We start from the raw sequence: 129,566 nt of genomic DNA, 5'->3' as shown, positions 1-129,566 counted from the left end.
TTTGGTCAGGACCCAGCATCTTCCACCCTGGAGTGGGGTCCAGCTCCTGCAGACACTGACCAGCAGAATTCAGGCTCATGGATGCCAGCCCATTCATTTTTCCAGGCAAGCTGGGTTTTAGCAGATCATCTTAATTTAAAATGCTGACACCAAACTTAAATGAAAAACCTTGGTGAGCCAAACTGCATCTGTGAGAGGCCATCATGAGGCTCAGCCTCTGCTTTACCTGCATAATTTCATTAATCCAGGGAGACAGCAGAGAATTTGACCTAGCTGCCTACCTTCCACCAGGTAGCTATGCTGGGCTGGAAGCAGGGTGGGGGTGGGAGTGGGGGTGTATATGAGGTGGTGTGGCCGCTTCCTGGAACACTGAGGCAGGGAGTAGACCCATGGGCTGCAAGGACAGGTGAGCTGGGACTGTGTAGGTGAACGTCCCTTGCAGTTGAGAGGAGTTCTTTAGGACAGGGACAGCTGAAGGCCAGGTGCAGGACCCTGGGTCAGGCCCCCAGAAAGCCAGAAGGCTGGGTTGTGGCTTCAGAGCCCAATAGAGTTCCAGCTGGGCCACTCCCCATGAGCCAATTGCCTTCTCTGCACCTTGGTTACCAGAGGGGACACAGCTGGTGCCTCACCCATACACATCTCTATGCTCATGAAAGATAGCTGTCCTGGCTGGCCACAGGGAAGGGGTACTGCTGTCTTCCTAGTTTTGGGTGCTGGGGTGGGGGTTGGGCCCCTGTGCCCCAGGGAGAATGAGGAGGGGACTCTGGGGCCTGTCCTCCCAGGCTCTGGAGGCTGAGAGCCTGGCCTGAGAGCTATAAATAGCAACTGCAGAGTGGCATTGCTGCTGTGCCCACGATCATGTGTATGAGTCAGCCTGTCCCAGCCTGGGCTGGCTCCTGGAGGAGTCAGAAATCGGCCGGAGGCCAGAAGCCTGGCCCAGCACCAGCCGGTCACTCAGGAGATGAAGGCAGGTAGGCAATCAGAGTGGAAGGGAGCTGGGCTGTTGTCTCAGCCCCTGTGTGCCCAGCAGCCCCATGTAAGTGGCCGTCATCCCAATTGCTCCCAGGAGCCCTGGGAGGCCAGACAACAGTGATCCCCATTCACAGATGGGGAAACTAAGGCTCAAAGGGACACTTGACTGGGACATGGCAATTCAGACCATAAGTCAGGATCTGTTTGCCCATGGGGCTGCCTCTGTGTCTGGTTGACAGCACCCCAAGAAGGGTGGGGCCAAGCCACCCTCTGAGGCATCCCCTGGGACCAAGGACAGGCCAGAAGGGAGGTGTACAGGGTGGGGGGGAGGATGGGAAATCATGAGAGCTCTATTTGTAAAGGAACTTGAATACCAGGCTGAAAAGCTGGACCTTGACCTGGAGGCAAAGGGAGATATGAGCAGCATTAGAGCCGGGGAGGGCCATGTTGAAGGTTGGGAGTTGAATGCCAGAATGGAAAAGGGCTGGTGGGTGATCCTGGGAAGCCAGGAAGGAAGTGGGTGAGACTGTCCAGGTAGGAGAGGCCTGGGGATGCAGTGGAGGGGCTGAGTCCGGGAGAAATGGGACCCTTCAAGCCCAGAAGAGTCTGCCTCAGCCAAAGCCACAGAAACGGTGGGTCAGCAAGAATAAAGGAACCAAAAGCCAGAAGGGCTCTTGAGCTTCAGCTGACCATCTGCTCACACACCTCATAATGGGGAGCTCACCACCTACGAAAGAGACTCTCTCATCTTCCAACTGATCTGACCCCAGAAAGCCCTTCCTTGTGGGACCGTAATGTCAGCCATCAAGGGGCACCTTCCTTTAACAGGGCCATCTCACACCCAGCCCTGGCCCAGTTGCTGCACCCCAAAGACCAGTCTCCTCTGAGATGAGCCTCTGCTCTCCGGGGTTTCAGGAGGGAGGGGGTGATGGCATCTTGTGAGCTTATACGTGCACACAGTCATGTCAAATGCACAGACACTTCCCAAAGGTGAATGTTTATTCTCAGTTACCTCTTTGAGGAAGGAAAATATTTTCATACCAAAAAGCCAAAAACCAAAAAAACCACTTTCCCCTAACCCTCTTTGTTCACCCTCCACCAGATCCATCAAGGGCCCACCTGCCATTCCCCCAGCCCTGGTGGGCTGCCCTTAGGGGTACCAACCTAGACGGAGGCCCTCTTCACTTCCTGTTTCCCCCTCCAACACCCCCATTGTCCCAAACCCCCTGGGACTCCCTCTGCCTTCTCATACATCTATTTATCATTTTCTTTTAAATTTTCATTGAATTTATCAGGCGACATTGGTTAATAAAATTATATAGTATTTATTGGTTGATTGATTATTTATTCTACCAACGCACCTCTTCTGGAGCCGGTCCCTGAGCTGGACCACGACCCCCACCAACCCCAGGGTGTCCTATTCTGCTCTCCCAGCCCCCTTATCTGCAGTTCTGCCCTTTCCCTTTGTCCCCGGGGTGGCCTCGACTCTGTCCCCTTCTTGCCCAGGACCTGGTTTTCAGGGTGACCCCGAGTGCGCCAGCTCCCATTCGGGGATCCAGAGGAAGCGGACCCCACCCCCTCGCGTCCCGGCATCCTAGCGAAGCGGGTGTGCGCGCGAGGGAGTCCCGGCGGGGCTGCGCTCTCGCGGGGCTGGGCGGGGTCCCCTGGCTGGGGTCCAGGGCTGGGGACGCCAGGTGGGAGGCCAGTGCTGGGGGCCCGGGGTGGGGATCTGGGCTGCACTGCGTGCGAGGGTGGCTGTGACCTTGGCCGGGGGCGCGGGTCCCCGGGGAGGGGCGGAGCGCGGCGCCCGGCGGGCGGGCGGGCTGGCGGGCGGGGACGGCGCGGGCACGGCGGCAGCGGCGGCGGGCGCGCGGGGGGCGGCGGCGCCGGAGCGGACACGGAGCCGGCCAGCAGCAGCCGCGGCGGCGCCGCAGGGACGAGCGCCCAGGTAGGCGGCCGGGGCGGGGGCCGGGGCCGGGGCGCGGGCCTGCTGCATCCCCCTCGCCCGGCCCGCGGGGCCCTGTCCGGCGCGCGTCTCCTTTGTCCGAGCCCCACCCTCCCGGCCAGCCCGAGGGGCCGGGCCCTCCTCCCGCCCGGCCCCGCACCGGAACCTCTCCCCAGCCCACGGCGCCCTGGCCCGGCCGCCCTCCGCTCCCACCTTGGACAGCTCCCGCTCTGCGTCCTCCCCTCCCCCCCATACCCACAGGGCGCCCCCGCGGCCAAACCTGCCGCTCTCCAGCCCCCTTCAGACCTTCTGTCTGGTTGGTCGTCCCCCTCAGCCAGGACCCCTCCACGAGGAGCCTCTTGGGCCCTGGGCCTGTCTCCTCCCACCGCCTCCCGCTCAGCCCTCCTGTCCTCCCCGCCAAGTGAAGCTCCTCACTCAGGAGCCCTTCGCTGGTCGGGCCCCCTCCCCTACTCCTTAGATCCTCCTCTGGCCAAGGGGAGCCTCTGGGTTGGCCCTCCTAATTGTGTCTCATCTCTGTCAGCCCCCTAGAGCAGGCCCTCTCTCACTAAGCCTCTCATTAGTCCGGGGTTAGACCACCCCCCACCCAATTTGGGCAAGCACCTCCCCCAGGCCCTCCCCTGGGTCCTGCCTGCTTTCTTGCACCTAAGGTTGCTGCAACTTCCCCAGTTGGGCTCCGGGGACCTAGGGCTGGGCTGATTCCCTACTGGGGAGTCTCAGGGTGGGCTGCTTTGCACAGGGGGAGGACCCCCCTGCTGTGAGGCCAACCAGGGCCAGTTCAAATCCTGCTCTGCTCTGCCACCTCCCTGCTCTATGACCTTGAGCCAGTGCCCCTCCCCTCCAACCCTCAGTGCCGGAGACCCCTCCCCCAACTCCTGCCCCGTGGGAGGTGAAGGTGGTTTTCAAACCGAACCAGATGGATGCCTGGCATGGACTAGGTGTGACTGAATGGGGTCTCCTAGTCAGGGATCCCAGGACCCAGAGAGGCCTCTACTGGAGGACACCCCTACTGGCTGGCCTGGATCCCTTCCAGGGGGTCTGCACTCAGAGCAAAGCCAGGGCTGGGACTGGGGCAGCAGAACTGATTGTTACTGGCCACCCTGGGTCCCCAGGCCAGTTGTGGTGGTGCCTGGCTGCACATCATGTACCTATTCCTCAGGGCACCCACCCGGAAAGGGCAGTGCTGGGACTGCAGAGCTGGCTGGCACCCCTCACCAGCCCCCCACCCAGCGTCCTCTCATGTGGAACACTGCCATACATGTCACCATGTCACCAACATGCCTAGCAGTTGATCATGAGTTAGTACTACTAAAGCTCCTGGAAGTTTGGCTGGCACATAGTTGGTGGAGTATGTGCTGGCTGTTACTTTTATTTCATATCTTCTTCTGATAAACTTCTTACCTTTGATCATCCCAGCCCACTACGGCCAAGTGCTTTACACTCTGAGCCCCTGTGATCGATAATCCTGATCATCCATCCTTATAGAGGGTTTCCTTGTGCCAAGCACCTACTTAAAGGCTTTCTCCAGCTTATCACACCCTCTTCCTGGCTACTCCGGAGAGTGGGCACTGCAATTGCTCCAGTTTCACAGAGAAAACTGAGGCTCAAGGACATCAAGTTACCTGCCCACATTCCTGCCATCAGGCTCACATTATTGAGTCTTAAACACACACACTCACCTCTAAGGGAAGTAACTTGGCTGAGGTGCTATCTTATTGTCTCCTCCCTCACTGTAGACCAACCCCCATGCTGAGGGACCCTTAGAGATGGCTAGGAAGGAGGAAAGGGTGGGCTCTCTCCTGCTTTCTATAAATAAGGACACAGATGCTGGAGCCAAACCTCCTGTCTCCCACCCCCAGCCTAGGGCTCCTCCTCTGCCTCCATCACTGCAGGAATTGTTATGCTGTGTGACCTCCAGAGGCCGATGGACCTCTCTGAGCTCAGGAGAGGGAGCTTTGTGCCTGGGATATGGATACATTGGACCTGAATGGGAGGCCAGGGTGGGCAGACATGGTCTGGGTGCAGAGTTTAAGGAGCAGGTATTTTTCTCTTTGGCCTCAGCTTTAATTTTCTCATCCCCAATCTGGGCTGTGCATCCCTGCCTCTCAGGGCTTCTATGGGGAATCAGTGTCATGATTTGCACAGTGGGGTTCTGGGACCTCCAGCATTAGAATCAAGCTTATGGGATGAGTGACTTTAAAATGCAGGTGCCCCGGGTCATGGCCCTGAGCCAACTGATTAATCATTTCTGGGGCTGAGGCCCTGCAAGCTGCATTTTATTTTTTTATTTTAATTTTTTAATTCTCACCTGAGGATATTTCTTCCATTGCTTCTCAGAGAGAGTGGAAGGGAGAGAGAGAGAGAGAAACATCAATGTGAGAGAGACACATCGATTGGTTGGTTGCTTCCCACATGAGCCCCGACCATGGCCGGGGATCGAGCCTGCAACCAAGGTACGTACCCTTGGCTGGAATTGAACCCAGGACCCTTCGGTCTGCCAGCTGATGCTCTAACCACTGAGCCAAAACGGCCATTTTAAAGAGTAGCTCCCACAAGGTTGAGGAGCCTCTGGGCTGGTGGGAGAGCAGGAAGCCTGTGATTTTTGGATTCAGGCATCATGTCACCCACTTTGCAGAGGGGGAAACCAAGGCTGAGCAGCTTGTTCAGGTCACAGATCTGATCTGACCTGGCTTGCAGGAGCCCATGGCTAAGCTGAGAAGAGAGGGAAAAGCTCATGTAGCCTGGGGGAGTGGCTGGGGGAGCATGCATGCGGGGCAACGAGTCACCTTCACGTCTTCCAGCCCAAAGTCCCCTGGGAAGGAGCTTAGGCCACAGATTTTGTTGGGGTGAAAACCAGCAGAGGAGGATGGCTCTGAGCCTGCATGCAGGGAGAATTGCAAAGTCAGTCAAATCAACCAGAAGGGCCTTCCCAGGACACAGGAGAAAAGCTACCTCCTCTGAGAAACAGCCCCCCCTGCCCCTAGGCCTGGAGCTATCCCCTCTAGGCCAGGTGGCCTTTTGCATCTGCCACTCCTCTCTGTACAGGGTCGGCCTGGGGTTCCTTCAGCTGGCACGAGCCCTCCCGGCTCCGACCCCCACCCCCCGTGTGGAAGATGCCTGAGCAGAGTAATGACTACCGGGTGGTGGTGTTCGGTGCGGGTGGCGTGGGCAAGAGCTCGCTGGTGCTGCGCTTCGTGAAGGGCACATTTCGAGACACCTACATCCCCACCATTGAGGACACCTACCGGCAGGTGATCAGCTGTGACAAGAGCGTGTGCACGCTGCAAATCACCGACACCACAGGCAGCCACCAGTTCCCGGCCATGCAGCGGCTATCCATCTCCAAGGGCCATGCCTTCATTCTGGTCTTCTCGGTCACCAGCAAGCAGTCTCTGGAGGAGCTGGGGCCCATCTACCAGCTCATTGTGCAGATCAAGGGCAGTGTGGAGGACATCCCAGTCATGCTGGTGGGCAACAAGTGTGATGAGACGCAGCGGGAGGTGGACACCCGCGAGGCCCAGGCAGTGGCCCAGGAGTGGAAGTGCGCCTTCATGGAGACATCAGCCAAGATGAACTACAATGTCAAGGAGCTCTTCCAGGAGCTGCTCACGCTGGAGACACGCCGGAACATGAGCCTCAACATCGATGGAAAGCGCTCCAGCAAACAGAAGAGGACAGACCGCATCAAGGGCAAATGCATCCTCATGTGAGCCTGGGATGCCCCCTGCAGACAGCCCCTGTCCTGGCCCCTGTTCTGGCCCCATGCCTCTCCCCACACCACCCTGCAGCCACTGCCTTCTCCTCCTCTCCCCTTCCTTACCCTCCTCCTCCTCTCTCTCTCCCATCACTTCCACTTCTCTGCCATCGTCCAACATCCCCGATGGGGACTCCGAGGCCCTGGTGAGCCCTGCAGGTCTGGGGCTCCAACCCAGCTCTGTCGCATCCCTCTGCCTTCCGCCCTGTCTCTCTACCCCACTGTCCTGTCTGTATCCCTGCGAAAGCAAAGTGCTAGATGTGGCCCCCTTGATCTGCACATGGGAAAATGGGGAAGCTGCCTGTCCCTGTAGGGACCAAGGATGCCGAATTTTCCCATCTTCACCTGTCTCTGTTTTGCCCAGGACTCCCATTCCTGTACCTTTCCCCTTAGGTGTCCCCAGACAGACCTGTCTCCACCCATTAGATCACTGTGACCTTGCTGGGGAGGGAGGAGTTGAAATGCACATGGACCTCAGATTCTGTTTTCTCCTATTTGGGGTTTAACATACACTCCTCCCACTCCCCAACTCCATCCCTCCTGACCTCTGGCCTGTGCTTCCTGCCCCAGGCCCTGACCACCCCTCTCACTTCTGTCCCCACAGCTTGGGGCGGGGGGGTGGCTTGCGGGATGGACCTCAGACCACCAGGCAATAACCAGGGCCTGCAGCAGTGCCCTGCCAGCCCAGAACCCCACTCCTCTCCCAGCCTGGGCCTGGGGTGCAGGCAGGGGAGGCCCAGGACTGGCCAATGGCCACAGCACAACTCGGGGACTGCCAGGTGTGAAAATGGGGGGCTTTCCTGGACATGGCCCACAGACAAAGATTGACACAGCGCATCACCACTGAGCCCCAGGCAGGGGTCTGGGGTGCTGGGTGGGGTGCCTGGGGCCCTGTCCAATGGCAAGTGATTGGACTCACCATCAGCAGGATCTGAGAGGGTTAAGGCAGAGTCTTGCCCAGCCCACTTCCTCCCACCACCTGCACTCCTGAAAGGGGGACCCCCAGGAAGGTGTGTGTCTTGCAGCCGGGGTGTCTCTGCAACCATGAAATTCTGAGTGTTTTGGTGTACTTGTCTAGATAACTCTACGCTCCTGGGACCCTGTGGGCCCGTGTCTGACAATGAAGGTGACCTGTAGGCTGGAGGGGTGGGGGGCGACCATGGGATGGTATATTTGTGCAAATAGCTGTGTAGGGGCCAATGTGTCTACATATGTGTCTGTGTGCGTGCCTGTGTGTATGTCTTGTCACTGGAGTGGTATGTGCATGTGACAGTCTGTGTATTTAATAACATAGGGGTGGGTGTTGTTGTTTATAGGTCAGGATATTTGTGATGTAACAGCATGAGCATGACTATAAGTGCCTGTGTTTTCAGGAGTGGGTGATGTGATTTATTGAAGAGCATCTGTGAACCTGTTTGTTCTCACCATGTCTTACTCTACAGCAAAGTGTCTCTCATCTAAAAACCTATATCGGTCAGCTACTGATACATAACAAATGACCACAAACTCAGCAACTTGAAACCACACACATTTATCATCTCCCAGTTTCTGTGGTTCAGGAGCCCAGGCATGGCTTAGCTGGGCCCTCTGCTCAGGGTCTCATGAGGCTGGAATCAGAGAGCTGGCCAGGCTTTGGTCTCATCTGAAGCTTGCCTGGGAAAGGACCCACTTCCCAGCTCAAGTGCTTGTCAGCAGCTCTCAGTTCCCTGCAGTTGCAGGACCGAGTGCCTCAGTTGCTCACTGGTTGTCAGCAGGAGTTGCCCTCATGTCCCTGCCCCATGAGTCTCTCCCTCGGCCTCTCGCAGCATTGGGCGTCAGAAAGCTGCATGCGTATGTGTTTGTGTGGGCTTGTGCACGCTGAGACTGAACTGCACGCACGCGTGTGTGTGTGTGTGAGAGAGAGGGAGGCCATGTGGCTGTCTAGTCATGTGAACACATGGGACTGCATGTAGATAAGAGGGACTGTTTGTGTCCAACTTAGTGACAGCAGGTTTATTTTTCTGTTTGTTCATGTGACTGCTCACTCCACATATGTTTATTGGACACACTATGAGAGAGAGGAGTGTGTGTGTGTGTGTGTGTGTGTGTGTGTGTGTGTGTGTGACTGCCAGGCACATGGATGAGCCCATGGAAGAGCTGGTAGCATTCCGTCTGAGCATAGCTGAGTCCCCTTATCCTGTGGCAGGTCTAGGACCCACCAGCAGCTGGTGTTACTCCCTTCCCCACCCCAGGAGTGGTTCCTGGGCATTGAAGGTGCCTGAGTGGGTGAGGCTGGGCAGGGGTCCTGCAGCCCTTTCTCAGGGACACACCCTGATAGCACAATCTCCCTGGGGCCCTGCCCCTCCAGGCTTCTCCTGCCTCAGGCCCTGCCCTGACTTTGGGGACTGAGGGGTTCTGCAGCAGGAGGGGGCAGAGCCTGCTCTGGCTGTTGGCCTGTCTTGTGTGGGTATCCTTGGGTCTGGGGGCCGTGCCAGGCCATGCTTGCTGTGATTCCGCCCCCACCCCCTCTCCCCCTGCATGTGGGTACCTTTGTCCCCCATTGTGGGGTCTGTGTATCATTCGTTCTAGAAATAGTCTTCCTGTAATAAAGAAGTGGATCCTACATTCCCCACCCGTGCTCCTTCTTTGGGGTGGGGGGGTCATCTGGCCATCTGCAAAGGATGAGGACATGAAGGCCTGGGAGGGAAGGGATGGAGGCAAGGGGTGGAGGAGGTGAGGGGCAGGAGTAAATAATGGGGGTGAGGAAGGGAGGAGCTGAGAGGTGGGCAGTGAGAGCCATGCGGGTATAGGGAGGTGAGGGATGGGGATGTGACAGGTGGAGAGGGCCGTGAGGAAGCAAGGAGAGGCAGGAGCAGTCCGGGCTCCAGGGCTTCCAAGTGGGCTCTGATAGTACTGGCTCTGTGTAGCTCTGGCCCAGGCTCCTCCTTGGTTTCCCCACTCACTCTGCATGTTACTTGGGGCACCGTCCCTGGACTTTCTGTGAACTTGGGCGATTTCCCTGCAGGTCTCACAGAGTGAGTGAGTAGGGGTGCTCACAGAAGTCCGGGGGGGGGGGGGGGAGAGGGTGAACGAGCAGGGAGGGACTATCCTCCTCACTCCCTCACCTGTCCCATGTCACTTCTCCTTTGCCACTCCAGCCTCCTTCCCACCCATTCAGACCAGGCCAGGCAGGTGTCTCAGTGGGAAGAGATAAGGCCTGGTTCAGGGACAGACTCGGAGGAAGAACTGAGACACCATCCATTCATTTGTTCATTCATTCATTCATTCATTCATTCATTCATTCATTCATTCATTCATTCAGTATGTAATAGGCACCCACTATGTGCCTGGCCCTTTCCTGGATGTTGGACACACAGTAATGAGTGACTCAAACCCCAGGGTCCCTGCCCTCTGAGAGCTTATAATCTACTTGGGGAGAGGACACCCCCCACACCATCACCAAAGAACTGAATCAGATCATTTCAGATATATGCTGTAAAAAGGGAAACCTGGACCACAAAAGTGACATGGGGACAGGAGGCATAGTAGAGGCCAGCCCTAAGAGGATGATCTGGGAAGGAGCATCAGATTAGGAGAACAGCATGTGCAAAGACCCTGAGGCAGTGACCAACGAAGGCCAGAATGGCAGGAGAGGAGTGAGGGAAGGGTGGTTGCCAAGGAGATCAGAGAGGTGAGCAGGGTCAGACAGGGCCTAGTGGGCTGTGTGAAGAGGATGGGCTTTTATGACAAGGACATCAGGATGTCATGGGAACATTGTGGTCCCCACAAGAGACCTCACAAGCCCTGATGACACCACGCTTATTTCAGCCAGTTGAGGGGAACAGGCAGGCACTCTGAGCCCCATATTATGTGGAGAGGAACCCACAGGGCTTTAGTTTTTCCATCTGCTAAATGGCTCAGGGCTGAGTTTACAAACTTATAAGCAGGGCAGGACTAGCTGAGGAAAGCGAGGCAATCACCATAGCAGCAAAACTTAAGTGGGAGTGTGTGCCAAAAATCTCAACCATCAAGAAACATATTTTAAAGTACTGTTTAATGCAAAGGAAGCCATGATGAACAATGCATCAGTCTTTTAGATAAGGACAGGATCTGGCAGGGCTCGGGCTAAGGAAAAGCAAAGGAGATGGTTTGCACAAGTGCAAAAGCGTATTTTGTCTTTCTTGAAAATTTGGTATTTTGTTCATCCTGGATTATTTCTGTATTTAATTTGAAATTTAAAAACATATCATTAACCACCCAGCCAGCATGGCTCAGTGGTTGAACATCGAGCTATGAACCAGGAGGTCACCGTTGGATTCCAATCAGGGCACATGCCTGGGGATGCAGGCACTATCCCCCGTAGGGGGAGTGCAGGAGTCAGCTGATCAACGACTCGTCATTGATGTTTCTCTCCCTCTCCCTCTCCCTTCCTCTCTCTGAAATCAATAAAAACATATTTTAAAAAATATATATCATTAACATAGTATTTATTTTGATGGTGAGGGCTTCCCCCCACCCCCACCCCTTTAGGTTTGGTATTTGAGAAAAATGTTTCACTTGCCTCACCCCAGTCCTGGTCCTGCCTGAAGCTGTGTAGCTGCTTCATCCAGCTGCTGCACCCAGCTGCTGCAGGAATCACCAGACCTTCTGATTTTTCAAGAGCACCTGGAAATGTGGATTTTTGTGTGTGAATTGCCTGATTTTTAAATGTTGGCAATGAATTTTGAATTTTTAAAGGCTATTTGGTCCACAATCTTAAGACAGCAAGCCTGGGGGGCCACAAGTTTTTGTCTCTAGTTCAAACGGTAATTCCTCTGAGGGAATGTAAGTTGGGGAGTGAGATGGCTGCCCCAGGCACGTGGTTCTCTCAGTGCGCTGCAGGGGATGAGCAGGGAGGTTCCTACAGGGATGAAAGGAGCCCTGGGGCGCCCAGCTGGGAGGGCAGCAGCTCAGATCACAGAGCCTCAATGTTACACAAAGTTCCTCAAGTCCAGAATATGGTGGCTGCATCCTCCTGTATAAAAAACTCTCCCCTCCAATGTTTTCCAACATCACCAGGGGAGTGTTAAAAATGCACATCCTAGGAATCCAGTTCCTGCAGGATCCTGGATCAATCCATATGGGTGGGGGCCCAGGAGTTAGGAAATTGAGAGACCCTGGAAATGATGAGACAGGCTTGAGCGAATGGCCTTGGGTTTAACCTCTGCGAGACTCAATTTCTGCCTCTGTAAAATGGGGATTTTATAATTTCTCCTCTAGCCTTATGCAGAGGGTACAACGTTATAATAATAATAATAATAACAACAACAACAACAAGGGAGCATTTGTTATTATTATTTAATTCTCACACAAGGATATTTTTTCCATTGCTTTTTCAGAGAGAGTGGAAGGGGGAGAGACAGATAGATAGCTAGATTCGTGGATGTGAGAGAGACACAGGGATTGGTTGCCTCCCGCTGGTGCACTGACCAGGGCCAGGAATTGAGCCTGCACCAAGGTACGTGCCCTTGGCCCAAAACAGAACCCCGACCCTTTAGTCCACAGGCTGACGCTCTAACCACTGAGCCAAACCGGCTAGGGCAGGGAGCATTTATTATTAGTGTCCTGTAGGTCACGCGACCTATCAGGAGGGGACATTATTCCCGCTCCGCAAGCGAGCCCCAGCATCTAGGAATTGGGAATTCGAACCCTTGTCCCTGTTCGGGATTCGAACTCGCGAAAAGCCTCGCGCCTCTTTGACGTCACCAAGTCGCCTCTGAAAATCCGCTTGTCGCCCGGCCAAGGAATCCAACACAGTGTTCTATCTGCATATTAGCATAGCCCCGCCACCCGCTCGGTACCCGCTTTCGGGTGGCCAGCGACGGTGCCACTCAGCGCTCCGCCTCCAGGCCCCTCTCGCGCTCGGAGCCCCGCCCCTTCTCCAGCGCGCAGCCTACCCCGCTGCCTGCCCCGCGCCGCGCCCCGGCCCGGGCTCCCGCCGCCGAGGCCCACGATTGGCTGCGCTGTCCCAGCGCTCGCCCCCCCGCGCGCCGGCCCCGCCCCCCAGAGGGAGCGAGCGCTCGCTCTAGGCGGCGGGTTCGGCTGCGCAGCGGAGCTGAGTCGGCCGCGGCGGCCGGAGTTCAGGTTAGGGCGCGTGCGGTCGTGGTCCGGGCCGAGGTCCGCCGCCCCCAACTCGGGCGCCGGGGGCGGGGGGCGAGGGGCGAGGGGTGGCCGGGGCGGAGAGCTGGCTCGGGCAGCCCAGGGCTTGGGCGCTGAGAGAGCTCCCATTGGCTGCGGACTTGGGGGTCGGTGTCTGCTGAGGTGGGTATTGGGGGGGCTGGAGTTGGGGGGCTGGGACTGGGGGTCGAGGTCAGTTGGGGAGGTGACTGAAGTTTATGTCGAGGTTAGCTGGGGAGGGTGGGGGTCAAGGTTAGCTGGGGAGGGGAGAGGGTTCGAGTTGAAGGTGAAGGTTACTTGAGGGGGCCGAGAGTTTAGTTGAAAATGGAGGTTTGCTGGGTAGTGGGCTGGGGATGGAATTGGGAGTGAGTTGTCCGGGAAGGGCGATTGAGGAATGTGGGGTTAGGGTGAGCTGAGAAGGGGCCAGAGGGCAGAATTAAGGGCGGGCTGAGGAATGGAGGTGGGGTCAGCCTCCTTTCAGAAGAGGTCGGAGGGATGTGGGGAGATGTGGAGTAAGGAGGGATGAAAAGTGGGGGGGGGGGCGAGTGATGGTGGGATAGAGGGATGGCAGGTGTTTTATGGGAAGTTGACTAATCAGGAGGAAATGGGGGGTATCTGTTGGAAGTCACTTCTGAGGATTGTGGAGGAGACTTGTCCCCACTTTTTTTGTGGGGCTAATCATTTGTTGTAGAAAGGATCATGGAGTGGAAACCCCTTGGCACCAGTGAACTGGAGGAGGAGTTCAATGTACTTTGCGAGGTCTATGACTGAGATGTAGGGTGCATAGGAGAGCGTCTTGGGAAGCAGAAAAGGCTGGTGTTGGTGACTGAGTTTTTCAGGAATTTTTGGGCTCAGGAGCGAAGAATCAAAGTGGGAGTTTTGGGGATGATGATACTGAGGGATGTGGGCAGCACTTTGGCACTTTATTATTCCTGGGGAACGGGGGTTGCTAGGGGCTGGAAGGTGGGTGGGAGAAGACAGGCTTGATGAGCAGCAGGGAAGAGGCTTCCACTGTTGCTAGGTGTCAGCGAGGCAAAGGCCAAGTTCACAAACTTGTTTCTCAGATGCTGCGGTCTCCCCAAGATTAACAGTGTATCAGACCCTTGCTTGGCCAAGTGGCCTCTGGGAGTTTTGGTTTACTTCTCCATAAGATAGGAATAACAAAACAGTAGCAGGATCACTGGGAATGTCAAAGTCAAATGAGAGAATGCTTGCACCTAGCACACTCCTGGCACATGGTGAGGCTACGTGCAGCATTGATAATAGTGTTCTAAATTAAGGTCTTTTGGGGAGGAGGAGAGAAAGGTGGGTGGGTAGAATAACTGGGTTGTCAGGGAGGGTGGGAAGGAATCAGAGCTTAACTCTAGTCCTTCAACCTTGGGGGTGCACATAAGAATCACTCCTTGAGCTTTCACAAAAAATCTGCAAAAAGAAAAAGTCCTATTATTAAAAGTGAGGAAAACAAAACAAAACAGTAAAAGAATCTTTTTGGATCTGATTCCAGGAAATTCTGAAGATTTGTTGAGGAACAAGCATGTCTACTTAAGGGAAAGCTGCATGGGACATTCTTATTTAGGTGTACTCCACAGGACCCATTTGGATGTGTGCCCTGGAGGGAACCACTGGGCCACAATTATCTACCCTGATAGACTTGGGTCCTTCCATATGCTTGGCTGACTTTGGGGCTCACCTGGGCACTGTGGGGTGCTGAGCAGCATCCCTGACCCCCACTTACTCGATGCCAGCATCACCCCTAGTCATGACAACCGCAGATGTTCCCAGGCGAAACCCAGTTTTCCTTGGGGTAGTATTGCCCCAATTGAGACCTACTGTTATAAATAAAACTAAGGTGTTCTCCTTTAAAAACCACATTCTTACCTTTGATTCTTAGGAAGTTAAGCTGAGATTTGGGGATTGTTTTAAAATCATCCAGTTCTCTCATTTGAAGAGGAAAAAAATCACCACTTTTAGAGAATTTTAGAAACACCTCTTTCTACGCGGGTCTTTTGTGCAGCCTTTAACCACTTTTACTGGTTTTGAATATGGGATTAAATAATCTGTTGTAATCATTGAAAGATGCCAAAGGATGCAGTTTGCTTCCTTGGTTTTGGCCTAGAGCATGAAGCTTGAGTTTTTCATGTAATTCTTGGTCTTCTGTAGGAAACATCCTGTGACTGGTGTTATTAGTTTGTGCTCATTTTGTAAATACCGGGCCCTATTGTTTGAAGGGAAAGACGACTGAATGGGAAGTACCCTGACACGCAGACGATTTAGCTCCTTGTTTACTGAATGGAGGTGTTTATGTTTTGGTCCACCTTGTAGTAGTGTAAAAACTTTCTTCCGCTCAAGCTGTTATCACAGGTTTCTTCATTTGCACCTGTAAACAAATAATCATCTTTAAAATTGTATTTACTAGGTTATTCGTATTCTTGAAACTCTGTTGTAATTTCTTACACAATTTCTTAAAAAAGGGTCGGTGGACCTGACTTTGGAACTTTCTAGAGCTTTTTAGAGGGGCAGGTTACCCAGGACTGTTGTGTGATTGGTGGATGTTGACACAGGTATTCTCCCCCTTCCTTTGTGTCTTAACTGACAACAGCAGCTATTGAAACTGTGTCTTCCATTCACCCTCTTGCTTGGGTCCTTTAAGGGCTGGGCCTAGGTCCCCTGGGTCCTTTAAGGGCTGGCTCCTGCAATCCCAGGTCCCTGCCGATGTTGGGGAGCCTCCCTCTGGTTTCCACTTTTGATAGTTCTGGACCTTGATTTTCATCCCTTCTATCTTGTGCTGCCCTTTGGTGTAGCCTCCCTCTCTTCAGGGTCTAGAGAAAAGTGTTCATTATGTATGTCACCCAGGAGACTAAGGGACCTGATAGGGGAGTTGAACAGGTGGGGTGACCTGTTCCAGGCAGTCACGTCATCCTTTTCCTCCTTGACCACCCTGCAGGGCGTTGATTAGCTGGATTCTCTCAATGTATTTTGTCCTGCCAGCAGGTGGGCAGGAGGCTTGGGCAGCTGAGACTCTTCCAGAAATGGCTACTAGTTCTCCTTGAGGACCTTACAAAGGGGAAAGCCTTATTGTTTTTTAATTTTTAAAATTGAGGTACAATTTTCATGTCATAAAATTCAGCCATTTTAAGCACACAGTTCAGTTTTTTTGGCAAGGTTATCAAGTTATGCAGCCATCCCCCTAAACCCATTTTATTTTATTTTTAATTTTTTAAATGGTTTCTTTATTATCTTTTTTTTTTTTTTTAATATATCTTTATTGATTTCAGAGAGAGGAAAGGAGAAGGAGAGAGACAGAAACATCAATGATGAGAGGGTCATTGATCGGCTGCAGCCCACAACCCGGGCATGTGCCCTGACCGGGAGTCGAACCCCGATCGCCTGGATCCTAGGTCGACGCTCAACCTCTGAGCCACGCCCGGCTGGGCTATTATCTTTTTTAAAAATGTGTTTTTATTGTGCTTTAGAGAGATAGGAAGGGAGAGAGAAACATCAATGCGAGAAACATCCATTGGCTGCTTACTGGGGCTTGAGTCAGCAACCTGGGCGCTTCGACTGGGAATCGAACCGGCAACCTTTTGGTGCATGGGACAGTGCTGAACGAACTGAGCGACACCTGAACCAGGGCTCCCCTAAACCCATTTTAGAACATTCTGTTCCCCCAGTGAGATCCCCTGTCCTCATCAGCAATCATGCGCCCCCCCCCCCATCTTCTTCCCAGCCCCTAACAACCACTAACCCACTTTCTGTCTCTGGATTTGTCTATTCTAGACATTTTACATGAATGGAATCACATGCTGTGTGGCCTTTTGTGTCTGGCTTCTCTCACTGAGTATCATGTGTTCAAGGTTCATCCAGATTGTAGGAAATGTTAGTGCTTCCCTCCTTTTCGTGTGGATGGACACATTGTGTTTATCCATTTATCCATTGATGGACATCTGGGTGCTCTGCTCCCATCTTTGGCATTCAAGAATCATGCTGCTATTTAAATGGCTTTTCTCTGGGCAGGCAACAGCCCACTAAACCAAAGCTTAGGGCGTTGTCTGGTGTCAGCCCTCTGGGTTTTACCTCTCTCTCTTCTGTGTTTCTTTCCCCTGAGTTAAGTGCTTCACTGACTCTTGCTTAGAGCATCCCAGCTGCTGGATCAGCTTCCAGTCTTTCCCCTTCTGCTGGATGAACCTCATATGACCAGAATCCTCTCTCTAAAGCACAGATTGGTATGTCATTTCCCTGCCACCTTCACCAATTCCTCACCCACTCAGCAAAATCAAAATCCCTCACATACTTACCTGTCAGGGGAGACACCATGATCAAGAAGGTGGTTTTCTCAGGACGAGGCTTGTCCATTGCACTCTGGATTCCCCACATGTGGGAGACTCAACTGTAATTTGTGGTAGTGGAGGACTCTGCTTGCACTCTCCCCTGGTTTTCTCATGTTGCAAATGTTAGATCATGTAGTTTTCTCTGGTTGTGGATAAGATGCTAATCTTCTAACTAATGACTTTGTGTATTTCCCTCCTGTCTTTGCCTAACTTTTTATTTATAATTCTTAACTGGTTTTTGTTTTATTTTTTTTGTATTGGGGGACAGTAAAAAACACACCGGGCACACAGCTTTCATGACACTGCAGGAGTCCGCCCCAAGTTACCTTTCTTGAGGACCTTTACTTTGACTCCAGGAACTGTCCCCTCTCACTCCCCCTTCAGCCCACCCAGCACATCCCCAGCGTTTCTGGATGGCTGGGTTGCTGTCTCCTTTGTCTGAAACCGTCTTTCCTTCCTTCCTTCCTCTCCCCAACAAAGGCTGGTTGTGTGCCTATTTTAAGCATCAGAACATGTGCCAGGCTCCAGGAGCACCATGTGAATAAGGCACTTGTGCACACACATGGGGAGGTGTGGAGACAGGGGATCCAGGGCCATTCTGTCCATGGCCCAGCTCTCTTGATTTGGGATCCCTGAGGGTGATGGAGACGGGAGCCCAGGCCTGTATATTCCATGAGCTCCACAGGTGTGGTGACAATAAGTTTTTCAGGGGGCAGAGTGGTGGGGATAACATCTGTACATAGGATAGATGGTTAGGTGAAGAGACCGGAGAGAAGTTTTGCACTGACAAATTAGCCAAGGGGCAGGTGGGGGGCATAGCCACGTGTGAGCACCAAGGTGGGGCTGGGCTTTCCATGTCATCTCTTGCAGGGTCTCCCTCTGTATACTGTGGACATTGGGGCTTGGTCATTCTCTGTAGGAGGCAATCCAGGGAACTGTGGGGTGTTGAGCATCCCTCCCCCCACCCACTTGATGCCAGGATGTGGTGCTGAGCAAGGCAAACTGATTTGCAGAAATTACTACCTTTTTTGGAATTTCTGAAAGTTAACTGTTTGGAGATGATAAAATAGAGACAATTCATTTTTGGTGTCTGTCAGTTAACTGAGAGTGTGCTGTCATTACTGTGGGCTTGTGTGTGTGCACATGTGTGGGTTACCTGCTACTTCTGTGCTAACATGAGGAGGGACCTGGGCCAAGGGCTAGGTGAATCTGAGGTGCCCTCCAGCTCTGCTTCTTGACTGTTACCGCTGGTCAGATCTTTTGTCCTTTGTTGTCAAGGCCATTACCCCTGCCCCTGTCTCCTTAAGAAACTGCCTAATTTGATGGACACAGAAAGTCAGGAGGAACCAAAGACGAGAGGTGAATCCAGCCAAGTTAAAGGTAGATGTCCATGCAGACACTGTGCTGGAACAGATAGGCTGTGGCTGGGAGGTCAGTGAATAAGACCTTAGTGCCACCTGTCTTCTGTTTGCCTGAGTGAATTTCTGGGGCCCCTGTAACAAAGTGCCACAGCCATGGGCGGCTTGAAGCAACAGAAGTCTATTCTCTCCCAGTTCTGGAACCCAGGAGTCTGAGATAAGGGTGTCATGGGGCCTTGCTCCCTCTGGAGGCTCCAGGGGAGAGTCCTGCCTGCCTCTTCCAACTTCTAGTGGTTTCCAGCATTTCTAGACTTGTAGCAGCATCTCTTCGGTCTCTGCCTCTGTCATCACCTGGCCTCTTTATGTGTATCTGTTAGAGAGAGCCAGAGTCAGATAATTGTCAGCATGGTAGAAAAATATTTATTCAGGAGTTCCTGCAACGGGGAAAAGAAAACAGTGTAGATCTGGGCTCAACTTTGAATACAGTGTGAACCAGTGGGCACTTACAGCCAAGGAGCAAGTGAGATCAATGGATGGAAAATCACTAAGAGCATCAGGGGGATTCTGGCTACACCAGCTAACAGGATTCCTGCTGCAGGCAGAGTGATCCAACATCACCTGAGGGAGGGCAGGGGTTGAGGACCCTGATTAGATATGAGAGTGGTCAGATATGAAAGTTGGAGGATTGAATGATCAACCACCTTAGCAGAATTCTTCCCCAAAGCTGAGGCCAGGTTGAAAAGCATGTCCAAATCTTCCTCTTCTATAAGGACACCAGGCATTAGATTAGGGCCTGTATAATCTCACCCTAACTTGACATCTGCAAAGATCCCATTTCCAAACAAGATCCCATTCCCAGGTACCAGGGTTAGGATACAGACATATCTTTTTTGGGGACACAATTCACTGCCCAGAAAGCAGTCACCTGCAGGGTAAAATTCAGATTATTCGGGCCCATGTGGTCCTAGTTGCCAGATGTCCTTCTTTCCTTTTCTCCATCCCCCCTTTCTCCACACCAGAAAAATAAAACTTTGTACCATCTCACAGAAAGTGGAGAACTCTGGGCATGACAGGGCCCCTGGGAGTGGGGGCTGGGGGTGGAGGTGGGAGTTTTCAAGTTTATGGAGAGAGGTATAGAGGAGGCCACAGGTAACCATATTCCCTGAGAAACTCTTGATTACTTGTAAGACAGGGTCTGGGACGCCTACCTTGGCCACCTTCCAGGCTGTGGGATCAAACGAGGCTCCTGTGGAAGGACACAGTAGGAATTTTAAAGTGCACTGTAATTATTAAGTGTTCTTGTTATTAACAAGATGGCATTTGACTAAACCAGGTCTCCTTTCTTCCCCCATGGCACTGGGGACACTGGGGGTGGGTCATCTCTTTGGGGGGCCATCCTCGACACTGTGGGGTATTGAGCAGCATTCCTGGTCCCCACCCTCTTGATGCCAGGAGCACCCCAGTTGTGAAAACCACAGATGTCCCCAGACATCGCTAAGTGTCCCCTGGAGACAGAACCACCTCAGATTGTGAACCATTGGGATGAATTACTTCTTTCTGTTTTGTTTTTTTATAATTATTTCTAATACGAATTTATGATTGCTTTAAAATAAAAAGATATGTTTGGTTTTTAACACAGACTTTATTTTTAAAGCAGTTTTCGGTTCATAGCAAAATTGAATAGTGGTACAAGATTTCCTGTTTTTCCCCTGCCCTCATATTTGCACAGCCTCCCGCATTATCAGCGATCCCCGCCAGAGTGGACTTTTGTTACAATCGGTGGACCTGCATTGACACATGACTACTCAACATCCATAGCTGACGTCAGGGTTCACTCTCTGTGTCGTACATTCTATGGGTTGGGACAAATGTATTATAACACTTATCTATCATTATAGTGTCATACAGAATAGTTTAATCTCCCTAAACATCATCTGTGCTCCACCTGCTCATCCCTTCCCCATTATTTTGTTTTTATGGGCAAAGCAATGAGAACAGCGGTCACCTTGAGTGCCTGTTGGGAAGTGGTAACTTGGCATGCTATTGAGTTTTATATGAATTATTCTTCCCCCTTTTCTCTAAAAAACAGTGCTTTCCGATAGAAACAGGATTCAAGCCTCAGACATCATTTTAAATGTTCAAGTAACCACATTCCAGAAAGCAGAGCAGGTGAGACTAATTTTAATAATATGCTTGACATGACCCATTATATCCAGAATATTGCATGATAGCATGTCATCGACATAAAGGAGGTGCAAATGACCTTCACTTTCTTTCATACGAAGTCTTTGGAAACTGGTGTGTATTTTGCACTCACAGGTTTTTACATCTCAGAATGAGATACAGTCCACGTGCTCAATTCCACATATGGCTGGTGGCTCCCGTGCTGGACATCACAGGTCTAGGTAGCGAATAGGGGAAATTTTAGGGGGAAAATAAGACCTCTGGAGGCATATCGATAGAGTTTAGCATTTGGACACCTTGTGGGTTGTTTAGAGCTACAGAAGTATTTGCTTATTAAAATGTGGATTGAGAATCAGAGCATCTTAGAAAGTCAGTTCCAGAAGGGTCCCCGCGATTGTCTAGTTCAGGGGGCGACATGGCCCATGTGGCAAATTCAGCTCATCATTTAAAAAAAATTATTACTTTTTAATAGTTAGTTGATTTTTAGAGAGAGAGGAAGGGAGAGGGAGAAAGAGATAGAAACATCTATATGAGAGCACAACATCGATCAGCCACCTCCTGCACAACCCCTACCGGGACTGAGCCTGAAACCCAGGCATGTTGCCCTGACCAGGAATCGAACCAGCAACCTCCTGGTGTACTGGACAACGTCCAACCAACTGAGCCATACTGGCCAGGGCTCATCATTTGTTTTTATATGGCCCCTGGACTGAGCTGGATTTTACATTTTTTAATGGTTTTAAAAAATCAAAAGAAAAATTATATGAATTGTGGCACATGAAAATTATATAGAGTTCTTTCAGCAATAAAGTTTCATTGGCACAAAGCCAGGTTCATCTGTTCACATGTTGCCTGTGGTGGCTTTCATGCTACCACATATGATACCATGTGGTTCTAAAAGCCGAAAATTAATTCTCTGACTCCTTTGAGAAAAAGTCTGTTGATCCCTCTGGCCCAGCATATGTGATTTACAGATGAGAAACTCACTGGTTTCAGGGGGACATGACAGTGCTGGGACTTGAACTTGGTGTCTCATAGCTTTTTTCTTTTTTAATAGATTTTTATGGTTAAGGCTATCTTTTTTTTTTTAATATATCTTTATTGATTTCAGAGAGAGGAAGGGAGAGGGAGAGTGAGAGAGAAACATCAATGATGAGAGAGTCACTGATCGGCTGCCTCCTGCATGCCCTCTACTGGCGATTGAGCCCGTAACTCAGGCATGTTCCCTGACCAGGAATTGAGCTGCGATCTCCTGGATCATAGGTTGATACTCAACCGCTGAGCCATGCCAGTGGGGTGGTCTCATAGCTTTTATCGTTTTGTTTAAGCACTAGTATTGGGAAAGCAAATAACACAACTTCAGAGACGTTGCCTCTAATGCTCATGTAGGAGCTTGTATTCCCATAGCAGCCTGGTTGAACAGGGTTTAATGATTTGGGAACAAATATATAGAGTGATTATATTTCCCACAGCACTGTGCCAGTCTTAGTAAGAATGACAATATATTTTCTTTAGTTTCACAAGACGTAATAGTCCATCTTAGAAATAAGAGCTCTGATGTTGTCCCATACACTGAAAGGTTGCGGGTTTGATTTCCAATTAGGGCACATACCCAGGTTGCAGGTTTGATCCCCAGTTGGGGTGCATGACAGGCAACTGATTGATGTTTCATTCTCACAATGATGTGTGTTTTTTTCTCTCTCTCCCCCTCCCTTCTTCTCTCTCTAAAATCAGTAAAAGCTTGTCCTCCGGTGAGGATTAAAAGAAAAAAGAAATAAGAGCTCTGAGATTTGATGAATTGTGGCATCTTAGTTCAAAAATAGACCACATTTTAAAATGTCAGTTATGCCTATTATAATGTTACTTAAAGACATACAAAAGTAAAACTGTGTATAAATGTCTTGTGCTCATAGCTTTTATACCGTAAACTGAAAAAAATATATATAATGTTAATAAAAACAAACGAGTAACTCAGTAAAGCAATGGCATCCAAATGCATATTTAGACAATCTTGATGTCAGGCGATGGGTATTTTTTCTATGGTGTTCCAAGTCATAGTTTGCCAGGTGGGCCATCCATCCCTGAGTGAGGTTTGAAAACTGTCTGGTTATAGTGAAGATGAGCGTTTCCTTTGGCCAGGAGCCCAGGATGGAGCCCAAGATGGTCTTGTTCAATACCCGCTGAGCTTCGAAACACCTTTCTCTTTAGTGAGAACTGACAGGTCATTAGTTCTTCTGTCGGTTGAGTTTTAAATATTTGTGGCAGGGACAAGAAATGGAAGATTTTTTTTCAAATTGTTACTTGATGAAATATAGAGTTGCTTTTGACTTGAACTTTCTATGATGGTTGATAGCAGGAGGTGATGGTAGGAAATGGGGCTGGTTGGGGTTTTTTGGATGGGATGGGCATTTTTTATTGTTTAAAAATAGTTTGGCTCCTCTCTCTCACCCTTTGTCTCCCTCCCTCCTCCGTCTGTCTGTCTGTTTCTCTCTCTCCATCTCTCTCTCCATATCTGTCTCTCTCTCCTTCTCTGTCTCTTGCTATCTCTCTCCCTCTCTCCCTCCTCTTCCCCCTTCCCCTCCTTCCCTCCTTCTCTCCCTCTCTGCCTCCCTCCCTCTCTCTTTCTCTTTGTCATTGAAGGGTTCTAGGAGTTTCTCAGGGGTGTGTAAAGAAAACCAAAGTGTGTCCGTGGTGTCCACAACCTCAGAGCTATGAATGTAGGTTTGGGGTGCAGAAGGTGAGGACCCATGTTCTGGAACCTCAAGTTCCAGTCTTGGCTCTGCCTCTCGTTCCATTGCGGGCAGTGTCCCCTTTCCTCCCTTTCCCTCTCCCTAGGATCAGATTACATCTGTACCCATCATTCAGCTCCATGTAATGCAGCACAGCACCCCACCTCAGTGTCTCTAAGAAAGGTGGTAGACTGAGTTCCCAGACATGTTTTTATTTTATTTAATTTTATTAATTAGCTTTTTACTTTTGGACTAATTTGAGATGTACAGAGAGGTTGCAGAGGCAGTACAGCGTTCCCATGTACCCTCCCCAGCTTCCCCAATGTTAGCATTTTATAGTCCCTCTGGGGCATCTTTGCCACACTAATATATTAACATGGGTGCATTACTATCAACTAAAGTCTTTACTTTATTCAGATTTTACTAACTTTCCCTAATGCCCCTTTGCTGTCCCAGAACCCCATCCTGGATCCTCTATGACATTAGTCCCTCTGGGCTGTGACACCCTCCGACATTCCTTGCCTTTCATGCCTGGACAATCATAAGGACAGGTCACGAGTTTTGCAGAATGTCCCTTGATCTGGATTTGTTTGGTGCTTTCTCATGATTGGACCCCAGTCATAGGTTTAGGGGAACACATAGGTGAGGTGCACTTCTTGTCATATCCTATCAGGGGTCCTGATACCCAAACATCATCACCCTCAGGATGAGCTGGACCTCCTGGCCCAGGTGGTGTTTGGGGAGTTGGAAACTCATCATTTTATATATGTGGCTGCAGACACTGAAGGGTGTTGGGAGAAACATCTAATTTGAGATGCATGGGTCTCACTTGTCCCAAATGTGCTCAGGTGTGTGTGGGCTTGCATTCGTCCCACCTCTGGTGACTGAAATAAACTGGACCTGAGTGTTTTAGCTCAAGTTTGCATAGGTACCATGTGTTAACAAAGGGGAGCTTTATATCTAGGAATAAATACAGTTGCGACTCAGGTGGCCCAAGGCTTGTAAACCATGTGACAGCAGTGATACTCGTGCCCTCCCTCCTGGTCTGCTCCCCTCCCACAGTGACAGCCCTGGATCTCTGGTGAAAGCAGAGGGTTGCTGGAAAGCAGGCTGTATTGTGGGCAGGTGTTTGGTGTGTCCTTTAAAAGTGAAACTGTACAGCCACGGGTCATCTCCCCGGAGAGAAGGCAGTATTTCTCTGAGCCGCTTGGGACTGAATGGGACCCTTTGTTGCATGAGGCTTGTTTCTCAGTGACCTCTTTTTACTCAGCAAACAACAGTAGGATGTTGCCGAGTGCTGGGTGTATGCGACTGTCTTCTGCCTTGTTGCCCACTCCCCAGGGGAGGGGACCTATTGGTCCTGGTAGCCACTGTATCACACGCCAGACATCCCATTTGCTTCTCACCAGCCCCCCAACTCTGTGCTCAGGGCAGCATGAACTCCCTACTCACCTCCCTGCGTCCACTTTTTCTCCACTTTGTTCTGTTTTGTGGTAAATTACATAAAATATAAAATTCACCATCGTAACCATTTCCCCCCCAAAATATGTTTTTATTGATTTCAGAGAGAGAGAGAGGGAGAGGAAGAGAGAAACATCGACCGGCTGCCTCCCGCATACCCCCTACTGGGGATCGAGCCCGCAACCTGGGCATGTGCCCGTGTCCTGACCAGGAATCGAACCTGTGACTTCTTGGTGCATGCGATGACTCCCAACCACTGAGCCACACCGGCCAGGCACCATTGTAACCATTTTTAAGTGCGCAACTCAGTGACATTAAGCACATTCACACTGTCATACAGCCATCACCACCATCCATCTCTAGAACTTTCTCATCTTCCCGAACTGAAACTGTCCCCATTAAGCGCTCACTTACCATCCCCAGCTCCGCCCTCCCCTCCCCCATTCACCATCTACTTTCTGTCTCTATGAATCTGACTCCTCTGGAGATCTCATATGAGTTTGGAATCACATAGACTTTGTCCTTTCACTTGGGTAGGTTCCTAAGAGTGGAATTGCTGGGTCATTTCACCAACTCCTGTTTAACACATTAAGAACCTGCCATGCCAGCTAGGCCCGAGGAGCTCAGTTGGTTGAGCGTAGCACTGAAGGGTTGCAATCGGGCACATATGGAAGCCAACCAATTGATGTCTTTCACTCTCTGTTCCTCTAAGCATGCCCTTGGATGAGAATTAAAAAAAAAAGAAGAGCCTGGTCGGGTGTGGCTCAGCGGTTGAGCATTGACCTAGGATCCAGGCAATTGGGGTTCGATTCCTGCTCAGGGCACATGCCCGGGTTGCAGGCTCAATCCCCAGTCGGGAGCGTGCAGAAGGCAGCCAATCAATGACTCATCATTGATGTTTCTGTCTCTCTCCCTCTCCTTTCCTCTCTCTGAGGTCAATGAAGATATATTTAAAAAAAAAAAAATAAAGAAGTTGGAAAAAAAAGAAGAACCCACCAGGCTGTTTTTCCCACCAGCAGTTCGTCAGCAGTTGTGATGTCCATCTCTGAGTCCAGCATCCTGCAGGTTTCTCACTGCAGCTTTGATCTGCATGTCCCATGGTGGTTTCTAAGCAGGGTCAGCTGGTTGAAGGAAAGAAACATAAAAGGACAGCCTGTTGGGAGGGAGATGATATGATTTTAGGAGACCCTCTCCAGGGAGGTTTGCAAAGGGATTGCCATCACTTCTGTTTAGTTGATTAGAAGAGGGGGAAAAGGGGAAAGAGGGAGCACCAGGAGCGAGGACGGAGCCTCAGTCTTCCCCTCTCAAAAATGGGCATGGTAATGCTAACCTAAATGAGTTACCTGAAGAATCAAATGACATAAGTCAGAGACAGACAGCTTTACGGAGTCTTTTGCCCTCAGTACATGGAAGCTGAGCTGAAAATGAAATTCCTACTCGCATTCTTTATATGCCTCTCAGTGGGCATTATTCTAGGAGGTTCTATCTATGTTTATCCCTATCATTTATTTTTAAATGTATAGACTGTTTGTGTGGGTTGCTTCTGTGCCTGGTAGGAGATATATATATTTATATTTTATATATATATATATTTTTAAATATATCTTTATTGACTTCAGAGAGAGGAAAGGAGATGGAGAGAGAGATAGAAACATCAATGATGAGAGTCATTGATTGGCTGCAGCCGGCAACCCGGGCATGTGCCCTGACCGGGAATCGAACCCTGATCGCCTGGATCCTAGGTCGACGCTCAACCGCTGAGCCACGCCCGTCCGGGCAGGACATTTTTTTAACACGATGGAAATATCACTCACATACCATATAATTTACCCATTTAAAATGTACCGTTCTTTGGTTTCTGGTATATTTACAGATATGTGCAACCATTGCCACAGGCAATTTTTGGATGTTTTCATCACCCTAAAAAGACATCCTGTTCCCATCAGCAGTCACTTCCCATTCCCTTCCTCACCCCCCAACAACCACTGACCCACTTCTTGTGCCTGTGGATTTGCCTATCCTGGACATTTCACATAAATGGGATCGTGCACTGTGTGGCCTTTTGTGTCTGGCTTCTGTCACAGAGCATCGTGCTTTCAAGGTCCCTCCACGTTCATGTTTTATAGCAGAATAATATTCCATTGTATAAATATATCACATTGTCTTTATCCATCATCCATTGATGGGCACGGGTTGTTTCCACCTTTTGGCTTTTGTGAATCCTGCTGCTGTGGACATGCGTGTATAGTTTTTATGTGGATGTTTTCAGTTCTGGACGGGCATTGCCGGCCCATCATCTATTTTTAAACCTATAGACTGTTTGTGCTTCTGTGCCTGCTGGGATTTTTGTACATTTGCTGCTTTCATAGCTCCGCCCTGGGGGCTGTGGAAGGAATCGAGTTCCTCTGGCCGAGTCCATTCATCCGCTCCCCACATCCATCCTCATTTCTTTCTCAGAGCCTCCGAGCAGCAGTGTCCCTGCATAGCTGTGCCTCCCAGCAGCTTTCTCTGGGCACAGCTGACTTTTCTCCCTCCTGCCCTGGAGTCTCATTTCTATCCCCCTCACCTAGAATGCTCTCTGCTCTGACAAATTCCACTTGCTTGCTCTCAGCCTGGCCATGTTTCCATCTTTCCCTACCCCCCACCTACCGTCATGACTAGTGTTTTTCAATTGCTGAAGCCCCGAACCTGCTGGACCCCAGCCCTCACTGCTCTGCAGTTGCCAGGGGACCTTGCCCGGTTTTCTTGCACCTGAGCTTCAGGTTTTGGTTGGTGGGTTTGTTTTTTCTGTAAAAGAGGCTCCTGACTCAAGGGCAGTGAGAAGACCACACAGAATGTGTGTAGTAGCTAGCAGGGATCAATGTTCCTTTCTCCTTGTGGGCAAACTTGGATAGAGGTCACCACCCAGGATCATCCAAGGGTTGAGATGATGTACTAGGCAGTGACCTGGTAGGGGGTGGACAGGTTATCACTGTGATTGCTATAATAATCACTGTTTAATATTAATGCTATTAATTCTATATTATAGCTAATATTAGTATTATAGTATACATATTAATATCAATATTGTTCCCCCATTGCCGCTCACTGCACATTCACCCCCCTCATGTGTCTTATTTCGACTGAATCAGTATCTGCTGCATCCACCCCTCCCCCTTCCACTCAGGGCCAAAGGGACCAGACCCCAGCCAGCCATTTTCTAAAAGCTGCTGACCCTGCCACTAACATCTGTAAAGAGACTGTAGGTGGCTGCAGAATTAGAAATTTTATGGCATTATGGTGATGGATTTGTCCTTTGAGGCAAGGGAACATTCATACTCATGTTTGTGGAAGGATGGAAGCACACAGGCCCACACTGGGTTCTGCAGAGGATGGCGTCTGGTTACCCACTGTCTGGGATCAGGCTGGCCAGGCTGGGAGAATCATCTGTATGACGGACCTTGTACCCTTTTCCCTTCGGTGGGGATACTTCTGTGACTTTAATGCAGGGGCTTTGGAGGACTTAGGGCTGACCTCCTGTTAGGAGTGCAGCACCCTAAACCCGGCTGTGAGGCTCTGTCTATACCCCACGTCTCGGAAAAATTAAAAAGGACCAAGCTATTCTTTGAGTACCTGCTACGTGCTAGACACCTTTATAGCCACCAAGGTTGTTGATCTAGCCCTTAAACCAGGACTGCTCCACCGCAGAAAATGACCCGGCCCCAAGTGCTCAGTGTCGAGGGGAAGATTCCCTGTCTTAAACCTTTGAGGTAGGTGTCCTTGTTCTTGTTTTCAGTCAGAAAGCTGAGCAGTTGTAAAACCTGCCCTGGATTATACAGTGAGTACATGGTGACTCCAGATTTCTAATAGAAAACCAACCCACTCCAGCATTTTTTCCAGCTCCCTCTGGGGCCTCCCTCCATCTGTGTCCCCACCTAAAGTGGGGAAATAATAAGACTTAGCTCAAAGTGGGGAAATAATTGGACTTAGCTCAAAGTTATGGCAGTGATGAAATGAGGTGAGTGCTTGTGCTGTGCGTGCAATTATCTGCTCCACTGGTTTTCGTCAGTGTTGTTATCTCCAAGGTGTAGTCCCTACCACACACATTTCTGACCTTCCATGCCATACTCTCCTGCTGATTCATTTCCCATAAGACAGGGTCTCTCCCTTGGCACTGTGGACACTGGGGCTGGGTCTGTCCTGAGCACTGTGAGGTGTTGAGCAGCATCCGTGGCCTCCACTCACTTCATGCCAGGAGCACCCCCAGTTGTGACAACCTCAAATGTCCTCAGATATCGCCCAGTGTCCCCTGAGGGGCAGAATCTACCCCCCAGTTGTATGCAAAGGGATCAAAACCAAAGAAAATGCTTGGAATTTTCAGCTACTCTGTGATGTCCCGTTGACACATTAGAGTGAAACTCAAGCACCACACTGAGCTCAGACTGCTGCAACGTTTTGTCTCCAGATGATGTTCCCAGGTCATCTCTAGAAAAAGTCTCGGTAGCACATATGGAAATGTAATTAGCAGCCGTTTTTCCTCTGCGGTGATGACACAGATTTGGGTCTGTAATAAAGACGAATGAGTCCCTTTAGACCTCAGGGCCAGACTGTGCAGAGTCCCCCCAGGAGAATGACCTGCTGAAAATCAGGGCCAGGTTGTTCTCCATGGGGGAATGTCCTGGTCACTGTTGGGTGTCGAGCAGCATCCCTGGCCCTCACCCACTCAATATCAAGAGTGTCTCCAGTCGTGACAACCATATAGGTCCCCAGACATCGCCCAGTGTCCCCTCGGGGCAATTGTCCCTCTTCCCCTCGTTGAGAATCCTCATGCAAGGAATGTAAATTTTCTTGTGTTTTCTTTGTACCCTGTAGGACCCTGGGGAAATGTTTTTCCAGCAGTTCTTTGCAAGTATCAATTTAGGTCCTGGCTGTCCTTCAGCTCCGTCCTCGGGAGAGGGGCTGTGCAGGTTGATAGTTCTAGTCCCTAACCAGCTGGGTTTGGTAAATAATGTTCCCAGTTTCTTTACCTCTGAGTGACCTAGCTGGCATTTCCTGGTTTTTGTCGTCACAGGTTTTCAGTGAAGAACACTGAACTTGGCCACGGCACTCTCCCTTCCACATGGCCTCTAAGCCTTAATTCTCATAGAAGCCGGACTCCTGTTTTCTGTGATGGTTCGGGGATTTAATTAGATCCCTCTGGTGGAGAGCCCATTATGCGTCTTGCCTCCGAGAACATGATCTGTTTTGGTTCATTTATAAACATGTCCAACTGTTAGGGGAGTTGCTATAGCTGGTGGTATGTTTGAGGAATATAAAGCAGTTTGCAATCCCATAGCATTTTCCATGTGTTAAAATATTACCAATCCCAAGTGTGCAAAAACGTAGTTTGTTATCTATTCTAGTCTCAGCCACAGGGAGAGGCGTTAGAACAGTTCTGATTTAAGGAAAGTAGTATGATATATGTATATATAATGTATAGCATTGTTTTCTGAATCAGCTTTTCCTTTGGGGGATACACAACAACACAGCGTTGAGACCCAGTAATGTAGAAAAACTGCCTGGTGTACTATATATGCCACTGAGTGTGAAACTCTTGAGTTATGAATGTCCACAAAAAATAGCTCTATTTTCTTCACCACCCCCAGACTTCACATTGAAGCAGGCGTTTCCTCCTTTTTCAATTCACCTTGGGAGACCTTGTACTTCTAATAGTGTTTCCACTGTGATGGTCTTCAAGGTGGGCTGCTCTGCTTTTGTGTATTTCAGATGTACAAATTTGTATGTTTTGAACGCATTTCAGATTTTTATCATTTGAGAGTAGATTTGAATTTGGGAAACAGCCTGCATTAGTCTGCTAATGCTGCATAACAAATCACCATCAGGGTGGGTGCAGGAGGCAACAAATTGATGTGTCTCACATCTGTTTCTCTCTCTCCCTCTCTCTCTCCCCCCTCCCCTTCCACTCTCTCTAAAAGCAATGGAAAATTCTCTCCTTGGGTGAGAATGAAAAAAAAAAATCAGGAGATTGTCCAGTAAAAACTCTCAGGATAATTGGAATTGCTGATGACATCAGGCCACATCCTGTGTGGTGAGAGCTGGCACTGGATTCAGGTGTGGTCTTCCAATGAGCCAGGCGTAGTCTCTCCAGGACCCCACACTGCTGTCACCTGCCTGCCCTGGGGCCCACCTCAAACTCATCATCCTGGAACAGGCACCAGAGCTCAGCAACCCTCTTCTCGGCCCTCAGGGGGGAATGTTCCCATGCAGAGCTCATTCTGAGCTGTAAATCAGAAAAGCATGTTGGAATGCAGGTGCGCACAAGTCACCTGGGAGCATTTTATAGTTAGTGTGAAGGGCATGTGAGGCCCAGAGCCACTGGCATCCAGGGTTGCTGGGTGGGGGCTGGGAGGCTGCTCGATCCCTTACAATGCCCAGGACAGTCCCACACAGAATGACCCAGTCCCAGTGTCAGCAGTGCCTGGGGTAGAAAGCATGGACTAAGGTTACCTTCTGACTAAAGAATATTCTGTCATTTTAAAAATAGAAATAGAACAAAAATAATCAGAATTGTATGGAACCACAAAAGACCCTGGATAGCTAAAGCAATCCTGAGAAAAAAAGAATTAAACTGGAGGTATCACACTACCTGACTCCAAATCATGATACAGAGCTATGATAATTAAAATAGCATGGCATTGGCAGATAGATAGACATACATACCAATGGAACAGAATTGAGAGCATAGAAATAAAACTACATGTATATGGGCAAATAATATTTTAAAAATATATTATTATTGATTTCAGAGAGAGAGGAAGGGAGAAGGAGAGAGAGAGAAACATCAATGGTGAGAGAGAGTCATTGATCGGCTGCTTCCTGCACGCCCCCTGCTGGGGATTGAGCCTGCAACCCAGCATGTGGCCTGACCAGGAATAGAACCGTGATCTCCTAGATCCTAGGTCGATGCTCAACCACTGAACCATACTGGTGGGGCGGGGCAAATAATTTTTGACAAAGGAACCAAAAACACACAATAGAGAAAAGAAAGCCTCTTCAATAAATGATGCTGGGAGAATTGGAAAGTCACATGCAAATGAATGAAACTAGATTACAGTTTGTCCCTATGTACAAAAGTTAATTCAAAATGGGTCAAACACCTAAATATAATATCTGAAACAATAAATTAATAGAAGAAAACATAGGTACTAAACTTATGGACCTTAGTCTTAGAGAACAGTTTATGAATTTGACCCCAAAGGCAAGGGAAGTAAAGGCAAAAATAAATGAATGGGACTATAACTATATCAAACTAAAAAGCTTCTGCACAGCAAAAGAAACCACCAACAAAACAAAAGGCAACCAACTGAATGGGAGATATTTACAAATAGCTCCAACAAGGGGTTAATATCCAAAATATATAAAGTACTGATATAACTCAACATCAACCAAACAAACAATCCAAATAAAAAATGGACAGAGGACCTGAACAGATACCTCTCCCAAGAAGACATACAGATGGCCAACAGATACATGAAAGGATGTTCAGCTTCACTAGCTATAGGGAAATGCAAATCAGAACTACAAAGAGACACCACTTGACACCTGTTAGAATGGCTGTTACCAACAACACAAGCAATAACAAGTGTTGGAGAGGTTGTGGGGAAAAGGGAACCCTCATTCACTGCTGGTGAGGGTGTAAACTGGTGCAGGCACCAGGAAAAACAGTATGGAGGCTCCTCAAAAAACTATGAATAAAGTTACCATATGACACAGCAACCCTTCTCCTGGTTATCTGCACGAAAAACTGGAAAGCATTTATTTGCAAATATATATTCGCCCCTATGTTCATTGTAGCATTATTCACGGTGGCCAAGCCATGGAAACAACCATGGTGTCCTTCAGTAGAGGCTTGGATAAAGAAGATGTGGCACATATATACAACGGAATACTACTCAGCCATAAGAAAGGGTGGAATGCTGCCATTTGCGACAGCACAGATGGACCTTGAGAATATTATGCTAAGCGAAATAAGTGAGAAAGAGCTAAGAACCATATGATTTCTGAAACTCATAGACAACAGTATGGTGGTTACCAGAGGGAAGGGGTTAGGGGTAGTAAAGGGTAAAAGGGGCCAAATATATAGTGATGGAAGATGGTTTGACTTTGGGTGGTGAGCCAACAATGCAGTATACAGATTATGTATCATAGAAATATACACTTGAAACCTATATGATCTTATTAACCAATGTCACCCCAAGAAATTTAATTTTTAAAAAAGAATATTCTGTAGGTCTCACACTAGGACCCTAAGCTGTGCCAAGTCCACTGGGGCTCTGGGAAGATGAGCTGGTGCAGCAGTGCCTGTCCTGCTCAGCACATTTTACCCTCCAGAGGCTGCAGGGCTGACCTTGCCAAGTCAGGGGAACATGGTTTCCGGAGCACCAGAGCTCAGCAGAAGCCCCCAGTCCATCCCACGGGAGAGCAGGTCTCGATGACAGCACTGCCCGCACACCACCAGGGCCTCAAAGGCAGCTGGGCTGTTGTGCTGCTAGCCCGCCTGAAAGGCTGGGGCGGGCCCTGGTGGGTGGGGAAGGGCAGACCGCCCGGCTGGCTGAATAGGGGAACCCAGGGCGGGCCTCCTTGACCAGAGCCCGGGGGATAGGCCTCCCTTCCCAGGGAGGCTGCCTCTGTGTCTGTTCCTTCAACAAAATACTCCCTGAGCACGCAGACTGAGTCTGAAGAGAAAACACTGCAGGGCCTGCGGTGGTGATGTTGGATATCTCTTTATGAGGAGTCAACAAATTTCTGTCAAGGACCAGAGTAAATATTTTCAGCTTTGCGGGCCAGGCAGTCCCTGTCACAGCTACTCAGCCCTGCCCTTGTAAGCATGAAAGTGCCATAGACAGTATTTAAGCGAATGGGCATGGCTGTGTTTCAATAAAACATTGTGTACAAACACAAGTGGTTGGCCGGATTAGGCCTCCTGTCTCTGGTAGATCAGCCTGGCCCTCCGCCTTCCCAATGCAGAGGTCCCTTATTCAAAGTAGCATTCAACACTTATGACTAGCCCCTTCTTCTCTGAGGCTTTCTCCTATCTTGGAGATCTCAGGCTGGCTTTATTGCCTTTCTGAGCCTCAGTTTCCCCATCTGTAGAATGAGGATAATTATACTTTATGGAGTTCTATATAGATTGTTAGATATTATAGGACCGTTCTCATCTGGGGTGATTCTACTCCCAAGGGACACTGGCCGATGTCTGGGGACATCTGTGGTTGTCATGACTGGGGGTACCCCAGGCATTGACTGAGTGGGGACCAGGGTGAACACCTTGCAGTGCCCAGGATAGCCCCTCACAGAGAACAGTCCAGCCCTGGATGTCTGTAGGGCTGAGGGGAGAGACCCTGGTGTCTAATAAGTTATCTTGCAAAGATCAGGAGATGTTAGTTGTCTGTCTTTGGACCACTGCTTCACATTTATTTTCCAGAACTCTCCATCCATAAAATTGCCCTCTGCCATACCTGGGCGCTGGCTACACATTTGGCAGGCACTAGTTGCGTGCCACCTGGTGCTACGGCCTCCTGAGTGGATGCAGCCCATTTTCCAGATCTGCCTGGATGTTCCAGAGGTTTCCTCTAGCAGTAAGGGTCTCAGCCACCATGGCTGGTGCAGGAACCACTCAGCCACCTGTCTTTTCTCCCCCTCCTTCCTTTCATAAGAGCAAACTTTCCCACTCATTAGCATATCCTGTTATTAGCATCTTTCTTTTCTAGGTTTTATATAATGCTTTCATTATTAGATGCTGTCACAGGGACTTCATGTTCCCTCAATCATATTTTAAAGCATTCTCTAGCATACATAACTAATTGCCTATTGGCACTCCCTTTTCTTTTTTTAAAATAAACTTTTATTTTAGAATTGTTTTAGAGTCCCAGAAAACTGGGAAGACAGTGCAGAGTTCCCATACACCCCACACCTAGTTCCCACTGTTAACATCATACATTATTCTGGTACATTAGTCACAACAAATAAACCAATATTTTTGTGTTCTTATTAACTATTGTTCATGCTTTATTTAGATTTCTGTAGTTTTCTGTTAATGCCCTTTTTTTGCTCCAGGACTTCACCCAGGACCCCTTGACATTTGACGTGTCTCCTTAGGCCCCTCTGGGCAGTGATGGTTTCTCAAATTTTCCATATGCAGAAACCAGTTCTCAATCTAGGGATGGATTATAAGGGGACCTGACCAGTGGCAATTTTGCAGGTGATAAACTACCCTATCTAGAAAATTTTGCTCACCAAATTTAGGTATTTTGTTATTTATTTTTCTTTATTCCCATCCCCTCACACCCCTCCCCTTTGGCAACCATTAGCTGGTTCTCTATATCTATGAGTCTGTTTCTGTTTTGTTTGTTCATTTATTTTGTTTTTTTACATTCCACATATAAGTGAAATCATGGTATTTGACCTTTTCTCTCTGACTTATTCCACTTAGCATGATGCCTCAAGGTCCATCCATGTTGTCCCAAGTGGTAAGATTTTCTTTTTTTAAAACAAAAGTTTTGTGTTTTTGTTTTTTTGTTAATCCTCACCTGAGGATATTTTTTTCATCAATTTTCAGAGAGAGAGAGAAACATCAGTGTGAGACAGACACATTGATTGGTTGCCTCCAATACACACCCCAGCTGGGACCGAGGATTGAACCTGCAACCCAGGCATGTGCCTTTGCCCTGGAATCAAACCCAAAACCCTTCAGTGCTTGGCCCTATGCTGTAACCACTGATCCACACCAGCCAGGGCAAGATTTTATTTTTTATGGTTGAGTAATATTCCATTGTGTGTATGTATCACATCTATTATTTTTATTTTTTAATCTTCACCGAAGGATATGTTCTTACTGATTTTTAGAGAAAGAGAGAAACATCGATGTGACAGAGAAATGTCGGTTGCCTCCTGTACGTGCCCTGACTGGGAATCGAACCTGCAACCTTTTGGTGTACAGGATGATGCTCCAACCAACTGAACCACCCGGCCAGTGCTCACATCTTTATCCAGTCGGCTACTGATGGACACCTAGGCTGCTTCCAAGCATATTTTGTCTGTTGTAAGCAATGCTGTAGTGAACATAGGGGTTCATATATCTTTTTGAAGTAATGTTTTTCCTTCGGGTAAATACGCAGAAATGCACTTGGTAGTTTGTGTGGCAGCTCTAATTTTAGTTTTTTGAGGAAGCTTCATGCTCTTTCCCATAGTGGCTGCACCAATTTGCAACCCCACCAACAGTGCACAGAATTCCCTTTTCTCCCCATCTTCACGCACCTGGGTGTCTGTTGATTTAGTGACGATGAATTTAGATATTTTGGATGCCCTTTGCAGTTAGAGTTTTCTAGCTGGTTGATAGAGATGAGGTATTTGCTAACGAAGATAGGCAACAGATTTTTCAAGGCAGTGGTGGGGAAGCAACAGCTCTCTTCTGAATTTAAAAGTTGCCCTCTGTGGTTGTGAGTGTTTTGTGTTGCCAGATGGCCTAAGATGATTGCGACAGGCAGCATTGAGCTTTCCCTATGACCTGTAATCTAATTTCAGGATGAGAGGTGCCTGCATTGGTGCCTGGATATGAGCATTAGTGACTAACATATTGTCATTTTTTCGTAGACCACAAACTACAGCCCCGGGGCAAAATCCACACTACCTAGTTTGTAAATAAAGTTTTATTGGCACATGGCCCACACCCATTTGTCTACGACAGCCCTGTTGAGTTGTAGGGACCTAGACTGTATAACTTGCAAAGCTAAAAATATCTACTGGCTGGCCCTTCACTGAAACACATTGCTGGACCCTGATCTTGTGAACAAAGCAGGTAATGAAGTTCCTAATATAATAAAGAAGTCCTAATGTATAAGTTAATATATAATACATAACATAATAAAGTTTTAATAAAGCAGTTATGTACTATTAACAATATGTCAAGCACTGATTTAAGCATTTTATAGATATTCATTTATTTAATCCAAAAAGCAAACCCATCTAGAAGGTGCTGCCCTCCTTTCCATGCTACAGATTCAGAAACTGAGGCATGGAGGAGAAAGTCATGAAGATGGGACAGACAGCACGCCACCGTGCTGCCTCTCTGATGCAAGAATCTATGTTCCCACCCCCACCCCCTTCCGTGGGATTCAGTGCAGCTGTTTAATTGTGAGCAGAAAGAGAAATCTGTTTGTACACATTTTCCTTTTTTATTGTCCAAAATTGGTCCTCTTTCCAAATCAGTTGCCTGTCCCTCCATATGTTACAATCCCAGATGATGGGGGACACTGCCTAGCATGGTGGGGTAATCCTGTCCCCAAGGGACCTGGGCAGTATCTGGGGACATCTGTGGTTGTCGCACTGGGGGTGCTCCTAGCACTGAGTGGGTGGGGATTAGGGATGCTGCTCAATGTTCCACACTGCCCAGGATGGGCCCCAGAGAATGACCTGGCCCCAATGTCAGCAGTGCCGAGGGGGGAGATGCTGTGTTATTTGGAAAAAAACTGAGGCCGATCCTGCTCATAGAAGACACTAGAAAAATCCCCAATAGACATTTAAACCAGGGGAACCCCCCTCCTGTGTTACATAGAGGAGGGTTGGGCCAGCCTCTAAGGCACCAAGAACATCATTCTACTCGGCTCCCAGAGACCGACCTTTAACCCCTGGGGTTAAGCTCACTGTGCCCATTTGCCCTGTCTCGTTAGGGATGTGATGGCTCCTGATTTGGTTCAGCCATGGCCAACCCCGCAATCAGCCTAGTGGTTTTGGAGCAGTGTGTCACTGCCCCGGCCCCCAGGTACCTTTCCTAGTCCCTAGGCTCTCTTCCCCCTTCATTTGCAGTCAGAGCTCGTCAGGGTGACATATTTAGATGGTTACTGTGGTGATGAGTGAAGGCTGAGGTAATAGCTGCAGTGAGTGCATAAAAGCCAGCGCTGTTTCTATATCCAGCCTCCAGCGAGATGAGGCACTCCTGCTACTTGCGGGTGGGCTGTCAGTGTGGGAAGAGAAGGGAAGGGGTTCATATGTCCTAGTTTACCCGCTCAGATTCCAGAGGCAGGATCTGCAACCTGGTGGGGGAGAGCTGCCTGTTGCTGGTTCCCTGGCAGTCCCTGCCATGAGGGGCGTGCTTAGAGCAAGGGCTCTCATCCGGGGCAGTCCTTCCCGAGGACACTAGGGTGTGTCTGGGGACATCTTTGTTGTCAGGACTATGGGTGCTTCTGGCATCAAGCAGGTGAGGGTTCGGGTATGCTGCTCAGTACTCCCCAGTGCTTAGGAAGACACCCCCCCAGAATGACTGGCCCCCATGTCTGTAGTGCCAAGGGGAAGAACCTTGCTTTAGGGGAAAGATGATAGAGGCAATGGATTTATTCTGTTTCAGAAGCTTGGTGCTGGCATTGACGTCGATAATTTGTGAAATCCCAAAGGCTTCACTCTCTCACCCTAGCTGTTCTACCACTCTCCTCTCATTGAGTTTACCAGTCCTATTGGGCTGTGTCTCTCCAGGTTATTACTGTAATAGAGGCTTGGAAAACAGAAAAATGAAGCCCGGCCGGGCGTGGCTCAGCGGTTGAGCATCCACCTAGGATCCAGGCGATCAGGATTCGATTCCGGGTCAGGGCACATGCCCGGGTTGCGGGCTGCAGCCGATCAATGACTCTCTCGTCATTGATGTTTCTATCTCTCTCTCTCCCTCCCCCTTCCTCTCTCTGAAATCAATAAAGATATATTTTTAAAAACACACACACAAAAAACAAACAGAAAAATGAAAATGCCAGTGCTGTTCTATGCTTGCCATTAGAAAAATGTAATAGCTGACTAAATGTCTACGTGGAGATGTCAGGTGAATCAGCTCAGATGCAGGTGTATCAGCTGTCTATTGCTCTGTAACAAATGGCCCCCAAACTTAAACAACAAGCATTTATTACCCCGCAGTTTCTATGAATTGAGAATTTGGAAGCAGCTTAACTGATGGCTCAAAGACTCTCAGGAGGTTGCAGAGCATATGTCAACAAGGGCTGCTTCATCTGAAGACTCACCTGGGGCTAGAAGAGCCACTTCAGGATGGCTCCCTTGTGTGGCTGGCTGTCGATGGGAGGTCTCAGCTCCTCTCCACATGGACCCCTCCACAGCGCTGCTTGAGCATCCTCACAATGTGGTACCTGGTTTCCCTCAGAGAGAGTGATCCCAGAGAGTGAGGAGGAAGCCTGTGTGTTTCATAACTTGGTCTTGGAAGTGGTATGCTATCACTTCTGCCACATGCCATTGGTCACACAGACCAACTGTGATACAGAGTGGGAGGAGGTCTCACAAGAGCATGAATATCAGGAGATGGGTTGGTTGTTGGCGACTGGCTACCACAGCAGGTGAACTTATCTCTGAAAATAGTCAAATGGGACATTAGTTTATTTGCCCAATGTTCCTAAAAAAAGAAAAACACCACCTGCTATCACAGAGAAATGCTATGTGAAGTGATGGATTTAGTGATTTCACCAAGAAATGGCAGTTGTTGGTGTTTTGTGTGCAGGCTGTTCCCAGGGCATCCTGGGTAGAATTGCAGTTTCTAGAACCATCCTTGAGATGCCTTTTGTCCACTTATTTCGGCTGTTTCTATCCTTCACGCAAAGTTTGGAGGACAGGCATGGGGAGAGGTGGAGGATGAGGGATGTGTCCAGTTTCTCCTTTCCATGTGGTGTTGGGCCTCGCTGAGAGCTTCACACCAAGAGATGAGAGGAGTAGAATCTCCCCAACAGGAATGGCAGGAGGAACAGGTTGAGCCTCAGGCTAGATTGCACAGGGACACATCAGTAATGGGAGAATGAAGAGATTGTCTCCTGCTCTGTGCCGTCTTACAGAAAAATCAGCTCTTTATCAGCCAGCATATGCTTCCCATTGGCCAAATGGCATTTGGCGATAATCCACGGGAGTTCATGTGGGATGATTCTATTGGGGCTTTCCTCTAATCTGCCCCTGGGACTGCCATGGTTCCCTGGCCTGACATGGCTCTGATGTCAGTTAATCCAGGCCTGAGTGGTCAGGAGATTTTGATCCTCATATATTATTATGGCACTTACAGGGGCTTGGTGGAAAAACGAGGAAATCTATTTGGCCAGGACTGACCTCGCTTCTCTCTGGCTCTTGTTCATAACAGCTGTCAAATGAATCAACTGGCAAAATCTGAGTGCTTAGCGATCATCTGGTCTGAGATGGGCTCTCTCCTCCCTTCCTCCTTCCTCCTTCCTTCTTTCCTTCCTTTCTTCTCCCCTTCCTTCCTTCCTAACTTCCTTTCTTTGTGACTCAGTTTCTTCATTTATAAGAAGTGAATTATGCCCTGGATGGCATGGCTCAGTGGTTAGAGTGTTGGCCTGTGCACCAAAGGGCCTCAGGTTCAATTCCTGGTCCATGGCATGTACCATGGTTATAGGCTCGATCCCTGGCCCGTTTGTGGGAGGCAACTAATCGATGTGTCTCTCTCACATTGATGTTTCTCTTTCTCTCCACCCCCTTCCACTTTCTCTAGGAACCAATGGAAGAAAATATCCTCTGGTGAGGATTAACGAAGAAGTGAATTATAATAGTTGTTATAACTAAATGAGCAGATATATATAAAAAATGTGTAGCATAGAGACTGGCACATATGTGTTCAGTAAGTATTGGGATATTTTTATTCTACTGTATGAATGGTTTACTTCAATGGGCTCCTGTTATGTTATTACTTAGCTAATGCTGCATAACAAATCACCCCAAATGTGGTGACTTAAAACAACACACATTTAGTATCTTACAGTGGGTCAGGAATACAGGTATTGGTTTAGCTGGGTCCTCTGCTCAGGTTCTCTCACTGATTGCAATCAAGGTGTCATTCAGGGCCGGGGTCTCATCAGAAAGCTCAACTGGGGAAGTTGCCAATTCCCAGCATTGTGGCTGTTGGCTGGATGCAGTTTCTCTGGGCCTTAGTTCTTCTCTGGCTGCTGGATGGAGGCCACGTGGACTTTGCCGACTTGGCTGATTGCTTTGTCACAGCGTGCAGGCTGAGACAGCAGTTGAATTTGTTAGCCAGGCGGAAGTCATAGTCTTCTGCAGTGTAATATCAGAAGTGACCCCCCCTCACCTTTGCCAGAGTCACTGGCCCCACCAACACTTCAGGGGAAGGGATTAAACAAAGGTGTGACCACCAGTAGGTGAAGTCTTGGAGTCAGGCAGGCAGTAAACAAAGTTTATTTCTATCCCTTTTGTTCTGGGTTACAGGAGTATTTCTCACAGAGCAGTGTGTGCTGTGAGGTTTGCATTCGTCATCCAATTTCAGTCTTTTTCTCAACCCCCAAGTAGATAGTCTTTGCTCTTTTTCAGCTGAGAAAATGGAGCCACGGGACATAAAACACGCAGCCATTAGGTGCCATTGCCAGCACTCAGCACACGTCTGCCTGACCCCACAGTGCCATTTGGCGCCATCGCCTTTCCTGAATGACTCCTGCCAATAATTGGTGTGGAATGCTGTTTTTTTTTTCCTCAGAAGAAACCAGTGTTTATAAGCCACTCTGTAGGAAACTCTCATAACACCAACATACTGTGTGTCCCTTATGTGCTGGGGCTCCTGGAGGGCCACAGCCATTGTGATATCCTTGTCCCCCTGCCCCAAGAATCAAACTCAAACAGAGAACACACAATTAAAAAATTTTTTTTAAAAATTAATTTTAGAGAAAAGAAGGGAGAGGAGGGAGAGGGGGAGAGAGAAACATCGATTGGCTGCTTCCTTCCTGCATGCCCCCTACTGGGGATCGAACCCGCAACCCTGACATGTGCCCTGATCACAAATTGAACTGGCAACCTGTTGGTGCATGGGACAACGCTTGATCCACTGAGCCACACTGGCCAGGGTGAGAGCACACAATTTAATTGTATTTATATCTGGCAGGAGTGACAAGTATGGTGTGTCCCTTCTCTGCTGCTCCATGAGAAAGTGTAATCAATCCTGGGTCTCAGGTGTGCCTCAAAATCTGCCCAGAGCCCCTGGCTTCAGGATTGATGGGTTAAAGTCACATTCCATGCCACCTGCACAGCGCATGGGCCTCTATGTCCCCCAGTTCTCTGTGAGTACCCCTTTGCACCCCCCCCACCCCATGAGGTCGATAACAGGGTCCTGCCTGAAAAGGGATTTACCTTTTAAGATGAGAAAGCAGCTCAGGAAGCTGTAGTGCAGTGTTTCCCCCTCCTCCCTGCAGGGGACAATGGACGACATTTGGGAACATCTATGGCCTTATGACCTCAGGAGCTCCTGTCATTGAGTGGGTGGACCAGGAATGCTGCAGCACCCCACAGTGCCCAGGACGGCCCCACAGAGAACGATTGCCCCAAATGTAAGCAGTGGGGGGAGGGGTCCAGATTCTAGAGGGGGAGAGGGCAGCATTTGCTCCGATGTTGGTTGTGCAAACCCTTTGAAAAAGTTCTGGTAGCTCTGATCTAGAGAAGTAGGTAGGGACTTGCTGGCTTCCTGCCTAGATTTGACATCCTGGGTCAGTTGGGGCTGGTTCCTCAGCTCCTTACTGGTGACGGGTTCCTGCAGCCCTTTATCAGGGATTTCAATAAGCCAATTTCACGGCCCTCTTTTTAGCAGTTTCAAACATCCAGGTTTGGGAACTAAGGATCCGGTCACCTGTGTCCCTGCCCACTACCCACCGCTTAGACCCGTTAGCTGATAATCTGACAAATCTATTGAACCCTTTCTGAATTGTAAGGGGGAAAAAAAATCTAGGAAATTAATGAAGGAAGACCCTCAAGTACTCTTGGTTTGAGATCGTGGTTTTTGTCTTCCTTTTTCAAGGTGACAGATGACACAGCTGAAGTCTGCAGCTGAGAACTAGCCCACATTACAGGCCTGGCTCCAAGCCAAGCCTGTGCTGACCGTGCCCCTGTGCCCAGCCCATAGGAATGCAGTGGGGTTCCCAAGTGTCCCTGTCTATTTCAGGCCAGGTTCTGGGCAGGAAGGGGCCCAACTTTACCCAGCTCTGGGGTTGGCCTGTTCTCCCCAACATCCTCCTGCTCCATAGGCTGTGTTCCCTTACCACCTACAGGAATTACTGAGCCCCCCCTATAGGTGGGCTCCATGAAAGCTATTGGAACCACCATGCAAGGAAAACACATGACATTCTTGCCATTTGGGATCTTGTCTCTCCTGGGGAGACTCACCTTTGAACCATATGATGCTGATGGTCACAGTCTCTTCAGGGGGCAGTGGCAGTGTTCTGGGATTATATAGCGTGATGCTTGTACACCCTGTGAATATCCTAAAGGCACTGAATCAGACACTTTAAAAGGGTGAATTTTATAGTATGTGAATATATCTCAATTTTTAAAAAAGGCATGTGGACAATGGGGCTCACAGGTTGTAGGAAATGCTGCCCACAAGAGTAAGTGTGAGTCCTTCCTGAGGGCATCCCTGATCACCACCATGGTAAATAAGGCCCCTGTTTCCTTAAGGATTTATTTCTCCCTCACAGCACCTGGGATTTTCTACCCAGAGTGTTCATTATTTGTGTCTGAGGTTTATCTACCCTGCTTTGTGGGTAGTTCCTAAGGGCAGGGTCTGTGTGGGTTTTGCAGGCTCCTGCGCACCCAGCTGTTGCCATCTTGAAATTTGCACTAATTCTTGAACCAGGGGTCCTACTGTTTCATTTTTTCGCTGGCTCTGAAAATTCTCTAGCGGGTCCTATAGAGAGGTCCCACCTCCTCTTTTCAGTGCTGACCCTTCTGGGGGGCTTGGGATTCACTCTGACGAGAAAGTGAAAGTCCAGCGTTCTGTCTGGGTGAGCAAGCCTGTGAAGGTCATGCGGATAGCTCGGTGCCAGCTGGTAGAGCTCACAGCCTGCCATCTCATGACCCTGGGGATGGAGCTGCAGGGATGTGTTTTGTCCAGGCTGCTCTCTGCCCTGGCCCAAGCTGGTCCGGGCCAAGGGCAGCAGGGGTGGAGATCACCTCACTGCTCAAGTCCAAGTCCAAGGGCTCAAGGACAGCAGCTTGCAGCTGTTGTTAAAGGGCCGGGGATGGGGAGATTTGCAGTTGGTAGATGTCAGGGCAGAATGAGAAACCATTTTTAAGTGATTCATAAAACTCCTGTGCTCACAGCAATACGATTCACAACAGCCAAAAGGTGGAAACAACCCAACTGTCCATTAGTGGATGATGGATAACAATGTGTCCATCCACACAGTGGAATATTACTCGGCCATGAAAAGCAATGAGACACTGACACTTGCTACAATGTGGATGGACCTTGAAAACATGATGCACAGCAAGAGAGGCCAAACACAAAAGGTCATATAGTGTGTGATTCCATTTATGTGAAATGTCCAAAACAGGCAGATCCTCAGAAACAGGAAGCGGGCTAGTGGTTGCCAAGGGCTGGGGAGTGACTGCTGATGGGGGGCAGGGTATCTTTTAAGGATGATGAAAATGTCCTAAAATATAATTGTGATGGTCACACAACTTTGTGAATATACAGAAAAACCCATACTGAATCATGCATTTAAATGGATGAATTGTGTGGCATCAGAATTATATCTTAATAAGACTGTCTAAAAAACGGTGCTTAGTTTATTAGTCACTGTTTCCTAGTTTTTATAATGCCTCTTAGTTGTGTAAGGAGCTATCATCTGGGAAACTGGGTGAAGGGTGCCTGGGACTCCTCTTTACTAGTTTTGCAATTTCTTGTGAGTCTTTAATTGATTCCAAAAAAAAAAAAAAAATTTGAAGGATCATATACATAGATGGTTCTTGCAAGGTTGAGGCAAGTCTTGGCCTCCAGGTTCATGGGCATGTTGCTCCAGCCCTTTCATCTTTCACCTCTTCCAGCCACTGTTACTTGGCAGGATAGTCCCCAGGTGTCCCTCTTGCTCCAGTGCCCCAGCAGTTCCCCGTCCTAAGTGGTGGCCTGGAAGAGCATACGCTGCTGGGTTAGATTCCAAAGCGCATACGGCATTCCTGGAGCACTGGTGCCACCTTCAGGTTACAGTGGGGATTTCAGTTCACCGTCCTGGCCTTATACTAACAAATTAGCCTGGAACTCAGAGAAAGGAACCAGCACTTAAAAATTTTTCATTGCGTTATTTTGTTAAATACACTTTTAACTTTAAAATAGTTTTGGATTTTCAGAAGAGTTTCAAAAATAGTACAGCAAGTTCCCATCTACCCATCACCCAGTTTTCGAGTGGTTGCATCTTCCATAATCATGGTATATTTGTGACAACCAAGGAACAGATGTGGGTACATTTATTTGAATTCAGCTCCACTCCTTATTCGGATTTCACTAGTTTCCTCTCTCTGCCCCTGTCCAAGACCTCAAAATGCATTTATTTCTTATATCTTCTTAGGGAAAACTGGGTGAGTTGGTCACCCTATGGGCGCCCTGGGGCAGGGGATTGACTCAGTCTCCCCTTCTTCCTCCCATGAGGTTCAACTGATACAGGTGAACGTCTTCCTTTTAAAAAGGGAATTTATTTTATTTTATTTTGTTAATTCTCACCTGAGAATATTTTTTCCATTGCTTTTTAGAAAGAGTGGAAGGGAGGGAAGGAGGGGAAAAGAGAGAGAAACATTGATGTGAGAGAGACACATCTATTGGTTGCCTCCCACATGTGCCCTGATCAGAGCCAGGGATCGAACCTGTAACCCTTTGGTGTGCAGGCTGATGCTCTAACTACTAAGCAACACTGGCCAGGGCTGAATGTCTTTTATAATTTCTAAAAGGTCACGTAAACATCCAATCCTCTCATTTAATTTAGTTTTGGAACATGTGGAAATTTATCAGGGATAATATAATCAACCTCTAATTGCCTTCCCCCCCCCTTTTAATCCTCACTTGAGGATATGTTCATTGATTTTTCCCCCCCATTGCTTGGAGAGGGGGGGAGAGAGAGAGAGAGAGAGACATCAGTGTGAGAGAGACATACTGATTGGTTGCCTCGTGCACACACCCTGAATGGGGCCTAGCCTGCAACCAAGGTACATGCTCTTGGCTGGAATCGAACCTGGAACCCTTCAGTCTGCGAGCCAAAGATCTAATCACTGAACCAAACTGGCTAGGGCTATGTTCATTGATTTTAGAAAGAAGAGAAGGGGGAAGAGAAAGAGAAACATCAGTGTGAGAGAGAAACATCCATCAGATGCCTCCCATACTCACCCTGACAGGGAATTGAACCCGCAACCTTTCGGCATATTGGACAACGCTCCAGCCAACTGAGCCATACCGGCCAGGGCTCTGATCTCCTCAAATCTATCCTCTCTGCATCTTGAAACATCCTATTTGTGCTGTCCCCAGTGTCTGTCAGAGTAACCAGAAGGCAGGACTCCCAAAATGATTTTATCGTTGTCTAGTTATGAGCTTGCAATTCTTTGATGCTAATGCCCGCAGTAACACCTGAATTTCTGGCCACATGATGCTCAACTAAAGTCTTATGATTTTCTTCCAGGGAGCAGACGTTGGGTTCCTGGAACCTCAGCGCTGAAGGCAGCCAGGCCTTGCACACAGGTCAGTGTCATGAAGTGTTCCTTTTTTTCACATTCGCAGTTCACACAGGTATTGGGTTGGCCGCTCCAGGCCAGGATGAGAGCGAAGAGGCCAGGTTGCCATTGGAGCATTTGTCCTGCTGTGCGCGCCTGACTCTTCTCTGAGGGTTTGTCTTTTCCATCAAGAGCGCCTGGAGCAACACGGAATATCTTGTGCTCTTGAGTTCCAGTCGCCCATGAAGTAGGGGGACAAGGGCTGGTCCCAGTCTATCCCAGGACAGGGTCAGGGCAGAGAGTGTGCAACTGTGTTAGTCTGCTTTCAGCCGTCTTAGCTTAACCGTTGCCAGGAACAGAGCTAAGTCACTGGACGTGATGAATATCTGAAACCCGTCACCCACCCTGGCAGACTGGGAAAGACCTCAGTGGCTTCAGGAAGGTCCTTTTTTTAATATGTTTTTATTGATTTCAGAGAGAGAAAGGGAGAGATAGAAACATCAGTGATGAGAGAGAGTCTTTGATCAGCTGCCTCCTGCAACCCCCCCCCCCCCCCCCCCGGGGAATCAAGCCCAAAACCCAGGCAGGTGCCCTGACCGGGAATTGAACCATGACCTCCTGGTTCATTGGTTGACACTCACCCACTGAGCAACACCAGCTGGGCAGGATGGTTCTTTTTTAACAAGTTAGGACCAAAGCTAAGGCTCAGGTCCTGTTCTGTTAGTTCCTATCTGTTTATCTCTGTTCTCATTCCCCAAAGGATTTTGAGTGGCTTTTACAATGTGGGAAGAGGGAATAATGTGAAAATTAGTTAGAGATTGCTGTGCGCTCTGTGCCACTGCCTGCCTGTTGTGTTTACTATAATTCTCTGGTATGTTTCCTGCCCAGCAGGGAGGCCCCACTCCTGCTCCTTCATCTTTCATAGATGTCTTTGCTTCTGTCATGGAGTTTTCTCTTTCATGCGATCGTTAGAATAAACTTCCGGTCTCTAACAAAAATTCGGATGGAATTTTGATTAGGATTGTGTTTATGGATAAACTTGAGGGAGATCTGATATCTATAATGTTGGCTATTCCCATTCAGTGTGTGTATTTGTATAAAAGAAAAAAATGTTACGAAAGAAGACAGACCCCAAAGACAATGCATTATATGATTCCATTTAGTTGAAATTTCTAGAAGAAGCAAAACTGCCAGGGCCTGGGTGGGAAGGGGGTTGGTGTGAATGAACACCAGGAATCTGATGGGATAAAGGAAAGGGTCCAACACTTCGTGGCAGGGACTGTCACACAACTCAGTGAATTCACTAGAAAATCTTGGGTTATGCACTTTAAACTAGTGAATTTTACAGAAGTTAAAGTGCACTTCAGTAAAGTTAAAAAATATATATTTTATCTAAGCTAGAGAGAGAGGCTGTCCCTGAAGCCAGAGGCCAAAAGCTGAGGTTGGAGTCCTGGTGTCTGCCTGATTTGTTTATGCTCAGCCTAGGTCCAGAGCAGATTTAAAATGTAACTCCTGCCCTGGCCAGTGTGACTTAGTGGTTAGAGCATCAGCCTGCACACCAGAGGGTCTCAGGTTCGATTCCTGGTCATGGGCATGTACCTGGGCTGCAGGTTCGATTCCCACCCCCAGTGGGGGTGCATGCAGGAGGTAACCAATAGATGTGTCTCTCTCACATCAATGTTTCTCTCTCCTCTTTCCCCCTCCCTTCCACTCTCTCTAAAAATCAATGGGGGGAAAAAACCTAAAATGTAACTCCTATTTTACAAAGTCGCCAACCAGTGGGGAGTTTGGTGAATTATGTGTATAGTTGGGCAAGGTTGTGGCCGGGTGTATGGTTTGCACAGCTCATGGACAAGCAAACCCCGCCCATCAGTTCTTTTTAGTATCAACGTCACACTGATGTCCTGTAAAAACAGTGGAAATGCAGACAAGTATAGAGAAGGCAATGTCACCCAAACCTCCCCCCCATGACCATTGCTGACATCTGTTGAGCACCTTCCCTGAGTTTCTGTGAATTACATTCACACAATGATTTTAAATAAGTAGATTTTTTTTTTTTTTTTTTTTTTAGTGAGCTCATTTCGCTTGATGGGCGTTTTTTCTTATCAGTAAAGCTAGATTTCCATCTTTCCTGATGTTGGCTTAACATTCCACCTTATAGACAAATTATAATTAATTTTTTAGAGATGATTTTATAACTGATTTGACTGGTGTCCTCTTGGTAGGCTCCTGTGGGTGTTTATTTTCTTTTCCTTTTTGCTATGCTTTGGGATGAATGTTTTTGTGCCAACTTTGTATAGCCTTGGTTGGTTATTACTTAGGGTAAGTTCCTATAAGTAGTTTTGTGGGGTGTATATGTGTGTGTGTGTATTTAAATTAGAGTGTTTTCATTTACATTTTTGACTTTCAGCCACAGGACCTCCGGAAATGTACCATTTTTTATTTCCAGGGCCCCTTTTCTTACCATAAAAACTGTAGTTGGCTACAGTTTTCATGTCTTTACCAATCTGACCAGCCAGGTCACTTGTGTGGCTGCTGTGTCGGGGTCTTCTGCATTATCCATGAATTCAGCATTCTCTCTCAGGAGCTTCTGCTGTGAGTGGCCTGGCTATGTTGTCTAATCTCCTTTGTGTTGGGAGTTTCTTTCTCTCATGGATTTGCGTGAGCTCTTTGCACATATTTGTTGGAATGTACTATATTTCTCCATTTGGACTCTGTCTGGTGTGTCACAAATGTGACTATTTTTCTGAGTGTGTTTTCCCACTTGGCTGGTGGTGGTTCTCCTGTAGGGAACTAGAACTATAAATGTTTCCCGGACACAAGTGTTCTCCTTTGTGTTTGGGAGGCATTCTTCAGTTTTGAGATTATAAAAACAGTTCACCTGCAATGTGTCCAAATTGCATATTTTGCACTTAAATCCTTGACCTGTTTGAAATTCAACTGTACTAGTGGGTCTCACCGGGGTGATCCTGTCCCCAAGGGAAATGGCAATGTCTGAGGACATCTGTGGTTGTCACGATTAGGGGTGCTCCTGGCATCAAGTGGGTGGGCCCGGGGATGCTGCTTAACTCCCCACAGTGCCCAGGAGAATCCCCCACAGAGAATGACCAAGTCCTGACGTCAGCAGTACCAGCTAGGGATCCTGCACAGTCTGGCCCTGAGGTCTAAAGGGACTCATTCGTCTTTATTACAGACCCAAATCTGTGTCATCTCCACAGAGGAAAAACAGCTGCTAATTACATTTCCATATGTGCTACCGAGAATTTTTCTAGAGATGACTGGGGAACATCATCTGGAGACAAAACATTCTAGCAGTCTGAGCTCAGTGTGGTGCTTGAGTTTCACTCTAATGTGTCAACAGGACGTCACAGAGTAGCTGAAAATTCCAAGCGTTTTCTTTGGTTTTGATCCCTTTGCATACAACTGAGAGTGGATTTGGCCTCTCAGAGGACATTGGGCCATGTCTGGGGACATCTGTGGTTGTCATGACTAGGGGTGCTCCTGGCATCTAGTGGGTGGGGGCCAGGGATGCTGCTCAGAACCCCCCCAGTGCCCAGGACAGCCCAACGGAGAATTACCACCCAATGTCAGCCGAGGGGAAGCCCTGTTGGAGGGAGACAATTATTTGCTGAGCTGGCATACCACAGGCGGGTCTTGCAAGAGTTGCGAAAGAAATTTCTCAAAGTGGGTAATACCAGGCTTGTCCTGATTGTTTTTAAAAAGTTAATAATCACTTGTTGAGCGCATTGTGTTTGCCAGGTGCTGTGTTACCCACCCACAGGCATCCTCACATTCAGTTCCCCATAGCACCAGGGTCAGAGGTTCCAGATTAAGGGTCATCGTCAGGCAGAGGACTAGATTAAGGGTCCAAGATATACAAGATTCTGACCAGGGTCTCCCATTACCGAGCAGCCACCTGTCTCCAGAGAGCCAGTGTGTCACTGAGTGAGGGTTGCCGCTGCCCATCCTGAAGGCAGAACCAGCGCTCTGATGCACTCCTCTGAATTTCTGCCGATGCCAGTGGTTGGTGGCGTTTGCTCCAGAGTGCCTGAGCCTGGGCAACATTCATCAGAGGGCTGCTGTTTCCTCTGGCAGTCACTAGGGGGCAGAGAAGGCCCATGGGATCAGACTGGCTCAGCATGGGCCCCACAGAGACCCAGGTGTGGATGGAAATTCAGGTGGGTGTAGATGGGTATCCAGATATCTTCAGTCAATCCTTTGCCCCTCTTGGAGCCCTGTGACCATGGGTCCCCATTCTCCAAGACATTCTGATTCAGCGCTGAAAGTCCCATAGTCACCCTATCCCGGGGGCCCCCCTGCCTCATAGACACGGAGACTCCCATTTGTCGGGTGTAGGAGAGAGGCAGGAAACATGAGCTCTGTGACTTTGGGTGCTTGGAGCATCTGCACCCCCCAGACCAACCCTGTACCTGGGCATGGCCCAGTGGCTGGAGCAGAAGCTGCACCAGGGAAGCAAAGAGGCAAGGTTGTGGGTGGCAGCCTGGCTGCTGCTTTCGCACCCCCAAAGACAGGTCCTATAGTGACCTGAAGCTCTGGCCAAGTGGTACCTCTGCACGCTGGCCCCATGAAGCCTCTCCTTTGGGACTCATTTAAATAACACCAACCCTCAGAAGCCCCATTGGCCTTCTGGGTGTGGAATATGCCCGGTATCCCCTGCGGCACCCTTGGGTTTCTGTCACAACTTTGAGCATAGTCACCTGTGCAGTTACTGCTTGGCCTGACTGGGTACATGATGACCCTCCCAGAGATTTTATTCATTTCTTCAGCAAGGATTTCCAAATGTCTGCCTGGGCTAGGCTCTGGGAAAACAACATGACAAGGAAGACCAAAGACCCCTGGCTTTCACAGAGCTGATGTTCAAGCAAGAATTGTGGACCTACTCATGGGAGTCCTCAGACATGGCCCAGTATCCCCTAGCACAGGATCACACAGCGAGACACTGTTTTACTGGTTCCTCTCACACTCTGTCTTTGGACATGGTTAAGTTTCTACTGGGTGGCACTTACCATTCTCTTGGAAGTTCAGGGGGTGAGACTGGGAGCACAGCTAGCTGCTTCCTGCCTCATGGAACAGCAAGCGAGAGCCCCTCCAACATAACAGCTGTGCAGTGCAAGGGCTTTCTCAAGGACACCTCGGACCCCCTGTCCACTGACTGCACTAACCATTCAGCTTGGGAGTCACCTGGCTCGGATATCTAGGCTGCCCTGGTACGAGCTTTCTTGTGATGACATAGTGTTTTGAGCTGAACACAGTGTCCAGAACTGTGATTTCCAAAATGATAGCCATTAGCCACTGGGGGCTACTGAGCACCTGCAGTGGGGCCACCAGTGGAAATGATTATAATTTGCATATATTGGTCTAAATCAGTGATTCTTAAGTGAGAGTGATCCTGCCACCAGGGGACATTGGTTGATGCCTGGACACACCTGTGGTTGTCACGATAGTGGTGCTCCTGGCATTGAGTGAGTGGGACCAGGCATGCTGCTTTGTGTTCAGCAGTGCCCAGGATGGGCCCCACAGAGTTGACCTAGCCCCGGTGCCAGTAGTGCCCGGGGGGACCCTGGACAAGATCAGGCATTTCTGCAGCTGTCCTGCTCACTGCATACAGCACAAAATAACTTCATAACCTCCCAGCAGCAGAGCGTGTTTTCCTGATAGCTCCTGTTCTCTGGGAGTTTCTGAACATTTCTCCTGAAAGCATTGCCAGAGCTTTTATCTTAAGAGAGTGGCCCTTGTGTGGGGAGCAGACTCCAGCCCTGGCGTGCAAATCAGAGCTCTCGTCTTTCCCCCGGGCTTTTGGTCTGTCCTGGGTGTGTGAAAATGCACATTATTATCAGTTCTTTCCATGGACACATTGTTCTAGAAGGACTGCCAAGATATACAGTCAAAATCTAGAATGTTCTGCTCATGGAAGGTCATGGGCTGCCACCACCACCTTCCCAACAGAAAACGTATACAGTATTTATGTAATTATGGGGCTCCTACTGCAGCCTACAGGGCCTGAAACCCTCTACCTGCAGCCTGGAACCTTGGATTCCAGAGACCAAGCCACATGGTGCTTCCCCAGGCAGCAGGCCCTGCTCAGACACAACCTTGATCCCTACAGTAATGTCTCACTCAGGGGTAGCTTTACTCCCAGGGGACACTAGGCCATGTCTGAGACATCTGTGGTTGTCACAGTTGGGAGTACACCTGGGATCTAGTGGGTGTGGCTGGAGATGTTGCTCAGCACCCCACAGTGCCCAGGATGGCTGTACCCCAGGGAATGACCCAGGCCTGATGTCAGCAGTGCTGAGGGAGGACCCTGTTCTATGAGATTTTTGCCTCCTAGGGTGACTCAAGACCACTGTCTCTATTCTCCACTTCATGTTATCACTGTGGTTCTCACCCAAGCCACAGTTACAGGCCCCACTCCTCTGGACCGTACAGGCTAAGCTCTCTCAGCTAGACCTCTCATGGGTTGGCTAGCGCTACCATCCGCGTTTACTGGTTTGAAAATAAAAGCCCAGAGAAGTTCATATCCAAGATCACCGAAGAGATCTACTGGTGGGGCAGCCAGAACTGGAACAGCCCACTGGCAACAAAGGCCGGCAGAACCGCAGCACCTGCAGGCACGCGCTCGTTGCTAGGCAACCACTTGAACAGTCAGCCTCAGGGCAGGGGATGATGCATGCAGGCAGTCATCAGAGAGTCATTGGACTCAAAGCACACATAGGGGTGACAGTCACATATGACAAGCAGGTGGGTGAGCCGGGGGAGCCGTGATGAGGCCCAAGAGGAGTTCATTTGAGGTGGGCAGAAGGGGTCCCCACATCCTTCCAAGGCCCATTCTCAGCCCTGTAATACATTGCCCTGATTCCATCTGAACTGGTAGGCACTAAGGATGTCAGCCTGATTTCTCTTCCCTCCCATTTTGTTCTTTTAGTCAGCAGATACCCACTTGCCTGGAGAGGGCCCAGGTGGGCTGTGTTCAGGAGTTGGGGATGGGGAGGGGCTTGGGGGCTGAGGGCTCCTGAGCACAGTGGAGACCTGAGCAAGTACATTAAATGCAGGGCCCACAGGGGACTAGTGTGTGGGGAGCTTGTCCATCATTGCCATAAACTGAATCACCAGTTGTCTCTAATTGCCATTGGTGTCCCTAAATTCAAATGTATAACCTAACCCCCAGTGTGATGGTAATTGGAGGTGGGGCCTTTGGGAGGTGTGATGGTATGATTAATAATAAATACATATTTTGGTCTTTATCCGCAGTTCCGGGCTTACAGCTCCCAAAATGCTTAGAATTTCCTGAGCAATGGGAGCATCCCTTAAATACAAAAGTGATTGTAAAACTCCAGGTGCTCTTCTCTGCTATCACATATAAAGTGTATTTGCTAGCTGCTGCTGCATAACAAGTCACCACAAACATAGTAGCTTAAACCACACCTCTCCTTTAGCTCCTGGTTCTACAAGTCAGAATTGTGGACGTGGCATGGCTGGATCTCTGCTCGGCGTCTTAATGGGTTGGCCAGGGCTAAATTCTCATCTGAGGCTCAACTGGGAAAGGACCCACTTCCAGGTCCACTCAGGTTGTCAGCAGGATCCATTTCCTTTCAGTTATCTTGCCAGCTGCCAGCTAGGGATGACATGACTCTCAGCTCCTAGAGGTGGCTCTCAGGTCCTGTCCTAGCCACATGGTCTCCTCTATAGACCCCCTCACGCTTCCAGTCTCTCACTTTAGGAAGGGCTTACCTGATTAGGCCAGGCCCACCCAGGCAAATTTCCCTTTTGATTCACTCAAGGTCAACTGATTTGGGACTTTAATTACATCCTCCAAATTCATCCTTTTGTACAAAATAACTTAACCAGGGGTGTCTTATCATGTTTACAGGCCCTGTCCACACTCCGGGTTTCATCTACAGGGATTTAGGGGCTCTTAGGAGCCTGCTGACCACACAGAGGTAGAAGGGGCGCATAGACATAGGCAGGGAGATTCAGCCAGCGCTGAGTCTCCACCAAAGCTGAGCAGAGGGCATCTTTGCCCTCCCCTCTGACCTCTGCATCTCCCTGCAGTATGTATCACCAGGACTCGGGGGAGGACCAGGGTTGAGGGAGAAAGGAGGTGTTTGGAGAATGCCTGGCATGCTTTGGCCCTTACACCTAAATGTACCTATGGCTTTGCCTAATTTTTTTTAAAAAACCCTTATTTTGAAATAATTGCAAAGGAAATTACAAAAATTGTTCAGGGGGTCCCGAGCACCCTTCCCCCAGCTTTCCCCTGGAGTGGTATCTCACATAACTATAACATGAGACCAGAAATTGGTACGGGGATCATGTAGTATGCAGAGGTCACCACTGTTTATCACATATGCAGATTGGGCTTTGCCTAAGTTATGGGTGTGCAGGACCACCACTCTTTAAGTGGAGAGAGTGCTTCTTACTCATGTGTGTGCATATACTTAACACTACTGAGCTGTACACATAAAATAGGTTAAAGTGGTAAGTTTTGTGTTACGTGTTTTTTACCACAATAAAAGGGGGCAGAGGTGGAGACAGACATTAGAAGCAGTGGCAGACCCTTTCTAGCTGGCCTTGAAGAAAGCAAACAGACACATTATGAACTGCCTGTGGAGGAGGCCATATGGTTTTTAGGAGCTGAGATCAACCCCCACCCCACAGCCAGCAAGGAAATGGGGACCCCAGTCCTATAGCTACAGGTAAATGGGTTCTGCCAACCACTTGAATAAGCTTGGAAGGGACCCTAAGTTCTAGATGGGAACTCAACCTAGCCAATTCCTTGATTTCATGCTTCAGAGACCTTGAGTAGAGAACCCAGTTAAATTGTGCCCTAATTCCTAACATAGAAACTGTGAGATGACAAATGTGTATTGTTTTAAACTGCTAAGTTTGTGACAACTTGTTATGCAGCAGTAGATGACTGTTACGCCAACTATGTTGCCTTCAGACACGCTCATTCTAAAACCCACCACAACCCTGCAAATTAAAGCTAATTATCTCTATTTTCCAGATGAAAAAACAGCAGCAGAGAGAGGCTAAGAAACTTGTACAGGGCCACATGTTAACTGTTTTGTGATATTCAAATTAGCTGAGTGTCACTAGGCCCAGACCAGGGATCTGGCTCCTTAAGGCCAGGGACCTCGCCTAACCACCTGCTGGATGTTTGGTAAGTGAGTGAGAGAAAGAACGAATCCTCACCTGACCTTTGAACAGAGAGGTGAGCCTATGACTAGGACCAGTGAATGGAACCTCAAGGACATAATTCTTGTACCCTGAAAGGAATAATGATGACATGGGTCTTCTCTGGCTGAGTCATCGAGGAGCTGAGGTCTGAGCTCATGAGCCTCCTGGAATTTTAACATACCATTCCCTAGCACCCTGACTAATATCCTGGCCGACTCAGAGCCCTGCTCGGACGAGAGGCCAGCTCCTGGAGCCAAGCACCCTCTCGCCCGAGAGACTGGCAAAGCCAGGCAGCAGGAGAAACAGCCAGCCAGGTCTGGGTGGGGGTTCATGGCACCGAGACTGCAGGTATGAGGAAGGGCACACAGGGTAGGTGGGAAGGAGAAGGGGAAACAAGGTCTTGGGGCTGGGGCCACACCCACCAGTGCCCCTGGCAAACCATTACCAGGTCTCTTGCTTCCAGTAGGGGCTGGGTCACTCTCTGTGGGGAGCCTTCCTGAGCACTGTGGGGTACTGAGCAGCATCTCTGACCCCCACACTCTCGATGCCAAGAGCACCCCCAGTGTGACAACCACAGATGTCCCCAGACATCACTAGTGTCCCCTTGGGGCAGGATTACCCTGGGTGAGACCCTGGCCAAGAGAATTGATGCTGCTGACACTGCCTGAATTAGAGGAGGTGCTTGTCCAGGGGGCTTTTTCCAGAGTTCAGGGAGGCCTTCCTGGAGGAAGCTGTGTCTGAGTTGAGGTTGACAATGCCCTGGAGCTGACAAGGGTAGGTGGACCCTCCAGGTGGCACAGGAGCAGAGGCTGGTTCCAGGACCTCGGTCGGGTTCAAGGTGAGAGAGAGGAGCGAGGAGCCCACAGGCAGAAACAGTGCTTTATCCCTTGGGCAGTAGGGAGCCATAGAGGGTTCCAGCTCCACCCCGGCAACAGTTGATTGACCTCCTTGTTTTACATATTAGGCAACTGAGGCACCTTGAAGGTGAGGGTGGCGTAGGTCCCAGCAGACCTCAGGGCTGTTTTCACAAGGCCACTGACCATGCCAGTTTGGGGGTGTGCCTGGGCTCTGGAGCCAGGCCCAGGAAGTAGCACCTACCTTGGTACCTCCCAGCTCCAAGACCCCTGCTCAAGCAGGCACCTCCTCCTGCCCTGTTTCCATTTGGTAAATTTGGGGTGATAACTGCCTCCGATGCCCAGGATGGCCTCAGGGACTAGAGGATATGATCAGTTTTGCAGGCCTCATCCCACACCCATCCCCTCTCGCTCTGCCTGCCTCCTTCCCAAAGACACCAGAGGTCATCCAGTTTCTCTGGTATCTATGGAAATGCTGGGAATCAGTGAGTGACCGAGGGCAAGAAAGAAGCTGAATCTCAGGGACAGAATGTGTCCCCGGCCCAGGGCCCGTCCCCTGGCAGCAGGAGGCAGCAGGCGGCAGCAGGCGGCAGCAGGCGGCAGTAGGCAGTGGCTCTGTGTCCCAAGCTGACCTTGTTTTCCTGTCCGGGCAGGAACAGTCTGGCCTGCGGTGTGGATCTCTGCAGACTCAGTAAACACCCAGGGACTGGAGGGCATGGGGGCTGGGTTCCTTGCCGACCGCTTGCCCACCCCTCCCTGGGAATTATCAGGAAAGGGTGGCAAATCTGTTCCCTTCCCAGAATACTCAGACCTGCTCAGCTGCCTCCTAGGGGAAGCTGGGCAGAGATGCCAGCTGGAGATGGTCATCTGTGTTGTGAGGCCACCAGGGTCACCATATTTACTCACAGACTGCGTTGTTCCACACACAAAGATAAGGAGTGTTTGGAACATCCTTTCTTCTCTGTTGTGGTAAAATACATATAACATAAAATTCACCATCTTAGCCGTTTTTCAGTGCACAGCTCAGTGCATTAAATACATTCACATTATTGTGCAGCCGCCACCATCAGACATCTCCAGAACATTCTCATCTTCCCAATGAAACTCTGTCCCCATTAAACACTTACTCCCCATCACCATCTCCCAACCCCTGGCTCCCACCATCTACTTTCTGTCTATGGATTTGCCTCCAGGGACCTCCTGTGAGTGGAATCACACAGTATTTGTCCTTGTGTGTTTGGCTTATTTTACTGAGCATCATGTCCTCAAGGTTCATCCACCTTGTAGCAGGTGTCAGAATGCCCTTCTTTTTTAAGGCTGAATAATATTCTAGTGTGTGGATGGACCACATTGTGTTTTCCACTCATCTATTGATGAGCACTTGGGTTGTTTCTACCTTTTGGCCACTGTGGATAATGCTAGTATGAACACAGGTGTATAATTATCTGTCTGAGACCCTGCTTTCAATTCTTTGAGGAGTGAAACACCTTTTGGTTTTGATATGATACCTCGAGCCCAGCCTAAGGGTCACCTCTCTGCCCCCCAGGACACAAAGGAACCCAGCCTGAGCCACAGAATCAGGAACCTGGGTCATAAGGTGGCCTCTCCCTCATCGACCCTCACTTGGGCCCACATACCTCTAGGAAGAAAAATATATTGTTGCATAAATAAATTTGCCATGGTATAAAAATTCAAAAGGTACAAATGGTATACAGTGAGAATGACATTCTAAATAAGGTTACTGTGTTAGTCTGCTATGGGTGCCGTAATAAAGCACCACAGACAGCGCAGCTTAAGCAACAGAGATTAATTTTTTCCTGGTGCTGGAGGCCAGAATTTTGAGATCAAGGTGTCAGCAGGGCTACTTCTTCCTAAAGCCTCTCTCCTTGGTGTGCAGACGGCCATCTTCTCTGTGTCCTCATGTCTTCCCTCTGTGTATGCCTGTGTCCTACTCAAAAGGATGCCAGTTGCCTGGCCGGGCGTGGCTCAGCAGTTGAACATGGACCTGGGATCCAGGAGATCGCGGTTTGATTCCCCGTCAGGGCACATGCCCGGGTTGCGGGCTCAGTCCCCAGTGGGGGCCTGCAGGAGGCAGCTGATAAATGACGACTCTCATCATTGATGTTTCTCTCTCTCTCTCTCCCTTCCTTTCTCTGAAGTCAATAAAGATATATTTTTTAAAAAAAAGATGCCAGTCATGTTGGATTAGGGCCCATCATTTTACCTTAATCACCTCTTAAAGACTCCATCTCAATACAGTCCCATTCTGAAGTTTTGGGGTTCAGGAGCCCAACATATAAATTTGGGGGGGACGACACAATTCAGTCCATGCCAGTCACCTTCTGAGGTTCTAGGTGGACATACATTTGCGGGGATACTATTTAACCCACCACAGAGAAGTGGGTCGAACATAGTCCTCAGGAAGAGACCCCAGAAGGGTGTGCAGGAAGGGGGATGGGTCATCCCAGAGGGGGCCACTGTTTGTGCAAGCCCAGTGCAAGTCATTTAGCTGAGATGTAATCTCTAACCTTCAAGAAAGGTCACTCTGCTGTGAGGGGAGCGTTTACCCATCCCTTTTATCAATGAAAGTGGAAATTCAAGATAGGGGAGGTCATCCAAGGTCACAGAACAGCCTTGAGTAGAGCCAGCATTTCCACCCCTTGTGTTGGTTCTGTGCACAAGGCCAGCTGCCTAGCCAAGGGTTCCGATAACACAAGGACACCTCTAGAGTCCCCCAGTGCGGCTGGTTCCGTGGCCCTGGAAGCCCAACAGCAGCTGAGATGGTTCCTTGACTTCTCTTTGCCGTTAATTGCTTGAAAATGGTGCATTCTTGCCTGAGATCTTTCTAATTTGCTTCGGTAGGAGACAGTTTTTACTTTTTCTCTTCTTTATATCTTGTTGATCCTGTGGCCTGAGCAACCCTGTGAGGTGACATGTTTCTTGGAGACTGGGCCCTGCTCTGGGCTGTAGTGGGGGATGGGGCGGGAGCAGTGACTGTCCGCAGTGGGAATTTCGAAGTGGAGCAGCGAGCAGGAGACTGAGTGTGTCGAAAGATGAAACAGGACAGCACCCTGCAGCCAAAGCACAGGTGTGTTAGCTCTTTTTTCTTTTCTTTTTTTAAATCTAAAACCTGTTTGTTTTCATTTAAGGAACTTCTCTAAAAAGCAAGTTTTTATTAGATTATTTTTACATCAGTACACAATTCTTATTTTCCTGAGTCTGATGAGTCCAGACAGCTGATAACCCTGGGAAGAAAGGGAATTGGGGAAGGGGGATTCACTAGTGATAAACTGGACATTTCCACAACAGTTTTATATTGTCCCACTCTAGCCTAGATGGAGGTCTTGTTCCTACTCTTGCTGGTAACTCAGGGCAGAGGATAGAGGCAGTGGACCAGCAAAGGCATGTGGTCTTTTTTGGCCCTGATAAAGGAGGTTACATGAGGAGGCTTCAGGGCCTTGTCCACACTGAAGAAGCTCAATGGAGTAAATAAAGACTAAGGCACAAAGAGGAAGGGGTCAAGTGCTTCCCATTAAGAACAGAAATATGGTTCCATAAGAGGTCAAACACTTTAGTAACTGAACATGGAAAAACAGGCTTTGTGCTCCACAGGTGGGAGGCTGTGTCTCAGAATTGGCTCTTTTTTCTTAATTCTTCAAGTTAAAAAAAAAAAAATTTTTAAATAACAGCTCTATTGAAATATAATTTACACCATATAATTCGTCCTTTAAAGTGTACGTTTCAGTAACTTTAGTACATTTACATAGTTGTACAACCACTGCTTGAATTCCAGAACATTCCATCACCCCAAAAAGACATCCCATCCCCATTAATAGTCACTCCCACTCTCACTCTCCCAGCCCCTGGAAATCACTAATTCAGGAGTGATTCTGCTTTCAGGGGACACGGGATGATGTCTGAGGGCATATGTGATTGTCAAAACTGGGGGTGCTCCTGGCATTGAGTGGGTGGGGTCAGGGATGCGGCTCAGCACCCCATAGTGCCCAAGATGGCCCCACAGGAACGATGTGGCACCAATATCAGCAGTACTGAGGAGGAGACGCTGTGTTTATTATTTGGAAAAAACAATGAGTCCAATTCTTGCTGTCACTGGACACTTAGGTTTAAGCAGACCTTGAACTCAGGTGTGGCTCCACATTGCTCTGTACTTGGAAATTCAAATGCCCCTGGCCCTAGCCTTCCCTGTCTGTCCATCCTGAATTTCTCTGAGTTGTGTCCACATGGGGCTTGGAGCCAGGAGGCCTCAGAAACTCTGTCCTCTGTAGCTGAGGGACCAACTGTGGAGTCTTCAGAGCCTGGTGCAAAATGAGAAAGTGGGCCCCTGTTCAAAAATTACCCAGATTCTGGACGATGAGAGCAATGTATTAAACCAAGGGTGGGCCCTCTGACTGCAGGGCCCTGGGCACCTACACAAGTCTCCCCATGCAGGAAACCCTCTGGGGACAGGGCAGCCATGCCAGCTCTACTGTTGAGGCCAGAGAAGGGAGGGCTCTGGCAGGGGAGTGGGCATTAGGCTCCAGGACCCTCCCTCCTTCCACAGGGCTGTCTTACCCAGGCCAGGTTGCATCCACCATGAGTGCCCTCTCGAGTACTCCTGCTGCAAAGCCGAGTGGCCATCCTTGGCACTCATCCATGTTTACTTCACCTGCCTGTGTGTTAAACTGGGCTGACCAGAAAAAGGTTGGGAAACAGCACTCTGCCTGCAGGATGTCCCTGCATGGGAGTTGTTGCAGACCAGTTGTTGCAAGGCCTCTGGGTCTTGTGCTCACCCCTGTGCCTAACAGAAACCTGGGGCCACTCAGCCTGCCTGGCCCACTCCCTGGCCTGTCCCCTCCCTGCCTGCATTGGGTCTTTGGCTTCTTTCCCTGACCTGAAGGTGGAATGCAGGACCTGACGGGTGGTGACTCACAGATACTGGGGTCACCCTGGTTTGCACCATCTGACCATTTAGGGATTTGTTTTGGTGTCTACTGTGAGCAACAATCAGACTCATTTTTTTCCTCCCAAATAATTAACACAGCATCTGTCCCCTTAGTACTGCTGTCATCAGGGACCAGTCTTTCTCTGTGGGGGGCCAACTTGGGCACTGTGGGGTATTGAACAGCATGCCTTTCCCCCACCCACTCCACGCCAGGAGTACCCCAATCATGACAACTACAGATGTTCCTAACATTGTGTCCTCTGGGAGCAGAGTCACCCCTGGTGAGAGCCTTCTCTAATCCAGGCTGTGTGAGAGGGAGGCAGAAGCTGTGAAGTCCCATCCTCTTGGGTACAGCTGGGTTCCTCCCCGGACAAGTGCCAGGAATAGCCTGGGGTCGGGCATAGCCATGCAGCTGCAGTGCCAAGAACATAACCCAGTGCTCCTCTGCTAGATTTCTTGGCTGTGAAGCAGAAGGGCTTGTGCTTTCCAGGGATTGGGCAACCAGGGATGTTAGGCTCTGTGCTGAGAGCTCCAACACACACCAGCCCAGGAAACTGGGACCTTTGCAGTCTCCTCACTGCTTCTCATCCACATCCTGTCCAGTGCAAACACAGGGCACTGGACAAAGGGTCTGAGCAGCTGCTTCTGAAGTCATTTCTATTACTGGAGCAAGGCAGGAGGGCCTCCAGGGGCGATTTTGCCCCTAGGAGACACCGGTTATTGCTTGGGGACATCTGTGTGTGTTGCAACTGGGGTGCCCCCTGGGATCGAGTGTGTGGGGGCCAGAGATGCTGCTTAGCACCCCACAGTGCCCAGGACAGCCCCACATAGAATGACTGGCCCTGATGTCAACAGTGCCATGGGGGACCCTGCCTTATTGCATGCATATTGGGTTGTAATGTTCAACACCCCTGGGAATCTTGTAATTGCTTGTCATGTGACCTTGCTCAGGCTGCGGTGTAGGACTACCTCCCCACTCTCCCTCAATTTCCCAAGCTGATTCATCTCCCAAACCTGCTCTCTGGACTGTAGTGGCTTCTCCTGCTGTGGGGCACATGGTTTCATCATGAATGAGTAGACCTGCCTCCTGCAGAGGGTTGGGTCCAGGGGACTTGCCTCCTTGGGCGGCTTTTTGTATTGCATGTGTCACTCCTTTAGATGTCACTGTGACTGCAGCTTTCAGCAAGCTCTGGTTGCCTTGAGGGCTCTGAGTGTCTGGTGAGAGTATTTTAGTTCAGGAAACAGAATTCACTAGTCTCAGGGTCTGAGTTTATTTTACAGATGAGGGTCTTCCACTCAGCACTGCTGACATGGGTCTGGGTCACTCTGTGTGAGGCTGTCCTGGGCACTGTGGGATGCTGAGCAGCATCCCTGGCCCCTACTCACTCAATGTCAGGAGCAGCCCTAGTGTGACAACCACAGATGTCCCCAGACATCACCCAGTGTCCCTGGGGGCAGAATCACCCTGGGCTGAGAAGGATCTAGAGTAGAGTCCCAGACCTTGAAATGAAGATGCCCAAGAATTCCTGGGAGTGTCATAGCTGGGCTGACCCAGCCTGGGCCAGGGAGGAGGAGGCCTTCATGAGAAGCTAAGTTTCAGCCGAGGCCATTTTTGCAGGATGGCTGCACCATTCATCACAGGAGGCCCCGTGCCCGGGGCCCAGGGAAGGTGTTTATAGGCCTATCCAAATGTTAATAATTTTAATTTTTAAAAAAATCAGTGGATAAAAATGAATAATCTATTAATGACTCTATAATCATGAATTCAGCCTTGTTATAGCCATCTTTACACCTACGCAATTGTGAAATATAATTTTCCATATAATTGTATGGAGGAGGGGGCCACAGGCTAGCAAAATTCCCTATGTGGTCTGGCAGCCAGGTGAAGCCAGAGGGAAATGGATCATGCTTAAAGGCCATGAAAACAAATTTAGAAATAGAATTTTGCAGTGAAAGGTTACCCTTCCTGGTTGGGTGCAACCCTGTCCCCCTTTGAACTAGCAAACACCTCTCTGCTCTGCTTCTGTCCAAGGGGCCTCCCTGCTCTCAGACCGCCCATCACCCGGACCCTGCATCCCCCTCCCACCACTGCCTTATTGGCTGAGCAGGTGGGTGTCTTCCAGCCCTCAATACTATCCTCCCAGGTCCCCCAACACTTCAAGTGTGGCCTCACCCCAGCCCTAAAGGGAGGCTCCTCACAGGTGGAGGACAAGGGCACTGCTGGCATCAAAGCCTGGAAGGTTTCTGCTTAGCAAGAAAGGATATTTGGGCTGTAGCAAAAATAAAAATTACTGCCCAGCCAGCGTTGCTCAGTGGTTGAGCATGGAACTATGAACCAAGAGGTCACGGTTTAATTCCCAGTCTAGGCATATGCCTGGGCTGGGGACTCGATCCCCAGTGGAGGGCAGCCAGTTGATGACTCTCATCATTGATGTTTCTATTTCTCTCTCCCTCTCCCTTCCTCTCTCTGAAATCAATAAAAAAAACATTTAAAATAATAATAATAATTACCTATGGCAAGTGTTTCTAACCCAGTACAACTCACTGGGTGTTGCCTGGAGATATCTGTGGTCGCTATAATGGTGCTCCTGGCATCGAGTGGATGGGGTCTAGGAAAGCTGTTGAACACCCCACAGTGGCCAGGATAGCCCCACAGAGAGTGATCCGGCCCTAGTGTCAGCAGTGCTGAGGCAGAAACCCTGTGTTAATTATTTGGAAAAATACTTAATTTAATCCCTGCTCACAGTAGACACCAGAATAAATCCCCAATAGTCAGACAGTATAAATCAGGGTGACCCCAGGATCTGTGAGTCACCTCCCCTTCCCTCCCACTCAGTGTTTGTATTTAAATATGTACAGCCTCCTAAGACCTCAGTAGTTAGATGGTTGTGGAATGCAGTGGAATACCCTGACCCAGGGGTTGTTACCCTAAACAAATGCCCGTTTTGCATGCTTCCCTACTAGGCTACAGGCCCCAGGAGGGCCAAGACTCCCCTTTGCCCAACGCCTGGGGTCCACCTGACACGCTGATGGGCCCAGGCCCTGCGGCCCTTCCAGTCATAGCCGCCAGGTGGCAGCACAGCCCTCCCAGTGGGTAATGGCCCTGGCTCCCAGTTCCAGCGTCCCAGAAACACCGCAGTCTAGACACCCGCCGGCGGAATTCCTCTCCCCTGAAGTCAGTCTGCACGGAGACATTCGCGATCCTCATTCTTGGTCATCATTTCCCACTGTGTGTGTTCAAGGCTGTCTCGCCAGGGGCTGATCACTCAACTGAGTGGCTTCTAAGGGTCTGGGTGGGGGCAGCCGGGATACAACATTGGGGGGGGGGCACTGCTTCTCGGAAAGCGGGCAGGGAAAGGGGACCCATCCAGCAGCTTGTATAGACAAGTGTGAAATGCCACTAGGGCCAGGAAGGTCGCTGGCCAGGCCGGCGTGACCAGCTTAGCCAGTCAATGGCCTTTCTCCTAGCTGGCCCTCAGCAGGCCCCAGCTGCCTGTTCTGTGTCTGGCCTTGAATTTCTTTCTTTTGCTGCCTTTTGGGAACTGAGAGTCTCAGGTTGAATGCTCAGAAGACAGGTATCTTCACCCTCAGCCCCACTGAAACCAGACCTGGCCTGGGAGAAACATACCCCTGCCCTGCCTTGGTACCAGCCCTTCTGAAATGGTGCAGCATCTTGCAAAAGTTAAAGCTGGTCTTTGTTGTGTTTCGTAGGCCACCTAAGCCCTCCTCCTGTGGGTGAGGCCCTTGCGAGGTACTTTTCCTGAAATGTCATGTCTTGATCCCACCATAGGAGCCTCTGAGGCTTTGGGGGTGGACACTGGGGCACTGCCAATGTCCCTCTGGAACATTCCAGGGTGGACAGTCTGTGACCCTGGGCTCTGAAGGCCATTCCAATGTATTAACCCAGTGTATGGTTTGCTAGCATGGCCATAACAGACTACTATACACAGGTGAGTGAAACTACATTAGTTTATTCTCTCCTAACTCTGGAAGCCAGAAGTCTGAGGTCAAGGTGTATGAAGGGCCGCTTCCTTCTGGGGAGGTAAAGGAGAATCTGTTTGTGTCTTTCCCAGCTTACAGTGGTTGCTGGCAATCCTTGGTGTTCCTTGGCTTGTAGATACATCACCTCTGCCTCTGTTGTTACATACATAATCATCTATTTCCCTGTGTGCATGTCTGTGTACAAATTTCCCCTTTTTATAAGGACAGCAGTCATACTGGGTCAGGGCCACCCTACACCAAAGTGTGACCTCATCTTAAGTAATTACACCTGAAAAGACTCTATTTCCAAATAAAGTATTCTGAGGTCCTGGGAGTTAGGACTTCAACATATGAATTTGGGGCATGGGCACAATTCAACCCGTAGCACCAGACATTGGACTTCTGTCCTGCAGGGTCTTGGGTGGGAACCAGTGCCAGGTGACACCTCCTGCCTTGCTTTCTGAGAGCGAGAATCCCACTTGGCCTGAGGAGAAAGGAGAACTGGGTGCCAGGATGGACGCAGACCTGGCCTGGCCGCACTTACTGAGCATGGCTCAGGGCCAGGCAGGGCTGATGCCATCTGCAAAACAAATAATTTTCTAAGAAAGTGCTGACGTGCTTCCTTGGGGCCTTGTAGGGTGGCAACGTGGCGGAACATTCCCAGAGGGAGGCTCTGTTGACTTGGGGAGAGGCCTGGGGCCTCCTTGTCTTTCCCCTCCCCACACCAGGACTCTTTTCAGAAGTGTCTAGAGGGACATTTAACCCTCAGCAGCATGGTGCATCCAGCTGCATGTATTTTGGGGATCACCTGCTCTGAGCCCACATTTTTGGGAAGTTTATCCTAAGAGCCTTGGGAGGCCCAGACAGAGAAGGGTCTGCCTTTATTGAGAAGAAGTTAATGTGAGCTCAACATTTTCACCCTCCTAGCAACCCCAGCAATGAGGGCTTTATCATCACCCCTATTTTGTTCACAATGAAATTGGGCATCAAGAAATAATGCTAGTCACTGCTCATTCCCTCCACCTCTGGACCAATAGAAAATAAAAACAGAACCCTAGTTTGTACCCCTTTCCCTGTAGGTCATTCCAGGTTGTACCGTCTCCTTCCAGGCAGCCCAGATGATGTTAACAAGTGGGACCCTTCTGGGTGCTGGGTGCTAGGACAAGCTGGGCAAGTGTCACTACAATCCACCAGCTACTCTGCACACCTGGGATTCTAGAAATACCAAAACATGGCTCAGAGAAGGGAGCCTGGGTACCTCCAGCTAGCCAGTGGAGCTGGGATTCTCTTCAGAGATATTGGGATCCCAGTGCCAGGGCCAGGGGTTGGCAGGAGAGGCACTGGCACAAAACCTAAGGGGGCACAAAATACCCCAGTGATCAAGATAAATAATATTTTAATATAAAATAAAAATTAATTTGAATCCATTTTATGTATTTAATCTCATTTATTCCAAGTTGACTCAATGTCAAAGTAAAATATTTTACTGTAAGATTATTTATTACTTCCATTGAAATCCAAAACTAATGCATAAAAATCCACAATGAACCAAGTTTCAAAATTTTAAATCAAGACAGGATTAGTTGTACTGGTTTTTCCTCTTGGGTCAGGCTCCGTTATGGATCTCCAATACAGCACTGTTACCAATGCTGTCTTGGTGTTTTGTTTTGTTTTTTTTAAATATATCTTTATTGATCTCAGAGAGAGGAAGGGAGAGGGAGAGAGAGAGATAGAAACATCAGTGATAAGAGAGTCATTGACCTGCTGCCTCCTGCACGCCCCCAACTGGGGATCAAGCCCACAACCCGGGCATGTGCCCTAACTGGGAATTCAACCATGATCTCCTGGATCCTAGGTCGATGCTCAACCACTGAGCCATGCCCAGCCAGGCCTGTCTTGGTTTTAAATGCCAGTATTTAGTTTATGGTGGATTTTGTCCTTTGTTTTGATTTTTTTTTTTTTTTTGCTATAGTGTCTTAAAATATTATTTATCTTGATCTCTGTTGTTTTTGGTGCCCTCTTCTGTTCTGTTACCAAGTTGAGTGCCTTGCTCACCTGACACCACTCCCAGTCCTGCAAGACCCACTATTCCCTACTACCCATCATTGCAGGGTATGAAGATATCTGTCAGAGAGACATGCACCTGTCAGTTGTAAATAGTTATGTTTCAGAAAAGCCTGCTGCAGAGGTGCAGAATGGGAGGCCTGATCTGGGCCATTTTAGGGGTGCAAAGGTGAAAAGTGAGTCATGTGACCCAGAAACTCCACCCCCTACATATGTTCCCACAAAAACTGAAGAAATACACACACACACGCACGCACATGTGTTCACAGCAGCACAATTCACAACAGCCCAAAAGTGGGAACAAGAAAATATACTAAAGCAGATGAACAGATAAACACACTGCAGTCAGTCTACACACTGGAATATTACTCAGCCATGCAAAAGAGTGAGACACTGACGCTCGCTACACTGCGGATGAACCTTTAACACATGGTGCTCAGTGAGAGAAGCCAGACACAAAAGGCCACATAGTTTGTGATTCTATTTATGTGAAATGTCCAGAATAGGCATATCCACAGAGACAGAGAGTGGGTTAGTGGTTGTCAGGGGCTGGGGAGATGAGGTTTGGGAATGTTTTGGAAGTATATAGAGATGACGGTTGCACAACATTGTGAATGCATTCAATGCCACTGAAATGTTCACTATAAAATGGTTCATTTTATTTTATGCAAATTTCACTTCAATTTAAAAAAAAAAGGAAGCAGAAGGAAGTGTGCTTAGGAGCAGGAACACAGATCTAGGCCGTGTCCACAGGCCCACAGGCATCTGATGGAGGCCTTGGTAGTGGCTGGGAGGCCCTAGGTCCACCATATCCTGCATTCTGCCCACCCCAGGGGGGACTTGGGGGCTCTCCCTCCAAGCTCTTTGCAGGAGCAGGAGTTGCTGGAGGAGGCCCTGAGCACCTTGGCCCAGGATATCTGACTGAAGCAGGAGGAATTCTGCCAGAGTTTCTACCTCAAGACCCTGGGATGCGTTCAAGATGGCACAGGTGTGCCTGCATCTGGGGACGCGTGAGCCAGCTGCCTGTCTCCGTATTACACACTTGCATCACTTATGGGTCATTGTGTGCTGTACCCTCAGCTCTCACAGTTCAGGCCAGTCCATCTGCCTCTGATGGGATATCTGTGCCCTCCAATGTGTGCGTGCGCTCAGAGGCATCCCCGGCCCACGTGTCATTTTGGTTTGCAGGCCTGCCCGTGCATGGTGTAGTGTTTCTATTTTTCACAGGGAAGGTCATGTGTGGGCAGAACCTTTGCTGAATCAGATCTCACTCTCGAGTTTCAGTTTTTCTCCTCCGCAGTCCTCCCCCTCCTCCTCTCCACCTACTCTCCACCTGCATATTGTCCTGACTTTTGGGGGTTGAAACTGTGGTTTGCTCTGTTTTGTGTTCAGCTCAACCTAACCTTTCTTCTCAAATGCCACCTGACCTGAGGCGCTTCCCCAAGGAGCTGCACCTTAGACCCTCAGGAACTTTTTGAACTCCCGTGAGTCCTGCATGTGTGCTGCTGGCTGGGACAAACTGGTTTTGCCTTGTGGCTCAGTTACATTGTGGCTGCAACTTTTGCTGTCACAGTGAGTACTGCCTGGAGAGCCTGTCACTTGTTTTTGGTGGTTACCAAGCTCAGTCCTGATACCTCTGTGCAGTTGGCCAAGGCACTGATGCTTCAATTGGAAAGGAGGAAGGTGCCACTGGGGTAGGATCCCTGGTGCCAGGCTGAGCTCCTGAAGGAGGCTGACTCCAGGTGATTTTATTTCCCATCTTAATTTTTTTTTTTTAAAAAAGTCTATTTTAATCTTTTTAAAATGGGCAACTCATTAGCATTTAGCACATTCTCGGTGTTGTGCAATCACTACTGCCTAGTTCTGGGACTTTCTCATCAGCCCAAACGGGAGCCTTTTGTCTGTTTCGGATGTTCTCCAGAAAGACAGTACCACCATTGCTTGCTACTGCAGCTACCTTCTCTCTTCCCAGCTCCTAGAAGCATATTGCTCCCATGGAGACCTCCCGGCTACTGGCCCACGTGGGGGCATGTCCTGTAAGCACATGCAGTTATCCTGAAAAGACACGTGGTTGGTTGGAGAATGGGCCTCAGAGGTATCAGGTGCTGAATCCCTGAATCTTTCAATAGGTTACCTGCTAGGGCCAAGGCTTTGCCAGTGTGATTAAATTAAGGATCTTTCAATGGAGAGTTGATTCTGCTGGGCCCTAAATGCAGTCATAATTGTCCTTAGAAGAGGAAGGCAGAGGGAGATTGGACACTCACAGAGAATATGGCTATGTGACAACAGAAGCAGGGACTGGGGTGATGCAGCTATAAGCCAAGGGACACCTGGAGCCCCCAGAAACTGGGCGAGGCAGGAAGGACCCTCCCCTGGAGGTTCCAGAGGGAGCACAGCCCTGTGACCCTGATTTCAGACTTCTGGCCCGCAGAGCTTCAGAGAATAAATTTCTGCTGTTTTAGGCCACCAAATCAGTGTGATTTGTTATAGCAGGCCCAGGAAACGAAGACAGACTGCACAAAGGGCTTGCATACCAGCAACTAACTGTACCTAATTCATCCTCAGAGTTCAGAGGCTTTTTTGGGCCACCCTGTGGCTAACTTTTTCTAAGAGGGAGGGAAGCCACAGCTGGATTTTACTCTTCCTGCTGTTATCCTTCATCTCTCTGGGGAAATCGTTTCAACAGGCCACACTTCATCCCTGACCGTGGGGGGTGGGAGGCACAGACCCTCAAGATGAAATGAGAAGTGGAGAGCGTGGGAAAGTCCTTCATACAACCATCAGAGGCAAGGGTGAAAACTTTCAGTTTCTCAAAAAAGAAACACCCCTCACTTGCCAGTTCAGTTCCCCCATCTGTGAAATGAATCGAGGTGAAACAAACACTGACATTCCTCCCAGCTCTACAGCCCAACAAAAAACTAAAAAAAATAAAAATCTGTGCACAATGAATAAAAACAAACTTACACGCCCCCCCCCCCCCCCCCAAAGGCAGAGGCTGCTCCCTCCAGCCAGCCACTCACATTCTCCAGATAGTTGGGTTTCCTAAATTTAGCCACCACCCCACAAGCGTGAGCCCTGCATACTTTCGGGCAGTCTCCACTCCAGGTTCTGAAAACACTGCACTGAGTTTGCGTTTCCGAGCCCAGGACTGTTGGATTCTTCAGGCGTCTCTGGCATATACAGCCCCGAGAGCCACCACCATCTCCTCTCCAGCCAACGGGATGGAAGGAGCGCAGCAGATCTACCTTTGAACCTCAGCTCTGTCAGGCGGTGCAGGACATGGCACGGAGCATATCACCTCTCTCTTTAAAAATAAGAGAAGGTGCCCAGCCATCGTGGCTCAGCAGTTGAGCATCAACCTATGATCCAGGAGATCAAGGTTCGATTCCCAGTCAGGGCACATGCCTGGGTTGCAGGCTTGATCCCCAGTAGGGGGTGTGCAGGAGGCAGCTGATCAATGACTCTCTCATCATTGATGTTTCTATCTCTCTCTTCCTCTCTCTGAAATCAATAAAGGTATATTTAAAAAAAAAAAAATAAGGTGGGCAAGGCACCCTCCCTCACAGTGCAGTAAGGAGTACGGAGCAGGATGCCCACCGAAGCCGTACCGTTTCACCCTTGCAAGCCCTTGGACCTGTAACCTCGGCCTTTTTTGTGCTTAGCACCTGCCCCAAAGTCTAGGCTCTGGGTTTCAGCCTTTAGCAGGTCTCTCCTCCCAGGCCCTACACTTCTAATACTTACTTCTCTTGCCCTTTGACCCCTTCTGATTGTTAACTGTCAACCTGGCTATAAAAGGCAATTCTAATCTAAGAGGAATGGGTGGCCTGTTGCCTGGGGCCGACATCAGCTTCTGCACTGCAGGGGAGGGGGGGCACCTGGGATTAATTTAGATTCTCAGAATACCGTTGGAGGCAGCACATGCTGTTATGATTACATCAGACAGAGCTCGTGCTCTGATGCTCCAGGGCCACACCCAAGGTGTCCCTGCTGGGCAGATCCAGTGCAGCAGCTCTGCCTTCATTCTCTCTGCTGATTTGGAGGCGCTGGTGTAACTTGGAGCCCTCTCATAGACTGTTGTTTTCTGCTGGCAGCTGCTGCCTAGGACCCAGAAAGGAGGCAGCGGCTTTGCAAGACTGTTGGGGATGGGTAGAGAGAAGCCAGAGCCTGCAGAGGATTAAGCCTCAGTCAGCAGGTTCATCGTCAGAAGCAGGTCTGGGGACCCAGCAGGCTTCCTTCCCGGCCATGCCTCCAGAATACTCCTTGAAGGAGCCTTAACGACCATCTGGGATGCCTTTTATTTTCCTTGACAGAATCTTACATTGGGGAGGTGACATCAGCTCCCTTTCTGCAGGCGTCTCTCTTTTCCTAATGCCAAGCAGCGAGGACACTGGCAGCAGAGCAAGGGCGACAGACACGTATACTGCCTCGGCACTGCACATACGCACGTGTATCTGCAAATCGGTGTGAGCCATAGCTGGACGCCATCAGATCACTATGGCAGCACAGGGCCTGGTCCAGCGAGGAGGTCCAATGCTGGCTGGATTGAGGTCATCTAGGGTGACTTATTTATGTCCAAGGCCTTTGGAGATGGCAGAGCCCCAGATGTACCCTGGAACACCTGGACAGAATGGAGCAGGCAGAAGGATCCATTCCTGCTGCACTCGGTGGGTTTGGGCAGCTCATATACCTTCTGTGAGCTCATTTTCCCATCTGTAAAATGGAGTGGAGGAATCTGTGTGGCAGAGTTCTCCCTGTTCACATAATGCTGACATGCTGTTTGCCTTGTTCATTCTCATTGTCTCACGGGTGTATGGTGGAGCTTTCCAGCAGTTACGTGAGTGTGGTATCACAGCAGACTGAACGCAGGAGCTGATAGGAGAGTCCATCTGTTTCCTGTTAAGCCAGACATGAAGGAGATTCACAAAAATGCAAAACAACACCACTCTTCTCCCTAAAATTTCTTTGGATAAACTGTTACTTTTCATTTCAAAATGTAGTCTTGCTAAAATTTTAGAAATAGGTAATTTTTTAATGCACTCTGTTTGGGGTCCTTAGTCATTTAAAAAAAAAAACACTTTATCTTTTGAGCAGTTTTAGGTTCACAGCAAAATTGAGTGGAAGGTACAGAGAGTTCCCATATGCCCCTTGCACCCTCCTCATGTACCCTCCCCCATAATTTTTTTTATCATAATTATGTACATGTTTTTATATAACAGATTTATTAAGACTTTCAGGTACTACCTAATTCACATATTTAAAGTGTACAACTCAGTGGTTTCTAGTGTATTCAGAATTGTACAACCATCACCACGTTTAAATTTTATTTTATTTTATTTTAAAAATATATCTTTATTGATTTCAGAGAGAGGAAGGAAGAGGGAGAGAGAGAGATAGAAACATCAACGATGAGAGAGTCATTGATTGGCTGCCTCCTGCACGCCTCTGACTGGGATCGAGCCTGCAACCCAGGCATGTGCCCTGACCTGGAATCGAACCAGGATCTCCTGGATTTTAGGCCTGAGCCACGCCCGGCCGGGCACCACGTTTAAATTTTAGAACATTGATGTCCCTGCTGAAAAAGAAATTCCTTATCTATTAGCAGTCGTTCTCCATTCCCACCTTCCCCCAGGCCGTGGCAACCAAGAATCAACTTCCTGTCTCTGAGCATTTGCCTGTTCCGGACATTTCACATAAATGGAACTGTACACTGTGTGGCCTTTTGTGTCTGGCTTCTCTCACTGTACATCGTGTCTTCAAGGTCCATTCGCATGGTAGCAAGTGTCAGTGTTTTCCTCATTTTCATGTCTGAGTGATATTCCAGGTGTGGATGGACACATTGTGTCTATTCATTCATCTATTGATTGACACTTGGGTTGTTCTCACTCTTTGGCTATTGTAAATGCTGCTGCTATGGACATTTGTTTACAAGTTTTTGTGTGGACATAGGTTTTCATTTCTCTTGGCTGGAACTGCTGGGCCACGTGGAAATTCCACGTTTAACCTTTCAGGTACCGTCACACAGTTTCCGATCAGCTGCCCCATTTCACATCCCCGCCAGCTGTGCACGAGGGTTCCACTTGCTCCCTATCTTCCCCAACACGGCATTGCCTGTCTTTTTTATTCTAGCCGTCCTCGTGGGTGTGAAGGGGAATCTCCTTGTGGTTTGATTTGCATTTCCCCGGTAACTAATGAGGATGAGCATCTTTTTATGTGATTATTGGCCATTTGTGTACTTTCTCTGGAGACTGAGGAAAAGTATGTAGTGTATTACTTACCTGGGAGTTAGCTGACCTTCCCTGCATCACCACATCTGCCTTTCCACACTGTCTGTTTATTTGTCCTTTCATCCGCCTATGCCCGGGCCTTTCCAGTAGCAAGCACCACATGGGCCACTGACCACACAGCCCTGCAGAATGTCCAAGGGGCCCAAGGGGTAGACTGACCTGCCCAGGGCTGTGCAAGTAGGGAGCGGGAGCCCCCAGATCAGCCTTTCAGTAGATGCACAATGGACGTTCCTTGAATTGAATCAGCACAGGAAAGTTGCTTGCTCATGTGTCATGAGTTGTTCTAGACCAGAACTCTCACCTGGAGTGATCCTGACCCTAGGGGACACTGGGCCATGTTTGGGGACATCTGTGGTTATCTTGACTGGGTGTCCTGGCATCAAGTGGGTGGGGGCAGGGGTGCTGATCAACCCCCCACAGTGCCCAGGACAGTGACATATAGAATGACCCAGCCCTGAATGCCAGCAGTGCTGAGGGGAGAACTGTGTTCTAGAAAGTTCCTACACCCCCGGGTCTGAGATCTGCAGGTGTGCCCTGGTGGTCATGCCTCCGCCCCCGCCCCTTGCCCCCCTCCGCTGGGGTATTTGTCTCTTGGAGTTTGAAGTCTCCTTCCTTTGTAACAGATGCCTTCCAACAAGGGCTTCCCTGCTGCCTCTGAACTTCACTGTTACAGATCAAACCCGCGTTTCAGTGATCATATAACCTTAGAGAAATGCCCAGACTTCCTCAAATTTTAGTGCCACACCTGCACGCAGGGCTGCGGAGGGGAAGCGGACCCAGCGCCTGCGCACTGCTTTCTGGAAGCTGGCAGGTCAGCACTCTCTCCTCTGGAGACCCTGGACATGCTCTCAGAACCCGCCTGGTTTGTTTGGATTTATGGTAGCCCCGGCTCGCCGGAAGGGGTGGGCCATTGCAGTATTTATTTTGGTGAAATCGAAACCTCAGATCTCCGCATAGATGTTCCAGAAGGCAGACCTTCCCCAAGTCAGCAAGGGAAAATGCAGTGCTGCCTGAGGTCAGACCAGGACAGTGGCTGGCAGGCTGGCCATCGAACAAAACACCACGTGGTGTTTGTGCACCAGAACTGCACCTGAAACACGCTCCCCGGGCCACACGCCCCCAGCAGGGCCCAGTGGCGTTTGGTTTTGCCAGCCTGCCCCTCACCAGTGCTCGGTGGTATGCTGCAAGCTCAACTTCCCATTTTGGAAATGATTCTCAAAACAACTTATTTCTACCAAAGCAAGGTGACCTTTTCCTTCAGGTTCCAGTTTTTCCCTTTTTCTAAAAAATTAATACAGAAGTGATACCGGCCGAATACAAATCACTGTTTTCTCAACCTTGTTTTTTCTTTTTCATGGTCACCCCACCCTGCCAAGCACCCTTTTAAAGACTTTCTCTTCATAATTGTTCATCAAAAATAATAATGCCAGCAATGGATGAAAACACTTCATATCTTGAAACATTATGAGTTCATAGTGATACTTTAAAAAAAACCCCTCAGTTGTTCACTTGTGCAGGTGGCTTATTAGGGGAAAAACTGAAATTCTGGTAATCAAGGAGTTGGTGAGAAAAAATTATCTTCGTGGGACCCCCATGAAATGTTAATAGCACAGATATACCATGTGTCAGTTGATGTTCTATCTATACATCTGGGCTTTATGCATAAAAAGAGTGAGATTTTTATCTCTTCTGCTTCCTTGAAAATTGATTTTCATCTCCCTGCCCCCATGGAGAGATAATATATTTATAAGTAAATCTAATAATAGAGGCATGAGAAAGGGGGACCCTTCCATCGCAACCCGCTCCCCACAGCGTACCACCACCAAGCGTGTGGGCAGGGTGGGTGTTCACGATCATTGACACACGGACAAAATTCAGACCATCCAGTCCCGAACTGCCCTCAGGTTGTAATTACGAGTCTTGAGCCAGTTTCTCTGTGTTCCCTTGTTTCTGCTCCCTCATTTGTACAAAGGAAGAACAGGCATTGCGTTTGTACAGTGGAATAATAGCCATCTATTGTACAGGGTTGTCATGAGCATAAACTTTGGGTAATGGAGGGGAAAAGCTAAGTAGACGGCCTGATGAGAATACGTGCTAAGTAAATGCCACTTTTGCTCTTGGCATCATCACCACACCCATGTCATCTCTGAACTTTCTTTCTAGACTCCTCCCGTGCGCTCGCACCCTTATGGATGCAGGTGGAATGATACTGTGTGCCCGGCAGATTGGTCATCTGGAGCTTTGGCTAGGAGGATCCTGGTGGGTTGGGTTGGGAACATGTCCCTTCATGGTGATTTGGTTTCTGGTAGGTTCTCCAAATATGGTCTCATCATCTCAAACTAAAACTGTCCCCATTAGACACTAGCTCCCACTCTCCGCCCCCATCCCACAGCACCCACCGTCTACTTTCTGTGTCTGACCTTATATAAGTGGAATCACACAGTATTTGACCTTTTGTGCCTGGCTTATATCACTGAGCCTAATTTCCTCAAGGTTCATCCACATTGTAGCAGGTGTCAGAACTTTCTTTTCATAGCTGAATGATAGTTCCCTGTAATGATGGACCACACTGTGTTTATCGGCTCATCTGCTGACGGACATTTGGGTTATTTTCACTTTTGGCTGTTGTGACTAATGGTGCTAAGGGCACGGGTACGCAAATTTCTCTTCAAGACCCTGCTTTCAGTTCTTTTAGGTGTAAACCCAGAAGTGGGATTGCTGGGTTATACAGTCATTCTGTTTAACTTTTTGAGGAAGCTTCATCCTGTTTTCCACAGTGGCTGCCCCATTTTGCATTTTGCATGAAGATTCTAGTTTCTCCACATCAATACTTGTTCCAAGCCTCATTTTAATATGTGATTTCAAATTACAAAAGCAACAACTTACTAGAAAATCTAAATAATGCCAAAAACGCATACAGAAGAAGCAGAAATCATGTTTTCCTCTAAAATGCCAGTACTAATTTCAACCAGGGCTTTTCAGCAAGGCAAGGTTTGCCCTGAAGCTCTCCAGGCCAGGTTGGTCCTTGGAGACACTGGCGGTGGGCTGCAGGCCCTGACTCCTGGACAGTGCCTCTGGGTCTGCAGAGTGGAGTCAGATCCTGCATGCTCTGCTGGCATGGTACAGAAGAGGAAACAGGATGCGTGGAGGCAAGGTAGTATGTTGGCAAATAGTATTAGCATGTAGGAGTGTCCCTTGCAAATCTTATGAGAAGTGGCAAGGAGGGGAGATTATTTTTAACGTCTGCATCATCGGCTCACACAAGCCGTCTGAGTGTGGAATGCTTGTTTTTGAGTTGAATGTTCTGTGTGAGAATGTTCTGCTGTGTCCTCTGAGTGATGTCGAGTTGCTAGGTTACCAAACTAGGGAACAATGTATAATTGTGTTCAACTTTAAAAAATAAACTAGGTATTGACATTTTAAAAGGAAAAGAGTAGTATTGGACCATGGTTTACAAGTCCTGAATTCTAGTTGCAATTCTGCCATTTCCATTAGATGGATGAGTGGATTGATGGAGGAGTGAGTGGATAGATGGATGGATGGACAGATAAATAGATATGACAGTTTTATCAAGCTATAGCTCATGTAATTCTACCATTTCTAAGCCTCAGTTTCCTCATCTATAAAAATATATGAAAATAATTATGTGCTTGAAGTAATTTGAAAAGACCTCTTACTCTCCCTTACCTGCTCTATTTTTTCCATAGCACTTCTATTTTGGGGGGTGATGCTTTTAAAAACCATTGTGCTAGAAAAACCCATTTGGATAAAGGACCCAACCTCCTGATAATGTTGTTACCTATCATTTATTTTCTGTTAATCCTCACCCAAGGATATTTTTTCCATTGATTTTTAGAGAGAGTGGGGGGGGGGGAGAGGAGAGGAGAGGGAGGAGAGGAGCAGGAGAAACATCAATGTGAGAGAGACACATCAATTAGTTGCCTCCCACGCGTGGCCTAACCAGGGCCGGGGATTGAACCTGTAACACAGGTACGTGCCCTAGACTGAGAATCGAACCCACAACCCTTTGGTGCACAGACCGACGCTCTAACCACTGAGCCATACTGGCCAGGGCCCTATCATTTATTTACTAACAGCTTTATTGAAAAAATTCATATACTATAAACTTCACCATTTTAAGTGTACAATTCCATGGTTTTTAGGATATTTACAGAGTTTATAATCATCACCACAAACTGATTCTAAAACATTCTCACCACCCTAAAGGGGACCTCGACCCCATGAGCAGTCACCACCCACTCCATTCCTCTCCCCAACCCCTGACAACTACAAATCCACTTTCTGTCCCTGTGGAATTGCCTGTTCTGGCCATTTCACGCAAATGGAATCACACTGTGTGGCCTTTGTGTCTGGCTTCTCTCACTCCGCGTGACATTTTCAGGGTTCATCCATGTTTTGTAGTGTTTTTGCGGTGATCGCAGACCTCATACAACCCTCCGTGCCCAGGGCCCAGGGGTACCAGACCACTGTTTTATTATCCTTACTGCTCCCATGGCCTGGACATGAGAGTAGGGAAGCAGATTTAAGTAGTAGCGGTCTCTACCGTGTGGGAAGGTCTAGAGGCAGACGGGAGGCTTTGAGGAACCACGGGAAAGGAGACCTGGGAGTTTCACAGGCCCGGGGGACAGCCCAGGACTCCCAGCGTCACACCTGAGCAACCAGAGAGAAAGATGGTGCCACAAAGCCAAACAGGAGAGCCTGTGGGGAATGATGACCAGTTGGAGGAGCTTATGGGGTGACCATCTGTCCCAGTTTGCAGGGTTGAGGGTCCCTAGGATGCAAGACCTGGAGTGCTAAAAGCAGGACAAGTTGGTTACCCTAAGTTTGGAGCTCCCAGGAAGCAGCCAAGAATAGACACGTCAGCAGGCAGTTTGGAAAGAGGGTCAGAGGAGGATGGAGGAGAAATGTGGCCCCTGACGGAACAATGTTCCCACAGGGCTGCTGTCCAGCTCCAGCTGCCCTCTGTCTCCGCCCTATTCCCAGCCAAGGAGCAGGCCCTTTGACCGCCCTGATCAACTGTTGACATAAAAAAAAAAGGCAAAAAGACCTCATGACGTGTTTTAAGAGGTCTGTTTACTACCTGTCCCTTTGCAGACAGTCTGTCAGGTGCTTATCTCAGTGTAACTTTTTAATCTGATGCCCTTTGGTTGTCCTCGGGAGAGCTAATTAGGATGCAAAGGCCAGTTGCAGTTCAGCAGGACTCCCGTCAAACCCTCCAGCCCTCTCCCACCCCCCACCAAACTTAGGAAAGAGCTGCAGCTCCAGAGGCCCCTTTGAGCTTTGCACCACTGCTGTGCAGTGTGTACCAGGGACATTTTATACTAGATCATATCATCTGCAAGTGGAGACATGGTTCTCCTCCTTGCTGTCCAATCTGGATATCTTTTATTCCATCTTCCTGCCCAACTGCCCTGGCTGGAACTTCCAGCACAGTGTTGAGTGGAAGTGGCAAGAATGGGTGTCCTGGTCTTGTCCCTGGTCTCTGGGGAAAGGCATTTAGTCTTTCACCATTGAGAATTATCGTGGCTGTGGGGTTGCCCTAGGGGCCCTTAATCAGGTAGAGGAAGTTCCCTTCTAGTCTTCCTTTGGTGAGTTATTTTTATCACAGAGGGGTGTAGATAACAGTCGAATCTTCATCTGCATTTATGGAAACGGTCACGTCCTGTTTTCCGTTGATGTAGTGCATTACATTGACTTTCAAATGTCGTCAACCTTGTATTCCTTGGATAAACCCCATGTGTTTGTGGTGTGGAATCTTTTTTACGTATTGCTGGATTCGGTTTGCTGATATTTTGCTGAGGGCCATGGACGTTTGATCAGTATAGAGGGGATGGATTAGGGGTGAAGAAGAGGAGGGTGTAGCTGAAAGGCATAGCCTGGTGGAGTCTTGGAAATGTCCTGTATCTTGACAGTAGTAATGGGAGCATGAAGTTACACATATGCTAAAGTTGCTTAGATACACACACACACACACGCACGCACACAAATGTATGCATGTAAAACCAGGGACACCTGAAGAGCTCTGTGGATTGTATCCATGTCAATTTTCTGGTTGTAATGGATCGGATTTTTGTGTCCCCTGGTATTTATATGTTAAGCCCTAACCCCCAGTAGGATGATATTAGGAGGCGGGGCTTTTAGGAGGTGATTGGGGTTAGATGAGGTTATGAAGGTGGGGACCTGTGATGGGATTGGTGTCCTTATAAGGAGAGGAAGAGACCAGAGCTCATTCTCTCTCCACAATGTGAAGGCACAGTGAGAAGGTCATCCATAAGCCAGAAAGGGAGCCCTCACCAGAAACTGTCCCTGCCAGCACCTTGATCTCAGGCTTGCAGCCTCCAGGACTGTGAGAAATAATGCCTATTGTTTAAGCTTCCCAGTCTCTAGTATTTTGTGGACAGGCTGAGTGGACTAAGACACTGGCTGTAATATTCACTATATTACGCAAGATGTTACCATTAGGGGAGACTGAGGGGAGGATCACAGGACTTCCTGCAAATTTTTTTGCAACTTCCTATGACTCTATACTGATTTTAAAATAAAACATTTTTATTAAAAAGGCAGACATTTAATGCAAAAAGGGCACTGGAGATCTGAGTGGAAGAAGATTGCCAAAGCCACACAGGTAAGCAGGCCCTGCGGTGGCCCTGGCAGGAGGAGAAACAGATTTCTGCATGTCAGGCCCAGGGCCTGGCACTGGACCATGCTGGAAGCTTCCGCCCAGTAATAGCGCAGGGCAGAGTCCCAGCATCTCCTCTCGGGGCCCCCCAAGAATTCAAATACAGTAAACCAATATCCCTGCATCTTTGCTTGTCCCCTAAAGCAGGTGGGCAGCTGCTTTATAAAGCCCAGAGTCCTGGAGAGTTGCCCCCTCTTTCCTCCCTGCTTGGTCACCAGAACCCAGCTGCTGGAGTTTGAACCCCCGTTTCTTAGCAAGTCCTAAAAGTGAAAATGCATCCATGGGGTTTGTGGGTTGATGTGTACCCCGACTCAGCTTCCGTACCTCCTAAACTGCCTTCTTCAGTCAGAAGTCACTTCCTGATCCTCCCCAAGCAAAATCAGGACCCCCACCCCCCAGTACGTGTATTCATGACTCTCTGTATTTTTCCTTTAAAACTGTCATTATGGTGTCTGATTGTGATTCTACATTCACGGGATTACGTGGTTCCTCCTGGAATGGGTGGTTCCTCCTGGGATTGTGAACTCTGTCAGGGCCTGGCAGTCTGATCTGTTCTCCATATCCCTGTGCATGTCATCGCGCTGATAAAGTGTCTATGGGATGAAGCCATACCAGAGTCCCCTTTCCTTTCATCTGGTGTCAGGTCTGAGTCCTCATTCCCTGAAGCTGGGCATGGTTGGCTCTCCCAGCCAGGTGGGCATCTCATAGGCTCAGCCCTGAGCCTCAAAGGCCAGACATCCTGTGTGGTGCTTCCTGAAACTTAAGGCAGGTCTCTCCCCTCAGCACGGTGGACAGTGGGGCTGGATCGTCTCTGTGGGGCTGTCCTAGGCACAGTGGGGTACTGAGAGCAGCATCCCAGGCCCCACCTACTTGATGCAGGAGCACCCCGAGTTGTGACAAGCCACAGACATCGCGCAGCTCTAGAATGTTCAACTGAACGTGCTCTGGCATCAGACCCGCTTCCTGTTCACCGGAAACATGCTATTGTGGGACATGCTGAATGAAGCCATCAGGAAGCATGTTGCCAACTCTGATGATCTTTTAAATAAACTTTTTGTGTGTGATAGTTTTAGATTTACAGACAAGTGGCAAAGACAGGACAGAGTTCCCGTCTACCCATCACGTAGCCTCCCCTCATGTTGGCATCTGACATCACCACAGTGCAGCACCACAGCCAAGAAGCCTGCATCGGTGTGTTAATGTAAACGGAGCTCCACCGTTTATTCTGATGTCATCAACTTTTCCTTTAATGTCCTCGCTCTGTCTCAGGATCCCAACTGACTTTCAGGCAACATGTCTCCTTAGGCCCCTCTGGGCTGTGACAGTTTCTCAGACTTTCCTTGTTTTTTGTGACTTTAACAGCTCTGAGGAGGACTGGTCAGAGATTTTGTAGAAAGTCCCTAAATTGGGGTTCGTCTGGTGTTTTCTCTTGGTTAGACAGGAGTGATGGGTCTCAGGGGAAGACCCCAGAGTGAAGGGCCCTTCTTATCCCCTCATATCCAGGGCCACATGTCACCATGACTTATTACTGTTGATGTTGACCTTGATCCGTCAGCCAAGGTCATGTTTGTCAGCCTTCTCTGCTGTAATTATGATTCTGAGATCATGTTTGGTTGGATCCAAACATGCAGTATTGGTTCTGAGTTCCCACTGAGGGGCTTGTGTGTATCCATCTGTCTCCGTTTTCATTTGAAGAAATAGAGGCTCAGAGAAGACCAAGGGCTTTTGCGGGGCAGATGTCAGGACTGGGATTTGCACCCAGGTTAGGCTGCCTCCAGTTTGTGTCCTTCCCACCTAGCCCTGTCCCTCAGCTTCAGCTGGGCTGCAGGGGACCTGAGTCCACCAGCAGCATGTCTAACGTCCTGGCTCGCAGCTTCCCAGGCAGATATGCCGCCCCAGGAGGTTCCCATGTGTGGCCCTTGCTTCAAATTTATGGGCCTGCTGAGCAGATGAGAAACCCATCAGGAGGTGACAGTCACTCTGAAAGGTGGGAAATGCCAGTAGCCCCCAGCACCTGCACCAACATAGGCCCGTTGTCACACAGCTTGGGCCCGGGGGCCAGGCATGTGAGGGCCCTTGCCTCTGTCTCTCCTGAGGTCATTCTCATGCCATCACAATGCCCTCCACATGCCTGACCCAACCCTTGGTCTAGTTTGTAAAGGGGTGAAAGGTCAGGTGTATTTTTTTACATAGTTTTTTTTCCTTATTGATAAAGGTAATACATGCTCATGTGTGTGTATTTTTAAATTTCAGAAACCGCACAAAGGTTTAAAGAAGAAAGGATACCAAAAGTCACTGAATTGTATACTTTATTTATGTATTCTTAAGTCCTCACCTGAGGATAATTTTTTCCATTGCTTTTCATAGAAAGGGGGCGGGGGGAGAGAGACAGAAACAGAATCATCAACATGAGAGAGACCCATTGATTGGTTGCCTCCCACGGCCCGGTGGCCAGGGATGGAGCCTGCAGCTGAGGTACGTGCCCTTGGCTGGAACTGAAACCTGTACCTTCAGTCCAAGGGCCGGTGCTCTAACCACTGAAGAAACCAGCTAAGGCAGAATTGTATACTTTAAAAGGCTGAATTTTGTGGTATGTGAACAATATCCAAATTTTTAAAAAATTAGGAAAAGTTCGCCCAGCTGGGTGTGGCTCAGCGGTGAGCGTCGGCCTAGGATCCAGGAGATTGTGGTTCGATTCCCGGTCAGGCCACTTGCCCGGGTTGCGGGCTCCATCCCCAGTTGGGGGCGTGCAGGAGACAGCCGATCAATGACTCTCTCATCATTGATGTTTCTATCTCTCTCTCTCCCTCTCCTTTCTTCTCTCTGAAATCAATACAGATTTTTTTTTTTAAAAAGATTTAGGAAAAGTTCAACTGCCTAGAGATGACCACTGTTAAAATACTCCTCCAGACTGACTTTCTATTTTCTTTATAGTTTTAAATTTACGGAAAAGTTGCAAGATTAATACAGGATTTTTTTGGTAAACTTTTTTATTTTAGAGAGAGAGGAAGAGAGAAAGGGAGAGAGAAAAATTGATTTGTTGTTCCATTTAGTTGTGCATTCATTGATTCTGTATGTGGCCTGACCAGGGAACAAACATGTAGCCTTGGTGTATCAGGATGACGCTCTAACCAACTGAGCTAGCAGGCCAGGGAATTACAGGAATTTTATATACCCTTTAAATTCAGGTGTGCCAGCTTGGTATTATTATTAGTAGTAGTAGTAGTAGTATTTATTATTATTATAGTGTGTGTGGATACACATGTATGTATGTGTATGTTATATGTGTATAGGTGTTACAAGTGCATATATACACAGATCTATTTATAATATATATAGTTATGTAGTTACCTATACACATATAGTTGTATATATGCAATTATATACATATGCATCTTAATTTTTTCGGAGCCATTTAAAGTTAAGCTGGAGACAACATGCCCCATGACCTCTAAATACCCCAGTGAGTATTTATTAAGAACAAGGACACTCTCTTTTAGAACCACAGCACTGTCATCAAAATCTAGACATTTCACATTGACACCATCTCATCTAACCTGCCATCTGTATCCAAATTCTGTCACTTGCCCCCATGCCATCTTTCGCAGCCATTGCCCCACCCAGGATCCCTCGTTGAGTCCAAGTGTCATTTTCCTTGGATCAAAGGCTAAAAGTAACATTTCATTGTATTATATATAATTTTTTGATTACTGGAGAGCTTGAAAGTTTTCGTAATGGTCTCTTATAATGCTTTCATGGATTGCTTCAGTTCTTAACAGTTCATTTTTTAAATTTTGTGATAATTCACAGCTTCCAAAAGAGATGCAGAAACGGTAGAGCGAGGTCCTTACTGTCCTCATCTGGCTTCCCCTGGTCAGCGTCTTCCATGAAGCTGTGCTGGCCGTGGGCACAGCTGTGTCCTGTGTGAATTGGGGTTCACCCTTTGATCCCACATCTGTTGAGTGATGAGGAGTGGGTAGGACCCGTCAAGGGGTGGGAGGGGCGTGTCTCATGGTCTCCAGCCTCAAGGGCAGGAGTCCCCATAAATACCAAGCAGGGAGCCTCATTCCTACAGGGCACAAAGCCAGGTATGCAGCCAGCATTCAGGGTGCAGCAGGAGCTAAGCTGCAGGTGTGACTTTGCTGCTGTGAATGGGGGTATGCCAGGGATGGGGGGCAGCCCCACCCCGAAATGAGGGCCCAGTTCTCACCCTCCTGTGGTTTGAGAACCCAGCCCACCCCTCCTGAGAGCCCTCCTGGGCAATTTGCAAGTGAGAAAATTGACACCTGGCTCTCCAGGGCCCACCCCCATCATTCTGTCACATAGATTGTCCTTTTGTTATTGTTGTTTTTGTCTCATTATTGGGGACTCCGTCCTTAAGAAAATCTCTGTTGGGGGTCAGAAGGGACAAAACTCTAGATTAATGTCTTGTCAGGCTGAGAATTCCCAGGAGAGCTCTCTGACCTGAGGGATCGGAGTGGATTCTGCAAGGTTCTACAAAGTCCATATTGAATCTTCCTTGTGACCTGATTTAGGACTAAAGAGGAGAAAGATGAACCTCCTAGAGGCTCAGGGACACGTCCTGCCTCCATCCCCTGCATTTAAATGGAGGTTGTGTGCTAGACGGAAGGGGGCTTTGCTGTGCAAATGGGCAGATGTCATGGGCACAGACCCTGGGGATTGGTGGGCAGGGTGGACATCCACTCAGCTACAGTGTCTGGTCCCTGATCTCCCCACGCACATCCCTTCCACGGTTCCTTTCATAGTTTTTCAAGCATACTGTGTCTGCTCAGGATCGGGCACCAGGGATGCAAAGATCTTTAAAAGTCTTGATGTAGCCCAGTAGAGTGTTACTGTGTCCTCACATGGAGGAGGTATGGAGGGAGCTCTCTGGGGTCTCTGTTATAAGGACACTGACCATGTTCATGGGGTCTCCACCCTTATGACCTAATCACCTCCCAGAGGCCCTGCCTACTAACACCATCATGTAGGGGATTAGGATTCAACATATGAATTTGGGGGGAGATGAAAGTCAACCCATAACCCCACCACCGCCACTACCCATAAAAGCATATAATGAACCAGGAGTGTTACAGCTGTGTGAGTGACAGGACATGATAGACCAGTGCTCCTAGGTCTGCAGGGACTGTTGGTTTTTACTCATCCTGGGACATCAGGCTTTCCTGAGATCCACAGGGCATGTCACAGCATACCCAGCCTTCCTGCAGGTCACACTTGTTATAATGGCTTGATTTTAAACATTGGTGATCTTTAAAAAATATCTTTCTAGAACAGTATGTGTGGCAGGCAGAATAATGACCCCAAAGATGTCCCCATTCTGATCCCAGGACCTGTGGATATGTCACCACACATAGTAAAGGAAATTTTCAGCTGGGATTAAGTCAAGGTCCCTAAGATAGGGATGACCCTCGATTACCCAGGAGGCGCAGGGTCATCACAGGGTCCTCATTAAGAGGGAGGGGGGAGGATCTGAGTCAGAGATGGAAGAGGCTGCTCTATTGGCTGACGATGGAGGAAGGGGTGCGAGCCAGGGATGTGGCACCTCTAGAAGCTGGAAAAGGCCAGAAACCATTCTCCCTGGAGCCTTTAGAAAGACCAGCTCTGCCCATGCCTGGGTTTAGGACTTCTGACCTCCAGAACTGTCAGAGAATCATGTATGGTGTTAAGCTACTAAATGAGTGGTACTTGTTGCTGCTGCCCCAGGAAACTCAGACGCAGAGTTACTGAGAAATTGGGATTTTTGCTTGTTTGGTAACTAGAAAAGCATCCTTTGCCCTCCCCGCTCAGATGGGTGGCCTGTCCTCGAGGAGGTGACCGGCATGCGGAGCTGCCTGTGCTCTCTTCTTATCACCATAAATACTTAAAGGCTTTCTGGCAAACACTCCAATGCTTCCCAACTGAAACCACTTGTGTGCCTATGTCTCGGAGCTCCCAAGCCCATGTCTAGCCCCTGCCAGATGGTCTGCATGTCCCCCCACCTGCTTTCCTGGCGTCCCCCCTTTGACTTTCTGCTTTCCCTTCTCCCCAGCCACCGGGCTCCTGGCACCAACCTGATGACCTGGATGGGGGCTTGGGTGCCTGTGGGGTCCCAGGTGGGGTCACTAGACAGAGCTGTAGGCTGCTCTGCAGGAGAAGGTAACCCTCAGCCCAGGACAGTAGCCACCGCTGTTGGGAGTGGCCTCTTTGCTCTTATTAACACATGACACAGAGCCAGGTGACACGATCATGTACATTCAGGCAGCTGTCTCCCCAGCCTTTGGTCTGGATGTGTTTGGAGGGTTAGGACCCCGGAGTAATGGGTCCCTCCAGAGTAGTCAATGGCAGGTGGGTGAGGGCCAGGACAGAGGCCAGATCTGCATTCTCGGGGTGTTTTTCCGTATGTCTCTCCCAGCCATTTCCTGGCCCCTCACAGACAAGCAATGCTGGCACCCAGCCAGGGCTGGTTGTTTTCCATGTAGGGGGTTAGTCTGGGATCCATACCCCCGTGATCTAGGAGGAAGGAGGCATGGGTTCCAAGCCCACTCCACCTCTTCCCCACTGTGTGACTTGGAAATTTTTTAACTCAGGGTCACTCCACATGATACTGTTGACAACTGGGGCCTGATGACTCTTGGAGGATGCTCCTGGCATTGAGTGGGTGGGGGTCAGGAATGCTGCTCACCCCCCCCCCCCACAGTGCCCAGTATGGCCCCACAGAGATGGCCTGGCCTCAGTGTCAGCAATGCCAAAGGGACAGACCCTGTGTTAATAATTTGGGGAAAAATTGAGTTAGATCCTTAGGCTCACAGTTGACACCAGAACAAATTCCCAGTGGTCAGATGGTATAAACCAGAGTGAGTCCAGTGTCTGAGTCACCTCCTCTCTTCTCCCACTCAGTGTTTGTATTTAAATGTGTGCAACCTCCTAGGACCTCAGGAGTCAGATGGTTATGGAACATAGTCTCCTGGGATCAATGGAATCCTTTGACCCAGAGGGGTGTCACCTGGGGTGATTCTGCTCCCAGAGGACACTGGTGATATCTGTAGTTGTCATGACTAGAGGTGCTCCTTGCATTCAGTGAGTGGGGGCCAGGGATGCTGCTCAATCCCAGACACTGCCCAGGATGGCCCCCCACAGAGAGTGACCAGGCCCCAGTGTCCCTAGTGCCCAGGTTTACAGGGATTCAGACAGGTGCTTTTTGCTCAGGTCTCTGGACTCCGGGATAACAGACATGTGGCCGCCCTTTGTAAAGTCCCTTAGGGAACCCTGCTCACTAATGCTCTAAGCCCTGCGAGACCGGTCACTTGTTGCGTACGCTCACGCTCAGATTTGTGTTGATTTACTTATTTCCCACCTTGTTTCACAAAGAACCCAGGTAAGCGTTCAGGAAGGGGATTCAACCCAATAGAAGAATACAAATGGCTTTATAAAAATTGAGTACCCGGGGGAATCCACACGCCACCCTCTGCACTCTGGTCGCAATCCTCTCCCCTGAGGGTCCTTGGCTGGGGTGGGGGGCTCAGCCTCCAGCTGAATCTCAGCATCTCTTAGCCTCAGAACCTCACTTCCAAAAGTGACCATCTTCCATGATGCCAGAGTGCTGCATATGCGCTTCTTCATATAGGGCTGCTTTGCTTTTTAGATTTATTCATAAATATAAGTGTGTAGTATATGTAATACTGTGTATATAAATAAATATGTAATATATGCATATAAATAACATTTATATTTTTAAAATATATTCACATATGTGTTATATATGTTTATAAATACATATTAAAAGATAAATATTAAATATAATAATATAAAACATAATATGTGTTAAACATATAAAAGCATGTATTTATATGCACATATTACATATTTATATGCATTTTGATGAATATTAGATTAGAATCTTATTAAATTAATTTATAAATAAAAGTATACAGTATATATAATGTGTGCATATAAATACATAGGCAATATATACATATAGATATATGCTTATATGTAAATGTATAAATATGTTACATATATTAAAATGTTTATATATGCATATATTACCTATGTATTTATATGTACCACATGTATATATATGTGTGTATACATGTTACATATGCGTTGTATGTATATATAAGGCTCATAGTAACAACAATTTCCCTGCCCCAAGCTGGCCTTGAAGAAGTCAGCTGCCACATTATAAGAGGATACATGGAGGAGGCCACATGGCCAGGACCCCAGGGTGGCCTCTAGTTGCTGTGTGTGACCCTAGGCCAATAGCCAGTGAGAACTTGGGGACCCCAGTCCTGAAGCCACAGGGAGACAAATTGTATCAGCACCCCAAGGGGGCTCTAAGGGGGCCCTTCCCCAGTTCCTTCCTGGTGAGACAGCAACCTCTTGGGGCCCTGGGGCCGAGACCCCAGTTTAGCTGTGCCCCAACTCCTGACCCCCAAACTAGGAGACATTACTGGGTAGTGTTTGAGGCCACCAGGTTTGTGACAATTTGTTACATACACAGCATAGAAAATGAGTCTGCTGATCTAGTGCCCCAGCTGGCAGGTTTGTGGGTGAGGACACCAAGCCTCATGAGGGGGTGCCCTGGGGACCGTGCCGAGTGAATGAACTCAAATTAATGGACCTCCAGGCTCCCACTTTCCAGATGTGTGTGAGGGTTGCCAGCAGCTGCTTTTAGCCCCTCTCCGGTGCTGGTGGTCGTGGCCACCATGTTTAGGAGCCACAGTGGCCCTGCAGGAAGGAGCAGACCCCGGTGCCCCACGTGCAGGCCGCCTGAGCGCTCTGCTGAACCCACCCTGGCCTGTTTGTTTTTGTTGCTGGCCTCCGGCACCGCCTGGGCTGCGTGCCTGCACGTCACCCAGGGTGACACAGCTGCGAGCGGGGAAACTCAGTCTCCAAGGCCACCAGCCCTGAGACCCCTGCTCCAGGAACACGTATGTGTGCGACATGTATCTGGGTGTCTGCGTGTGCGTGCGTGCGGGTGGTGTCCCTTTTCCTGGTTTGTTCATTTCCCAACGGCTTTTCAGATCAATGTTCAAGGATGGTCAAAAACATAATAATCACAAAAGACAGAGTCCAACCGGCATTTTTTCTGGTTCCTGACAGCTCAGAGACAACCGTCATCTCCATAAACAAAACAAAGCCTGACATACAAGCACCCTCTCTTGCACAGCCTCCCACAGGCCTGCAGAAGGAACCGTGCACCCATCTGCTAGATGAGGCTCCTGAGGCTCAGTTAAAACGGGGCTTAGAACAGGTGTGGTTGGGAAGAAACTGGAACCCTTGTGCACAGCAGCTGGTAGGGATGTAAGATTGTGCAGCTGCTGTGGAAAACAGCCTGGTGGATGTATAGCAGCTCCTCAGATACCTAAAAATAGAGTCACCATGTGACGCAGCAATTCCACTTCAGGATATGGACCCTAAGAATTGAAAGCAGGGACTCAAAGAAGTATTTGCACACCGTGTTCACAGTAGCTTTATTCACAGTAGCTTTATCCAACAGATGAGTGGGTAAAGAAAACCTGGCCTCTTCGTAGAATGGAATATGACTCAGCCTTAAAAAGGACACACTGACACTGCTACAACATGGATGAACCTGAAGGACGTTATGCTCAGTGAAAAAAGCCAGATTCCACTCATGAGGTCCCTGGAGGAGACAAATCCACAGAGACAGAAAGTATATTGGTGTGAGCCAGAGACTTTGCCTATTATTATAAATCCTGCTGCTGTGGACATTAATGCACCTGCTTTTGTGTGGGCACGTGTTTTCATTTTTCTTCAGTGTGTACCTAGATGTGAAATTGCTAGGTCAAATGGTAACTATTTTAACCTTTTAAAGAGCTGTCATTGCTTAACCTCAGAAGCTGTATGTAGCTCAGAGTTCTACCACCTGTAGCCAAGCAGTCACATCTGGCCCTCTTTCTGTTGTTGCAAATAAAGTTTTATTGGCACGCAGCACACCCATTACATATGGTCAGTGGTGGCTTTTGCATGACAGCAACTGAATTGAGTCCTTGCAACAGAGACCTTACAGCCCACAAAACCAAAAATATTTAGTATTTGACCTTTTACAGAAAAAAAATGTTTATTATTTATTACTTATATCACACTCTGTAATCGTCTGTTTATTTGTCTTAAGAATCCCTCCCTTCTCCCCTCCACCCATGCTAGGAAAGCTCCCTAGGGGAAGGACTTTGATCTTTTATTTCTTTATTTCTGTTTCCTATTGTCATTAAATGGTTAACCACATTACCCGCCCTCACCTTCTGGGAGCCCTGAACTCACTTATTGAACTTATGGGCCTGGCTTTCCTATGGGGTTCCTTACTTGGGGTCCACCCTTGGCTGCCCAGTGGAGTCACTTGAGACCTCTCCACCCAGACCAACTACATCCCATTCTCCTGGTGGGATGCTGTGTAAGTGTGTTTCAAAGTCCCCTGGGTGATTCCAAGGTTGGGAAACCCTGTGCTAACTGGTCCCTAATCCCAAATGACTGTAGTTCTTATAAATTTAGTCCTGGTTAGAAGGAGCCACAGACCTTCCTCCCATGCAAACAGCTTAAATTTATCAAGCCCTGTGAGGTGCAGGCTTCACCGGGGGGTTAGATACTTTTCTGCATTTTCCCCAAGGGCTGTGAGCCTGTCAGTCCAACAGGGAGAGGGAAACCCATCTCACTCCCCTTCTCACTCAGGGGCCTGACTTGTCACAGCTGCAGGGACACACCTGCAGCCAATTCCTTTTTTTTTTTTTTTTTTTTAATGTTTTCATTTCCTGGGACGACCATAACAAATGACCACGAACTTACACACTTGGTGGCTTAAAACAGTCTATCCCCTCACAATCATGGGGCCAAAAGTCGGAGATCAAGGTGTCACGGGGTTGTGCTCCCTCCCTAGGCTCCAGGGGAGGGTCCTTCCTGCCTCTCCCAGCTTCTCAGGACTCCAGGCGTCCCTGGGATTGTGGCCAAATCCCTCCAACCTCCTCTGCTTCCGTTGTCACATGGCTTCTCTCTGTGTGTCTGTTTCTAAATCTCCCTCCACTTTCTCTTATAAAGACACCAGTCATTGGATATAGGACCCACCCTAAATCCAGGATGACCCCATCTTGAGATCCTTAACATCATTTTTCTGCAAACACCCTTTCTCCAAAGCAGTAATCCTAGAGCAGTGGTTCTCAGTGGAATGGGGCTGGGGTGATCCTGCCCCAGGGAACACTGGGCGACTTCTGGGGACATCTGTGGTTGTCATACTGGGGGTGCTCCTGGCATTGAGTGGGTGGGGCCAGGGATGCTGCTTAATCCCCCAAGGTGCCAAGGGGGAACCCTCTCATAGATGTGGAAAGTGATGGTAGCTTTCAACTGAATAAAAATGTTTATTTATTGGTCAATTGTTTTATTTCATTTTTAATCCTCACCCGAGGATATTTTTTCCATTGCTTCTTGGGGGGAGACATCAGTGTGAGAGAGACACATCGATTGGTTGCCTCCTGCACACCTCCGGACCAGGACCAGGGATCGAGCCTGCAACCGAGGTACATGTGCCCTTGGCCACAATCGAACCCAGGACCCTTCAGTCCGCAGGCTGACGCTCTAACCACTGAGCCAAACTGGCTAGGGCTTGGTCAATTTTTTTTAAAAAAAGAATCGGCTGCTGGTGTGTCTCCGTGCAGCTGTGACAAGTTGGTACCCCCCTGTTGGGCTGAGGACGGCGGGTGGGGACAGCCACTCTGGGCTTTCTGGTGCCTGGGATCCCGGCTTCTAGTGAACTCCCACCTCCCCAAAGCTCTGAGTGGGCAGAGCCGTGAATGCCCGCAGCCCAGTTTCATTCTGAGAAGTAAAAGGCAGAGAGACTTCTAAGAGAAATGCCTTACAGAGGGGATTACCCACCTGGCTCCCAGAAGAGCTGCTAAATATCAAACAGCAGCTCTTTAGGTTTCAGTTACTGCCTAGGGCAGCTTCCTTGAGGGCAGTTCCTCTTGGGCATTCCTGAAACTTAAAAAAAAAAAGCAGATGACCTATTTTTAAACCTTTCTAGGAGAGGCTAAGCTGAGACCTGCAAAGACAAGGGCCCAGGCAAGGGCTCTCAGAGGTGAAGCACAGGCCTACAGCTGCTTGTTCTGGGCTCATCCTGAGCTGGTGGGCAGCTCTGCCTGGTGGCTCTCAGTGCTTGTGAAGGGACCAGACCGGGTCTTCCTCTGCACTGCTGACGTCAGGGCCTGATTGTTCTCTGTAGGGAGCCGTCCTGGGCACTGTGAGCGGTTGAGCAGCATCCCTGGCCCTCACCCACTTAATGCCAGGAGCACCCCCAGTGTGACAACCACAGATGTCCCCAGATATCCCCGGATGCTGCCCTGAGGGAGTGTTGCCCCAGGAGAGACCCTGAGCTAGTAACACCCGCACACACACCTATTCTCTCTCCCTCTCTCTCCCTCTCTCTCCCTCTCTCTCTCCCTCCCTCCCTCCCTCCCTTCCTCCTGCATATCTAGCAGGGCCTTGCTCATGAGAGTACAGAGTCAAGTTACCGGGGGTTCTGGAATTTTCCTCCCTTCTTTTAAGGGGTGAGCCAGGGAACAACACCAGGGAACAGCACGTGTCTGTAGAAGCATTGGGGACCCGGCCCGGCCAGGTCTGCAAAGCAGTTGTAACACCTTCCTCAGCGAGGCTGTAGAGAAAGAAGGGAAATTAAACTTCTGACCCGCAATAAACACTGAGTAAGCCTGACATCCCCAGACCAACCCCGTGTGACCTCAGCCCAGCCTCATCCCCCATGGAGGCTCTGACATCCATAAAATTAGGATAAAATTAGGACAGTGGACTGACGGGGCGGGGAGGGGGGGTGCTCAGCTGTAGCCCTGTCAGACCCACTGGGCTGCTCCCTACTGAAAAGAGCAGATTGTTCCTAAACCAGAAAAGGAGGTTGCACAGGAGAAAAGATATCCCAGAAGAGACTGAAGAAACAAAACTTACGGGCCGGGAGTAAATTCAGCATAAAGTAAATACTAATAAAAGTTAAAAAAAAATCTGTACCCTCCTTTCTATCTTCAGGAACGAAAGTCAGGATAATCATAATAATGAAAATTGTAAAAATATAACATCAGAGTAATGATTCACTCTGGGAAGGAGCCCTGGGGCACCTTCAGGGATTCTGGAAATGTTCTGTGTCTTGATGTAGGTTACAATGACACAGATGCATACACTTTTTAAATGCATGTAACTGTACATGAATGATCTATACACTCCTGTGTGCATGTTACTCTTCAATAAAGGACTAGCAAGATAAAAGTTGTCTGAATCTAGGAACTTTTTATGTCCAGAGTTGGCATAAACGTCAATAATGGGCAATAATACCTATAATAACAGTAATAATATAAATTATGGTACATCCATAAAGTATAAAACACAGACATAAAAGGTCACTAAATGCATCTAGTATCCTGGACGGGATCTCAGAATGGAAAACAGGCTTTGGGGGGGAACTGGTGAAATCCAGATAAAGTGGAATTTGATGCATGCAGCACACCAGCGTTCATTTCTTCACCTGGACAAGGTGTCAGCCTTAGGCAAAGCTGGCACCGGGCACGTGGGAACCCTCCGTGCTATTTGTGCCACTTTTCTGTCAGTCAAATTATTTCAACATAAAGGTCTTGTTTTTTTTAAGTCAAGGGTTAGAAGAATTTGTGATGGCATGGGAAAATCATGTGCCCCCCACAAAGCAGTGTTAAGCAAGAAATATTTTAAAGGCAGTTGATCAACCAGGATATAGGACCTAAACATGTAAAAATGGGTGCATGTGCACGCGCCTGGGAAAAATGAGGCGGTGGGGTTATGGATCGTCTGTATGTGAGTCCCAGACTTTGTAAAGTACAATTGTGTTCCTTTCACAGTCAAAAAAAGTATATATATATATATATATATATATATATATATATTTGGTTCTTGTTATTTGTAACAAACACTCAATGGGCTAATATGCAACCACTGCCCATGGGGGATACGAGGTTAGGTTCCCGTAGGCCTCTGGTCACATCTTCCTCAAGCAGTGGGCACATAACCTTGTTTCACGTGTGTTTCTGTTTAAAGACACATTTGACACCCATTGTTGCTTCACTAACGCTGAGCCCTCGACAAGCTTCTCTAACACACGTGTCTTCTTCAGAAGGCACATCTCAGTTGCCTTGGGCTCAGGAACCCAAGACAGCACTTCAGCTCTATGCTTGGGCGACATTTTAATCACCCACAAAAACACCAAAAATGTGCCCTGACTGGTGTGGCTCAGTTAGTTGAGCATCGGTCCTGTGCATCAAAAGGTCACCAGTTCAAATCCCAGTCAAGGCACATACCCGGGTTTTGGGCTCGAGCCTCAGTTAAAGTGCGTGAGTGAGGCAGCCAATTGATGTTTTTCTCTCCCTCTCTCTCCCCTCTCCCTCTCTCTCTAAAATCAATAAAAAGATTTTTTTTTAAATGCAAAAATCATAGCACTAAACATTGAAAAGGACCCTGGTTTACAGTCGGAACTAAAACAAGAAGGCAGAGCCTGTGTCTCCTGGTTCCACCTCAGCTAGGCATGTGCTCTGCGCGTGTCCACAATGACTTTGAGAACCCCCTCCAAGTCATATGTAATGGGAATATTTATTTGGGCTTGCAAATAAGTTTTAGCAAGAAGATGAATTCGCAAATACAGAACCTGTGGGTGATGAGCACAGACTCTATATAACCCCTCAGCCTGGTGCCCACGCGGGCCCACTGTCATTATGCTTAGGGCAGACTTTTCTGATGTCTGGAACCCTGGCAGCCAAGCCCAGTGGTGGTTCTGTGTCCCCACCAGGCCACAGTAGCACCAGTGCTGACCTTCAGCAGACTCTGGGGTCCATCGGCCTCACAAGGCCATGACAGGAGCTCTCCCTACTCAGTGCCTTATTTCTGTCTGTCACCCAGCCCTCCCTTATGGGTCTCAAATAGGGGTGATCCTATCCCCCTTGGGACACTGGGCCACGTCTGGGGACATCTGTGGCTGTTACAATTGGGGGTGCTCCTGGCATTGAGTGGGTGGGGGCCAGGGATGCTACTTAGCACCCCACAGTGTCTGGGATGGCCATGATGTCAGCAATGCTGAGGGGGAGAGAAAGACCCCTGCTTTAGAGAAAGCCACCCCCAGTCACCACCTTCCTGTGGCTGGTACCCTAGAGCTTCTGTGACACTCAGGCTGGGCCTCCCCTGGTGGTGGGCCTCAAGGTAGGAGGTTCCTGCCTTACTTCAGCCACCCTCCCACCCCCAGCTTCTGGTGTCACCCCACCCCAGGTCCACAGTGGCCCTCAGCTCTGACCCAGGAGGGGCAGCCCTGGTGCTTCCCTTTGTGTAGATGGAAAAAACCCCATTGGTTTATGGAAAAAGCAAATGTTTGCAAAGGAAGAGGGGCCAGCTCTCAGAGGCCACAGGGGACCTCCAGAGCCAGAGGGAAACAGCCTTGCCCTCTCCAGTGGGCCTCGCAGCTCAGGAAGTTGGACTTGCAATGGCGCAGGGGTAGGGGCTTCTGCTGACCTCCCCGGGGCAAGCTCACAGTAGAATAAGTGGCAAGGACTGGCCTCTAGGACTGGAGGGTGGTCTACTGCAAGCTTTGAAGTGTGATCCTAGCCCAGCAACTGCAGGGGTCCCCCTGAGAGTGCAGTATGGGGCATCCTTCTGGTCAAGCTGCGTGTGCAGACCTGGAGCCAGACCTGAAGTCTCTTCATCTGCAAATAGAAGGCTGGTGCTGGCTGTGTAGACCACACTGCAGCTGGACAGACAGGGTCAGTGCTTGCCTCTTTCTCTGTGCCTCGGTGGGAATTAGTTAAAGGGGTGCCCCCCCGGGTGGTGCATTCTCAGGGCAGCTGGTGCAGGGTGGAGGGCAGGGTGTAGGCTGGCATGCATTTTCAGGGTCACCCTGGCAGCTGGACACAGCGGCTTCCAGGAACCCTGCTGTTTGAGTATCAGAGAGAGCTGTGGTTCTGTCCAAGGTTGTCCAGGGTTCCGCTTGGAGCGAGGGGTCCCATTCCCTGGAAAACAGTGGCTCCAAAGTGTCCAAGTCCACCCACCCCCAGTGCTCGATCACGGGGACTTCCTTCCTTTCCTGTTGACCTCCTGGCCCTGAGCGGCCAGCCTCAGATCCCTCTCCTTCCTGTGCCCATATACCTGTCACCTATTCCACCCGAGGTTAATTGGTTTGCCCCCGAGTTCACTTTTTCCAGCTCTCCCTTTTTTTCCCCCGGCACGTGGCTTCCATCAAAGTAAGAAACCAGACATGGAAAAACACCACACATTACATTCACTGCTCAATGGCTGGATATTTTGTTTTTCTCCTGCTGGTGCATCTGATGGGCTGGACTTGGGGTCCTCATGTTCCAAAGTGCAATAATACAAATTCCAGAAGAAAATTTGACTCCCCCGCCGCCCCAAAGACACAGGATTGCCTTTCTGAATGGGTCATTAGTGAAGGGTAAAGAGGACTTGCCTCGTTTCCCTGGAGGATGCTAACACATTTTTGACAACAGCAAAGTATTTATCTGAAAAAAGCTGGAGATGGTTAAGTAAAAAAGATTTAACCATGTTCCCCCCCCCCCTTTTTTAAATAGGGTAGGGAGGCGCTTCTTGGAAAAACTATAAAAGGTATGTAGCATTTTATCTTTACTTCATGAGTTTGGAATCTCTTGTTTTTGAGAAAAAGGAACAAACAAGCCACAGTATCTCACGCGCACACGACATACTGGGCATTGTGTCACCGTGAAAAGAACTCTGGGCTCAGAGCCAGGAAACCTGAGTTTAGATCTCAGGTTGGCCTGTGAGCCACCATCTCGAGTGGGCGGATGCCTTTAATCTCTGCCACGGAAATAACATCCTCCAGCCTCCCAAGAATGTCACAAAGATTACTAAGGCCACAGTTACAGAAACACAGTGTGCCGTGTCCAAGTGGCTCTGAGATATATGCCGATAACCTAATTTGAGGGAGCGGTTGTTCAGTTTCTCTTCCAGTCCTTTCATTTCCAGAAGACCTCAGCATGCCCTGTTCTCCCTTGAGTTACTGCACCTTCCCTCTTCTTTCTCCAGCATTCTGGCTATCGGTTTGCCAATGTTGCTGACCTTTCCAAAGAGCCAGCTTCTGGTTTCGTTGAGTCTCTCGTTTTTCTAGCCTTCGTTTCGTTTTCTCTTCTGTGTCGTTGTCATTTCCTTCCTCCTGCTGGCCCTGGGTTTCGCTCGCTCTTCCCATTCTAGTTCCGTAAGATGTAAAGTCAGGTGGTGGATCGGAGATCGTCCTGGATGGTGGCATTTGCAGCCTGAGTCCCCCTGTGCGCTACCGTCCCCACAGGTACCCTTCAGTGTGTTGCATTTTCATCTTCATTCAAAGTATTTCCTACTTTCCCTTGGGATTTCTTCTGGGGCCCATCACTTGTCCAAGAGCATGTCCTTTAATTTCCACGAGTTCCGTGATCCATTTGGGGAGGAAAGGGCATGGGGACATGTTTCTCTATCTAGGGCGATAAGCAGTGGGGTAGCTTGAACCGGTTTTCATTCTGGGATTACCTCAGGACCTTTGGGGGTTCAGGCAGCATTCTCTGCAGGGCTCGCTGGTGGGGTGCAGGGAGGGATGGTCTTGGGGTGGGGAGCTTAACTCTGGAGCTCATATCACCTCTCATACTTGTGAGAGGGGCCTAGAGCTCCTCAGCAGTTCTAAGGAGTGTTACAGGTGCTGACACACCCTGGTCTTCTAAGGGGCTCACCATCCATCCTACTGAAGGCTCACCTCTCTCCAGTTTGTGCTTCTTGGGGCCTCAGTTGCCCCTGAATGTGCCAGACCTCTGCTTCCTACAGACTTCTCCTTCCTACCTGAAGGTCAAAAAAATATTTTTTTTTAAAGATTTTTTTCATTGATTTTTAGAAAGAGAGGAAGGGAGAGGGAGAGAAAGAAAGAAACATCGATGTGAGAGCCAGACATTGATCAGCTTTCTCCTGCACACCCCCTACCAGGGATTGAGCCTGTAACCCAGGCATGTGCCCTGATCCGGAATCGAACCCGCAACCTTTCAGTGCACGGGATGACACCCTGCCAACTCAGCTACACCAGCCAGGGCAAAGGTGAAAATTTTAAATTAAGGGTCTGGTTTCTCCCTCACCCTAGCCCTATCAGGTGCTGTCTCTAACGAAAAACTTGGTATTTGGTTCATCATGGATAATTTGCATTTATTTTTTTATATAAAAACATTGCATGAAAGTATGAGTCATTACAATGGCTGAGGTTTTGGTGCCCTTTAGGTTTTGCGCCCAAGGCAAGTGCCTTACCTGCCTCACCCCAGCCTCCCCGAACAGTAACAGTGACTATGTACACGATGATCTGAAGTGTGGCCAGTTCCATGTGCTTATCGGAGGCCACAGTCTCTGGTCCTTTCACACTCTCTGCCAGTGAAGCACAGATGCGCACCCATTTTCCTGACAGAGATCAGAGCTCAGTTGCCAGAGATCCGACAGGAGGTGTGTGTTCCCCTGGGACACACACATGTGCAAGGATCTCAGTGGAGCCACCTCCACCAGGCTCAGGTGTCCAGAGAGCAGGCTGGGCTGCCCGCCACATGCTGCAGGTTTAGGTCCCTGCGGTGCAGCACCTGCTGGTGGGGCCACACAAAGCCTCAGCCAGCTCCAGTTGGGCTGTGGCTATGAGTGAGCATTAAGCCCCCTGCCCAGCTCCCAAGCAGCCCAGCCCTGCCTACTGTTGACCGCTGTCTCTTTCCTTCCTCACTTCCTACCACAACTTCTCTATCTGCAGCTCCCACTCAGCTACTCAGCAGACACTCATCAGGCCCTGACTGTGGGCCAAGCCTGGCTGCTCTGTTATATTTTTCTCATAGGAGCCCCAAGGAATAGATTTCCTTATCCCCATTTTACAGGTGGGGAAACTGAGGCTTAGCAGCAGAGAGATTTGGCAAGGCCCACTGACTGGTGGGCAACAGGGCCAGGATATGAATTCATTTCTCTCTGACCACAAAGCACCTGGCAGTTCATATAAGTCAGTGTTCTTCAAAGAAACAGAACCAACAGGCTGTGTATATACAGAGAGGTTTATTTTAAGGAATTGGTCACAGAGGCTAGCAAATCCAAAATCTGCAGGATGGAGACCCAGGAGAGCAGATGGTGCAGTTGCAGTCCAAAGGCCATCGCTGGAGAATTCCCACTTGCTCAGGGAGATCTGTCTTTTGTTCCCTTCAGACCTTCAACTGATTGGATGAGGCCCACGTGCATTGGGAGGGCAATTTGCTTTACTCAAGGTCCACTGGTTTAAATTCAATCTTGTCCAGACACACCCTCAGAGAAACATCCAGAGTAATACTAGACCACATATCTGGGCATCCCGTGGCCCAACCAAGTGGACATGTAAAATCAACCACCACCTGGCCTCCCAGGCTGCACAGCCACCTGCCCATCTGGATGGGCTCCTCAGAATCCTCCAGAACTATGGTCACTTTCCCTGGGAGTGTCAGGACAGGGACAGCCGCTGGGTCTCATTAGGCCACCCTCTAGCTGTAGACCAAGCTGCATTCTTACCTGGAGACTCCAGTGGGAGAGAACTGGCTTCGAAGCTCCCTTGGGGTATTGGCAGAATATTTCCTTGTGGCTGTAAGACGTGAACCTGGTTGCTTGCTGCCTGTCAGCTGGGGTCTGCCATCAGCTCCTAGGGGTCTCCCATAGCACCTTGCCAGCTGAGCTTCTTACACACAGTTGCTTACTTCCATCAAGCCAGCCAGCATGAGATCACATACCTGAATTCTGTGCATTTCCCCCACTTTCTGTGTGCCAGTTTTGGCCCAAACTACCCTTCCTAAGTTTGAGCAGCAGGCGCCCAGCCCCAGTGTAGCCACGGTTCCCATTTCCAGTGAGAGCCCTAGAAGACCTCAGCCCTTCCGAGCGGCCCAGGGCTAGGTTTCATCTCAGCATTAACAAGGAGAGGCGTGGGGGAATTTGGACAGATGCGAAAGGGGATGTCAGCAGGAGCAGAAGCAAACACTCAGTTTCATTGTTAGAAATTCCATGCGGGTCATTGAAACCTTATTTCAGGGCTGGGTTATCGTTTGCCCTGGGCTACCGAGATAAACATTCTCGCTAGGGGTTTTCTGCAAATCCAGAGCTGGCTCCCGCATCCCTATTGCTGCCCGTGGGTACCCAAGCATTGAGATCCCTCCCTCCTGGTCCCTGAGGCTTCAGGCTGGGATCCTCAGCAAGGGCCTCTGCAGTTGCCCTTCTCTGGAAGGTTCCACAGGAGACACGAAATGACACGCTTAGCATCACAATGCTGATGTGGATCCTTCCATTCCATTCACGTGCCCAAATGAGGATGCAGTCCAGTGACAGCTCAGTGGTGCCATATCGAAGTACTCTCTGCCAAAACCTGCATCCTGACCCAGACTTTTGCTTCTATATCCACCAACCCCCACCTTGCTGTGTTTCAGGGTAAAGCTTCCAGCCAGACACAGTGGTTTCGCACCCAAGTAGGAGCCCACCCAGATGTCCAGATGCTCTGCTGTTGGGCAAGGCACCCTGGCATTTGACCCCAAGCCTTCCTATCCACACCTGGTGGGCATCTGGGGCCCTTCAGTGTCTAGGCACTGAGGATTCATGTCGTGAGCCAGAAACAGGAGCCTGGGAGCCACATTGGTAGCCTCTGCCCACCCTGGCTTCTTACCTGAACCCGGTGGAACTAAAACAAGGAACACATCTCACAGGATCCCGCTCCTGGCTGGGACATTCCTCAGACCAGTGTTCCCCCCGGCACTGCTGACACTGGGACTGCGTTATCCTCTGTGAAGGACCATCCCTGTTGAGCAGCATCCCTGGCCCCAGCCCCTCAATGCCAGGAACACCCTCAATCGTGATGACCACAGATGTCTCCAAACATCTCCTAGTGTCCCCTGAGTGAGAACCCTCTAAAACTGTTTAATCACATTGTTGATTGGGTTATCATTTGTGGGGGGGGGGGGGTTGTCTTTTGTTTTCTGGTGTTCATTTTTCACATGAAAAATGTCCCTACCTACAGCTAACCCTTAGGAACATCCTCTCTGGATCTGTTTTATTCTGGGACTTTAACAACATTGGAGTGGAGTGGGAGATCCCATAGATGCTCCGTAACCACCAGTCATCCTATGACGTGGTGTTACACCTTCACTATACTGAGTGCTGATTAACAACCCAGAGCCCAGAGCAAGAAGCCCCAGCAATGACCTGGGTCTAGATCTGTCCTCGAGGGCAGGCCATCAGGTGTAGACAGGTGCTCTGTCCCAGGCTGCCTGGTCCTGGGAGCCCCTGTCCTAGGAGAGAGATTGGCCCTGGGGACAGAGTTAGTTCCTCAAGGAGCCTCCTTGGTAAATACCTGCAATATGGCGACTAGTCCCTACTATGCAGGTGGCATTTTGGTGCCCGAATTCCTGGCCATGATCCCCACACATCCACATCCCAATCCTCAGGACCTGTAGACATGTTGTCTCACATGATAAAGAGACTTAGCTGGTGGGATTAAGTCAAGGACTGAGATGGGGATGACACTGGATTACAGGGGGGCCAGTGTCATCACAGGGTCCTCATAAGAGGGAGGCAGGAGCGTGAGAGTCAGAAATGGAAGAGGCTGCGCCGCTGGCTGTGAGGATGGAGGGAGGGCCGCGAGCCAGGGATGCGGCGCCTCTGGAAGCTGGAGAAGGCCCGAAGCGGTTCTCCCTTGGCACTTCCAAAGGACCAGCCCTGCCCACATCTGGGGTTAGCCCCAGAACTGCCAGAGAATAAATGTGTGGTTTAAGACACCAAGTTGGTGGTAATTTGTGACAGTAGCCACAGGAAACAGATGCAGTGCCCAAGAAATGTCCAAGGAGCTGTGGATACACTGAGAAGGGGGTTTAGTGCAGCCTGATTGTGCTTGGACAGCAGGCCAGGTGCTTCTCAGAGGGGATGACACTCACGGGGCTTTGTAAGACGTGCAAGAGTTTGTCTGGCCCCAGGTGGAGAAGGCTCTGTCTGAGCCAAGGTGGAAGGCCTGGATCTCCCCTTCTCCCTTCCCAGCCCTCCTGCCCTTTGTCTCCCAAGCTGCACCCTCCCTGGGCCAGGGTGACAGCACGCCCTCAGTGCCAGACGCCTGGAGAAGTGCAATGACAGGCACTCAGCGTCCTGGCCCAGCCCCATTCCCAGGCTTGCAAACTCTCACATGACTGCAGTCATCCTCTGGTGGACAGAGAAAGCCTTTTCTTCTGCCCGCGCGTCAGCTGCGTCATCGCCCTCTGTCACCCTCTGTCACCTCAGGCTCGTTGTCCACTTGCGCCCACAGCCACTTACTCCCGGGCTCTGCGCTCCGGCCGCAGGCAATATCTGCTTTCCCTGCTGCGCTGTTTTTCCCTGGCTTGTGGGCACCTCATTCATTCCCTTTTCTCCGGCTCTTTCTAAATATAGCTGCCCGAGGACTGATTTAGCCTGTACACAAAGGGACTGGTGACAGAGAGAGTCACAAGACGCTGTTCTCCACTGGTGCGGGCCTTCTCTTGGGAAGTGTGCCTGACAAAGTCCCCACTAGGGTTTTACGGCCCCCGCAGTTCCACCAAAAGGTCCTCGCGTGGGCGCCCTTTCCCGCACTGGCCAGGGTGACCATGACCCTGGAGGAGCCTCAGGCACAGGGAAGGGGACAGGGAGAGGCCCAGTGTTTGGAGACCTGGGAGCATCAGGGGTAAGGACAGAGGCAGAGGGTGCTGGCTTGGCCCCAGGCTGCCGAGGGGTTGGGGCATCAGAGGTTTTGTGTCTGCCTCGTACTGAAGTTCAGGTGCCAGCGCAGCACCCATATCTCTCTGTAGACCCCTCTATGGGGTGGGCCTGCGGGGGGCTGAGGGCAGCCCCATTCCAGTTGCTGGGGACACATCCAAGAATGTGCTCCTTGACTTTAGTATCCTAACGTCTGGCATGCGCTGTCCACACTGTGTGCACATTTCTGTAGAGTCTAGAGCAGGTCTCCCCCTCAGCACTGTTGACATTGGGGCTGAGTCGTTCTCTGCAGGGTTGTCCTGGGCACTGTGGTGTGCTGAGCAGAATCCCTGACCCCCACCCACTCGATGCTAAGAGCACCCCCACTCGTGACAACCAGATGTCCCCAGACATAACCCAGTGTCCCCCGGGGGACAAGACTGCTCAGGGTGAGACACCTGTTCTAGAGGCTTCTGTGACATGGACTGTGGTGCAAAGGTTACCCCTGAAGGTATGCAAAGCCAAGGCCTTGTGCACACAGTAGGTGTGCAAGAAATGTATGTTGATGGAGGTGCACGTGGACAAGCATCTGCAAACCCAGCTCCCGGCTCTGTCCTAACTGTACTTCAGAGCTGCTTTTCCCCCAGACCTCCGTCCCATTTTATTTTGGTTTGGGGTTTTTTTCCTCTTTCGCCAAAACACCCTCCCTTCTTCTGATCATGGTGCGGCCAAGAGCAGCCAGCCCCTTCGGCCTGGGAGAGCCTGCAGCCTCACGCTGCACCGGTTGTCCTCGGATCTGGCTAGAGGCTTGTGTTTGGGGGTTTTGAGTTTTTGTCTTTCCTTTCTAATGACAGGCAGGGGTGAGTGTCCGAATGCCGGGCCTCGGCAGGAAAGAATTCAGAAGCTTGGTGAGCTGTTAAGCTACCGGTTCTGGAAGTTTTATGGCAAAATGAAGGCTGTTCTCTCTAAAGACAAGGAGTCTCTGATGCTGCTGTGCCTCCTCTCCCTCCCCTCCCTTCCCTCCCTCTCCTCCCCTCCCTTCCCTCCCCTCCCTCCCCTCCGGACTTGCTGCCAGGAAGCTGAGCTAAGCCCTGCAGCCCCAAAAGGACTGCCAGCTGCAACCGCCTCCCCCAACCAGGCCACCTTCCTGGGCTCTGACTCACCGGGCATGCTGGTCACACAAGCCCGGATGAGAAGGCGAGAGGAGCATTGTGGAACTGCTTGGAAGTAGCCAGGGCTCTCTCCCAGCTGGAATTCCCTGAGGACTGTGCCATCAGAGGATTAAATGCACGTAGCACTCAGGTCTTAATTTACAGGAACCACAGGGTACAGATTAGCCCACTAATGGCAAAGCCACCAGAAAGTTCTCTGGCTTTAATGCTATACCTGTATCTCAGGGCTGCTATAAAGGGAAATAGGAGAAATCACATGTGCAGCACACTCAGTGTTCGTGTTCAGCAGCCTTAGTGAAGGCCGGCTGGAATTACCCCAGGCCATGTGACCGATATCTAAGCGCAGAGGCTACTAGAAAGACTCCTGTCCAACAGTGAGGAGATAACATTCTGGTCTCACCTTGGCCTGTGTATCAGCTGGCTGGGCCGCATAACAAACTATTCTCAACTTAGCCACTTACACCACCCATGTGCCAGCCCGTGGTTCTGGAAGTCAGAAGCCAGGCTGTGCCCATGTTGGCTTCTCTGCTCAAGGTCTCACCAGGCTGAAGCTGAAATGTCTTATCTGGAGCTTGAGGTCATCTTCTGAGCCCATTCAGATTGTTGCAGAATTGAGTTCCTTGCATCTGCATGATCGGGGTCCCTGTTCCGTTGCTGGCTATAAGCTCCTAGCAGTTGCCTCCATTCCTCGTCACCTGGCCCCCTCCATCTTCAAAGCCAGCAACAGAGGGTTTCCCTTGCATCGAATCCCTTTCAAGCTTCAAATCCTTTCTGTTCCCTTTTAAGGGCTTGTCTGATTAGATAAGGCCCACCAAACATCACCAACCTTTCTTAATGTCACGTGTGTCATCAGGGCCTTGGCCTGGAGCCTATTCTCAGGTCCCACCACACTCTAGGAGAGGTGATTACACAAGGTCATTGGGGTCATCACAGAGGTGTGCCTGCCACACTTTGTCTCACCTCTGTAACAGGCACACAGCCCCTGCTGAGCCCTTACTGGGTTGCTGGGAAGGTTCATTGTGACATAACAGGTGTGGAAAATGCCTGTAATTGCCAAACAGCCCCCAGGAAAAGTGGGAGTCCTCCTGTACACACGTTGCTGCACGCCACAGGTGAGATTGGGCCCTGGCTTAGGGTGGGGCCTGAAACCAGCAACACACCACAGAAAAAGCCCCTAATTCCCATTTCCTGTAATTCCCCTTCTTGTCTTTAACAGCAAACTTCAGGAAAGAAGCATTGACATGAGGGCTCTCTTGAGGGGTTCTAACGCAGCCTCACCCCAGGGGGCACTGGGCCATGTCTGGGTACACCTGTGGTTGTCACAACTGAGACATTGAGTGGGTGGAGACCAGGGAGGCTGCTCAACCTCCACAGAGCCCAGGAAGGCCCCCCACAGAGAACCACCTGCCCCTGTGTCAGCAGTGGATGGGGGTGACCTTGCATAGTCCCTCCTGCTCATAACAGCAGTTGCCCGTTTTGGAGGACTCACTCTGAGAGCCACGAGCCACGTGGGCTCGCTGACCCCCCTCATCCAGGCGTGGACGCCCTGCTGCTTTGGAAGATATGTCCCTCGGACACAAAAATTAAGCGGCCAGTTGGCAGGAGAACTGAATCCTGAACCCCCCTTTTCTCATCTTCCAGCACCCATTTTCATGAACTTGGGAGTATAGCCTGGGACCCACCTCTGGGAGCCTCAACATGGAGAATGTGCCTCGGAGAAGAGACACGGGCTGTGGCCTCCCCCCGGGGCCAGCCTGTCTGACACTCAGCCTGCGGGCCATCAGCCCTTCGGCACAGGACTGACTGCCTGCTGCAGGCAGCCCCTGGGACGCCGGAGCTCAGCCCCATCTCTCTTCTCTCGAACGGGTTGGGGTTGCTGGGCCCCACACCCAGGCGGGGTCCCATGTAGCTACCAGAATCGGGAGCTGCTCCTCAAAGGCCCTTCTTGCCTCGTCTCGGCCCCGCCAGGCACATTTTTCACATTGCTTTCCTTTTATGCAGCCCAACTGGCCACCGTTCAGAAGCCTGTGCTGGCATCCAGCTCTCTTCTGGTAAGCAGCAGCCCAGGTCGGTTTATCCGGCGGCCTGGGAGTGGCACTTGTCCCAGCTATGAGAGCTATGCGCGGAATTCAGAGGGATTGCCGGCATTTTTGTGTCTCGCTATCATTGCTTCCTGTGCAAGTGGAAAACACCTCTGAGGGTGGAGAAGGCATCACAGGCCCACAGAGGAGCTGGGTCATCAGCTCTCTCAGGTCTCCGGGGAACTCCGGGCCCGGCCCGGGGCCAGTGGGCTTCTGTTTGTCCCACTGAGACCCCCCCGCAGGCGGGAGCTTCTCTGGATGCCCAGGCTGTGTGCCAGGAAGGCAGGGAGCAGACCCACTTTCCGGGCAGCCTCGGAGCTCCCAGGTCCCTGCAGGGCCTGTTGTCTGCTTGGCTTTGTACCCAGGACACTGAGATTCAGGCTGCCTGCCCCCAAGGAGACGCTGGGTACCTGTTTGAGACCCAGAATCCAAATGACATCTTAGAGCCTACTCCCCTTGAGCCTGTTACTAGGAGAAAGCGGACAGAAATATGACCTTGAGAAGCCCTCCCAGGAATTCTGCAGCTCCTGCAGAGGTGACAGTGCCTTTCAAGGAATGCACGGGCTTCTCAGGCGCACTCAGGCGGCCCTGTCGGAAGCTGGCAGGAAAGTCTGCTCTAGTTCTTGGGGGGAAGTGTCCAGGACTCAGAGAGCCCGGCATCGCTTACAAAGCACTAAATAGGAGGCGTGAAGCGAAGGCTTTTTGTTGTTAAATGTCACCCATTGTTTTCTCTGACCCCGGTGGCCGCAGGACTGCCCCAGACCCAGCATCCCATATTTGTACTATTTTTAATTCCATTCCTGCAACTTGATAGCTGGGTGCTTTGGAACAAATCACTGCCTGTCTCTGAGCAGTTTCCGAGGCTGCAAAATGAAGTTAGGACAGAGCAAACCCCCTCAGCTTCGGAGCGGTAAGAGGAGCTGGCTGTCCCCTGCGCCCCTGGGGGTCATTCTCTTGGTGGTGATGGCTTCAGGGTGTGTGTACATGTCCACAGTCCTCAAACTGAACTTTCCGAACGGGCAGTTTATTGCCTATTGGTTATATTTATGTAGTATGAAGCTGTTGTAAGAACTTTTAAATTACATATGTGTGTATATATATAAAACAAATGGAAATAGAACACCTTTGTAACTGAGCTTTATGGACATTAAGGGTGACTGTAGTGGCAGTGCAGGGAGGGGCCAGCGGGACTGAGGAGAAACGGGGACAACTGGACTTGGGCGCTGTCCGGCTGGCCCAGGACCAGCCGTGGCGCATGGAGATGAATAGTTATTTTTTTCAGATGCTGACTTCATCTTTTCCTGTGTGTAGTCACTCAATTCAAATAAGATGTCACTAGCAGACTCCTAAAGTAATACTGATGACTCCAATCACTGGGACTGAATCACCACGATAGTGTAATAAAAACTAGTACTATAAAAATTTTGAGGCAGATGCACAGAACATCGCCTGTGAATAAACTGGTCGGAGATGAGTGTGTGACTCGCTGGCGGGAGCCGCTGGCTCGTGATTTGTGTGTGTGCCGAAGGCTCTCACTTCCTGGCTGTTTTCCACAGGAACTTTCTCATTATTTCATCCAGTTCCTTTCCTTCCTCATCTCTCATTTGTTTGTTTGCTTTCAGTCCTTCTCAATGTCCTACTTTTAACCTGGGATCATTTTTCTCGAATATCCTTTTATTTTTACCTTAAGAAGACAGGTTAGCCGGTGGGAAAGCCTGTTCTTTGTTTGTTTAAAATGTCTTTATCTTTTCCCCTAATTCTTGAAGTTTGTTTTCAGCAGGTCTATAACTTTCCACCTGACTGTGGGCCCTTTTTCCTCTGGCAGTTATGTTTGTTTGTTTGTTTTGTAATTAACTGATTTTATTAAGGTATAATTCATATTTAGTAAAATGAACAGATCTTAACTATACCGTTTAATGAATCTTAACAAATATATATACCTATGGACACCAACACCTCAGACAAGATACAGAACATTTCTGATGGCTGTCTCCTTTTGCTTGACAAATTCTCACGAGTGGCCCCGTCTATCAGCGCACTGTTCTTTCTCGTTGTGAAGTCATGGTCCATGGTATGAATGACCAGTTTGTTTGTTCGCTCTCTTGTTGATGGGCATTTGGGTTGTTTCCAGTTTTTGCTATTACAAATATAAAGACATACAAACATCTCGTACAAGTCTTTTTGTGGAAAGACATTTTTATTTATCTTGTGTAAATCCCAAGGAGTGGAATTGTGGGCCATAGGTTAAGTGTGTGTGTAGCCTTATAAGAAACTGCTAAACTCTTTCCCAGACCGATTGTACTATTTCACACTCCTATCAGTAATGTGTATAACTCACAGCATTTCTGCATCTCCCCAGTACCCAGTGTTGTTGGCCTTTTGAATTTTCCCCATCTCATTAGTTATGAAGCAGTTATTTCTCTCCCTGTGGCTTTCATTTCTATTTCCCTGCTGCCTCATCAGTGAGCACCTTTTCATGTGCTTATTGGCCATTTCTCTATTGGTTTCTAAGGTATTTATCCTGCCTGAGGGTGTAGGGCTTGTGGAATATGTGGCTTGAGGTCAGTTTTGGGAAATTATCATTATCTATTCGAAGATTCCTTCTGTCCCACTCTCTCTCTCCTCCTCCCAGACTTCCAGTTACCTGTGTATCACACCTCATTGCATCCTCTACATTTACCTTCTCTGCTGTGGTTTCTTTCCCTTTGTGTCTCCATGCTTCATTCTGGATATTTCCCCCCTGAATTATCTTCCAGTGCAGTAATTTTCTCTTTAGTTGTCTTTAATGATACTATTTCCTCCATGTGTGTGTTGTTGTTTTTTAAAAGTGTGCACATAAAATATTTCCAAAGAGTATTTCCCATAGTAAGGTTTTAAAAGAAAGTAAACATAAGTATTCTGTGGGACTGTATTCAAGGATTGAAAGATTTGGGGGAGAAGGTCTTTATATACTATACAATACAGGGTGTCCCAAAAAATGTATACACATTTTGAATAATTATTAATTCCAATGGGTTAAATCTGAAAATAAAGAAACATGAATTGAGCTATCAGCTGTTAAGTGTGCGTGCATTTTTGTGCAATACCCAGTGTATATATATTCAGGACAAAAGCAAACATTATAAAAAGTATAAAAGTAGACAAAAAGATACAAACAACATATTTTAGTTAGAATTTCAGAGATTTTTTTCTTTTCTTTCTCCTTCAAAACTTATAAACACTTTTGAAGCAGCGTGTATTGTCACACTTTTGATTTTTTGTTGCACAGTTAATGACCTCAAGTCTGGATAACTAGTCGTCTCTTTGACCTTCTCAGTCTTTTGTTTCTTTGATTAGTAAAAGTTTTCCTAGACTGGGGTATGACAGAATTGGGGTTGGCAGGTGACAACAGAGCTATCTAGCTTTTCAACAAGAAAGTTATAAATACTTTGCATTTTTTCAAATTCAGTAAATGTAATACAGACCTCTGCTTCCATGTGATAAGCATTTTCTACTCTTCTAAAATCCTTTGTCACGGTTACATCTTCTGCCAGTCTCGATGTGGCTTCTCTATATCCTTAGTTATAGGACTTCTGTTCAGCTGGATTTCAGATGTTCTGAATGACAGTTATTCTGTAATTTAGCTGTGATTTTGATGTGGTTGTGGGAGGGTGCAAGTATTACGTTTACCTGCTCCGCCTTGTTGACTGGAACAACCCATCGTGTTCTTACATTTCAGATATCAGCACTTTCTACATGTCCGTGGATTCTTTCTTCTATAGTTTCCAATTCACTGCTCAAATCCCCATCTCAGCCCGGCTGGTGTGGTTCAGCGGTTGAGCATCGACCTATGATCAGGAGATTGTGGTCGATTCCCGCTCAGGGCGCACGCCCACGTTGCAGGCTTGATCCCCAGTAGCGGGTGTGCAGGAGGCAGCCGATCAGTGACTCTCTCATCCCTCTCCCTTCCTCTCTCTGAAATCATTAAAGACATATTTTTTTAAAATTCCCATCTCATCCATTTTTCTATTTGAACATAATTAACACAATTATTTTAAAGTCTCTACCAGCTCCCGTGCATAGAACCCTGGAGTCTGTATTGCCCATTATTTCTGCTGATTTGTGTTCATGTGGTTTTGCCTCCTTGCGTGCCTGGTTATTTCCCACTGTGTGCTACACATTGTGATTGCAGACTTGTTTTTAGAAATCAGTCGAAGCCAAAGATGATGATGTTTCCATCAGAGAGGATTTACGTCTACTCCTGCCCAGCATCTAGGGCTGCGAGCCACCTAAGGCCACCTCAGTCCAATATCAGGCACTAAGATTATTCAAAACTGAGCTCCAGTTGCTCTCAGAGCCTGTCCACTTCCTGTGCGCCCTTGTGCTCAGAGCGCACCCCTTTGTTGCCCCAGGTTCACACCAAGGGAGGTTCCCCAGGCTCCTCCCCGCGGGAGGCCTGGACCTCAGCCTCCATGCCCGGCCTCGCGCGGCTAACAGGCGTCGCTCAGCCTCTCCGTAAGCCCTCCACACCCGAAAAAGCAGCCTCAGGGAACAGGACCCTGGGCTCCCGTTCTCCTCCAGGCCCCGTGGAAATTCTTCACCATCTTCACAGCCCTGCAGTGCCTCCCAGCAGGCGTTCTCTGCTCTGCCCAGCTCACGCGGCTGCCCTTGGAGCCCGTCGGTGGCCGCTAGCTCACTGCTGTGCAAGTGGAAAGCTGCAGATAAAGATTTTTACCTGAAGTCCAGGTGGCTTAGGAGGAGGCCATGAATGTAGATCGCCCTGATCCTAGGGACACAGAATGACACACTGGGGCCTGCTCTCAGCTTTTAGAACAACCCTGTTATCTTCTGCGTGAAGAAGCTAAGACCCAGGTCAGGGCAGACCCAGTGCCCACCTCCAGACATGCCCTGCATGTTGTACCTTCAGGAGCCAGGTCTGCCTTTGTCCAGGAATGAGGTCCCTGGAAATTGCCCGGCTTCTTTCTGATACTTCCAGTTTTGCAACTCGAGGTCAGCAGAAGCTAAAACACATCTAAGTGTGTCCAAAAATGACATGGAACCGACTTGGATGAGGCTGTCATCGTGGCCTCTGGGAACTCATAGCAGAGCTTAAAGGAATCTAGTCTCACTTTATAGCTCGGAAAGGGCAGGGATTTGCATGATTTAAGTCAGGCAACATGAAAATGGTCTCAATTTCTGGCTCTCCCATGAACCTCATCCACTGTTATTTTTAATATGATCAACTTCAAACTCTGCCTAGGTCTCCCTGGGGCAGGTGGGCTTTGCGACACCCTAGTCCCCAGCCCCTGGGCAGGCGAGGGGATGGCCATCTTGGTGCAACAAGCTCCTTGAGGAGCAGGGTTCCCAATGGCTTCCAGGACACCAGCCCTTCCACGTGTGCTGCACACAACGTCCAGGTCATTTTGTCTTTTGTTCGTCTCTTCGGTTGTGTTTATATATTTAATAGTTGCCACAGGTCCTCAGTGGGACCTGGTTTGCCAGCAGGGAGGGATTGTCGCTCTGAGCATTCCAGCAGAATTCAGAGAGAGGAGGTAACCTTCCCAAAGCCACACAGCTTTGGGATTGGGGCAGAATTTAGGGCTGCTTTCCATGGCGCTTGCACCTTCCACTTCTCTGCTCTTGCCCCCTTCAGATGAGTTGTTGGTTGAGTGGAGGGGAAGCTCTGGTCCTGTGTGACTTCTCGTCACAGAGGGTTTGGATGCTAAGAAAATTAAACCCCCTTTTAAAACAAGCTTCTGTTTTCATCCAGGACTATTTCAATTCAAACTGAACCATTTCAGTTTCAAAAAAAGCTCTTTGCAGTTTGCTTAAATGAACCTCTTTTAGCTGCAGATTTTCTTCTGATAAGGGAATTCCTTAAAGGCCTTAAATTCTGCCCCCTGGAACACTGGGGTTTTCTGGGGACATCTGGGTTTATCACTACTGGGGGTGCTCCTAGCATCACATGGGTGGGGGTCAGGGATGCTGCTCAGCACCCCACAGTGCCCAGGACGGCCCCACAGAGAGTGACCCAGCCTCAGTGTCAGCAGTGCCCAAGGGAGAAACTGTTCTAAACTAGGAGTTCCCCCTTTTCGCCATCCCTGCAGCCCCCAGTGAAGGAAGGCTGACTCTCTCCATAGTTTGGTGGGGTTTTGTTTGTTTGTTTGTTTTTTAGAGAGAGAGGAGAGGGGAGAGAGAGACATCGATTTGCTGTCCCACTTATTCATGCACCATTGGTGGCTGCTTCTGTGCGCCCTGACCGGGGATCGAACCTGCAACCCTGGCGTATCAGGACGGCGCTCTGACCAACTGAGCTCCTCAGCCAGGGCTCCATGGTTCTGTTTAATCCTACTGTGCTTTGGAGACTCGTGTCTCAGCTCAGGTCTGTAATATTTTGGGGTGACTAGCCCCCATTTTATCACAGCTTCACAATGCTTACAGGGAATGTGGGGGATGCAGTCTCATCGCCCTTGCCTTTGAGACACAAGCATGTTCAATTCTTCTGCTGAGCCAGGTTCAACCTGGTGTGACTTCCTAGCCCTTCACTGGGAAGCCAGCCAGGGCCTGGTGGCATCTGTCAAGGTTCTATTTTTGGGCTAACCTCACCCCAAGTCTTGTCCTCAGGCCTGAACCAGCCTCTCTGCAGAAGCTGAACCCAGAGTTGAGAACCGCTGCCAGCAGCTCTGACCACCTCGCCCCTCCCTCCTAGAGCAGCCTGCTCCATCCCCCGCCCCCCCCAGCATCCCGAGGCCCTGCCAGCTTCTGGGGCCTTTGGAGGCTCTGCTGGGCCCCGGCAGGCCCTGCCAGGTCAGGTGCCCATTAGTCACATGCCTCCTGTGGAGAGTCGGCTGGTGAGGAGTGCTCCCCAAGCTGACTCAGCGCACTGCCTGTTCTGCTGGCCTTGGTCTCATCCTGGAAGGCATGGCTGGCCCATGAGTCAGTGACTGGCTGTGACATTAAGTCTGCTTCATGGGCTGTGGTAACGCAACCATGTCTGGATCTTGGCATCTTGGCACACACACACACACACACACACACACACGCTCACACACGTGTATACATACACATATACACAGGTATGCTCACACGTAGCACATGCTCATATACTCACACTGACACAGACATACACAAATCTATACACATACAAGCATGCATGCTCACATACACAGATGCACACAATATACTCACATACATACATATGGACACATACACTCAGGCGCAAGCACAAACACATGCACGCATACGTGCACACACATAACTCACACATACAAATGCATACACCCACATACAAAGGCACACACACATACACACCCCTCTGGCCGCTCTCTTGGGCCTGGGTTATCACCAGCCCGGCGAGAGCCTCTCAGGGCACATACCCGGCGTAGAAGCCAGCACCGCCTCGGGCTCAGTGCTCAGGAGGGAGACCACGGCTGGGTGGCTGCGCGAGGTGCCGGGGGTCCTGGGTTCTGGTGGACACACTGGACGCTGAACAGGACTCCCGCATTCCAAAGAAAACACTCCTGGGGCCACCTCGTTTGTTCTCTGTACACATCTATATTTAGCGCTGAGTAATTTAGGTATTTTTGAGCCGAACCAGGGCGGTTTTCCCTGAGTTGGATGTTTTGTGGCTGCTTTGAAGCTATCTGCTGAATCAGAGCTCTGGAAGCCCACACGTGGGCTCTGTGCGCCCAGGGTAGACACACTTGGGCCTCCTCTGACCTAGTCGGGGACTGGATGTCTGCAGGACTCGGGGAGCAGGCCATGTGGAAGGATTCTTTTTTTTATTGAAACTTTGATGGAGATCACTGCAGATTCACATGCAGTTGTAACATTATGAAGAGAAATTCCTGTATCATTTGCTCTGTTTTCCCCAATGGTTGTTGCTTTTCCTTTTTATTAAATTTATTGGGGTGACATGCTTAATAAAATTATATAGGTTTCAGGTGTACAACTTTATATACATCATCTGTGTATTATATTGCCACCCCAAGGCAAGTCTTCTATCACCTTTTATCCCCTCTATACCCTCTTCGACTTCCCTCCATCCCCCCTCCAATGGTAATATTTTGTCAAAGTCCCTTGTCAGTATCACAGCCAGGCCCGGCCAGCGTGGCTCAGTGGTTGAGTATCAACCTATGAACCAGGAGGTCAGGTTTGGTTCCCTGTCAGGCATGTGCCCCGGTTGCAGGCTCAGTCCCCAGGAGGGGACGTGCAGGAGGCAGCCGATCAATGACTCTCTCTCATCATTGATGTTTCTATACCTCTCTCCCTCTCCCTTCCTGTCTCTGAAATCAATAAAAACATATTTCATATATATATATGTATATATATATATATATATCACAGCCAGGATATTGGACATGGTATAACCCACCGACCCTATTCAGATTCTATGGGGTCTTGCAGCTCTAGGCAAGTTCATCATCTGGGCAGGCCCATGATCCACTGCCAGTCAAGATAAGCCTCATCTCCAGCACCACAGAGACCTGCATGTCACCCTTTCCTCCTAGGCCCCAGCCCCAGCCCCCAGCAACCACCTATCATTCCTTCATCCTCACAATCTTATAATCTCAAAAATAGCCCATAAATGGCACCGTACAGCATGTAACCTCTGGGGACCAGCTTTGTTCACTCAGCAGAACTCCATGGAGCACCATCCAAGGCTTGTTTATCAACAGTCTATTCCTTTTGATTGCTGAATAAGACATTTTTTGAAAATCAGCCTTTACTTTTCCGTAGCCACCTGGCCATCCTGACTGCCAAGCAGACAGGGGTACAGAGTGCTACTAAGCCACCCAACTAGGAGTCTGCCTGGCTGGGCCGAGGGCTTCCCAGGACTCTTGAACTTGGGTTCTGTACCCTCTACCCCACTTCACCCCTGGCATCCTGGGCACTATGGGGGGTTGAGCAGCATTCCTGCCCTCACCCCCTCAATACCAGGAGCACCACCAATGTGACAACCACAGATGTCCCCAGACATCATCCCAATTCAGAACCACACCACTAGGGCTCACTAAAGGAAGATTGGATGAAAAAGAATTTTCACTTCCTTAAGGAATAGGAAAGAATTAGGATAACTGAATTACAAAAATAAATTAACATCACTCATACATCACTGGTAGGGATGTAAAATGGTACAGCCACTCGAGAAAGTAGTTAGCATTTTCTTCAAAAATTAAGCCTGCAGTCACACTCCTCAGCAATTTATTCCAGAGAAATAAAGACTTTACATTCACATGAATGTCGATGGCAGCTTAATTTGTGATGGCCACAATGTGGAATCAGCCCGATGTCCTTCCATGGGTGAATGGTTAACCTGTGTACAGCCCTGTCCTGGAGCAAGACTCAGCCTTGAAAAGGAATGACCCACTGATGCAGGCAGCAATCAGATGGAGCTCCAGATGACACCAAGTGGGGGGAAAGCCTCATACTGAATGCTTGCATTTATATAGCATTCTCCAAATGACGAATGTGTGGAGAAAGAGAACCTATCAGTGGTCGCCAGGGATGGAGATGGGTTGGGTAGACCTGGATGTGGCCATCTAAGGGCCATAAAAGGGACCTTGGGGGTAGAAATGTCCTGTGTCTTTCCTGCATCAATGTCACCATCCTGGTTGTGATCTCACTACAGTTTCACCAGATACCCGCCTTTGGGGAAACTGGGCAAAGTGCACGTGGTCTCTATCATTTCCCACAACTGCACGTGAATTGACAGGCATCTCAAATTTTAAAATTTAATTTAAGTTACTAAAAATAGCCCTAGTTATTTTAGCTCAATGGTTAGAGCGTCAGCCCATGTACTGAAGGGTCCTGGGTTTGATTCCGGCCAAGGGCACAAACCTTAGTTGCAGGCTCCATCCCTGGGGCGCATGCTGGAGGCAACCAATCAATGTGTCTCTCACATCAATGTTTCTCTCTCTTCCCTTCCACTCTCTCTGAAAAGCAATGGAAAAAATATCCTCGGATGAGGATTTTTTAAAAATAATAATAAAATAATAATTTTAAAAATTACTAAAAATATTTTGGAAGGAACCAAAAAACATCCCAAATAAAAGCAAAGCAGGAATTGTTGGCATAATAAAGGGTTCACCTTCTTTTTGGTGAGGGAGCAGAGAAGCATTCTGGTCCCCTAAACTGTGACATGTGACACCTGATTCCTAAGGGTGCTGGGGAGATAGGTCCACAGGTGGAATTTGATGCAGAAAAAACAGCATGAGATTTCTCATCCTGGATCTGAATTAGCAAAAGGTCTACCAGGGGAAGGAGGAGGGTTTATCTGGAATCCACCCACATGAAGTGGGTTACTCTGAGCACGTCATCCACACTCAGGGAAACTGTAGGGTCCCCCAACATCTGTATCCACTCAGGACTTGAGAACAGGACTTTATCTGGAAATAGAGTCATTGCAGATATAATTAGTTAAGATGAGGTTACACTGAACCCAATGACCTGTCCTTATAAGAAGATGAAAATATGAACACAGACACATAGGCTATGTGACAACAGAGGCAGAGGTTGGGGTGATGCAGGCACAGCCAAGGGACACCAAGGATGGCCACCACCAGGAGCTGGGAGAGGCAGAAAGGACCCTCCCCTGGAGCCCTCAGAGAGCACGGCCCTGCATTACCTTGATCTCAGACTCGGCCTCCAGATATGAGAGAATAAATTTCTGTTGTTTTCAGCTGCCCGGTGTGTGGTTGTCATGGCCACCGCAGGACACTAATAGAGGAACGTGAGCCTCAGAGCATTGGAAAGCTCTGGAAACCCTGCAGAACCAAGCGGGCTCCCTCAGTCTCTGGCAACCACCGTACCAGAGTTTCTGACCTAAAGCCCCTTCCCTGTGACTGTCCCATCTAGCCACCTCAGACTTACTCCGGAGCAGGGAGAGCCAGCACTCCTTGCTCCTGCCCGCCCGGGCAGCCAGGTGTGGAGGCCAGGCCCCGGCCGCTGGTTCCAAAGGCAGCCAGGCCAGCTTGGGGCGCGCCGGGCGTAAGTGTGAACCAGGCACCCGCATACTCATGACAGTCATTAGCTCCATTCTCAGAGGTGTGGGGTGTGGCAAGACATTCTCTGAGAGTTTACTGAACAAACAAGTGAAGGAAGGACAGAAATTGCCCCGGTCCTCCAGAGAAGGGGTGATAGACAGTGTGTGGTGTCCCCGGTGATCTGCCTCAGACAGCCAAGCAGTCTCAGCCAGGGACGATCTGCCCCTCAGGAAACTGAGCCATGTCTGGGGACAAATGCAGTCATCATGACTGGGGGTACTCCTGTCATCAAGAGGATAATTCCAAGGCTGCTGCTTGACACCCTACAGTGCCCAGGATGGCCCCACCCCAGGGGGTGACCCAGCCCCACTTCCAGGGACCCCAGGGCTGGGGCAGAGGTCGGAGAAAACGTCATTTTCCCCTGCCAAGTCCCTCATCCAGCCAGCCAGGCGCCAGTGCACTGGTTTCATGAACTCTCCTGGGAACCCTCGATGGTCACCGCCAGCAACTAGCCACAGGAGGGAACTGTGGGTAAAGAGGGCTTTGGCCAAGCCTCTATCTCCAACCTGAGGACACGGACAACGTGGCCAGTCCCCAGAACGGGCTGCAGGGTGGTGGGGCGGGTGGCCAGAGGGCTCCCAAGAGCCAGCTCACACTGTCCTCTCCCCCCACAGCTCTCTGGACTACGGGCCCAGAGCCGATGGCAGACAATGTCAGCCACTAACAACATCGCGCAGGCCAGGAAACTGGTGGAGCAGCTCCGCATCGAAGCCGGGATCCAGCGCATCAAGGTGAGCAGGGCAGCAGAGGGGACGGGAGAGACCCAGGGCCCACAGCGGCCGTCGCGCCAGGGCGACCGGCTGGCACCGCAGCCGAGCCCCGCACTGGGCCGCCCCAGGCCGCTCCGCCTCTAAGCCTCAGTTTCTTCAGCAGATAGGCAGCTGACATAAAGGTACTTCATGGGTTGTGATGCCCCCATGTGCCACAGTGACTTAAACACTGACTTCGCCCCCAGTCCCTGGGATCCTTCCCTGGAGGCCCCGTGCAGGCCACCTCGGGCTTCACCGAAGGACCAGCGTGAGCCAGGCACTTTCTCTCCTGTCCCCTCAGCCCCCTCATTGCAACAGGCTCGGATGGGAGTTAGGGACCCGGCCCAGGGAAGGGAGAGACGGAGCTGCTCGCTGCCTGCTTCCTTCACCTCTGCACGGTGTGAGTTTTTTGAAATAAGCACGTTTGCTTTTTATGCTAAAAAAAGGAAAAGGACAAGCAGTTTCTGTTCAGACACTTAACCCCTCAGGTATCAGGGACACTCAAAGCAAAATAAAATAGTGCAGCATGCAACATCAGCTCTGCAGACAGAGATTTTTAAAAAATAGTAATTTGTGCCCGGCCGGGCGTGGCTCAGCGGTTGAGCGTTGACCTGGGATCCAGGCGATCGGGGTTCGATTCCCGGTCAGGGCACATGCCCGACTGCAGGCTTGATCCATAACTCTCTCATCATTGATGTTTCTCTCTCTCTCCCCCTCTCCTTTCCTCTTTCTGAAATCAATAAATATATATATTTTTTAAAAATAGTAATTTGCATAATATCAAGTTAACCATTTATTTTGAAGTGCATTCAGTGGCATTGAGTGCATTCACAGTGTGCAACCACCCCCTCTGTCTAGTTGGAGAATGTTCCATCACCCCAAAAAGAAACTCCATCCCCCTTAGCAGTCGCCCTCATCCCCCTCCCCAGCTCCTGACAGCCACTAGCCCACTTCCTATCTCTGTGGATTTGCCTGTTCTGGACATTTCACATAAATGGGATCACACACTGTGTGGCCTTGTTCAAGGTTCATTCGTGTTGTAGCGAGTGTCAGAACTTCACTCCTTTTCGTGGCTGAGTAATATTCCAGAGTGTGCATGGCCACATTGAGTTTATGTATATGAATATAAGTCCATGAGGGGACATCAGGACAACATCCAGGGCACACACTTTTCCTCCTTTCCAAGGGTATAAACCAGTAGGCTGCTTACACAAGAAAGGTGCCTGACACTTTTCAAAGGCACCTTCTCACCAAACCCACGTCCACTTTGCAAAGGACAGTGAGGTGCCTCCAAGAAGCTGTTTCCTGTCCCAGGCCCCAGCTTACAGACAGCCCAGTGAGCACCAGGGAGTCTCCATCTAGAAGGCCCCAGCGCTTGCGCTTCTAGATTATCCCTGCTCTAGCTACCTACTGGGTTAGGGTTCTGCAGAGAAACAGAACCAACAGGATGTGTGTACATATATAGAAAGAGAGATGCATTTTAAGGAACTGGCTCATGCCATCGTGGGGGCTGGCAAGTCTGAAGTCCACAGGCTGAAGACCCAGGAAAGATTCAGTGTTTCAGCTTGAGTCCCAAGGCCGTATGGAGGCAGAATTCTCTCTTCTTTGCAGGGACCTCAGTCTTTTCTCTTAAGGCCTTCAACTGATTAGATGCAGCCCACCCACATTATAGAAACAAATCTGCTCTACTCAAAGCCAACAGATTTAAATGTTAATATTATCTATAAAGCATGTTTATAGAGACTCTAGAGTGGTGTTAGATGAAATATCTGGGTGCCGTGGCCTAGCCAAGTGGAAACACAAAATCAACTATCAGCCCATGTATTTGTTCAGACTCGCTTTCCTGAGCACCTGTCATGCCCCGTTCACTGCTGGTCACGGAATTCATAGGAAGGGATAGCCCAGCCAGGCGCAGACAGACTCACACCTAACAGCCAGGTGGTAGAAGAGAGGGAAATGGTTTTGATGGGCCCCTGGGCCTCTACCAGCCAGTTGGGGTGGGGGAGGGCTGCCCAGTGGGTGGGGGAGTGCCTCCCAGGAGGTGGCTGAATGTTCCAGAACTCTGCACATTCAAAGCATTCCTTCAGGCTGAAGAAAGAGAAGGGCCCGGTTGAAGTGGTTTTCCTTTGTGAGTGGTGCCAGCTCCCAGCCCTGGTGGAGCAGTGATTCATCCCATCGTTTGATGTTCAGGAGCAGCCCCCGGCCGCCCCTTTGAAAGTCAGGAGGAGGGGAATCAGGACATAACCCACTCTCCCTTCAGTCCTGCCTGAGGTTTTGCATCCCCCCAAAATGGTGACCAGAACCACAGCGCATCAGCCTGCCTAAAAGGCCAACCAGCCACGGCCTGGCAGAGGAGAGGTGCCCCACCATCTGGATGTACGGCAGGAAGGTAGTCCTGGCACTGTGGGCAGAGCCTTCCTGTCAATGCCAGGGATGGGGTGGGGGGGCACAAGCTGGAGCCACAACATCAGCTATTTTAGGGCCCGTTGACTATTTTTGTCGTCTGGGAGGGGTACTTTCCAAATAGGACTCTAGAAACCAAGTTCCATCTGCTCATCAAAGGCAGCCGTCCCGCCAGCAGCCAGCGTGCTCACAACAGTGTCAATTGTCGCTGTCTCAGGGCAGGAGCATCCCCCAGCACAGGACAGGGTTGGGGCGTCCTCTGTGTTCAGGTGTGCAGTGTCGTAGACATTGCCAGCGCTTTCCAAAGTTTAGTCTCCCCCACCTCGGGCCTCATCTTCCCACCCAGCAGCCCCTGCACAGCTCTCATTGGCCTCTGGCCTCACAGGGGAGAAAGTGAGCGGCCAAGAAAGAGAGCCCCGTGGGCAGACAGTTCCTGCCCCTGGAATGGGATCCGGAGGCCCACAGGCATGTCCTGTTCCCCCGAGCGAGGATACCTGCAACCCAGCCACCCAGCCACCCAGCCCTGCTGGGGCAAGCAGAGTGGAATGGCCCCTGCAGCACCCCCAAATGTACAACCAGGAAGAACAGGGCATGTGGCCAAGGGGGCACCCTTTGTAGTGACCCTCAGCTCCTCAGATGCTAAATGCCACGTTTTCCCCATGTCAGCTTTCCCCAGGACCCTCCCTTCACCGCCCTCCTCTCTTGGGGACTCTGATGCAGGTGGTCCTAAGGGTCAGTGCCCTCGCTGGGTCACTGGACCCCAGTGGGTTCAGAATGCACAGAAAGGAACTGAAGACAGGCTTGTCTCGTGCCCCTCAGTCGTGCCGATGTCCAAGCAGGGGTCTTACTGTTCAGTCCTTTCTTGGGTGGGATGGAGTCTTAGGCTGACTCCTAAGGAAGCTGCATCTCATTCTGACCTTTTCTGTTCAAAATCTGGGCAACTCCTGCTGAAGGTGGCTCAGTCCTTCCTTTTTAATCTTTTAAAAATTGGGGTAAAATACACAACATAAAATTTATCATTAGTGGTATTTGTATGTTCAGTGTTGTACAATCACCATCTCTATCCAATTCCAAATCATTTCATCACCACAGAAAGAAACCTCACCCCATCAGTAGCTACCCTCCATCCCCTTCCCCAGCCCCTGGCAACCACGAATCTACTCTCTGTCTCTGTGGATTTGCCTGATCTGGACATTTCACATAAATAAAATCACACACCGTGTGGCCTTTTGTGTCTGGCTTCTCTCTCAGTGAGCATCCTATGTTCAAGGTTCATCCTTGTTGTAGCAACTGTCAGCGCTCCGCTCCTTTTCGTGGCTGAGCAATATTCCAGCCATGAAAAGGCGGGACACAGTGTTTATCCATCACTAGTTGATGGACTTTCGGGCAGTATCCACCTTCTGGCCGTTGTGAATATGCTGGTTTTATTTATCAGCCTCTCACCTTTTCTCTCTCACCCTTGTGCCCACACTCAGGTCTCCAAAGCCTCATCGGAACTCATGAGTTACTGTGAGCAGCATGCCCGGAACGACCCCCTGCTGGTCGGAGTCCCTGCCTCCGAGAACCCCTTCAAGGACAAGAAGCCTTGTGTCATTCTATAGCTTGGTTTTCTTCTGTGTGTGTTCTCTCTCTCTTTCTTTCCCTCTCTCTCTCCACTTCTTTCTCTCTCTCTCTCTGTCAGGGCATAATTCAGTACGTAAAGCAAAGCATTTTGGGTCCCTGAAACTTTTAATGCCAAAAGAAATGTCAACCGTTGCCACTGCCCAGATGGAGTAAAATGTACCCACTGGGTAATGATGGGTTTTCAGACTGAACAGCATAGCCCTCAGGGCCTGGCCGAAAGATGGATGTTGGCTGCACAGCTACTTCCAGTTAGGAAGACCTGAGATGCCCAAACGATGTGGTCACCATTTTTTTAAACTCTTACTTGCCATTTGCGCTGTGGTCCAGAGCCAAGCTGGTCGGGTGAAGGGCATGGAAGGGGCGCTGGCCACTTGTCCTGGGTTACCTGGGCAACCTGGCCAGCTGGCCGTTCTCACACAATTGGCCACTTGTAAAAAAAGAAAACAAACTTACGCTACAGTGCTTTTTTTTTTTAAAGAGTAAAATTTGGGGGGTAGGCTATATAATGAACTTTTTGGAGAAAATCTCCTTTTCATTTAAAAAATTGTTATTCTACACTGCTAAAGTCAGATTTCGATGGCTGAACACTTGGCCAAGGTGTACTGTGTAATGCACAAGTGGATTTTAGGGGCCAGGCGGGGGGGCTTTGCCTGAGAAACGCACCCTGTGTTGCCAAGTGTCACCCTGCTGTATGGTATTTGTATGGCATGTGTCACTGTACAGCCACATGTGACCCCGCCCTTCCCTGGGGACCCCACCCATCACAGAAAGGGATTTTCAACAACTTGCCCTGGTCCCTGGAATGGCCAGCAGGATTTTATTTTGTTTTAAGCACCTGACATTGATACAGGCGATGAGAAGTTGCAATCATATTAGGTTCTTCAGGGTTTTTTGGTTTTCTCCATTTTCACTTATCGCCATGGCCATTATTCAAACAGAGCTGCAGCCTGTTGGGCAGGGCCACCTGAGTCTGGTATGAAAAGGTGTTAAATGGTCTGGAAGTAGCTGGAAGGCCTCCGAGGCTCCCTGCTTCCTTTCATGACCCTTAGACCCAGAACTCTGGTTGGAGAAAGTAAGAGGCATCACTTCCTAACAGCCTTGGAAATTTGATACGTCATGGAGTCAGGGGTTGGGGGCAGGGGACTTTTTTAAAATCACTTTTTCCTGTTACGATGTGGACAGTTAAAGGAGCAAGAGGATGGGACCGAATGTATCCCCCTCCTCCCCTGGCAGTGCCACCCATCACTGCCAGGACCCCATACAACCATGAACTCAGGGGTCCTCTGCTGCCCCATCACGGGGCTGGAGGCAAACTGTGGGAATAAACGAGCCCAGCTCTGCCCCTGTGGCCCCAATGGACGTCAGAGTCTGAGGCCCACGCCAGCAGGGTCCTGGACAGCTGCCAGGCCCAGGCCCTCACCTCGCAGCTGGGGCCAAGGCTCAGATCTTGCCAGAGCTAAGAAGGTTCCAGTGGATGACCCTCCATCCAGCTCCCACAGGGTACAGGCTGGTGGGCTCAGACTTTCTCCCCAGCACCCAGCTCTCCCCAGCTGGTCTGGGTGCACCAGGGGCTTTGGGGAGCCCGGCACCTCCAGACCAGCAGTTGGTCAGGAAAAGCCATGAAGGTACCCATGCTGCAGCCGCCTTTCACACCTTTCACTGGGCAAGAAGCCTGTGCTGCCCTAGAGCCTTTCACTGTCCCCAGCAGGATGGAACAAAACCCTGTTCTAGGGCACAGTGGAAATTAGCCCCGAGAGGGCAGAGAGCGGGTGGCAGAGCGAGGCTTGTGGAGACCACATCTACCGGCCCTTCCCGCCAGCCTTCCGGTGGCTGGTTACTAGTGCACCCCCTTTGCTCTGTGACGGAAGCCTTAATCCCTTGAGCCTGCATCAGATCCTTGCATGCCCATCCTTCTTCCTGGGTCCCCCACTGTCTGGCCACTGGGCCCCAGAAACGGGAGGTCCTGACTTCAACATCAGGAGCCCCCCAGGGGCTCAGACCGCCCCTCTCTCTCCACACCCTGCCCCCGACAGTCATTCTAAGCCCAGCCCCACCACATGTCCTTGACCCAAGTGACTCTGGAGAAGCCAGTGGGAAGCAAAGCTGAGGACCCCTGGCTGAGGGAGGTGGGGTTGAACCCGAGTTCATCGGCTCCATGGCCTGCTATGGGCTCAGCCTGCCAACATGTTCCCCACCCCACCTGACCCCCAGCCCTGAAGGAAACTCCAGCCCGGGCTTGGGGAGGCTTTTGAGTCAGAAGACCCAGGGACTGAGTGGTCTGGGTAAACTGAGGCCAGCAACCGTAAGGACAGTTGGTTTCCGGCCCTATTGCTCAGCTGCCTATCCCAGGTGCCCACAACCTCCAACCCCAGGGAGTGGTGATCAGCAGAAATCCCACTGTGGTCTTCTTTCTAGCTGAGAAAAAAATATAACAAAAAACACCTCCTTTTTTTCCATTTAGAGTAAATCTCACTGTCCACAGTGTAGACCTAAAGCATCAGTGCACTCACAACAACCTATGCTGCTTGTGTGCTCCTGGCACAAGTGTCTGCCATGAAAACATGGCTTTCAAGGCATTTGGGGTCTGAAAGCGCCCCATGCCTTAGGGAGCTGGTGGTGGCCGCACAGGCCTCCCACCATGTGGGGGGGGGGATTAAGGACACATACACAGAAGGCAGGTGTGGAGGTGCCAAGTCTCCGTCTTCTGCAGTCTGCTTCAGTGTTTCTAGTGGGCCAACCTGCCTGGCCTGGCCAAGCCCCTGTTCTGCTGGATCCCCCTCCCCACTCCAGAAAGGGGCTAACCACGCACCCTTGCCCCATCCTCCAGTGGTGATTCCCAGGCCAAGAATGAAGTGATGTTTGTCACCTCCAGCCCCAAGGGATGTAAACCCACTGGGCTGGGTGGAAGGTGCTGCCTTTCCGGCTTTGATGTCCCCGCCACTGGTCCAGAACAACTCTGGGCCCCTAGGCAGTTCATCCATCTGGTGAAGAGGCCCAGCCCTGCCCAAGCTCTAGGCCAACAGGAAAAGGCCCTTGGTGCCTCAGACTCTCACCCCAAGCGTGAGTGACCAGGGGCAGTGTCCATCTGAGATGAAGCCACCAAAAATCATTCACCCTTCACGAGCACTTACAAAAAGCCAGCCTGCCACGGGGTCCCCTGAAAACAAGCCATATGTCGGACGCTCCGCCCTCTTCCTCCTCTGTCCATGGAACGCATTGCCAAATATTGTAATGACTTGTTCCTGGTTTTCGGAAGCAATCTGTGGTTCTGGCAGGTTCTACCCTATCTGCCTTTGGACATCTGGTGGTTTTTATTTCTGATTTTTAAAAAAATTCCAGGTGTGTCATACCCACTTTCTCGCAGTATTTTAATATTGTGTGGAATTGTCAATACAAAGTAAATTAATCCACAATAAAAAGCCTCACTGCTCCTTGTCTCCAGTCTGGGCCCCTCCTGCTCTCTCAGGCTACTGCTGGGAAGTTGGGGCTGCCCCACATTATCCCCGCTCCCCTCACCTGCACCCAGGAAGAGGCAATACGGCTGGAACCCGCTGCAGGCAGCAGCACTCAAGTAGCCTCAGCTTTGATGGGCTCTGTGATTTGTAGTTAGAAAATTTAGGGGGAAAGCTATTTGCATAGCATGAGCCATGTGCCCCGCGGATTGGGAGTGTCTGTCTGGCATGGCCCATGGTAAGGGCCTTGATCTTTGAAGGACTCAGAGCCTGGGAGATCTTCATTTCACCCCCACTCGCCAGTCACCCAGGAACCACCCCCAACTACCAGAGAGACTCCAGGGAAGTCCCGTGAACCGTGGAACAACTCACACCATATCAAAAAGAGTTAAATTTTTAATAATAAATCTGCAAATGGGTGATTCCGATCTTTGAGTAAAGAAGAACGTTTTCTGTATAAAACATTTGTAAATTCAACTACATAAAAATTATCCCTTGTGTATCAAAAAGTATGATTAGAAGGCATTTCAAACAAAACACCGCATGGCCCAGCAGTCCCACTTTTAGTTATGTACACACAAAAGCATTGAAAGCAGGGACTCGCACATCCATGTTCACAGCAGTGTGATTCACAACAGCCAAAAGGTGGACACAGCCCAGATGGCCATGGGTGGATGAGTGGATCAACTCAGTATGGTCCATCCACACATGAATATTTTTCAGCCTTAAAAAGGAGCTTCTGGCACCTGCTACAACATGGATGAATCGTGAAGACATTATGTTCAGTAAAATAAGGACAAATACTGTGTGATCACACTCATGAGATCCGTGGAGGAGTCAAATTCATAAAGACAGAAATAAGATGGCGGGAGCCAGGGGCTGGGGGTGGAGGGTGGGGAATTAGTGTTTCACAGGGACAGAGTTTCTGTTTGGGAAGATGAGAAGGTTCTGGAGATGGACGGTGGAGATACTTGTATGACATGGTAAGAGTACATAACACTGCAGAAGTGCACATTTAATGGTTAAAACACTAAATTTCATGTTATGTATATTTTACCAGAAACAGAAAAAACACGCAACACCTTTCACCTGAAGGGCTAAAACGTAAAAGCCTGGCATTGCTGAGGATGTGGAGCAACGAGACTCAGAGCTTATTGGTGGGAGTGTTAAATGCTACACCACTTTTGGAAAAGGTCTGGCAGTTTCTTAGAAAACTAAAAACACACCTACTCCATGACTCAGCAATTCCGCTTGTATTTACCAAGAGAAATCAAGACGTGTCCACAAAGTCTTGGAAAGAATGTTCAAAGCAGCTCTTCTCATAATAGTCAAAATCTGGAAACATCTCTTATTCAGCAACAGGTGAATGGATAGACAAACTATAGTCCATTCATACCCTGGAATCCCACCCAGCTTATAAAGAAATAAACTAATACTAAGTGCAACAAACTGAGTAACTAGCAAAACTTCACACCAAGTGAAATAAGCCTTATAGAGAGGAGAGCCTGCATGCTTCCATTTATATTCTAGAACAGGCAAGCCTGTGCACAGCATGTCCGGTCAGAAGACTGACCCCCAAAGATGTCCACATCCTAATCTCCAGTACCTGTGGCTATGTCACCTTACATAGGGTAAAAGGGACTTCACAGGTGGGATTAAGTCAAGAAACTTGAGATGGGGACCATCCTAGATTCCCTGGTGGGTCCGGTGCTCTCAAAGGGTCCTCATAAGAGGGAGGCAGGAGGGTCAGAGTCAGAGATGAAAGAGGCTGTGCTGTGGGCTGTGACAATGGAGGAAGGGGCCACGAGCCAGGGATGTGGCATTTCTAGAAGATGGAAAAGTCAGGAAATAAGTAAAAGAGGCCAGTCTGAAAAACCTATACTATATGATTCCAACTCTGACCTGGAAAAAGGCAAGACTATGGAGGTGATTAAAAAGATGAATTGGGAGAATGACTAAGGGAGCACCGGGGATCTTTAGGACAGTGACACTTCTGTAGGACATGGCCATGGTGGAGACACAACATTATATACTTGGCAAGACCCACAGAATGTAGTGAACCTGGTGTTAACCATGGACTGCGCTGCATGCAGTGCAGAATACAGACACCCTGGCCCACAAAGCAGGAAGAGTCAGGCTCTGGGGTGCAGTGGAGAGGTGCTGGCATTGAAAGGAGGGTGGGTATGGCCATGTCCCTAACTGGGTGGAGGTGGCACACCCAAATGAAGCATATATTGCCTCCTCAGAGAGTAAGTAAATTCAAAATGATCATAAGTGAAGTCACTGCACAAGCGCAAGACACCAGTATTATTTCCAGAATCTTCCCCTTTAGTTAGTTCATTGAAACCAAATTTTGAGTCACAGAGCCTCAGTGGGATGAGCTACAGAATTAGCAGGACCCCTTGTTCAAAAATTAAGAATTTCCAGGGATATAAAGTACAACATAGGTAATATAGTCAATAATATTGCAATAATTACGTATAGTGCCAGGTGGATACTAGACTTATCAGGGGAATCATTTTGTAAGTTATATAAATGTCTAACCACTATGCTATACACCTGAAACCAATATAATATTGAATGTCAACTGTAACTGAGAAAAAATTTTTTAATTAAGAATTTCAAGATGGTAACAGTAGAGCATTAAACCCAGGTGCCTCCACAGGTCGCACGCCCACAAAGCTGGCCATGCACAGGAACTTGGAAGAACAAGGGGCCCTATAACCCTCCTTGCATTTGCAACCAGCTTTTCAGGAAATACAATGCAAAACACATTCACTGACCTTGAGTTCTACACAAAACCTCTTTGCTCAGGAGATGGTATAAATTTCAAAAAAAAATTCCCATGTGCCTTTCAAATCAAAATGACTGCATTTATGAAGCCGGGTAAGTTAGCACAATAGCTACTCAGGCACATCATGCTTATTCATTCTTTTCATTTATAAACACAAAATGCTGAACAGTGAGGAGCGGGGACATGAATCCTGCAGTAGTCCTAGAAGACTAGTGGCAAAAGCACTGAATTAAGACCCAGATCTATATTTGATTCTGTAACTGACACTAGATCCTCCTTAGACTTTTATGCTCTCTCCAAAAGAAATTATAATGGAAAGACATAGACTGACAAGACTGAAAGACCATAGTCATCACACAATTTTATTTGTTTGTTTATTTGTTTGTTTTTCTTAATGCCCTGACCAGGAATCGAACTGGTGACCTTTCAGTATATGGGACGACACTCAACCAACTGAGCCACACCGGCCTGGGCAGTCCTCACACAATTTTAAATCTGTCCCATTACCAGACCACACCACCTGCAGGGCACAATGAATTCATATTTTTATAAATCCTATCATTGCTTTGTGAATAGTATATTACACTCTTCTGACAATCTATATTTTTTCTTCTACAATTTCTTTATCCTGTTTTGGTGTTTCTTCTCTCCTTCTTTTAAGTACATTTAAAAACCTCAGCAAGTGGAAGCAACTCAGCCTCCCTGTGACCTTGGGCAAGTCACTCTAACTGGTCCTAATTTCAGAACTGAAAGCAAGGCCAAAAGCATCTAATGAGACTTTTTGGGTTTTTTTTTTAATAATGATAAAGAGCACAATTCACAACCAAGATGAAACTCTCACCAATAACACTGCGTCAAAATATCAACAGTCATAACTATAGAAACTATAAGGATCCTGCAGTAGTCCTAGAAGACTAGTCCTAACTTTATCTCATCATTTCTAGAACTCCAAATTCATTGCCCTACAAAAGAAATGCAGTAAACAAACAAAAGCACAGTTATCACAGTGCTATAGGAGCAGGCTGGGTTCTCTGGGAAGCAGACATATTGTGTTCAGTATGCTTATTAAAGACTTTGGGGATCAAAATATGTGGAATGGAGCAGAGGAACCTCAGGCTTCCCCAGGGGATGCAGGCCT

The 129,566-nt window shown here is 49.3% G+C and overlaps 2 protein-coding genes and 1 pseudogene across 2 annotated transcripts; all 3 read left to right on the top strand.

The window, feature by feature from the left end:
* The first annotated feature begins 6,048 nt into the window (after positions 1-6,048).
* On the top strand, positions 6,049-6,645 carry DIRAS1 (DIRAS family GTPase 1). Its single transcript, XM_016209695.2, has one exon. The coding sequence runs from the start codon at positions 6,049-6,051 to the stop codon at positions 6,643-6,645; it is 597 nt and encodes a 198-aa protein (XP_016065181.1).
* A 6,088-nt stretch (positions 6,646-12,733) lies between these two features.
* On the top strand, positions 12,734-125,612 carry GNG7 (G protein subunit gamma 7). Its single transcript, XM_087816626.1, has 4 exons — positions 12,734-12,791; positions 46,349-46,407; positions 118,022-118,138; positions 122,035-125,612. Exons 3-4 carry the CDS (start codon positions 118,058-118,060, stop codon positions 122,158-122,160), a joined length of 207 nt encoding a protein of 68 aa, XP_087672752.1. The 5' UTR covers positions 12,734-12,791; positions 46,349-46,407; positions 118,022-118,057; the 3' UTR covers positions 122,161-125,612.
* On the top strand, positions 17,112-17,255 carry LOC148093319 (U1 spliceosomal RNA; annotated as a pseudogene).
* Positions 125,613-129,566: the final 3,954 nt, after the last annotated feature.

This window comes from Miniopterus natalensis, chromosome 4, assembly GCF_054644295.1.
Source record: "Miniopterus natalensis isolate mMinNat1 chromosome 4, mMinNat1.hap1, whole genome shotgun sequence".
Lineage (NCBI taxonomy): Eukaryota > Metazoa > Chordata > Mammalia > Chiroptera > Miniopteridae > Miniopterus > Miniopterus natalensis.
The sequence above is the reverse complement of the archived record's forward strand: the minus strand, read 5'-3'. Positions and strand labels throughout refer to the sequence as shown.

Coding starts and splice junctions, on each gene's coding strand:
- DIRAS1 (XM_016209695.2), top strand. CDS start 6,049: ATGCCTGAGCAGAGTAATGACTACCGGGTGGTGGTGTTCGGTGCGGGT.
- GNG7 (XM_087816626.1), top strand. CDS start 118,058: ATGTCAGCCACTAACAACATCGCGCAGGCCAGGAAACTGGTGGAGCAG. Junction 118,139..122,034: donor CCGGGATCCAGCGCATCAAG/GTGAGCAGGGCA, acceptor GCCCACACTCAG/GTCTCCAAAGCCTCATCGGA.